The sequence below is a fragment of the Macaca fascicularis genome, chromosome 12, assembly GCF_037993035.2.
Source record: "Macaca fascicularis isolate 582-1 chromosome 12, T2T-MFA8v1.1".
Taxonomy (NCBI): Eukaryota; Metazoa; Chordata; class Mammalia; order Primates; family Cercopithecidae; genus Macaca; species Macaca fascicularis.
The window spans coordinates 133,946,729-134,061,792 of record NC_088386.1 but is presented as its reverse complement, the minus strand read 5'-3'; the positions used below and the strand labels follow the sequence as shown (position 1 = coordinate 134,061,792).

Genomic DNA, 115,064 nt, shown 5'->3' with positions numbered 1-115,064 from the left:
ACAAATGATTTTTTTTTTTTTAAACCAATGCAACGAAAACATTTGAATTCCTATAAAACATGCAAGTCTTTAAGACACATTTGAGAAATATGAGAAACACTGGCTTAGGTCATATGTGCCCAGCAAGATATGTGAACTTATTTCACCTGCAAACATTCCACAGGTTTGTCACAATTAGAGACATTTGCTCCTAAATTCACACATATGAGGGGGATGTCTTAAAGCCCTCAAAGAATGAAGGTTTTCTCTGGTGGGCTTTCATGTCTGGTTCTATTGGAATGTCTATTAAGAAGCCTGATGTGTGGAACTTTGTCATGACATGTCTGAATGTGACATGCACATTCAGTATAATGTGTTAACATTTCATTCGGTTTCTCTTATTCAGAGGGACTGTATCTGTGAACCACAGGACCCCCGCGTGCCGTATTCTCCTGTATTCTGCTGGTAGAGAGGGGTTCCTGTTGGCCGGGCGCGGTGGCTCATGCCTGTAATTCCAGCACTTTGGGAGGCCGAGGTGGGCAGATCACGAGGTCAGGAGATTGAGACCATCCTGGCTAACACGGTGAAACCCTGTCTCTACTAAAAATACAAAAAATTAGCCGGGCATGATGGCAGGTGCCTTTAGTCCCAGCTACTTGGGAGGCTGAGGCAGGAGAATGGTGTGAACCCGGGAGGCGGAGCTTGCAGTGAGCTGAGATGGCGCCACTGCACTCCAGCCTGGGCAACAGAGCGAGACTCCATCTCAAAAAAAAAAAAAAAATAATAATAATAATAATAATAAGAGAGACGGGCTCCTGTCCCCAGGAGTTGCAGCTGTGTGAATGGTACCTTCTTGCTTCTGGAGAAGCTCATCCACACCAGCACCTCATTCGATTCCCCATCAATTAGCCCAGAGAGGTGGGCGGCTTGCCCAGGACGCAGCCCATGGGCAGAACCGGAGTGGGGCTGGAGAGGGCCTCCTGCTCACTGGGCAGGTTACATCTTCACAGCCTTATGTTTTGCTTGTTAGGGTTCCTCCTCCTCTAGTTGGTGTGAAATAAGAGCTCCGTGATGAGTTGGAGCATTACTGCAGAAAACATAGCCCCATCTTTTCCCTGTGAGGAATGGGCATCCCACAGGTCTGAATTCCCTCTGGGGTCCTGGCTGCAGCTGTGGTTCAAGGTGGGCGCCGATTGGTTGCACCTAAGCCCTGGGAAGAGGAGGCTCTGCCACCGTCAGCAACACTGAGGACACACAAGGCTGAGGTGCCCTGATTTGGGGAACATTACCCTTAAGATACTGGTGTGATGTCATTCCACTTCACAGTGGGGGGCCCCAGCTTTCAGGCCAGCATTAAGGACAAGTGCCGTTGCCATGTGAAAAAGTTATTTTCCCAAACAATGAACAATCCTAGTGATGTCATAGGCCCTGCCAGAGGGCCCAAATCAAATCGGTTCTGGTGCTGGGGCAGCCTCCTGTAACACTATCCTGAGGGGATGACTCTTCCTGGGTTGGGGGCAGACAGCGGAGAGGCCAGGGGTCTTCAGGTGCGGCCCCTGCGTGTATCTATGTTCACATTTCAAAGTGGTTTTCACTCAGAGGAAGGTGGAGCTTAGCAAAGAATTGTGCAGATCAAGGAGCAGCAGAAATGGGGGCTTCCCCCTGCAGCAGCAGCCCATGGGTCAGAAGTGGGGCTGGCATCGGGGCAAGCCAGTGCATCCCAGGGTGGAAGGACTAAATGAGTGGCCACAGAACGGGGATCACTGGAGCAGGAGGTGGCCTCCCCCACGCGCCTTCATGCCTGGCTGAAATCTAATCCTCATTCTTGGGCCCTCATGTCACGGCCCAGGCCTGCCTTCCCAGCAGCCTGATGCAGTCAAGCTGTTCCCACTCTTCTCTCTTCCTCCAGAGGAAGGACCTTTGCCGATGAAGTCATGGGAATAAAAGCTCCCTCTGCTCCGAAAACAGTGGGACTGTGAAGTCAGCTTGTTGTGTGGCCTCCCGAGGCCCAGGTGGGCAGCCGTGGCTGTTTACTGGGCCTTGCAAGTCCATGACATCATCTAATTTGCAAATCATGTGATTATCCCCATTGCACAGATGAGGAAACTGAGGCTCAGATCTTGGGACTGGCCCAAGATCATGGAACCATCAAATGAAACCACATCCAGGTCTGGCCCCTACAACTTGAGGTCCGTTGCTCTGGAGAACCCACAGATTTAGTTCAATTCAGTGAGCATTTGTGCAGTTCCCGCAACGTGCCGGCACCAGGCCGAGCCCTCAGAATACACTGTGGCCTGCTGCATGGATGTGTGGGCAGTCTCGGGTCTCACGGGGGACAGTTCTTTCTCACTTCTGCCCAGAGGGTCTCTTGAGTTTTCTGCTAATTGTCTACATGGTTTTAATAGATTAATTAAAATAATCATCTTTAGCTCACCTCTCCATTGAATACAATGCCATTTTGGAAAGAATCACATTCTTAAATGTGACTGTGATCAAAATCACCTTGGCATCTGACAGAGTCATGATGGCTCCTGGGGTCTGTTCCAAAGAGGACACTTCCCCCATGGAGATTCCTCACTCTCAGTGACAGCCACACACCTGGCTGCCCTGCCACGTACCTGGTGCTGCAGAGCCTGGGAGAAGCAGCCACACTTCAGACCAAGCAGCTGGCACCACACCGGGCACTGGGGATGGATAGTACAGACATCTTTTCTGTGTATGTGGCTGTGCCCTCTCTCCTTAAGCCACTGGCACATTCTCCAGCCATACACGTGCTTTCAACTGGATCAACTGATGGCCCAACCAACTGGAGTAGTGGCCTGTATCTGTCTGTTTTCTTTCTATAAAGGAAAACTTGAGGCTGGGTAATTTATAAAGAAAAGAGGTTTATTTGGCTCACAGTTCCACAGGCTGTACAGGAAGCATGACACCAGCATCTGCTTCTGGCGAGGCCTCAGGAAGCTTCCCCTCATGGTGGCAGGGGAAGGGGAGCAGGTGTGTCACACAGAGGGAGCAAGGGAGAGCAGGGGAGGTGTCGGCTCTTTAACGATCAGCTCTGCGGGAGCACACCACCATTACTGCACCACGCCACGCCTGAGGGGTCCTCCCACCAGGCCCAGCTCCAACACCAGCGATCAGACTCTACATGACATTCGGAGGGGACAGATCTCCAAGCTATGTCACGGTCTACCTGACTACGGAAAACTGTCAGGTGACCAGTCCATTTAATTACAGTCACATGAGGGTGTCAATGGCCTGATTCCAGGAACCACTGTCCCTGCCTGAATAGAGAAGATGCTGGATGATAAAAGGGGCCTATCTGGCAGGTGTTGGGAAACTCAAGTCCAATGGAAGTGGCTGGAAGCATGCCTAGGCCCTGGCTTACCTGGGGACCCGAGGGAGCTGAGATAGAGTTGGCGGTGCTGGGCCTGGCTGAGGGCCCTGTGTGCCCACTGAAGGCTGAGGGGCCTTAGTTTACCCAGCATCTTCTGTGGCCAAGACAACACACAGCTACCTGGAGGACATGAGCACACGGGGCTGGGGAGGTGGGTTTCACTCGCACACCCCTGTGGGCTTTTGCACATGTTCCAAGGCTATGCGCTCCCCTTTCTAGAAGCCCCTATTAGCCTCAAGCCTTCTAATGAGTCCTTGCTGTCCTGGGATTTTGATGGTGGAAGGGGGTGCCTTGGCTGCCCTATGACTGTTGCTTGGTGAGTGCATTAATGTCCCTTCCTGCAAAGCTCTCAAGTGGGTGACGTGTGCCAGACATTCTGGCTGCCATCCTGGTGCCCTGGCCACCTTCTCCACCTGTTCTCTATCCCCAATTGGCCACTACAGCCTGTCAATGGCCTCTCTTCCTTCTGGGTTCTGATTGGGTTTGACCTGTAGGAGGCACTAGTGGGAGACAGGGGGCAGGCTGGACAGAGAGGGTAGATGGACTCTGCCACCTCCTCCCAGCTGGGCAACAGGGGTGCTGGCTGCATTCCCCTGCCAAGGCCCTCTCTCAGCAGCTCCCTGGAGTCTGTGTCTGCCCTTTCCCTTCCCCCAAGACAGAGGGGGTTGCGCTCCCCGCTGCTGCTGTCCTGGGACGCCTCTCCAGCCTCTGGGCTCCCTTCACTCTCCCCACAGCATGGGGAGAGGCCGTCGTGAAACTCTCCTTAGCCTCTCACCTCAATACCCAGCAGGCGCCCCTTTCCTCCTGGTGCCATGAAGGGTGCCATGGCCCCCTGAATCAGGAGCCCAGCTGATCGGCACCTCAAAGCTGGGAGCCAGGACCTGGAGAGGCCCACGCCCTCCACCCGTGGAGCGCCCATATTCCTGCAGGGTGTGCAGGGGTGGAGAGCAGGTCTTGCTCTGGCATGCCGCCCTTGTGGCTACTTTGTGATCAAAGTCAGCCTATTTTGACATTTCATGTCTTCAGTTGTATTTTTATTTATTTTAAAATATTCCTGCAGAAATGGTTTACATGGAGGCTTTGTTTTTAAACAGCCCTTTGGCTGACCTCCTTCCATCACTGTCTAGAAAACATTTCAGATTTCCACGTGGAAACAGAGCCCAGGGCCCCAGAAACCCTCACCCGTGCTTTATCCAATCCACCTGCCACCAAAGGTCTCCTCAGCTCTGGGCTCTTGTTCCTTTGGAAGCACCCAGTGGCCCCACTCTCTCTGGCCCTCCAGGGTCAGCTCACTTCTCCCACACCTTGTAATCCCAGCACTTTTGGAGGCTGAGGCGGGCGGATCACCTGAGGTCAGGAGTTCAACACCAGCCCAGTCAACATGGTGAAACCCTGTTTCTACTAAAAATACAAAAATTAGCCAGGCGTGGTGATGGGTGCCTGGAATCCCAGCTACTAGAGAGGCTGAGGCAGGAGAATCGCTTGAACCCAGGAGGTGGAGGTTGCAGTGAGATTGCACTCCAGTCTGGGTAACAAGAGGCAAAAAAAAAAAAAAAAAAAAAAAAAAAAAAAAAAAAAAATTGCTATGAGAGGCAGGTCTGGAAGCAAAGCAGATCCCTACCTATGGAAGCTCAAGAGACCCAGGGGTTCCTGTCCTTAGAACCCAAGGATGTCAGAGGCCCCTCTCGTCCCTAGGGGCAGGGGCTCTTCAAGGAGGAATCCATGGGCTGCTCCTGGAGAGGAAGCCTGGATCCAGTGGGAGACGGGAGCTGCTCAAGGCCTCTGCGGGGCAACACCAGGGCCTGTGCCTGGCCAGGCCTGACTCCTGACTTCTAGCCCCATGTCCTGGGGCAAAGCCTGTGACAGTAAGGACATGCCACTGGGCACCCAGGGAGTGTCCTTCATTGTCTCCTTAGCTCCAAAGGTGGGTGCCTCATTCAGGATGAGGGAGAAGCCACTTAGCCTGAGCCAGCCGGAGTCAGGCTGCGTGCTGCCAGGGGCCCATCAGATGCTACCCCTCACCCTCAGGAGGGTGCCACCAGTGCACCCAAGAATCATCCCCTGGTGGGAAATTCCATTCTGATGCAGAGCCTTTGTTCTGACACAAAGAGATGCAGCAGTCACTTCTGAGAGCAGGCTCTCCTGCTCACCTCCCTGGGACCCTCCGGCCCGCCCCACGCCCCGCCTCCCTCCTTCCTGGTTTCTCTGTGGGCGCTGCCCGCTGGGTGCAAGAGATGGTTGGGGCCTCCTTTGTCCACAGAAGCAGAAACAGCACCGACATGCAAAGGCTGAGTGGGGACCCAAAGCCCACACAGTCAGCCCCATGGGTGGCGGATGCTTGAAGCCCAGAGAGGGGAGGTGGCCTGCCATGGTTACACTGCTGTGAGCGACGCAGAAGCAGGCCCACGAGGCCCTGGTGCTGACCCCATCTCTGGGGCCTGCCTTCCCCAGCAGCCTCAGCTTTCTGGGACACTCCGTGTTCACCCTACATTCATGCAATTGCTCCAAAAGGCCCTGCAGGGCAGTAGTGGAGCTCACAAGCTCTGGGAATGCTGGCCCAGCCCCCGGCTCCTCTCTCTGAGGTCTCGGTAACCCCAGGGGCAGCAGAGCTTCCTGACCCTGTTATGCTGGTGTCCGACACTCAGGCCCTTATCACTGCTCAGCTCAGACTTTAGTGTGGTGGCCACAGAGACCAAAGCTGTGTACTCCGAGCCATGCTGTCTGATCACCCCTGGTGGCCCAAGCCCGGAAGGAATGGTAGCTCCAAGTGAAGAACTAAGCGAAAATGAAAGGGGGCCGTTCCACAGGGTGATGAGGGGCTGCTGGGGGGCCCTTTCCGGGGAGCCCAGCCCTGGCTTAGTGCTCCTGGGTGGAGCTGAAGGGCTGGGTCCACTTGGAGACATCCAGGAAGACGGTGGAGGCCCCGTGGTAGAGCCAGAGCCGGGGCAGGGCGCCGTGGCGGGTCCAGGTGTCCCGAACCGTATCATAGGCCTCCATCTCCACATGGTAGTCACCTTCCATGCCCTGCCAGCGGCCGCCCGTCACGTACAGTGCATCGCCCAGTGGCACCAGCGCGCCGTTCTCATGCAGGCTGTGCTGGGACTGCACCTGTACACGGTCAGCGGGTTAATGTCCCATGGTGGGAGCCGGAGAGCAGTGCTGAGGGTGCCCTCAGCAGGGTTGGGGGAGTGGCAGAGAGGACGGCCAGCCACCTGGCCCAGATCCCCTCCACGGCACGAGCACAGGGTCCCTGGGCAGCCCACCCCAGCCCCTCCAGCCTCCTCAGGCTCTTCTTTTGGTGGGGAGGCCCCTTCCCTCTCTGGCCCTCAGCGCTCGGGACGACAATTCCACCCCCTGCAGTCAGGGGGGCCCTGAGGCCTGAGCCCAAAGCTGCCTCCCAGGGAGGTCTGGGCTGACTCGAGGCCTCACTGAGGCTTCGCTGTCTCACAGGAGACACCCAGGAAGAGCCTAGCCCACCGTGGGCCCCCTCGCCTCACCCCTGCACCCCTGCTCAGTCTGTGGCCTTGGGAGTGGCCCCGGGAGGGATTGTGGGGTGAGGGCAGTGACTTTCCAGAGGCTGGAGAGAGCTGTGGCTTCAGGAAGAACCTGGGCGGGTGGGAAGCAGGAGGCCGGTCTGTGGTCTCCAGATGAAGACAGGGAAGAGATGAGGACCCAGGCCCGGAGAGGGTAAGGCAGAGTCCTGCTGTGCTGGGACCTGAGGCTGGGACAATGGCCTGGGCTGGAGGAAGGCCTGGCTGTGGCCCAGCTGAGAGGGCCCAGGCTGACACGCTGGCCTGGCAGAGCCCACCCTGCACCTGTCTCACCACTGTAATGGGGGCCCTGGGTCAGCTGAGCAGTGACGCCAGGGGACAGCTGTGGGCAGCAGGATTGCAGAGGTCCAGCTGTCACCAGGCCAGGAGCCTGCGGGGTGGCTGCAGGAGAGAGTGCCCCCTTCTCAGACTGCAGGGACTGGGAGTCTTGGGGCAGGTGGGCAGGCCCAGGGCATCTGGCTTGGTGCCAAGACCCACCCCCAACCTCCTGGGCACTGTCCCCTCCACCAGGGAGGCCTCCCAGAGGTCCACCTCCGGCCCCTTCCTCAGGGACTGATGGTCAAAGAGCAGGCCATGGTGGGATGGTGCTGAGGACAATAGGAAGGCCCCGGGGCTGGCAGCTCTCACCTCCCCTCAGCTCAGGAACCCCCTCCCTGACTTGGCCACCCTGAGGCAGAGGACGTCCTCCCTCCTGGTCCCTATAGCACCCTCCGTCTGAACCTGGTTTTTCTCCCTGAGAAGGAGGACAGGCCACTCCTCTGTAGGAAGCTGGGTGTGCAGGGACAGAGCACCAGTGGCCGGCAACCCCAAACCACGTTCTCCCACTGTCACTGTCTCCCCTATCCTCAAGGGGGCTCAGGCCAGGGCACTGTTGTCGCCTTGTAGCCTGGGGGGAATCTCAACCTGCACCACCCCCTTCGTTGTGGGCCCTCTGTGGGCACTCCAGCCTGTGCTGTCCCCTTCGCAGTGGGCCCTCTGTGGCACCCCATCCCTCACTTCCCAGGCTGGCTCTCTGATGTCAGGAGTCCCAGGCAGGGGCTCACATGTGGGGGGAGGGGGTGGCCCACCTTCTGCCACAGGTTGGCCCCGGGGTCGTACACGTAGACCTTCTTGGTGTTGTCCCCGATGAGGTAGAGCTCCCCGTGCAGTGCGGCGCAGCGCGGCGAGGACAGGTACTTGGGCAGGAAGGGTGAGGCGATCACACTCCACGCATCTGCGGGGGGCACAGGCACCGGCCACCATCACCAGGGTTGCCAGTGTGGGCACTGGCACTGGCACTGTCCCCCACTCTGAGGGACCCCAGACTCAGTGCCTCTCTGAACCTCAGTGAACTTGTCTGTGAAATGGGAGTAGGTTCCTGTGGTGCAGCTGGAAGGGACCCACACCTGCCTCTCACCCAGCCTTGATATTCCCCCTGGGGACAGTGACCCCTCACAAGGCTGCAGCATAGGTGAGGGGCCTGTGAAGGGTACAGGGATCCCTCAGGTCTCTCCCTGTTGGGGGTGCTTTGGCCTGGCTGCCACCCCACCCACCCCACCTGACTGGCTGGGGCCCCTCCCTGCCCAGCCCCCAACCCCGGGCCTGGTACCCAGGTGGGCCTTGCATGGACCCCGGGCCCAGCCAGTCTCTGGAGGGTCCTCACATCCACGCCTCAGAATGGAGCCCGCCACCATCTACACTGTCCCCACACCCACACTGCGAAACAGGGTCCGCCACCATCTACACTGTCCCCACACCCACACTGCGAAACAGGGTCCGCCACCATCTACACTGTCCCCACACCCACACTGCGAAACAGGGTCCGCCACCATCTACACTGTCCCCACACCCACACTGCGAAACAGGGTCCGCCACCATCTACACTGTCCCCACACCCACACTGCGAAACAGGGTCCGCCACCATCTACACTGTCCCCACACCCACACTGCGAAACAGGGTCCGCCACCATCTACACTGTCCCCACACCCACACTGCGAAACAGGGTCCGCCACCATCTACACTGTCCAGAGGGTGAAACAGGACTGGAGACCAGGGCCAGGGGTGGACGGCTCAGAGTTCAGGGAGGCTGAGCTGGGCCTCCAACTCTGGCACAGAGTCCAGAACCCAAGATGGTCCTCAGGGCCTTGGAGGTTGGGGGTCACCACTCCTGGTCCGTGAGGCCCTTTTGGGTAGAACCGTCAGGCAGCTGCCAGGTGCTGGGCTCAGTGCCCAGACCCAGCCCACTGCTGCCCTAAGGCCTGAGCAGGACAGATGTGCAGCTCGCCTCTGCGCTGGGACTCTGCGGAGGTGACGCAGTGGGTCCCCGACCCCTTGGGCCCTTGCCTTCCTCCGCATCCCCTCCTCTTTGTGAGAGGCTGCGGCCACCAGCTCTCTCCACCCCAGGCCCCGTCTATCCTCAGGAGCCCCCATCCTCGCCATCACTGCCAGCAGACTGTCGCCTGTCAGAGGGGCCTGTGGTCCTGTCCTCGGTCCCTGAGCCCCGCCCACCTGTGACAGGGTTGTAGCACTGCAGGGCCAGGGCGTTGTACTTGCAGGCGCTGGAGCCCACCAGGTAAAGCCGGCCCCGGCAGCCGGCGGCCGAGAAGTTGCTGACGTATTTGAGGGCTGGGCTGATGGGCGTCCAGCTGTCTGTGTAGGGGTCGTAGCTCTCCACCTCCACCACATCCAGGGTGGTGCCTGCGGGGTGAGGGCGGGGGCAGGTCAGGGCTGGGGAGGAGAGGGGAGGCCTGGAAACGCAGGGGCTGGGGCTTTGTAAAGCAGCAGGGACCACCGTGGTGGGAAGCGGGGTGGGCTCCCCATTTCGCAGATAGAGAAGCTGAGGCTCTGAGAGGCGCCGGCACCTCCCAAGGCCACCCCGCCAGGAAGTGGTGTAGGGGATGGACACTCGGGCCTAGAAATGCCCCACTCTGGGGCCGATGTTGCGGAACGGGGTGGCAGGGAGCAGTCAGGCTGCCCTCCCCCAGGCCCCTCATGTGCCAGGAGTCATTTCCTGGAGTGCTCTGAACTGGAATGGAGGATGCCAGCCCTGGGAGGGCAGGTTGCGAGACCCTGGAGCTGTAGGCAGCTCCCTCCCAGTCCCAGATACAGTCTGGGTGTGACAGTGATGAGGACGCCTCCTGGGGAGAGCAGGCCTTGGCCTGGGCCTCTGTGAGCACCTGGGGACCTCACAAGCCCTGGGCGCTTTCTGCTGTCTGGTTGGGGACACGGTAGCCACTGAGAGAAAGGGGACAGCTGGGACAGGTGGGGCATTAGAAGTGGCCTCAAGACCAGTTCATCACCTACAGAGCTTTTGGGCCACATGTGTTTTTTCTTTTCTTTTTCTTTTTTTTTGAAACAGGGTCTTGCCCTGTCACTGAGGCTGAAGTACAGTGGTGCGATAACAGCTCATTGCAGCCTCGACCTCTCAGACTCAGCCATCCTTCTACCTTGGCTGACACGTGACACCATGACTGCCTTTTTTTTTTTTTTTTTTTTTTTTTTTGAGATGGAGTCTCACCCTGTCACCCAGGCTGGAGTGTAATGGCTCGATCTCAGCTCACTGCAACCTCTGCCTCCCAGATTCAAACAATTCTCCTGCCTCAGCCTCCCGAGTAGCTGGGATTACACGTCCAGCGAATTTTTATATTTTTAGTAGAGATGGGGTTTCACCATGTTGGCCAGGCTGGTCTCGAACTCCTGACCTTGTGATCCGCCTGCCTTGGCCTCCCAAAGTGCTGAGATTACAGGCGTGAGCCACCGCGCCCGGCCTGGCTATTTTTTTTTTTTTTTTTATGGGCTGGGGGCAGTGGCTCCCTCTTGTAATCCCAGCACTTTGGGAGGCTGAGGTGGGTGGACCACTTGAGCCCAGGAGTCTGAGACCAGCCTGGTCAATATGGTGAAACCCCGTCGCTACAGAAAATACAAAACTTAGCTGGGCATGATGGCACGCACCTGTGGTCCCACCTACTCAGGAGGCTGAGGTGGGAAGATTGCTCGGACCTGGAAGATGGAGGTTGCAGAGAGCTGAGATCACTCCACTGCATTCCAGCCTGGGTGACAGAGCAAGACTGTCTCATAAATAAATAAATAAAAAATAAATAATTTTAAAAAGGGAGACAGGGTCTCTCTATGTTGCCCAGGCTTGTCTCAAACTCCTGGGTAACATAGAGAGACCCTGTCCTTCTCCAAGCAGTCCTCCTGCCTTGGCCCCGCCAAGTGCTGATATTACAGGAGTGAGCCACCACACCTGGCCACATTTTGTTTTTCGATGTTCCTTTAATCGGTGAAGGCAGGCCGGGCACGGTGGCTCACGCCTGTAATCCCAGCGCTTTGGGAGGCCGAGGCGGGCGGATCACAAGGTCAGGAGATCGAGACCACGGTGAAACCCCGTCTCTACTAAAAATACAAAAAATTAGCCGGGTGCGGTTGTGGGCGCCTGTAGTCCCAGCTACTCGGGAGGCTGAGGCAGGAGAATGGCGTGAACCCGGGAGGCGGAGCTTGCAGTGAGCCGAGATCGCGCCACTGCACTCCAGCCTGGGCGACAGAGTGAGACTCCGTCTCAAAAAAAAAAAAAAAAATCGGTGAAGGCTCCTGGGTGACTCCCTGCTGTAGCTGCAGGTGCTGGCGGGTGGGTGTGGCTGTCCCCACTGGTCCTTCCTGCAGGAAGCCCTCCTGGGGCCTGAGTCACCATCTTGCTGTCTCTGTCCCAGCACAGCAGAGGCACTGGGAGCTGGCCAGGGAGGACACCCGGGCTGTGGGTCTCGATGGCCCACCTGGTCAGGAGCCCTGGCCTATGGCTTGCCCACCCCACCAGACAGCGAGCCCTGAGGGTGGCACTGGGAGCAGCATCTCTGTGGTCTGTGAGGCCAGCATGGGGCTCTCTGTTGCTATTGCTGCAGGGAAGAGGGGCTAGAACCAGGCCCCAGGGAGGAATGGAGAGGAACGCCTCACCGCCGATCGCGTAGATCTCCCCATTGAGTGCCGCGCTGGCATGGTTGGTGCGGGCCTTCAGCATGGGCGCCACGGGCTTCCAGGCGGCCTCCTTCAGTGGGAAACACCAGGCCTGGGTGGTTGACCAGGTGTCTGTCTTGGTGCCCCGAGAGCCACCTGCCGGGAGAAGTTCTGTCTACATGGGTACCACCAGCCTGGGGTGCCAGGCCAATGGGGTCTGGGTACCAATGTCCAGGGGCCTCCTCCCATGCCAGGCCATGATCTCCAGTGTGGTGAGCCAGGGGTGGGACCAGCGTAGCACAGTCGAGCTGTGTGACTGCACAGGCCCCTCTATCCCCCATAAACAGGGATGACAAGATCAGTGGTTTCAAGCCCCCATCAGCGGAAGCTTGTCCCCTCACAAATCTTACAAGGAACCCCAATTTCTTTTTTTTTTTTTTTTTTGAGATGGAGTCTCGCTCTGTCACCCAGGCTGGAGGGAATCCCAATTTCTAAGATAGGAAAGAACAAAGTGACCCCTGCATCACATGACTCCTTCTGGGGACCAAGACGGACATCTGGTCAACCACCCAGGCCTGGGGCTTCTCACTGAAGGAGGCCACCTGGAACCTCGTGGCGTCCACAGCAGCCACGCCAGCGTGGCACTTAGCGGGGAGGTCTGGAGCTTCCCCTGAAGGAGCTGTGCGATGCAGGGGTGGGCCCGCGCCAGCCTGTGTACAGGAGCAGCTCCCGGCTCCCACGAGTGACCATGGATTTTAAATGTCCTTGTTTTCACATGCATGGAAAGGCCTCGACAAGCCTTGACTAACCATCAGAGACCCCACTCAGCGCGGGGAGTTGCACTGAGCCCGGTGCTTGGCTGGGCAGGGCATCCCTGGAAGGGTCCCTGAGCTGCCTACCTGTGACATAGATGTTGTTGTTCAGGGCCGCCAGGGAGAAACCCCACTTGTGGTAGTCGGGGAAGTCTGGAAGCGCCATCCACCTCTCTGGCAGAAGGAGAGAGGCAGAAGGGTCAGGCTGCCAGGCTCCCTGCTGGGGCGGTCCCCACTACCCCTTCCCAGGTGCCTTTCCGTGCACCAGGTGCAGAAATGCCCCTCTCACTGGTGGGGAAAGGGAAGGGCAGGGGGACACTGGTGCAGGGGCCCAGGGGGTCCTGGGTGCTCTGGCTTAATGCGTCCCCCCACCCCCTCCACAGAGCCTGGCACTCAGAGTGGACACAGGATAGCCCCCTGGAGAAGCAGGAAGGCTTTGGAGGCCGGGGTCTCACCTTGACCCTGCAGTTGACCCCACTGACCCCAAATGGACCATTCAGCCCCTGGGGCTGGCCTGTCGGTTAGATGTGGTGTGGGTTAAGTGGCCTGATCTGTGGGTGTCACTAGTGTGTGATAACACCAATAGCATGCCTTCCTCCCTCCCTCCCTTCCTTCCTTGCACCCTCCCTGCCCTCCAGGCAGCCAGGCACATACAGGGGATCAGGCACAAGCCTTGCAGCAGGCAGAGCGGGTCCAAATCCCAGCTGTCGTGCCCCAGCTGTGTGTCCTTGGGCAAAGCCCAGCCTCAGTTTCCTTGCTGTAGGGTGGGACTGACCCCTGTCTCCCAGGAGCTATGGGGACCCTCATGGGACTGCTCACTGATGGCGGCTATTAGGATGATTGCTGCTAGTGTTGTGGGGTGGGGCAGAGTGATATGCCCAAGTCAGGCCTGCCTCTCAGAGCTACAAGAGGTAAACTGAGGCAAGAGATGCGAAAATGCTTTGGAAAATCAAGACAATAACTGTGGAAATGGTAAAGTCCTATAAATGGACATATTTTGGGTGTTTGTGGAAGAGCCCCAGGCCTTCGGGACGTCCCCTGGGAAGACTCTGTTTACTGTTTATGACCATTTTTGGGAGATGCGGAATTCCAGGCCTCCCTGGGAGCACAGCCTGGCACTGTGGGCAGGGACCGTGTCCCTGTGACTCATGGCTCTGTCACCCCAGGGAGGGGGTTGCCCAGCCATCAACAGGCCCTTCCTGCCAGCACCCCGCCTCCCGGCCGGGTCTGAGACAGCTGCTCCCTCCTGACGCCAGCCCCAGACCCCTCTCATCAGCCCCTGACCCGAACAGCTGGCCTCGGGCTTCCTGGAGTCTGCCAGCCTCTGACGCCAAGGAGATGGTTGGCGACCTGCCTGGTGGCCCCATGACACCAGCCAGCCTGCATCAGCCCTTCCCAGAGCACCTCCCGGGGCCAGTGCAGGGGCCTCCAGAACTGCTGCGGGGCCCTCATGCCTCCTTTCCCGCCAAATGGCAGACCTGGCCTCAGTGCCCACTTCAGGGCTTCCTACAACTGAGGAAACAGCAGGAGCCCATTTCACAGATGAGGAAGCTGAGGCTCAGAGAGGTGAGGTCACCTGTTTGAGGGCTGGGATTACAACCCCATTTGGGCTGACCCAGAAGCTGAGCTCTCACTCCTCCAGCTGCCTGCACCCCTTTACTCCCCACCCCGCTCTCCCCTTGGGGTCTCGATTCCCCCGGCAGGTGCACTGAGCGGGGGGCATGGGGAGGAGGCAGCGGCCAGGCCGCCCACTCCACAGAGTGCAGTCTGGGCCGTGGAGCCCTGTACACCAGTCCCAGAGCCTAAAAGGGACCAGAGTCCTGGGCTCTGGTTGCAGAGAAAGGAAACAGCAGTGCCCCCCAGCTTTCCTCCTCACTGGGGTGTCACAGGCTCCTCTGCAGCCCCCAGGTGAGGCCCACCCAGGCATGCCCCTCACAGTGGCCTCACACAGCTCCTGGTCCTCTGCGAGCCTCAGTCGCTCCACCTGCAAGGTGGACACAGCGGCTCTCGCCAGACCGAGGGATGGCAGGTGGGCCCAGACGCGGGAGGGGTACTTACTGGCCTTGCTGTTGTAGAAGGCAAAGTTTCCAAGGCGGGGAGTGGGCTCCTCACCTGCCTCATCCTCCTCCAGCGCCCGCCCGCCCACCACCACCAGGACCTCCTCCAGCTTCTGCCGGAGGGCGAGTGGTGCCTGTGGGGTGGGAGGCCAGGGTCAGGGCAACGGCAAAGTCTCCCCATGCCCTGAGCCCCCGTATGCCCTGGGCAGGCCTCAGCATGTGTGTGCATGTGTGCATGTGTGTTGCTGGAGATGGTGTGTGCCCGAGTGCACAAGCTGCTCGCTCCTTGCACCACGTGCCTTTCAGGGGCATTCCTGAACCACCTTCAGAACCAGCCCCACAGCAGGTACGCAGCGCCATGCATGAGCTTCTCCCCATCCCCGCTCCCTGGGTGGCCTCCAGCAGGCGGCACAAGGGTGTCCCAGCTCAGTGGGAATCGCTGGCTGTCTTAGGAATGGCCGGTAAGCAGTCGCTGCCTAGGGCTCCCAGAACCCCAGGCTCCCCAACAGCCACCCGCCCTGGCCCCCATATGGAACCCCCAGATCTCCCACTGCCAGGAGTTAGAATACTAGGTGACTGCCTACTGGCAAGGCTCTGAAGCCAGCTCCAGAAGGAGGCCAGGTGCTCTGTGACTGGCTGGAATCCAGTGGGGACAGGGGTTAGGGGTTAGCCCACTACTCACTCCACCCTTGGCCTGAGGACCATCAGCCTGAGCCACTCTTTGTCCTCGGATTTGGCTCTAAAGGAGTGCCCTGGAGCAAGGCCCCTAAACAGGGTGTCTGGCAGCTGACCGCGCAGCCACTCCCAGACCTGTCACTCCATCATGACCTGCCGTGCCCGCCAGGCCCACTGCCAGCACAAACAGGAAGTAGCACCCCATAAAAGCTCCGGTAGACTGCCAGGCCTGTCTGTGCCTCCTTGCCTGTGCATAAGCTGCACCACCTTCCTGGATGGTTTTCCCCTCTTTTTCTCCCTGTGAGCTCCTATCCCTCCTCTAAGGCCCAGCTCACATGCTGCCTCCTCCAGAAAGCACTCCCTGACTGCCAGCCCCTCCCAGAATGCATCCTGGGCATATATTTGGCCCTTCCACACTGCCTGTTTCCAGGCTTGTCCCACTGAGCTGCAGGCTCCTTCAGGACAGGGTCAGATCTTACCACTTCTACATTCCCCTGCCCCTTGCACCCAGGGTATGACACGCACACAGGCACGATCTGCACTTGAGGGGTGAATGGTGATGTCCTTATAGGGAACTGGCCCAAAACAAGGAGCATTGCAAGGTCAGTGTACCTTGGAATGTTCACTCCTTACTCTGTCCTGATTCAGGTGGGGTTTCTGGGGCTCTCCTCCCTGCTTCCCAGGAATGGGGGCCTCCCAGCTGCTTACTCACCCCATCATGGCCCTGGGACAGGGCTGCCCGGCATGCCTCTGACTCCTGGATCAGGGGCTCTGTGGCCAGCAGTTGTTGCACGCAGGGCCTGGGCACGGCGTCCAGGTGCACTAGGCTGAGCAGCTCAGGCAGGTGGGAGGCTCGGGCCTGTGGGTCATGGCGCACCCAGCGCAGCAGGGCCTCAAGTCGGCTTTGCTCTGGCTGCACCTGCAGCAGGTCACTGGCCAGACAAGTGACCAGCCGGTCTCGAGGAAGCTGCAGGAACTCGTCCTCACGTGCCACAGCCTCAAAATTCTCTCGCAGGAAGGCCCAGGCCTTGGCAGCCACGCCCAGCAGCCCTTGCTGCTCCCCAAACTCACAGATGCCCAGGCAGTTGGCAGCATCCAGTTGCTGCTGCAGGTAGCGGCCGCAGACCTTCTGCACCGAGGGGAAGTGCAGGCGCGCAGCCGTGCGTGTCAGTGCCTCCACGTTGCCCTGGGTGATGGTCAGCCGGCCTGTGTACACGAAGTCCACCAGTTGCCCCACCACAGCTGGCTCCACGTCCCGCAGCTCCACGCGCGCAGAGAAGCTCTCGGCAAAGTCACCCGCAAACATGGCATGGAAGTAGGGGCTGCTGAGTGCCAGGAGGCCACGGTGGCATGGCAGCTCCCGGCCGCCCACCAGCAGTGTGACATCAGCCAGCTTGGGCTGAGAGCGCAGCCGCTGCAGGCCCTCCAGCATGTCCTGGGCATGCGAGGGCAGGTGGAAATCCAGGTCATCCACGTTCCGCACCATGATGCTGTGCCCACGGGACCCTCAGCAGCCCACCCACTCAAGGGAAGAAGTGCGTGGAGCCGCCCGAGCTCCTAGGAGAGAAGACAGCAGGGTCAGCCAAGTGGGGATGGTCTCATCCTCCTGAGTGACTCATCCAGTCTGCCCATCAGCCCTTTCCATCCCTTGATAAACACAGGATGAGCATCGACCATGTGTCAATCACTTCACTCTCCATCTGCCTCAAGCCACCCCCAGAACCCTGTAAGGTAGGGCAGGAGTCATTCCTGTTTTCAGTGAGGAAATTGAGGTTCGGAGGGGTGGGAGACCTACCCATGGCCAGGCATTCGGGGCAGAACAGGGCTGGCAAGAGAACCCATGCCCTGGGTCTCGTCCACAACCCTGGGCTACACTGAGCCCACCCCCAGGGGCCCCGGAGGCACCCAGACTCCCAGAGGTGTCCTCTGTCCCAGATCCCACACTGCTGGGGAGGCCATTTGGGGGCTGCAGCAGCTCCTGCTCCCGTGGTGCTCCCAGGCACCAGGCCACGTGCCAAACATGCAGAGAAGCTGTGCATTCACCACTCAGCCCCACAACAGTCCTGGAGGGTGGGTGTAATCATTGCTCCTTTTACAGCTGGGGAGACTGAGGCACAGAACCTTTCAGTCACTTGCCCAAGATCACACATCTAGGAAGTGGTGAAGCTGGAATTTGAACTCAGAGCTAGGCTTGGGGGCCCAGGCTCTGAACCCTGCATTCCACGTGGCCTGCTGGAGGTTGCTAAACAGAAACGGCCAGCCAAAGGCAGCGTTCTGGAGGGTTTCGCATCACCACTCTCCTATGGTTGAAGTCAGCAAGGCTGCTTACAGGCTCACGTAATTATACGCATGTGGTTTATGTCCTTCTGGTATTGCACCCTAAGACAAACGTCCCTAGGAGAGATCAAGTCTGTGCACAAGCCTTTGACCCGGGTCACCCCAGGGCGAAAGGCTGCACAGCGGAGGGGCCGTTCGCCCGCTAGGGGGCGCCTCGCGGAGCCATCCCGGGCAAGAGAGGCGGCCGCGCGTCCACAGGTACAAAATGCGTGGGAACGCCAGCAGCACGGAAATGACAAAGCTCAGCTGGAGAACCAGGAGGCCAAGAGTCTGGCCGCGCAGTCACGGTGCAGGTGCAGGCAGTGGGAGCTAGGGCTCCCCGACTTCCCGACCCGGATGCCACCTCTTGACCCCAGAGCGGGGAAGCACCTGGGAGCCCACAGGGCCTCACAGACCAACCCGGGCTCGCGCACAGGGCAGCTCAGGCGGCCGGAGGCCCCACGCCCCAGCATCCCGGCCAGTACTCGAAATACCCAACCAACACTGCAGGCATGGGGGTCCTGCCTGGCCCCTCCCTAGGAGGCCCTGGCCCCCATGAAGGCGGTTCTGCCCTTCCTGGGCAGCTGAGAGATGAGCTGGGGCCTGAGTAGGCGATGGGGCTGTCCCTGGGCCACCGCCTGCAGGCGTCACATTCCCGTCATTGTTGTGCTCCCTTGGGCCAGCTGCTGCTGGGGCGATGGGCCGGCAGGCGTAAGCGCCCCCACTTTCCCTGGGGGCCTCAGGGGTGCCTGCTGACACTTGTCACCCTGCAGTCCCTGCATGGATCAGGGGCTTCCTGAGGGTCTCAGAGCCTCACCCCAGTGCCTGCCCAGGCCTGGAGTGAGGAAGCTGAGTGGGCAGGACAATAAAAAGCCTGAGCCCAGCAAGGCTGGCGACTGTGGCCGAGTGGCCCTGGCTGCCATCCGAGGGGTGGCCCAGCCTCCCCCTCCCACCTCTCCAGCTGGAACAGAGGGAATCCTGTCTCCTGAGCCCCCACCCTGAGGAGCCTGGCTTGGCCGCTGGCAGGGGCCAGGGGGCGTCTCCGAAGCACTCGGCTGTGATCCCGGCCTCCAGGGCCTAACCCATCCTCCCCGCTGCCCCCTGCTGGGCCCCCCTGCCCTCTCTGCTGTCCCCTGCCCCAGAGCCCCCTGGATCCTACCTCTCACTCGGCCTGGACCTTGAAGCTGAGAACAGAGATCCGAGAGCAGGACTGCCTAGCTGGCAGCCTGGGGACACGGAGGCCTGCAGGGCGGGGCAGGGCGAGGCTGGTGGCCCCGGGGGAGGTATTTTTAGCCTCTGTCTGGAGGGTGGCGGGAGGGTCAGGTGGTGAGGGCTGGGCTGGTGGGGGAAGGAGCGAGATGCCGGCTCCTCGGTGACTGTCAGCTCAGAAAGCCCATCGAGGCCTTCCAGGGACTCGTGGCCTAGGACAGACATCAGGAAGGGCTCCAGGGCAAGCACAGGTGAAAGCTGTGGCGGTGGGGCTGGCTGGTGGGGGCAGGGGTGCAGCTTCCCCACCTGTTTCCTCATCTACAAGGTGGGGACAGTGGAGCCTGTCGTGGGGGCCTGGGGTGGCAGAGAGCCTCAGCCCAGGGCCAGGACACCGACAGGTGCTGCCCTCGCTGTTGATGTCAGTGGCACCTATGTGTCCTCTTGTTTTGCTGTCACGTGGGAAAACGTGATTATCATGAATAAGCACAGCTGGTTAGCAGAGGCTTTCCAAGCTGGGAGTCCATGGCAGCGGTGAGGGAACTTTGCCCAGAGAGGGGAGGTGCCACCCTCAGGTGCCCCACCCAGCTAGCGCAGGTAGGAGAGACGCTGGGGCTCCTTGCCCTGCTACCCCACGGCCTTGGCCTCGGGGCTGCCCAGGGCGGCTAAGAAACAGGGTCATCTAAAAATACAGCAGCGGACTCTCAGCTTCCTGTCCAGCGCTTGGTTCACAGTAGTCGCAGGGGGAAGCCCTCACGCCTGGGACTGAACTGGGCTCAGAACCACAGGCCCTGACCAAGGGCAGGTGGGTTGAGTTGGGAGCCGAGGAGGCCACTGGACATTTCCCACACCAGTGGCCAGAGCAGAGCTTTGAGGCTGAGGAGCTTCAGGTGCATGGGAGAGAAGCCCTCAGCACTCAGCCCTCAGCCCTCAACCCTCAACCCATCGGCCACGTGGGTCTGACCAGTATGACCATTTCCAGGTGTGCTGCGACCTAGAGGAGGTGGGGAGTGTTGGGTCTGGCTGTGGCCTCTTGATGCTACTAGGGATTGTCCTAATGCTCTTACAGACCAGAGAGGCCCAGGTGGCCCCCAGGGAGACAGAACCCCACTCCTGCTCCTGAGACGCACACAGCCTGTGGAGGGGAAGCTCACCCACAAATTACTGCCAAGTCTGCAAGGTGCCCTGAGGGTTACCTTCCATAGGGGTTCCCTGAGTCCATGCTTCCTCTACAGCCCAGCCTGGCCCAGCCATAGCCCAGTCCAGCCCAGCCACAGCCCAGTTCAGCTCAGCCATAACCCAGTCCAGTTCAGCCACAGCCCAGCCATAGCCCAGTCCAGCCCAGTCATAGCCCAGCCATAGCCCAGCCATAGCCCAATTATAGCCCAGCCCAGCTCAGCCATAGCCCAGCCATAGCCCAGCCTGGCCCCCGCCCCTGCTGTTTCCCCTGCTCCTGTCCCATACTGTCCCGGGATTTTCCCCCTGGCCTTGGACATCAGCCTCACGTTGGGTGGGGGACGCTTATGGAAGACCCCAACTCTCGCTGTGCCCAGGACCACTATGGGGTGGGCGCTGGAGTGCTGGGTTTCCCCACCGTCCCCGCTGTTTGCAGGCGGAACATGCAGGGTTAATGCGGTCCCAGCTCGGGCTGGAGGAAATGAGGACAGGGGATTCTGATGACAGGCTGCTGTCACGGGGAGCTGGCTCTGCTCGGGGAACAGCACTGCTTGCCAAATGTGGAGGCCTCACAGCAGCCGTCGTGGGGCTCGGAGTCCCAGCACCTCAGATGACAGGTCAGTTTGGGAAACTCAACACCGGGGGCGCAAAACAGATCCTCATCAACAGATTGCTACTGAGTGGTGCAGTTTTTAAAAATACACCACTTGTTTCTTTTTATGAGGATAAAAATAACACAAGTTCCTTTTGGAAAACAGAAAAATAAAAAGCAGAAAATGTCACCAGTAAAAGATCATTTGCCATTAACGTGCTTCCAGCTCTTTCCTATTGTCAAAATGAGCCTGCCGGTGCGTGTGGGTCAGCGCCCTTTCCTCACACCTTGTTAGATTGTGGGCGTTTCTGATGGGATCAGCACTGAAAGATTTTCTGTTTTTGCCAGGTGCGGTGGCTCACGCCTATAATCCTAGCACTTTGGGAGGCTGAGGCGGGTGGATCACCTGAGGTCAGGAATTCTAGACCAGCCTGGTCAACAGAGTGAAACCCCATCTCTACTAAAAATACAAAAAGTTAGCCAGGAGTGGCGGTGCACACCTATAGTCCCAGCTACTCGGGAGACTGAGGCAGGAGAATTGCTTGAACCTGGGAGGCAGAGGTTGCAGTGAGCCGAGATCGTGCCACTGCACTCCAGCCTGGGTGACACAGCAAGAGTCTGTCTCAAAAACAAAAAAGATTTTCAATTTCATCTCAATAGGATGACATCGCACTTTGTGAAGCTGGGAGTGGTAACCTCCTCCTGTTCATGGACGTTCAGGCTGTTTTCCATTTAGGACTATTACAACGAAGGTGGCATCACCTGTGTGACTATTCCCTCAGAATAGATTCTGAGCGTGAAATCACCAAGTTAAAATGTGTGAGGCCGGGTGCAGTGGCTCACGCCTGTAATCCCAGCACTCTGGGAGGCCAAGGCAGGCAGATCCCTTGAGGTCGGGAATTTGAGACCATCCTGGCCAACATGGTGAAACCCCGTCCCTACTAAAAATACAAAAAGATTAGCTGGGCGTGGTGGTGCATACCTGTAATCCCAGCTACTCCGGAGGCTGAGGCAGGAGAATCACTTGAACCCGGGAGGCGGAGGTTGCAGTGAGCCAAGATCGCACCACTGCACTCCAGCCTGGGTGATAGAGCAAGACTCCATCTCAAAAAATAAAATAAAATAAATAAAAAACTGTGTCAGTGAGCTCCCCTCTGCTAGGCCGGGGGCCTTTCAGCTGTGAGGATGTCCCAGGCCGGGTCCGCATGTCAGTCTGCCCGCCTCTCGGGGGCCTTACAGCCCTGCACAGCACCTCTCATCCATCTGGGGTGATTTGGGGCCTGGGTTCCATCAGGCTGTCCTTGTTTCCCTTTCACCAGCACTCTCACCTGTCAGATGGCCGCTCCTTCCCTGCGGACTGGCTGCGGCACCACTTTCTGTGTGTTCGCTGTTGGGATTTGTTGATTCTTGGGTTAAACCACCTTGTTTGACGGCATATCGCGCTGTAATGAGGACGTCTTCTATCTGCGATGGAAGCCCCTGCTGCCCTGCCGCATTAGTGATCTCACACCGCATCATCAACTGCCCCGAAATCCAATGTCCTGGAACAGCACACACGCGTCGTCTCTCCGTTTCTCCTCGGGAGCGCGTGCGTGGGGTGGCTGCACCTCAGGATGTCTCAGGAGGGTCCCACGACGTGCTCAGTCCAACTGCAGTCATCGGAAGGCTGGCCTGGGGCGGGAGGGTCTGCGGGCTGTGAGCTGGAGAACCCATTGCCCCCACGGGTCCCTCTGTAGAGCTACTCCCAACACAAGGCGGCTGCTTCCCCGAAATAAGGCGAGCAGCAGAGATGGAGCCGTGACGCCTTTCGCAGCCCACTCAGAAGTGATGTCTGCAACTTCATCCTATTCTGGGGTACCCTGGGTGGAACGGGGCTGCATGCTGTGACCACCCGGAGGCAGGGGTTGCTGGGGGCCTTCGTGCAGGCTGGCCTCCATGGCAGGCTTCATTCATTTCTTCTTTTAAATGGCCTTCAGAGGCATTAATTCACAGGCATTAATTTTCTTTTTTTTGAGATGGAGTCTTGCTCTATCACTAGGCTGGAGTGCAGTGGTGCGATCTCTGATCACTGCAACCTCTGCCTCCTGGGTTCAAACAATTCTCCTGCGTCAGCTTCCCGAATAGCTGGGATTACAGGCACCCACCACCACACCCAGCTAATTTTCGTATTTTTAGTAGAGGCGGGGCTTCACCATGTTGGCCAGGATGGTCCCGATCTCTTGACCTCGTGATCCAACTGCCTTGGCCTCCCAAAGTGCTGGGATTACAGGCTTGAGCCACTGTGCCCGGCCGATGTTAAATTTTTAAATGAGTTAGGCTTTGCATTAAATCTGTGCACGAACATGCAGGGAGCCTGCCCTCTGCACACGGACCCAGCTGTGAGGGAGAAGCTGGGGTTCCTGCCCTGCCCTTGGGGAAGGTTTCTGTTTTTCCACATCTCCATCCTGCCCTCATCTATGGGCTGGGGACACAGGGCTCCCTTTCCCCTGGATGTTTTTGACTCATCGGGAAGTCCCCAGGCTTTGCGCCTTTGCTTTGCATGTGGCCACCTCACTGATGTCGGCACCTCCAGGGTGCTGTGGCTGCCATCTCTGGTCCTTAGTTTTTTGTCAATTGAACAACAGATTTATAGGCACCAAACGGGCCCTACAGCTGTGAGTGTGGCATTGCAGGGGCCAGTGCCTGCCTGCTCCGGGGACACGTGCTCCCCACGGGTGAGCTGCTGGTGGGCACGGGTTCCAGCTGCTGGGCATCAGAATCGCCTGAAATGTCTTAAAACCCCAGCTTTCCAGACCCACCCCAGGCCAAGGGAATCAGAATCCCTGAGGCAGCTCCCCCAGAGGCAGGGTATTGGCAGAAGGTCATTTAGGGGTCACCCCAGGGCATCCCAGCAGCACTCCAGGGGCCCAGCCTGGATCTGAGCCACACCCCACCCCTTGCCTGGCATTCTACCCCAGGCTCTCCTGGGACCTCTGATGCGTGTGTCTGCTGCTGGCCTTGATCCAGCTCCTCAGTTGGGAAACTGAGGCCTGGAGGCCATGGAAGACTTGCCCAAGGCCACAGCGAGTTGGCAGGGACACCCGGAGCCAGGAGGGCTGACTCCCTGCCCAGTGCTCTCTCTTGAGCACCCTCAGCCGGGGAGCAACCTGAGGCCCGCTGCCCTCACCTCCAGCCTCCTCCTCTGTCAGGGCCCTCAGAACAACACTGCCAGCAAGCGGTGCGTGAGGGGACTCCAGGAGACACCGGAGCACCCAAACCTTCTGACACCCCCAGCCAAGGGCTCTCCCTAGACCCACCTGCTGCCCCTTGCCCTCTGCCAGCCCTGGGCAGTGGCTGTACTGGGTGGAGCAGCCTCGTCGGTCTCCACTGGGCGCATGTTGTGGCCAAGAGCCAGGGCCCCACTGACGGAGAAGCAGCGTTCAGGATGCTCCTGGCTGCTCCCAGTGCCCTGCTCATTAGAAGCAACTCTGAAACACCTGTAATCCCAGCACTTTGAGAGGCTGAGGTGGGCAGATTGCTTGAGCCCAGGAGTTTAAGACCAGCCTGGGCAACATAGCAAGACCTTGTCCCTACAAAAAATACAAAAAAAAAATTAGCTGGGCGTGGTGGCTGACACCTTAGTTTCAGTCACTCGGGAGGCTGAGGTGGGAGGATTGCTTGAGGCCAGGAGGCAGGAGTTGCAATAAGCCGAGATTGCACCACTGCACTCCAGCCTGGACAACAGAGCTAGACCCTGTGAAAGAAAGAAAAGAAAAGAGAAGAGAAGAAAGAAAGAGAGAGAAAGAAAAGAAAAGGAAGGAAAGAAAGGAAAAAAAGAAAAGAAAGAAAAGGAAGAAAGAAAGAGAAAGAAAGGAAAGAAAGAGAAAGAAAGAAAGAGAGAGAAGGAACTCTGAAGTGCTCACTGCATGTTGGTGAGTGTCTGAGACGATGCTGATTCCCCAGCAGAGGCCCCTCCCACGTGGGACCTCCGTCCTCCCTCACTGCAACCCCAGGAGCGTGAGCTCCGTATGTGTCCCATGCTGCAGATGAGAAACCAGAGGCTCTGAGGGACCAAGGACAATGGCCCCGATATTTCCGCAGAGCTGAGACGAGACTCGGGTTTGGTACCGGGGTCTGTGAGGGCACAGGCGGCTCTCAGGGATGGGTAAACAACAAGTACAAGAAGGGGTGGACGAGGAATGGGAATCTTTATTTAGCAAACACATGTTCAGCTTCAGCTCTATGGCAGGGTCTTCATCAGTGGAGGAAGCCCGAGCAGGCCGGCCGCAGAGCAGGCTCTTGGGGAAAAGCCACTGGCCTGGGGCTGGGGCGGGTGCTACTTCCCTTCCCGGCCCTGCCCGCCCTGATGGCCAATACCACCCCTCCCAATTTTATACCTTCTTTTTTATTTATTTATTTATTTTTTGAGTCGGAGTCTTGCTCTGTTGCCCGGGCTGGAGTGCAGTGGCACGATCTCAGCTCACTGCAACTCCGCCTCCCGGGTTCACACCATTCTCCTGCCTCAGCCTCCCGAGTAGCTGGGACTACAGGCGCCCGCCACCACGCCCGGCTAATTTTTTGTATTTTTAGTAGAGACGAGGTTTCACCGTGTTAGCCAGGATGGTCTCAATCTCCTGACTTCGTGATCCGCCCACCTCCGTCTCCCAAAGTGCTGGGATTACAGGCGTGAGCCACCACGCCCGGCCAATTTTACATCTTCTTCAGCGCCCCTCCCCTTGGGCCCCAGTCAGCCGAGAGGGTCTCTCTGTTCCATCTAACAGCTTGCCTGCTGCCTTCCAGGTTCTGCCTGGACAATCCCCGGGAGCGAGGCGGGGACCCCTGACAAGCCTGTCCCCTGACTGCACCCTCCTCTGTCCCAGAGGGCCTGGATGCCAGGAAGACTATTCCTGAAGCCTCCCCTCCCTGCCACTCCCCGCTGGGCCATCTCACAGCTGCAGAGCCCCGCCCCCAAAGTCGCTGTGGGCTTGGGCCCAGCCCTCCTCAGCCCCAGAGCCTGGGTGATGACCCATTCTCCTGGCTGCCATCAGGAGCTGGGGACAAACCACACCCTATGCCAGCCATGCCCAGCACCATGTCCAGGGATACTTGGCAGCACCCAGAGCCCCCGAGGATGGAATCCATCTCCCTTCCTGTATCCCTCCCTCCAGTACCCAGGCCCCCGTGAAGAGGTGCACTGTGGGTGATACCCAAGTGCCCTCATGGAGTAGCCATGCCCCACCAAGATCCGGCTGCTGCCCACCCCTGCCGGCATTCTCCTCTGTGTGCAGCAGCCTTTGAGAGTGGACGCCGGCCACCCCGTCGGGAGGACTCTCTCTCAGCCACTGCTACTCCCACGTCCCTGCTCACCGGCCTTGGTGGGGCCCATGACTAGGCTGAGGCTCTTCAGCTGGAGGACAGGGGCCCCATGGGGAGCCTTCCTTTGAGGGAGCAGGGTCTCTGGAGCACCCTGGGGGTGGGGCACTGGCCTGGCGGGCATCGGTGTGTGACCAGCAAGGATGGCCTGGCAGGAAGGTCTCCTCCCCATGGAATCTGTTCTCGGAATCACTCCATCTCCCCACCATTCAGAGGTGGAAGGTGAAGGGGTGTGGCCCAAGGTCAGCAGGAGAAACAGGGGCAGGACCAGGACCTGGGGCCACCTCAGGCTCACATGGAAGGTGGATGTGGCCGAGGCCACCAGCACCAGAGAAACTGAGGGACAGGACGCCCAGGTAACTGGTGGTGCTGGGGAAGGACAAGTGGGAAACAGGCAGCATCCCTGGTCTCGGGGGCTGGCCGGGCAGAGGTGCCCATTGCCTAACTTCAGGGCCTGCCCAGGGGCTTCCTGGGTGCAGTGGTGAGAAGGAGTCTGAGTCCCGACTCGGAGGAGAAGCATGCCACAACAGAAGAGTCCCGCAGCCTCCGATAACCCGCAGGACTGGAGGCAGCCTTGCCCGGCTCACCCGGCCACCAAGGGTGTGAGCAAGGAAAAGGGAAACCCCAAGTTACCCCCAAACCACATTCTGGAAAGCAGGCTGCCAGCTGGGTCATTCTCCAAAGTTGAACATCTCAGCTTCCTTCTCCTTCCAGAAGGCAAAGCTCCGGTTGATGTAGCCACAGATGTCCTCGCTGTTGAAGCTGCCCCGCTGGGAGCGGGACCCCAGCCGCTGCGCTGTGGGCTCAGGGCCGCTGCAGGGGACGGCGGCGTGCGGCAGGGGCCCGAGCGGGGTCAGGCCTGACTTGCGGCCAGGCTCCGTATCCCAGGCGGGACCCTGGCTGGAGCCGAAGAAGCGGGCTTTGATGTCCTCGAAGCCGTCGGTCCAGGCCCGGCGGCCGGCGGCCACCTCGTCGGTCACAGCCTTGTGGAAGGCGCGCACCGCCTCCCAGCCGTGGGTGCCCAGCTGCTCGAAGACCTCGAAGCAAAGCAGGTGACGCACCTTCCGCTCCTCGGCCGGCAGGTCGCACTCCAGGAGCTGGAAGTAACCCAGCATGAAGAGATCCAGCGAGAGGCTGCTGTAGGGCACGGGAGCCCCGTCCACGTGGGGCAGGAACTGCTCGGGGGACAGGGCCCCGCGGGGCCGCCGGCTTAGCCGCCGCAGCTGCCGGGTGGGCACGTGAGCCATGATGGCTTTCCAGTTGCCCAGCAGGTGGGTGATGGTGCTGCGCTGCTGCCACAGGTGGCCCAGCCGGGGGCCCTCGCCGGGCAAGGAGGGTGGTCCAGGGCTCCTGGTGGCCTCCTGGCCCCGCAACCCCGCGTGGCGGGCTTCTAGGGTCCTGCAGGCTGCTGTCTTGAGGGCTGGCGTGTAGGCCGACCTCCTCCAGTGGCTGAGGAAGAGCATGATGATGCGCTCCTTGCGCAGACTGGCCAGGTCCGGGCCGGCTGCGGCGCCCACCTCCGATGGCACCTCCTCGCAGCTGATGCCGGAGTCGCTGGCCTCCTCTGTGTCGCCAGGCCTGGGCTTCCCGGAAGCCAGGCCACTGCAGGGCTTAGGCAGAGCCGGCCAGCAGCCACCCAGGCACTGCCTGCGCTGGGTCCCTGGCTCGCAGGGGCCAGGGTTGAAGCCACAGGGTGGGCCGGAGGCCGACTCAAAGTTGCCGCGCAGCATCCGCACAGACACCCCCCACTCCTGGATCTGGCGCTGGGCCTCGCTCCGAGGGGGGCTGGCCAAGGCCTCCCTGCAGGTCTCCTGCAGGGGCTGGGTGGCCGGCTTCTCATCCCCCTGCACCAGCCCGTGCACACCCTTCAGCAGCAGGGACAGGCTGCGCACCAGGCGGGAGATGTGGCTGCACCAGAAGGGCAGAGGCTGCCCCCCGGGGGCCACCTGCGAGGCCTCCGCAGAGCTTGTGGGCTCAGCCGCTGGGGTTGAGGCCTCCTCAGCCTCCAGTCCAGGCGCCCTGGGCAGGAAGTGGCTGTTGACCGTGATGCTGACCAGGGGCTCGGGCAGCAGGGCCTGCAGCTCAGCCGCCAACCGGCCCAGCTCACTCTCATACTCCTGACAGCGGCGCCGAAGCTGCAGGTCTGCAATCTGCTTCTCTAGGTAGACCAGGTCGTCCTCCGTCAGTAGCTCCCCAAAGGGCCCCAGGATGGCCTGGTGGGTCTGTGAGTACCTCCAGGCCGCCTGCTCTGTGGGGCCTGAGCTCCCACCATTGTCCTGGGCACAGGAAGGGCAGGGTGAGCAGGGTGAGCAGGGTGAGCCCGCCCACCTGCCATCAGCCCACCTAGCCTCCAAATCCCTGAGTTCTCAGCATCTCTGCAGAGCCCCTGGTCCTGCCCCAAGGTAAGACTTTAAAGGGCTTCCCAGCTAGGGCAGAAGCCCCTGACCTGCTCTGCCCCAGTCTTGCTCTGCTCTCAACCCTGTGGCTTTCAGCTCCTATGGCTCCCAGCCCAATAGGCAAGGACAGGCTGGGCCCTCAGACAGGGCTGTCCCACAGTCCTGAGATGATGGATACGGGCTGTATTTCAGCAGCCAGGAGCCACCTGTGGCTACAGAAACAGCAGGCGGCTGGTGCGATGGAGGGGCAGGACTTTTACTTCCCTTAAATTGTAGTGAATTTCAATGGCTGCACGTGGCTGGCGTGATTGTGCTGGACAGCACAGCGCTAGACTGGGGATGCAGGACGCAATTGTCCTGACAAAATCGTAGGCCTCTGAGGGTACAATTCCTGAACTCCTGTCTGCACGGCAGCCGGGGGAGCCTGTTAAAATCCAAGGCACATCACAGCCCTTCTCTGCTCAGATTCTCAGTGGCTCCCCACGGCCTCACAGAGGTGCAATAATCTCAGCCAGGTTCCTCTCCAACCTCAGGCGCCCATTCCACACCAGAGCGCTGCCTCTTGCTTCTCCCCAGGCCGGCCGGGCCTCAGGACCCTTGCACTGGCTGCTCCCTCTGCCTAGGAGGTGCCTGCCCCAGATTCCCACAGGGCTCCACCTCTCTTCCCTCTGGCCCCTGCTCAAGGCCACGTCCCCAGAGGGGGCCCCGTAAGCACCCATCTATCATAGTCCCCCAACCACTTTGCTTTCTCCATAGCAGTGGGAATCGTACCCCCACACCTGCTGGCACCTGCCCATGGGCCACCGTCTTCCCTGCTAGACGCTGCGCCCAGGAGGGCAGGGCTTGCCCTTCACTGCCTAGAACAACGCTTGGCACAGGCAGGCGTGTGCCACAAATCCGCCAAGTGGAAGGATACGTGGGACCCATGCCTCCAGAGCAGGTGAACGGGCTCTGCTCAGAGTCCTCTGGTCTGGTTCACTTCATCCTCTGGCGGAAGCAGCAGCTGAGGCCACAGAGGAGAGGGGCCCCTGGGCCTTGGATTTAATTCTGGGCTTCGGGTGCTCTGACTTCCACTTCCACCTACCCGGAAAAGGCCCCGCCCCTCCCCGCCCACTGGTCCCGCCCCTCCCCGGGGCCTACCTGGACCTCCCTGGGCCTACCTGGGCCTCTGCGGAGCTCTCTGCGCCCAGGCGCGCCTGCAGCTTCCGCACCATCACCTGCCGCTTCCACTCGGGGATGGGCCGGCCGCGCTCATCCCGCGTGGGCACCAACCCGTCGATGTCGCCTGAGGGCGGCGCATCCAGCTGCAGTGCCGCCAGGCTATCTGAGGCGTCCCCCGCCAGCGCAGTCTCTGTCCCCTGTGCAGAAGGGGGTGGGTCACACAGGCCTGAAGGGGACCCAGGCCCTAAGTGGAGGGAAGATCCGAGAGGACATGGGGGGTTGGCTCCGCCCAGGACACCCTAACAGGGCGCCCTGAGAGAAGGGACAATTGGGGTCACGGACAGCACCCCACCCTCTCATCCCCAGCTTAAGAGTGAGGCCTCGGAGGGGAAGGATGGGAGTGGGGTGGGGGTAAGATGTGTGGGAGGGGATTGTTAGCAGAGAAATGAAACCAGAGGTCCCTCCCAGTCCCCTATACAAGCCCAGCTGATGCTCGCGGAGCACACCATGTCCCTGGGCAAACTTGCTCTGGGCACAGCTACATAGACAAAGCCTGGCAGCCAATCCTGTGCCACAGGGCTCGTCAGAGGCTTCAGTGTACTGTGCACACTCCAGCTCTCCAGGACGGGCAGCGCCACGTGGCATTTCCCACTCCCACCGAACATCTCAGTGGTTAAGAATCTGCAGCACCACTCAGGGAAAGGCTGGGCTGGCTTTCTATGGGCCTGGCGCCCAGGAAAGGGAGGGTAAGGGGGAGCAGGACCCTTCTGTTGGTCTGGGCTGGCGGAGGCCTTGAGGAGGAGGACAGGGGCAGCGGGCCCCTGCCCATGGGTGGCTGCTGCGATCTCCGCACTCCAAGCAGGCACGGAGCACCCCTGAGCTCAGAGGTCGGGCAGAGGGGCTTGGGCCACTGCAGCCCTCTGGGATGACAGAGAAGGGTCCCCGTGTTTCTGTGGTGGGGGGACAGCTGCCATCGCCCTGACACTCCTGTCTCCTCAGAACTCAAGGTGTTCTTGAGCAAGCAGCGGAGTGATGCAGGCAGCCTGGCATCCACCCTTCAGGAAAGGCCTGGCTGTGCTGGGGGCTTCCCTGGGCCCCTAAGAGGATGGGGATGGAGGCTGGCTGGGGGCCCCGGGAGACAGGAATGCACGGGTGGGTGACACACCGCAGGGTCAGCCATGGCACTGGTGGTGATCCTCAGAGGGGCCGGGCCGGTCATCTGCTCCCTGGGAAGAGGCTGGTCAGGATGGCCAGGCCAGGCCGGGCTGAGGGATGTGGCTGCCGAGAAGAAGGGGGTGTTGCAGAAAGGGCAAGGGCTGGGGAGCAGAGACGCAGAGCCTCGGGGGTCTAGGCCTTGGGGCAGAGCCGGCCTCCTGAACGAGCTGCGAGCTGGGAGCCAACCCCAGCCTGCCCTGCCCCAGAACACCTCAGGGCCCCACTGGACCTTCTCTGGGGAGTCGGCCTGGTCCACTGGAGACCGAGGCACACCCCTGAGCCACGCTGCAGCCTCTCCTGCAGCAGGGGAGGAGCTGGGAAGGGCTTGAGGCCTGGAGGTCACAGGCTGCTAACATAGCTCTGCAGGCCCCAAAGCTGGTCCCCTCGCTGCCCACAATGCTCCTTGCCCTGATGCAAACACACACTTCAGTGTCAACCTTGAGTGAAGAACACGTCTGCATCACAGCCAGGCAGACACACAGAGACACACACAGACACAATCACACACAATCACACACAATCACACACACACACACACAGACACAATCACACACAGACACAATCACAAAAACATACACAGAACACAGACACACAAACACAATCACACACAGACACAATCACACAGACACAATCATACACAGACACAGACACAATCACAATCACACACAGACACACAATCACACACAGACACAATCACACAGACACAATCATACACAGACACAGACACAATCACAATCACACACAGACACACAATCACACACAGACACAATCACACACACAACCACAGACACAGACACACACGGACACAATCACACAATCACATACAGATACAATCACACACAGACACACAATCACACACAATCACAGAAACACACGGACACAGAACAAACACAACCACACAGACACAATCACACACATACACAGATACACAGTCATACACACACACAGACACAAGCATACACAATCACATACAATCACACAAAGTACAATCACAGACCAATCACACAGAAAGACACAGAACAGATACCCACAAGCACACAGACACGGACACAATCACACAGAGACACACACGAACAGAATCACCCACAGAAACAGGTACAATCACACACAGATGCATAGACACAATCACACACAGAAACGGACACAGAACAGACTCACACACACACAATCACACAGATACACACAATCACACACTGACAATCACACACTGACACAATCAGAAAGACACAATCACACACATACACAGGCACAATCATACACACAGTCACACACAGACACAATCACAGACACACAAACACATACAGACACACAAACACAAACATACAGACACACAATCACACACAGATACACAGACATAATCAGGCACAGGAACACAAACACAATCACACAGATACATACAGACACAGAACACACAATCACCACATACAGACACAATCACAGAGAGACACACACATAGACACAATCACACACAGATACAGACACAATCGCATGGACACAATCATACACAGCTACAGACACAGTCACACAAAGAGAAGGGTCCCCGTATCTATGTGTATCACACACAGAACACACAGACACAACCACACACACACGCACATTCCCACGTGTGAGTACAGGGCCACAGCGGGGCCTGTGGAGGAAGCTTGCCCTCACTACCTGTGGCACCTGATGTTTTCTTGCCATGCCATGCCATTCCATGCCATTCCAATCAGTGCTGCTCACAGACCCCTAATGGTGGTGGCCCACAGTGTGAGGACTGTCCCCTGCCCTGCTAGCCCACGCATGCAAGGTGTGCTGGGGTCTCAGGGACAGCAGCCCATCCCAAGGGGCCTGGGCCCAACCGGCCCGTCTCCCCGCGTTCACCCCTGGACAAGTTGCTGTGACTGTAAGTGCTCACCATGCAAAATGCTAATCCTCTGCTTTCCAAAGCAACAAAGGCAGCCAAGGACACCCGGAAGCAACTGGGGAGGGAGGGTGATGGGGTGCCTGGCTGCCCGCAGACTTCCCCACCGGTCCAGGACCTTGGAGGGGAGGCCAGTGGCACCCACTCCCAGGCCCATGCCCCAGCTGGCCCACGTGGGGCTGTGCACTCACAGGTGGGGTTCCCGGGCCCTGGGCCTCCTCTTCTTCCATCCTCCAGGGAGGGCCTCGTGGCCAACAGTGGAGGTGGGGGGAACGGCGGTGGTGGGGGTGTCATCAGCAGGGGCACCTGTGGGTGGATGGACCTGGTCAGTGGGGGGCTCCTGTGGGCTCTTCCCTACTCACCTAGATGGGGTGGGAGCACCCAGTGGGCGAGCCTGTGCATCTGAGAAGGGCTGGGACAGGTAAGGAGGTGGTAAGAAAGAGGGGCAGGTCCTTGATCAGGGTTCTGTCGCAGGGTCATCTCCTGCCTGAGTGCCATCACTTCCCAGCACCCCACCTTGGTTCCCCACCTGCTGCCACCTCTATTGAGTGGGCCACCCCCATCTCAAAACTCAGCTTCCAGGCTCCCTCTGGAGGCAGCTGAGCTCTGGGGTTCTGGGCACTGGGTTAGAGCCTGGTTTTCAGCTGTGCTCAGCGCCCTGTGGTCTCACAAAGACACGTGCACACGTATGCACACACACGCATGTACTCTCCTGCACACACACATGTACTCTCCTGCACACATGCAAGTACTCTCCTGCACACATGCAAGTACACTCTTCCGCACACCCGCCTCCCCGACTGCCCTGACTCCTGTGCTGTAGTCCGCCTGGAACTTCAGCCCTGACTTGGGGCTGACACGGGTCAGTGTCTTGGGGGTGGAGGCCCCGTGAGAAACCTGGTGAGGAGAGGGGAGGGCAGTGGAGTAGGATGGGGGTCCCTAATGTGCCCACCAGCCAAGGGCATGGGCAGCCCTTGTCCCTAGCCAGCAGGGCCACATGCCATCGACCCTCTGGGCACCTCCCCCACCGTGCCTGTCAGACCAAAGCTCTTGTCCCTGCCCTCCAGTGGGCACTGGAAACCAGACGTGGCTATCAGGGCTCCAGGGTCAGTGCTAGCGAGAGCCCTGGGCAGAGCAGAGAATTCACATTGGCCTGTTGGGAGAGTGGGAGGGACCCTTGCTGCAGCTTGCTCGAATGCACGGCTGTCTCTGCCTTCGAATTCCTTCTCCTTTCTGAACGCAGGGGCCCCTTTTCACACTGCACTGGGGCCGGACTGCAGTGAAGCCGGTCCTACGTGAGCAAAACTTTGGCCTCCCCAAGCCTCCCTTGCTCATGGACAAGGTGGCACAAGCTGCCTCCCGGCAAGGATGCTGGGTGGCCCCTCAGCCACCTCCCCTCCAGGACCCTCACCCCACTGGGCCACGGGGGAGGGAACACAGTCTGAAAGCCCATCTTCCCAGCCCCACGCACCTCACTCCTTCCAGGAATCTGTGCCCACAGCCCAGGAACTCTGGTGCATGGTGGGCTGGGGAGTGACCGCCCAGCCCCAGCCCCGGAGGACCTCAGACGCGAACTGCAGAGCTCAGGGAGTACAGCTGTCCTGGGACGCCGGGGGCTGCTGAGGCTGCCGCCCCCAGGAGTGGGAGGTGTCACATGAATATTTGAAGGCCAAGGTGTCAGGTGGCCAGGCGGGGCTTGGGCTGGGTGCCGGATTCCTTACCACGGCCCCTTTAACTCTCCACAGAGCAGCAGCTGGGGAGGGGACGCTCTGGGAGACCAAAGGGGACCTGAGACCCCTGGCCCCATGAGAAGAGAAACCATCCAGAGGAGTCCCCGGCCCCACCCACAGTACGGCGCCCAGTGCACAGATGGGGAAACTGAGACTCAGAGAGGGCAGTGGGGCTTTCTCAAGGCCCCAGAGCCAGGCTGCCACAGAGCTGGGACGAGAGTCTCACGGGAGACCTCAGCCTTTGCTCCCTCCAGTGCCCTTGAATAGCTGCTTCCTTGGTGGGGGACACCACAGAGGTCAGCCTCTGGGGAAAGACCAAGAACACAAAGCCTGGCTGTCCTTTCTGGGCCGCTTCTCAGGGCTGTGTGTGCAGGGAGCGACGGAGGGACGGGGAGTGACTGAGGGACGGGGAGCGACTTGCCCTCTGCTGAACAACACGGTGTTCCCCAGACTCGAGGGTCCTCAGCGGAGATACAAACCTGTGCGGCACAGCTGCCATCGGGACCCGACTCGCACCACCTGGGACTCAGGGGCAAGGTAACGCCACAAAACATGATGTGTGCTCCCTGCCATGCTGAAGGAAGGCCATGGTGAGAGGCTGGCTTCGCCGCTTCAAGCAGGGCAGTCAGACTCCAGACCAGACACGGCCAGAAAAGCCGGACACAAGTGGTACCACCAACAGAGGTGGCTAAGCCCTGCCTCGAGTGGGCCCTCAACAGCAAGGCCACCCCAATGCCCTTGCACTGTCCCCTGCCCAGCCAGGACCGAGCCAGGAGTGGGATGGTGCCTCTCGCCTCCTCTCTGCCCTTGCCTGGGAGCCCTGAGCCCCCTCCCTGAGATCAAACCTGCTGTCAGTGGGGAGGGGCCACCCCTGGCAGAGTGAGGGGCTTGGCAGGATGGCAGCGGCCCTCTTGTGCTGGGGAAGACAAAAGAGGTGGAAGTTAGTTTGGGGCTCAGGCGACTACCGGGCTCTGGCCCCAGCACGGCACCTGTGGCTTGGGGGACCTTACTCGAGGTCCCTGTGGCCCAGCCCTGCTCCACTCCTCACCAGCGAGAAGCCCCAGGACGCCACCCCCTGAGCCTCCATTTCTTTGCCTATAAATCAGGGTTCTTGGAAAGTTGAGGGACTATGGAGAGCACCTGGCAGGGGCCTGCATGACGGTGGCATTCAGACCTCCACGATGCTGCCACCGTCGGTATTAGGATGGTCTCTGGGTTTTAACAGGGATGAGAAGCCTGGCTGTGGCATTTACCCGGCAACGGGAGTAACCACACCCCTGCCTCCCACAGGAAGGCCCTGGACACAGTGGAGCCTCAGGGATCTGGAGGCACTGATGTGGGAGTCCTGTCCCTTGGGGTTTTAACAGTTAGACACATGCTGCCCCGAATCCCAGCACTGGACAGTTGGTGGTCATGTGGCCCCACGGCCCAGCCCGCTATCCCTGTCCCTGGTTTTTGGTGAGATTTGAGCACCGCGGAGGCTCCATGCATTATACATGGAGAGCATCGTGGTGAGCCAGGTCACAGGCCTGTAATGCCACCCGGGCAGAGAGAATCACGGCCCATGGATGGGTACCGGACAGCAGTTGCCATGGCTGAGATTCCATTACTGACTGGGCGGGTACCACCCTTCCCAGCAGGAGGAGAGTGCCCAGGAAGCCTCTCACCTTCTCTGGGCCTCAGTTTCCTCGTATATAAAATAAAGATGTGTCAGTACCTTTCTGGACCGAAGGGGAGAGCACACCTGTCCTGAGGGCCCACCAGGGCAGGCACCTCACTGGGTGCTCGAGGAGCTTCTCCTTTACCCAAAAAACAAGGCTCTGGGCCGGCTGCGGTGGCTCACGCCTGTAGTCCCAGCACTTTGGGAGGCAGAGGTGGGAGGATCACTAGAGCCCAGGAGCTCAAGACCAGCCTGGCCAACATAGCCAGACCCCATTTCTACAAAGAATACAAAACTTAGCTGGGTGTGGTGGCATGTGCCTGTAGTTCCAGCTACTTGGGAGGCTGGGGTGGGAGGATCACTGGAGCCTGGAAGGCTGAGGGTGCAGTGAGCTGAGACTGTGCCACTGCACTCCAGCCTGGGTGACAGAGAGAGACTCTGTGGTGAGAAAATTGGGGTTTAGAGACGCTCAGAACTTGCCAGCGCCCCATGCCCAGGAAGGGCAGCACAGTGCTGGCAGGTGGGGGTGAGTGGGACAGCCCTGGACACCACGGGAGGTGCCAGAAGCTCTTCCCCAAGCATGGAGGGTTCTATGCGCTGTCCCTGCCCAGACAGGGCGCTCAGAGCCCTACAGCCAGGATCCCAGTTGCTTGGCTAGCAGAGGGGAGGGGGCCTGCCTCGAGGGCAGCCCCAGGACTTCAAGACCCCATCTCTCATTGCATGGAGAGGGGTCCCCAAGGCCCAGGGAGGGGCAGGGCTGGCCTTCCCTAGCACCCTGAGCAGACCCCAAGCTGGGCGGGCCCCACAGACCCGACACAAAGGAGGCACGAGGGGGCACCTCCCACAGGGCAGGTCTCAGCACTGCTGTCAAGCATTGCTCCCCAAGCTGCTGTTGCTCTTGGAGTGCACGAGTTCCCTGGGGGCGGAGACACGCTGTGTTGTCATGGGGAAGATGATGGATTTCACCACCTCTTCTGAGGCCAGCTCGGAGGCGGCCAGTGCGAGCAGCCCCTGCGGATTGCGTTCCCATCAATATTGCCGCAGGCACATGGCCTCCCCCGGCCCACAGCTGACAGCCTGCTCTCCCTCAGAGGCCTGGAGGGGAGACAGCTCCAGTGATGAGAGATGAGCACCCCCTGCTGTCACCAGACCCTCCCAGAGGTTGAAGACAGAGACATGCTCCAGTCCCGACCCCGAGCTCCCAAACCGGCTCCTGAAGCTGCACACCGAGGAGCCGGGAAGGTGGCAGGGTTGGGTTTTCATGCGCTGGGCAGGGGGCGCCCAGGCGCAGGCAGGAGGGGACTGTAGATGGAAAGGACATGGTGAGCCTAACGTGACCCGTCCTCCACTACCACGGGGTCTGGGGACAGAAGGCAGAGGCGCTGCTTGGACAGGAAGCCCCCGCATGGGACCCCAGAATGGCTGGGCAGGAACAGTGTCAGAGACTCCCAGAAGGTTGGGCGTGGCTGTTCCCTTGTGCCAGTGGCTTGTGGAGGCTGGGACACCAGCAGAGCGGCTGCCCTCCCCACCGCTTAATTTCGGCTGCCATCCAGGCAGGAAGTGCGGGGAGGGGCCCAAAAAAGGCCGAGGCCAACCCAGCGGCCTTGAAGGAGCTGTGGGAGACCCAGGCAGTCGGGAGACCCAGGCAGTCGGCACTCCTGGGCTGCGGGCCGTGGAGCCCCGCTTTCTGTGGAGAAGCCAGCAGAGCACCACCACCTTCTCAAGCCAAGCCAGAAAGACAGCCTTCTGCTGAACCAGGACCCGTTGGGCGTCTAGCAAGCACACCATTTAGTAAATACATGACTTCCAGCAGTGACTGAATTCTACTTCCTGAAACTGCTGCACCGGGGCAAAACCAGGACAGAGCCGTGCTCTCTGGAGGCCACCTGAGCCACCTGCGCAGCTCGGCAGGACTGGTGTGGGTTTCCACCAGTGCTAACAGAGGCCCGGGTGGTGGCAGTGTGACAAGTGTCCGGCAGGCCCCAGGGGCTGGGGGGTGGGGGGGACTGTGGCTCTGCCCCAGTTGGCCCCAGATGCTCTGAGAGGACACATCAGAGAAGAGGAGGCCAGCAACCCCTTGGGGAGACAAGGGGTTTGGGGGGTGGAGGGCAATGACACCTTCTGGCCCTCAGTCCCCTCACCCAAAAAGAAAGGTCAGGTGATTTCAGAACACCTTTCTGAAGGGGTGGTCACTAAAAGAAGTGTGATGGAAACTGAGGCAGGTTAGATGAATTTGTCACAGTAACTGCCCTGGGCCTGGAATAGAGAGGGAAGGTTGGGTGGGAGCACATGGGGGTGACCTGACTCCAATGTGGATGCCAAAGCACCCTCTCTCACTGGCTCCTTCATTCATTTGCCCCCATCCACCCTCCTCCACCCACCCAGCTCCCATCTCCATCCTTCATCCACCCTCCTCCATCCACCCAGCTCCCATCTCCATCCTTCATCCACTCTCCTCCCTCCTCCATTCCTCTTCTGTCCATTCCTCCTCCATCCACCCTCCTCCATCTCCCCTCCTCCATCCAACTCCTCCATCCAGCTCCTTCATCCATTTCTCCTCCATCCATCCTCTTCCATCCACCCTCCTCCATCCACCCTCCTCCATCCACCCTCTTCCATTAATTTCTCCTCCATTCACCCTCCTCCATCCCACCCTCTTCCATTCATTCCTCCTCCATTCACCCTCCTCCATCCATCCTCTTCCATTCATTCCTCCTCCATCCAACTCCTTCATCCATTCCTCCTCCATCCACCTCCTCCATCTATCTCCTCCATCCAGCTCCCCCATTCACCCTCCTCTATCCATTCCTCCTTCATCCACCCTCCTCCATCCACATCCTCTATCCACCCTCCTCCATCCACCTCCCCCATCCAACTCCTCCATCCACCCTCCTCCATCCAACTCCTCTATCCACCCAGCTCCCATCTCCATCCTTCATCCACCCTCCTCCATCCATTCCTCTTCTGTCCATTCCTCCTCCATCCACCCACCCTCCATCTCCCCTCCTCCATCCAACTCCTCCATCCAACTCCTTCATCCATTTCTCCTCCATCCACCCTCCTCCATCCACCCTCTTCCATCCACCTTCCTACATCCACCGTCCTCCATCCACCCTCCTCCAACCACCCTCCTCCATCCATTCTTCCTCCGTCCACCTTCCTCCATCCCTTCCTCCTCCATCCACCCTTATCCCTCTCCCCTCCTCCACCCACCCTCCTCCAACCTCTCTCCTCCATCCACCCTCTTCCATGCACCCTCCTCCATCCAGCCTCCTCTGTCCACCTTCCTCCATTTTCCCTCCTCCATCCACTCTCTTCCATCCACCCTCCTCCATCCACCCTCCTCCATCCATTCCTCCATCCATTCCTCCTCCATCCACCCTCCTCCATCCACTCTCCATCTATTCCTCCTCCATTCACCCTCCTCTATCCATTCCTCCTCCATTCACCCTCCTCCATCCATTCCTCCTCCACCCATTCCTCCTCCATCCACCCTCCTCTGTCCATCTCTCCTCCATCCACCCTCCTCCTTCCACCCTTCTTCATCCACTCCTCTTCCACCCATCTCTTCTCCGTCCTCCCTCCTGAGCTCTCCCCGCTCCATGTAGCCCTCTCCTCATTTCTCACTCCTTTGGCCTCCCTGCCCCATCCATTCCTCCTCTGTCTGTTCCCTCCCCATCCATCCCTTCCTCTGTTCACCCTCATGCATCCACCTGCTTTTCTGTCCATTTGCTCATTTGTTCATTCAGTAAACACTTGTTGAGCCCTGTCATGTGCTAAGGGCTGGGGACTAGTGGGACAGACAAGATCCCTGTCCTTACAAATGGGGAAATGAGAGGCTGTGGGGTCCCAGGCTGAGAGACAAGAGCTAGGGCTGGAATCTGCTGCCTTCCGGCTGCTGCAGGGCTGTTGGCTGCCTTGCGGTCACCTCCGGGAGGTTCTGCTCCCATTCCTGGGGCTCCTCAGTCTGACGTACATCACCCATGAGGAACCCTGGCCACGGAGGCTCTTGAGTCACAGGTGTGGTCTCTGTGACCCAGACGAATGGCATGACCTGGCCAGGTTCCAGCCACAAGCCCAGGCCGGGCCCTGGCCACAGCCATGGCCCCAGGCCCTGTCACATGCCCTCTCTCCTGATCCCCGTTACAGCCCCTGTCCTTGTCATAGCCCTGGCCCCACCCGTCACAGCCCCTGTCCTGGCCCCTGTCACAGCTCCTGTCACAGCCTGACCCTAGCACTGGCTGCCCTGTGGCACCTCAGTCCTGCCCAGGCCCTTGCTCCTGGCTCCGATGCCATGTATGAGTTGGATATGGTGAGCTTCCCAGCTGACTATGCTGCAGGTTCAGCAGTGGGGTCCTGGCTGGGATCTGGGCCCACCCTCCATGCCTCCAGGGCAGCTGGGGACCCTGAGCCTTACCGGCTGGGCTACCTCCCGCAGGTACTGGGCACAGTCCCGGTGTCCGTGGTACTCCGCCAGGTCCACCGCCGTGTAACCGTCTTCATCCCGCAGGGAGGGATCCACGTGGTGGGAGACTAGGGTCTGGCAGCACTGCAGTGAGGAGGGCACACGTGGCAGGGCACACGTGCGACCCACCGCGACACTCACCAGGTGCCCATGGGCTGGCCCTGTGCAGGCCGCTCCCCTGGCCCCATGGCACAGGCTGCCCTGGTGCCCTTCCCAGCAGGGGCAGGGCTTGAATCTGGGCCGTGGGGTTCCAGAGACCTGCCTAGGAGCACCCAAGCCTCATCCCACAGCCACCCTGTCCTGGCACAGACAGTACCAGGCACTGCATATGAAGCAGTGCTGAGCTGACAGGCATCAGGGTGCCCCGTCCAGACCCCTCACAGCTGCCATGTCCTAGGCATTAAATGCAGAACCAGTTTCCATGTTTGCCACCCTTGGAGATGTGGATCAACGCACGTGAACAAACAAGGCTCAGAGAGACAAGCAACCGGCCCCCGTGCCGGGGACTCAGGGCCACCTCCCACCACACCCCCACTCTCCATAGGACCATCCTCCTGGCCCCACGAGGTTCCCCTCTGGCACCCAGAGTACCAGCTCATGCCTGACCAAGGCTGCTCACCACCTTTGCCAGGCACACTGCATGCTCCTACCCAGCCAACCTGGGGCCAGGGCCCTCCTGTCTCCTTGTACCTGATGGGCTCTTGTGATGGGAATGGGGAGGAAGAGGGGAGGGAAGAAAGCTGGGGAGGGAGTCCACAGGACTGGAAGGCTGGAGGACATCTGGGCCTGTGAAGGATTCAGATGGGAGAGGGTCAGGGGACCTCAATAATGAATTCTGTACTTTATTCTGTATGTATTTATTCTATAAATATTTCTGTGTCTCCTTGGTGGTACTAGGGAAACACAAAAACGAACTTGAGTGAGGCGAATGCCGTGTTCACAAAACTGTGCCTTTGACGCAAACGTATCTCTGAGATAGACCAGCTGGGCCTCAGCATCTTTGGGTGACACTGAATTGAACTAAGTAAGAAGTTGTGAGACCCTTGGCCGGGCGCAGTGGCTCATGCTTGTAATCCCAGCACTTGAGGCCAAGGCGGGTGGATCACCTGAGGTCAGGAGTTCCAGACCAGCCTGACCAACATGGTGAAACTCTGTTTCTACTAAATACAAAAAATTAGCCAGGTGTGGTGGCAGGTGCCTCTAATCCCAGCTACTCAGGAGGCTGAGGCAGGAGAATTGCTTGAAGCTGGGAGGCGGAAGTTGCAGTGAACCAAGATGGCACCACTGCACGCCAGCCTGGGCAACAAGAGTGAAACTCCATCTCAAAAAAGTTGTGAGACCCCAAAGGAAATTTCAGCTCCTCTCTGGACTGCAGGTCCCTCACCTATAAAAGGTGCAATTAGTGTTCATTCTCTACAGATAAATACAGGTTCAGCATGCATGTGGAGCGGCGCGTGTGCCTACCGTGAGTAAACACAACGTGACGCTGTCGTGCGTGGCAGGGGGCCTGGCAGCGAAGTCCAGTGGCCTTGAGCTCATCTGGCTCTGTGACTTGCTGGTCAGAGAACTTGGCCAGCTAACTGGGCCTGTCTGTAAAGTAGGGACAGCTGCACTGATCTACGGCCGACACCACCAGCCTTCGTTGCCCCTGGCCTCTACCAACACCCAGCTGTGCAGCTAGCAGGTCAGCTCGAGACCTCAAGGGTGAGTGCCTCGTCCTGGGGGAATTCTTCTCTGGAGGGCTTCCCTTCCCCTCCTTCCTCTGCCCTGAGTTCCATGGCCTCCAAGGTGGCCACAGCCTGAAGAGGCCACGGCACCGCCAGAGGAAGGTGGACATGAAGATGGAAAGAGCCCTGCATCCTGGAAGCCCTGCAGATCCACAAGGCCTGCTGCAGAACCACAGAGCCACGGGCTTGTACTGCCTGAGGAGAATGACCCTGTGCCTCTAAGCTGTGGACTCGGGTGTCTGCTCACGCACTGCCTGCCTTCCTGGGTGCCGCGCTGCCCTCCAGAGAGTAAGCAGCTCAGGCCGGGGGCCACCGGCTCTGGCACAAATACGTAACCCTGGTTGTGGTGTGAAAGCTGCCACCCATAGCATGGCCGGGTGCACACGAGGCTTTATTTGTGGACACTTTTAACTTCAGATGAGTTTCATGTGTCATGAGATGTGATTCTTTTGCTTTTTCCCCATTTAAAAAGGGGAGAACTATTTTGAGCTTGTGGGGCCACACAAAATCAGGTGTGCGCACACCCCTTCCTGGGGGCCTGCTGGGAGGCTTGAACCAGATAACGCCTGAAGGCTCTTGGAGGACCAGAAGGGCTGAGCCAGTGGCTGGTGTGGCTGAGGAAGCAGGAAGCATTTGTCAGATGTGCAAGGAGGCTGGGGCTGGGGAGGCTGGGGCCGGTTGCTGAAGCCAGTCCCTGGGAGAGGCACTGCTCCCGGAGGCTCTGGGCTGGGGGAATGGCAAAAGTCTGCCAGGACGCGGTGGGTGTGTGGGTGGGTGGAGGCAGAGCGTCCCCAAGGAGCTGTTGCTGGGAAGAGGAGGCCAGGATGCGGAGGAGGGGAGTTACGGGGTCTGCAGGAGTATGAGGGGTGTCACGGTAGAGGAAGGGGGACAGGTGTCAGACCTGGCCCCAGATGGTGCTGGGGAGAGAGGGCATGGCCCTGACAGGAACAGAGCCATGGGGAGGAGGAAGGGAACATCTCCCCCAGAGTAATGGACCCCATTGCCGCTGGGATTGTCAGCAGAGGGTGGGTGGTGACAGACGGAACTCTGTCCGGAAGTCTGTGCAGAGGCCACACCAGTGGAAAGGCAGGTGAGCAGATGGATCCACTACTCCAGGGAGGAGAGAACCAGGTGGGTCAAACCAACCCACTGCCCAAGGACATGAAACATGGATTCTCTGTAAAAGTCACCTGCCAACAGCCTCCGTAAGGTAACACAGAAGTCAGGGAGGAGTGATCCGGCCACACTCAGGGGAAAAGGAAAGCCTGGGGGGTAGGGGGGTGGTGGGGGAGCCCAGCACTCAGAACTGCCCTTGCCCTGAGCCTGGGCTGATGCCAGAAGAACACTGTCCTCCAGCAGCCTCAGGGGACCAGGCAGGCCAGGAACAGTGCGGGTTCTGCCAAGGGTGGGAGCTCTGGTTGACCACCTCCCGATGTAGGCCAAGGGCTCTACCCTCAGAGAAAACGGAAGCCAGATGCCAGTCAGGCCCCTGCTTCCTATCATGGAGGTGGTCCTGGGAACTTCCTGCCTGGAATGCAGATTAAGATGATCATGGCTGGGCGCGGTGGCTCACGCCTGTAATCCCAGCACTTTGGGAGGCCGAGGCGGGCGGATCACAAGGTCAGGAGATCGAGACCATCCTGGCTAACCCGGTGAAACCCTGTCTCTACTAAAAATACAAAAAATTAGCCGGGCGCGGTGGCGGGCGCCTGTAGTCCCAGCTACTCAGGAGGCTGAGGCAGGAGAATGGCGTGAACCTGGGAGGCGGAGCTTTCAGTGAGCCGAAATTGCGCCACTGCACTCCAGCCTGGGGCACAGAGCGAGACTCCGTCTCAAAAAAAAAAAAAAAAAAAAAAAAAAAAAAGATGATCCTGAGCCCACATGTGCCCAGCAAAGGCAAATAAGATACTGCCAAGGCCTCCAGTTATGCCTACACTTCATTTTTCATATTTAATGTCAGCATACGTCAACAATACAAGGAAATAAGATACAAGATAAAAAATACAAGGAAATAAGATACCATGAATGAGAACCAGAAGACCCAGCCCACAAAGAAATACAAATAAAGCTCTGAGAACTAACAGACAAAAACAAAAGTGCTTACTACTTTTAAATAAAGAAAAACCCAGGCAGCCAGATAACATCTCCTCAAAATAAGAGAGTAAAAATAAACCCCTAAACATTAGTAATTATACGACTGTAGATGGTCTAAATGCACCAATAGATAAAGACTGTCAGGCTGATGAAAAAAACTAAATATGACTGCATGTGGCTAACCAGAGGTACTAGCAAACATAAGGATTCAGAAGGCTGAAAGTAAAGTAAGAATAAGCTTCACCATCAAATGAGTACAGAAAGAAAAGTCATGTGTATACATATATCAGATAAAACAGACTAGATATGGGCTTCAAAATATACAAAACAAATGGTGACAGGATTATAGGGAAACACAGACAAATCCAGAATAATAGCCAGGAATGTTTACACACCTCTCTCGAGCCATTTGAAATCCAATAAACTAAAATGTATACCTATGGAGATCTGAAGAACACAATGATATAATGACATGTAGAGAACAGCCTGCAAACTCTACAGTCTTTCCAAGAACACATGCAACATTGATAAAATTGACCATACACAGGGCAATAAAGTAACTTCTCAAAAAATCAAAGGATTGAAATCACCAGAGTATATTTTCTGACCACAGTGCAATTAATAACAAATAGATAGCCGGAAGGAACACCTTCATATCTGGAAATTAAGAAACATAATTCCAAGGAATCCCTAGGGCAAATAAGAATCAAAATGGGAATTAGAAAATATTTTTTAACTGAACAATTATCAAACAGTGGGATACAGCTAAAGCAGTACTTGGAGGAAAATTTATAGCCTTCAAAAAATATATTACAAAAGAAAAAAGATTGAAAAGTAAGTGAAGTAGGCACCCATCTCAGTAATTTAGGAAAGAAAGTAATAACAAAGATAAATGTAGAAATTAATGAAATAAAAAAAATACACTGGAGACAATAAATGCTTTTTGGAGGACCCTGAACAAGTTAAAACCTGACTGTTGGAAAAACTAGTGACTAATAACCAGTGAAGCTGATTGAGACAAAAAAAGAAAGAAGAAAATAACCAACATCAAGAATTAAAAGTGGGGAACTTACTACGTACAGACAATAAAGGATCATCAGGATATTAAAAATAACTTTATGCTAATACACTTAATAACTTAGATAAAATTGATTCCTAGAACATTTCTAGGAAATAAATCCTAGAAAAATATAATTTGATGAAACCAACACATAAGAAATAGAAAGCCCTAGTAGTTCTATAATTAAATAAATTGAATTAGTAATTAAAAACTTTCCCTTAAAGAAACAGCCAGATCCAGAGGATTTCACTAGTGAATTCCACAAAATCTTTATTTTATTTATTTATTTATTTATTTATTTTTTTGAGACGGAGTCTCGCTCTGTAGCCCAGGCTGGAGTGCAGTGGCCGGATCTCAGCTCACTGCAAGCTCCGCCTCCCGGGTTCACGCCATTCTCCTGCCTCAGCCTCCCGAGTAGCTGGGACTACAGGCGCCCGCCACCTCGCCCGGCTAGTTTTTTGTATTTCTTAGTAGAGACGGGGTTTCACCGTGTTATCCAGGATGGTCTCGATCTCCTGACCTCGTGATCCACCCGTCTCGGCCTCCCAAAGTGCTGGGATTACAGGCTTGAGCCACCGCGCCCGGCCCACAAAATCTTTAAATAAAAAAATAAGTCTAATGTAACCAAAACGTCTCAAAAAATAGGAAAAGAGGAAACATTCCCTAATTCGTAGCATATTTTGATACCAAAATATAACAAGGATAAAACAAAAAAAGGACATTCCATGCCAATTTTACTCAAGAATATAAGGCCAAAAAGTCCTAAACAAAATGTTAGCAAATTGAATTCAGCTATATTTAAAAGGAATAATATGTCATTGAATTTATTCCAGGAATGCAAGGTCAGTGTAACATTTGAAAGTAATCAGGGTAGATCCAGGTATTCTAATGCTGGGTATACATATCCAAAAGATTTGAATGCTGGATCTCAGAGATATTTACACACCCATGTTCATAGTAGCATGATTCGCAACAGTCAAAGGGCAGAAAAACCCAAATGTCCATTAACAGATGAATAAAGAAAGAAAATGTGGTATACACTATACAATGGAATATTATTTAGCCATAAAAAAGGAAATTCTGGCTCGTTATAACAGGGATGAACCTTGAGGACATTATGCTAAGTGAACTAAGCCAGAGACAAATGGATAAATACTGTAAAATTCCACTTATATGAGGTATCCTAAGTCATCAAGTTCATAAAAAACAGAAAGTAGAATGTTGGTTGCCAGGGGCTGGGAGAAAAGGGAGATGGAGAATTGCTGTTTGATGGCCACAGAGTCTCAGTTTTGCAAAATGACAAAGTTGTGGAGATTCTGCTGCACAACAATGTGAACAGACTTAATGCTGCTCAAGTGTATGCTTGAAAATGGTTAACATGGTAAATTTTATGTTATGCATTTTTAAATCACAATTTAACAATTTTTAAAAATAATTAGTGTAGGCCGGGCGCGGTGGCTCAAGCCTGTAATCCCAGCACTTTGGGAGGCCGAGGCGGGAGAATCACGAGGTCAGGAGATCGAGACCATCCTGGCTAACACGGTGAAACCCCGTTTCTACTAAAAAAATACAAAAAAACTAGCCGGGGGAGGTGGCAGGCGCCTGTAGTCCCAGCTACTTGGGAGGCTGAGGCAGGAGAATGGCGTAAACCCGGGAGGCGGAGCTTGCAGTGAGCTGAGATCCGGCCACTGCACTCCAGCCTGGGCGACAGAGCAAGACTCCGCCTCAAAAAAAAAAATAAAAATTAAAATAATTAGTGTAATTCACACCATTCAAAGAATAACTAGGCTGGGCGCAGTGGCTCCTGCCTGTAATCCCAGTACTTTTGGGAGGCCGAGGTGGGCGGATCATTTGAGATCAGGAGTTCGAGACCAGCCTGGCCAACAGGCTTGCAGACCCAGAATGCGATGGTCGGTTGCACTTCCACTTATAATCCCCCCAGACTAGCCTTGCAGAGGCCTGGAGTGCGCTTCTGGGGAACCAGGAGACTTCATAGAGGTGAACAGACCCGACACCGCTCAGGACTGGATGGGGCTGGGGAGAAGTAAACTGTGTGCATTCTCCTGAGATGGGGTCTCGCCTTTAGACGAGGTCAACATCGGGTGGGCACCCGTGCAGGGCCAGAGGCTTATGGCTGCGCCCACCCTCAAAGGCTAGGTGTAGTTCTGATGTTGTTGAACATTTGAACACCATCCCTGCCTACGTGGGGTTTTTGGATGTCGTGTCCTTGAGGCTGGGCCATGTGAGCCCCCAAGATTTATCTGGGTAATAGCAAAGGGGCTGACATCACACCCCTGCCACAACTCTGCTCGAAGGCTGCTCACGGCAGAGGGTCCGTCCCCAAGGGCTGTTCTGAGAAGACTGTCACCAAGACCAAGCCCTGACCAGGCACCAGGGAGTTTCTGTGCGAAGGGAGGGAGGATGGTACGCAGGACGAGAGCATACAGCTTGGATCTTGCCACTTGACCCTGGGCTCTTGACCTTGCGCAAGTGACTTTGCAACTCTGAGCCTCAGTTTACCCATCTGTATAAGGGAAGTCATCATTCTTACAGGGTGGCCATGAGTGTCAGTGACACAGTGCTGGGCACGGCTGACACTCGTGACTGCTCACCCTGTCTCCCTCACGCCCACCTTACCTCCATCTGTCCGTTCTCTGCTGCGTCGTGGAGGGGGGTCCCACCCCAGGAGTCTCTCAGGACTGGGGCACCCATCAGCAGGAGTCGGTCTAGGATGGGTGTGTGGCCGCCTCGGGCTGCAAAGTGCAGGGCCGTGGCCCCCTCATTGTCCCGTGCCGTGAGTCCGATGTCGGTGAATGTGACCTGGGAAGGAGGAGCAGTGGGAGCAGCCACCCTCCCAGGGAGGAGGCAGAACTGAGAGCAGAACTGAAAGTGGACTCTGGCTGTGCCTCTCAGGGCACAGGGCACAACCTCAGGAAACCTCGGACAGGGCTGGTTCAGCACATTCGTCCCCATCACCCTGGGGCAGCAGGGGTCCAGGTGGGGGTGAAGTGAGCGCAGTAGCTTAATTTGGAGACACCATGGCCCTAAATCTGAAAGCAAATATCATGGCAAATGAAATACCTAGGGAACAGTAAAGAAGCATTTGCTATGAAGGAAGGAGAGAAGGAAAGAAGGAAGGGAGGGAGGGGCAGGGGAGGAAAGAACTTCATTTGGCCTGAGGGTGGCGCTGCCTTGCTGGGCATTTGCACTGAGCCCCTTTGCTGGAGCAGCGGGTCCTTTGGCCTCCCTCCAGGGCCTGGATTTGAGCCAGGCAATGAGGTTTGGGGCCCTGACCTGCCGGCCACCACTGCTGGCTGAGGCCAGCCCTGCCTCTGGGGCCTCATCTGCCTTCTGAACGGCCCCTGCTCTGGTCCACAGCACCAGCCAGGTGATAGTCCCCTACACTGACTCGCTGAAACCTGTGCAGCTGGGACAGCCATGGGGCCTGGGCCGGCCAGTGGGACGCGGGGGTCTTCTAGGACAAACTGCCTTCCTGACAGAGGGGTGATAGGCGTGCTGGCTCCCTGCCTTCGCCCTCCTTCCTCCTTCCTCCTTCCTGCCTTGAGTGTGCCCGCTTTCCCTGTTGGGGAGACCAGGAGGACAGCAGAGCCGTCAGCAGCCCCCGCCACCTTCGGTGTGAGCGCCTCTTAGCACAGCCAGGGCGCTCCTGACTGATCAGAAGTGTCTGCTGGGCAAAGCACAACGAGCTGGAAACAGAGACAGGGACAGGGCTGCCGCGGGGCTCCTTCGCATCTGGAGTGGCCTCTCTGGCCCTGAGACCCCAAGGCCTGTCCGCTTTCTCCCCAGGAAGGGCCGCTCATGCCTCAGCACGGTCCCAGGGCTCAGCGGACCCCCTGCGGCGAGCTCTTGCCGCTCTGCCAGCTGTGTGCAGCCACCGCTCATCCCAGGGGCCAGGCATCGTTTGGGAGGCTGAGGTCTGGAGTGAATGGGTCAGAACCGCTGCAGGGGCGAGGGGAGGACGGCCAGGGCGGGACCAGGTCAAGAGAGCTTCCTCTGTGGGAGGCCGCTCCAGCAGGAGGAGCTGCCCCCGGGGTGGGGAGGGGCGCACACGCAGGCGAGGCACCAGGAGGGGCTGCAGTCTCCACAGAGGGAGGCTGGAGGCCAATTCAGGTGGCCTTGGGGCCAAAGTGGGCAGGCTGGCACCAGCCTGAGGACCTTGGGGCCACGGGGAGCAGGCCAGCACCATCCCAAGTGCCCGGGGGCACAGTGAGCAGGCGGGACCCATCCCAAGGGCCTCAGGGCCATGGTGAGCAGCGGGTGCCATCCTAAGGGACTAGGCCCCCGTTCCTTCACTTGCCCATTGGTTCAGTAAACATCTCTCGAGCCTGACCGCATGCCAGGTGCGGGGAACGCAGCGGGTGGCGAAGTCCTGCACCCACGGAGCTCCTGGCGCCTACACCCCGGCGGGTGGAAACCACCACCAAGACCAGGAGTCAGACATGCCGTGTGCCCGGTGCTGGTGCGTGGGGGAGGAAAGCAGGAGTGAGGATGGTCTGGGCAGGCAGCTCCCCCAAGTAAACCAGCTGGTCAGGGAAGGCCCCAGGGGCGCCTGGGGAGCTGTGTACCAGGCACAGGGTGCAGCGCATGCAAAGGCTCCGGGGGCAGAGCCAGCCTGGCCTGCTGGAGAAGGAGCTGGAGCTGAGTGGGTGGGAGCCGGGAGACAGGAGGCCTCAGGCAAGCGTGGGAGGGCTGGGGGCAGGCAGCTCGCACTTCTCCACCAGCAGCCACAGTGGCCTTCTGATACGCCAGTCAGATCCTGCTGCTCCTGGCTCTGAGCCTTCCATGGCTCCCCAGGACCCTCAGGAAAGAGCCCCAGTCCTCCCAGCACCTCTGTCTGCCTTTCCGGTCCACCCTCAGGCCCCACGGGCCAGGCTCTCCCTGCCTCTGAATGAGGTGTGCCCCCCTCAGGAAGTTGCTTTGGGCCCTGCTCCTTGTTCAGCCACTTCCTGTCCATCCTCAGCTCTGCCCCCAAGTCCCCTCCTCAAAGAGGGCCTCCCCCACTCTTTTTTTTTTTTTTTGAGACGGAGTCTCACTCTGTTGCCCAGGCTGGAGTGCAGTGGCGTGATCTCAGCTCACAGAAACCTCTGCCTCCCAGGTTCAAGGGATTCTCCTGCCGTAGCCTCCCGAGTAGCTGGGATTACAGGCGCCCACCTGCTCTGCTTTTCTGTTGTAGAGGCAGGAAGTCCCCAGCCCACCCTTGAAGATGGCACCTCCCCAACCTCAGTCACTCTGCTCTGGGGTCTCAGGTCTTCCTTCCCCAAAGAGGCCAGAAGTGGAGAAAGGTGGGGACTGGCCCGGGGATATCAAGCGGCAGGGCCTGAACAAGCGGCCGAGTGGCCCGAACTGGGCACTGCTGGTGTGGGCGCAGACAAAGCACATGGGCCACCACCAACTGTGAGAGCACCCAGGAGGCCCACCAGGACTTCCGGGGAGAGAGGGACTAGGAGAGCCCCAGGGGAGCCATGGCACGACCCCACAGAGCAGAGTGCACTGCAGGCGGTCAAAACTTCCGGGGCCCAGCCTGGCTGGGCCTGCAGGGTCTCGGGAGCCATGGACCAGCTCATTGGAGGCCCCAACAGCCCTGCGTGTCCCCAGTACCCTCTGGAGCCCCTATCCAGGCTCCAGACTCTGCTTGCTGCAGGACCCACACTCCCTGGATGTCCCCCTTTCCACCTCTGGCACCTACTTACCAGCCAGACGACGAGGGAGTAGTGGCCGCGGGCAGCGGCAGCGTGTAGGGCGCTCATGCCGTCGAGAGCACGAAGGTGCACGTCAGCGCCACAGTCCTTCACCAGGAACTGGGCCAGGTGCAGGTGGCCCTCCTGGCAGGCCAGGTAGAGTGGGGAGGCGCCACTGCGTGTCCGCCGGTTCACGCTGCTGCAGGGAATGGAGGGTTTGGAGGCCCAGTCCCTGCCTATGGCTGAGCCCATCCCTCAGCTGCTTGGACTTCACTGCTGACTCCTGGCCCTGCCCGTGATGGCTGAGTTTCCCACATGCTTTCCAGCTGCTACTGTGGGGTTCCCTCCTCCAGGTTGCTCCCCCAGGTGGCTGTGCAACCCCACTCTCCTATCCTTCTGTCCTTTTCTGGGAACTCCTGGGTCCAGGTCAGAAACATGCATCTTCTTAGATCTGAGGGGTCACGGTCTTGCCTTCCAGGTTCTCAGTTGTCCCAGTGGAGGCCTGGGATTGACCCCGACTCCCTTAGGGGTTTCCCTGTGCCCTGTGGCAGGTGATGCTGGGTGCCTGGTAGCTGTGGCAGCCTGTGATGAGGTGAGGGTTGCACTGGCTGGGCTGGGGTCGCAGTGGCAGTATGGAGGCAGGGCCAATGTCACTAGGGAGGGTCAACTCTCCGGCTCGTGCCTCCTTTCCCACCAAGCCTGCTGACCACGCCACCCTGTTCCAGACCCTCCACTTCCAGGCCCTTCCTCTCTCAAGAGGAGAAGCTGGGTACTAATGAAGGGATCTCACGAGCACCCCCACACGTGCTCCCCACTTCTGATGGATGAATCTGAGCAACTCGGGGTCCACCCCAGAGGAGAGTCTAGTCACAGGCCTCAGCTGGCAGAGGGGAGACAGAGGCTGGGAGCTGATCTGTCCAGGGGCTTGCACCTGGGTTTAAGCCCCCCTCCCCTCACAAAGTCCCTGCCAGTACCAGCCCCCTTGCCTTACCAACCTCTCCTCTGCTCCTAGCAAGGGGGACACAGGACCTTGGTGGCTGTTCCCTGGCCTTGGACCACACAGAGATCGTCCCCTGCACCTGCTGAGCCTGAGGGTATACTTGCTCATGGAACGTGCCCCAAAGGGCTGCCAGTATGCCTTGGTGTCCTTCTTGGGGAAGGATCCGTGGATCCGTGCTTTCACTGGACTCTGCCAGGCGTCCTTGACTGCATCCAGGGTTGGAACAGGCAGTGTCCAGTGCGGTGGCTGGGAGCAGGCCATGATGCAGCCAGTGGGTCGGGGGCCACTGGAGGGGCATGGTCTGGCCAGCAGCAGCCACCTCTCGGCTGCTGGTCAGTGCTAGGTGGGAACTAGGCTAGGGGTACAGGACCTTCCCATTTGTGTGTGTGAGTGTGTGTGTGTGTACATATTAACATGAAGTCTCCTGGTTTTCTTTTTGTTTTTTTTAGACAGGGTCTTGCTCTGTCACCCAGGCTGGAGTGCAGTGGCACAATCTCAGCTCACTGGAACCTCTGCCTCCCAGACTCGAGTGATCCTCCCACCTCAGCCTCCTGAGTATCTGGGACTACAGGCACTCATCACCATGCCTGGCTAATTTTTAAATACATTTTTTGTAGAGATGGGGGCTTCGCTATATTGCCCAGGCCGGTCTTGAACCCCTGGGCTCAAGCAATCCTCCTGCCCCAGCCTCCAGAAATGCTGGGATTACAGGCATGAGCCACTGCACTCAGCCCAAGTCTCCCAGTTTTCAATGGCGGAAACTTCTTTAAAAGCCAGGTGGGTCTGAGAGAGACTGTGGCCCGCCAAGGCTGGGGGTGGTGTGGATGCTTGGGGAAAAAGCCACAGAAGCGAATCCCAAGGCCTTTGCCAAGCGGTCCAGGATGGGAACACCCAGGAGTGAGAACCCGATTCCACAAGCATGGGGCTTGTCCTGGAGCTAAGAGGATGTGGGGACTGAGGCCTCTGGGGCAGCGACAGGCAAATGAGATGCTCCCTCGAAGAGAGAAGAGCCGTGGTCAGGGGTAGGTGGGTCCCTGGGGGATGGAAAGGTTTACCCTCAGCCAAGACAGCAGGAGGCAGAGGGCCTGTTTCTATGACAACGGTGACCTTGGTAAGCAGGGCGAGGACTGGAGGAGCGTGCAGGTGGGGAGGGAAGCCCTCTGCCTCACTGGCTGTCCTGACCCTGTCCTTCCTCCTTAACCATCCACCAATTCTGGCAGGGGCACAGGGCCCCGGAGACGATGAGGCCAGTGCCTGGCTCTAGGGATGGGGCAGTGCAGAGGCAGCTCCAGTCTCTGTGTCCCCAAGTCCACCAGACAGTCCCCACCCCTGTCAGGTGAGGGGAGGGTGCCCTCACAGGTCGCCGGTTGCCCACGTCCCGAGCAGTTTTAGGTCCTGAGACGCCCCCAGGCGGGGCCAGAGCTGCCCTGGGCATCACAGCAGCATCTTGCTGTCCTCACTGCCCCCAGCCACTCTCCAGGCTGAAGCGCTGGCCTGTGTCCCCTTGGGCCCTGGCATGGCACCGCCACTGCCTGGCCTGTGGGTAGAGGCCTCATTGCCCTTGACTCCTGCCAGCTCACCCCACAGTGACAGCATGCCCGTCTGCAGGATTCACCTCAAAGGCTACCAGCCTGTCCTCTTGGCCCTCCTCGGTGCAGCCTCCCCTTGGCCAGCTGGCCCCAGGCTGCCCCTCAGGTGGGACCCTGGGCTCCTTACCTGCCATGCGCAGTTGTCAGGAGCTTCAGGCAGGTCAGGTCCCCACTGACGGCGGCGTGGTGCAGCGGCAGGGCCCCCTCCCGGGTCTCCAGTGTGGTCGAGTGGCCCTCGTGGAGCAGCCACTCCACCAGCACCGGGTGTCCAAAACGGGCGGCCAGGTGCAGCGGGGAGACGCCCGAGGCATCTTGGTCCTACCGAGGCCCAGGCAGGTCAGTGAGTGGGGGGTAGGCCGTGTGGCCAGAGCCAGCTGCTGGAGGAGCCCCAGGCGAGGGCTTACACTGCCTGCAACCCAGCGAAGGGGCTTCCAGCTCCTTCCTCCTTCCCTCCGTTTCTGCCTGCAACATGGAGGGAGGTGCTCCCTGCTGGGACTGAGGTGAGAGGAGGGCCAGGACTCAGGTCCAGGTCTTGGGAGGCCACCTCTGGCAACCCTGCCCCTCCTGGGCCCCCGTCCCCAGTGCGGAGAAGGCCCTTTCCCACTCAGCCGGGTGCCCCCAGACACCCGCCCACTCTGCTCATGGTCAGAAAGGCTTCCCAGGACACTTGCCTCTGGCTGGTTCCCTGCCCCAGTGCCCTCCCTCTGGCCACAGGGCCCCGGGGCCAGGGAGCATTCCCACCACAGGTGCCAGGGGTCCAGCAGACCGAGGCCTTCTCCAAGGGCCCTGTGGTCAGAATGGATCCCCAGGCAGGCACAGCTCCCACCTGCTGCCCTTGAGCTTGGCGGAACGGGATGCTAGGCTGGCACTCTCAGGCCCTCTGGTGAGCCAGGTGCCGGGGAACCTTCCCGCTCCCTAATCTCAGCAGGTCCCACCGGCCCTCACCCCAACTCTGACCTCTGGGCAGTGTTCTAAGGCCTGTCAGTCCTGCTCACCCTCAGTCCTGAACGCTCCACAGGGCTGAGCAACAGCTCGAAGGCCCTCACCTGCACAAGGGGACGGGGCAGGCAGGAGAGGGGAGGGGCCCAGTAGAAATGCTCCAGACAAGACAGTCACCATCAGCAGCCCTCACTCCCGTCTCCCAACCAGGTTCCCAGCTCTCACGCCCGACTTCCCACAGCCCTTCTGTAAAGATCCCTTTCTAGACCCTTTGGGAAGCGGGCCCTGTGGACCAGGCCTGATCAGAGACAAGGGGTCTTGACCTCTGGCAAGACCCCCACTGGTAACACCCAGCTTCCTGGCAGGCGAGGTGATAAGAACATTTAGGAGGTGTTCTTGGCTCTCAAGACTTTGTGCTCTGAGAAGCGTGGGGCAGAGACGGCGACCACTGAGTCCCCAAGAGAAACGAAGAGCCCAGGGCCGTGGAGCCCGGGGTGGCCAGTGCTGAGCCTGCATGGCTCACACCTCCCTGGTTCCACCCCAGCCAGGTTTGTGGAGGCCAGGCTGACCCGTCCCCGCTCACCTGCAGACCGCAGCCCCCCTCGCGGACCAGCCAGCACAGCTCGGCCAGGCTGCCTGTGGCGGCGGCGTCATGCGCTGGGGTGGCCCCATTGTGGGCCCGCTGGTTGCCAGGCAGCTGGGCCCGCTGCACCAAGAACTTGACACAGTCCAGGTGACCGGCCCGGGTGGCGTGGTGAACCAGGCCGGCCCCCAGAGCATCGGTGATGCCCGGGCCCAGGGCGCCAACCTCCAGCAGCCGCTCCAGTGTTGCCACATCCCCATCCTTGGCGGCCACGAGTGCCCGCTGCTCCTCCATCCTCTGGCCCGGGCTCTCAGTGGTGACTCATGCACAGGCCAGGGCTTCTTGTTTCAGACGTGGATGAAGCTGCCGGCTCTGGTTACCTGATAAGCCGCCACAGGGCAGATGGGAGGCGTTGGGGCGGGGTGGGGGGGATACACCTTGGGGACCTGCCCAAGCCACTCCCACAGCGTGAGCGCGCCAGGTGCCTGGAGCTGGGAGGATGGAGTGCAGCACACAGGGAAAGGCCCACACCAGGCTAGGTCAGGGTTGGGCATGGCCCGCAGAGAAAGGAGGCTGGCCCTGAGGCTGCTCACATCTGTCCAGACGGAACGAACCCACCTCTTCAACTGCGGAGCGAGGGCTGAGGACACGCATCACTGAGCTTCTCACAGGAGCCCCGAGCAGCCTGGGAGATGGTTCCCCCAATTCTCACAGAAGGGCAGACCCCCAGCCGCCACCACAGTGCGCCTGAAGTAAAGGCTGCCCAGTAGGTCTGCGTGTTTGGCTGTGTTGGCACAGAGCTGAGCGCTCCGCCTCTGGATCTGGCCCTGGGCCCTGGAGGCTATGAATCTCTGGGGACGCAGTGGCTCCATAGGGCCTGCAACAGGCCCAGGACCCTGACTTGGGTGTGTCCAGCCCCTGCCTCAGCCCCCTCTCCGACTACACTGACCGAGTCTCTGGGCTGCAGTCCAAAGAGCCCAAGTACATTTAACCCCTTTCCAGATTGTTCTGGACACTCCACAGTTCTTCTTTAGGGAAGTCAGGACCACCAAGCCTCTTCCTGGCAGCAATGGGAAGCTGCAGATCGGGGACCCATTCCATTTGTAGGGGCTCCCGGAGACGCAGCCTCAAGCTGGATTTCTGGGCTAATGCATCCTCACACAATGGTGACCTGGGGGCTGCTGCACCCCTGGTTTCCCCCATCCACAGGCTCCGTCAGATGCCTTCGTGCCCAAGCGCAGGGCCCACTAGAGAAACCACAGGAGACCCAAGCCGGGCACTGAAATCTTTTGTTCATTTAGTTTCTGGCAAGTGTTTCCTCAACATCATTATGTAGTTCCTTGAACCGTAAAACTACACATTAAAAGTGTTATTCCACTGAAAATGACTCCTATGCAAACATCGACATGGGATGTGTGTCCAAATGCCACAGAGTATTTTGAGAAAAAATCCTCTGCAAATAAAATTAAGGTAAAAGCTGAGTCAGGGATGATCCAATTCCCACCCCAGGAATGACCTGGAGCTGCACCAGCTCAGTGAGGTTGGAGCTGAAACCCTGAGTTAATGATCAAAAGGGACCAGACGAGAAGGCCTGGGGACTGTGGATGGGGAAGCGCGCAGCCCTGAGTGCCAGTGGGCAGAACAGGGTCAGGCTCGGGGAAGCAGGAGGGGTGGTGTGCGGTAGGCGCTGAGCAGAGCAGGCCTGGCTGAGGCTGGGGGCCACTGTGCACTGAGGCCAGAGGAGCAGGGTGGTGGGGGCAGCTTTGGAAAGGGACTAAAAAGGGCCTGAGAAGAGACCACTCAGGAAAAGTACAGGTGCGAGGCCACGATCAAAGCAAGAAAATCAAGTTTCCTATGTTCATGATAGCATTTGGCTGACAATGAGTTATAAATACTTGGATTCTATCTTCCTGATAAAAACACCTTCCAGGAAAGGGCACTTCCAACAGGCTTGCCCAGTTCCCAGTGGGGAGGGTGGATGAAGCTGGTGTTTCCACTTCACCACTGGAGGACGGTTCTATGTGGGCGTTCCTATGTGGCATTGGTGTCCTGGGCCCTGTGAGCTCTGCAGGGGTCCAGGGAAGGAAACTGGGGGTGCACACTTGCAGGCACTCCAGGACAGAATGCAGAGGGGGCATGAGACAGTCATCCTGGCCCAGCCCTCAGGAGGGAACTGGAGGGACAATCCTGAGCCCTGCCACGGGTTTCCTAGAAGCGGGGCGGGGAGGGCGGCCCCGGCGCTAGGCCTGGTTCTCCAGCTGCGCCACGGCCTGCTTCAGGTCCTGCACGACGAGGTCCACTTCGGCCCTGGTGGTGCTGCGGCCCACGCTGAGGCGGAGCGCGTTCCTGGCCACGTCGAAGGGGATGCCGCAGTTCAGCAGCACTGGGGACGGCCTGGGGAGGGCGAGACCGGGTGGCAGCTGCTGCCAAAGGCACATGGAAGAGACACAGCGTTCCCCGCTCTGGACTACTCCCCCAGTGGGGCTCTGCCCACCCGGGTGCGCGCCTGCCCTGCCTGGTATCCGCCTCCTGCTGAACTCCTGGACCAAGCACACCCCTAAGACCACCCATATCAAGGTGCGGCTCAAAGTCGCCACCATTCTCCCTGTAGAGTTCTCTTGCACTTGGCACTCCCAGGTGACACTGCCCCCCTCTCGCACTGAGCTCTGGGGCCAGGGGCTCTCCTGTCCTTGAGGGGTCTGAGGTCCTGGAGAACACTGATGCTGACACAGACAGTACCTCACCCATGCGGCCCATCTAAGCCACTTGGTAACTTCACAGCACCTGGCATGGGGCTTTGCAGACACTAGGGATCCAGCCAGTATCTAGCCATGGAACAGATGACTGCGTGTGGGCGTCCGGAAGCAGGGCTGCTGGAGGCTCGAGGTGTGGGCTCTGCCAAGGTGCTTGCCCTCATCACACCCAGACCCCTTTCTTCCCCTGCCCTCTCCTGCCCCTCCTATAGCAGGGCACTGCCCCCCACCCCTACAGGGCCCTGTCCTGCCCCTCCTTTTCCCTGGAGCCGGGCCCACCACTGTCTCGCTCCAAGTGCTCCTACACAATCCCTCCGCCCTGACCCTGATGACCACGTGCTGCTGGCCACAGTTCTCTCTCCCCAGAGCCCTGGGTGTTTCTCCTACATTCACTCCGACCTCCCACAGGGGTCACACATTTTCAGCAGGCCAGACCCGGAACCGCTTCTCCCCCGCTGCCAGCAGGCTGCTGCTCGGGTGCCCCACGCCCTCTACCCCCCAGTCTCCGCCAGGCAGGCCACCCGCTCACCTGGACCCGCTATCCCAGAATCTCTGCTGCATCTTGCAGATGGCTGATCTGACACCTGAGTCTGCTCACGGCCCTCAGGGCTCCCCCTTCCATGAGATTTAAGTGAGCACTGACAGGCCACCCCTCCCCAGCCCACCCCAGTCCTCCCCAGCCCCAGCCACGCTGCCCCTCCAGGCCCTGCTCCCCCTGCCTTCAGAACTGAGCACGAGAAGCCCTCTTCCCCCGCGCAAGTCCTAGTCCTTCGGACAGCAGCTTAGAAGTCACTTCTTCCAGGAAGCCCTCCCTCTGCCCTCCTAGGACCCAGACAGGGCCGCCCTTCACGAGCCAGAGCGCGGCCCAGTGGCCGCCTGCCCAACACACCCAGTGCCTGGAGGACCCCTATGCCCTGGACTGGGTTTGTGAAGAGCACTTACTGGTCCCCATGGTCCGAGTGGCACGCGGCCCCCACACTGGCCAGCAGCACTCGGCACTGCGCAAGCACCTCGTGGCCTGTGGAGACAGAGTACGTGCCACTGAGATGGGGCTCCAGCCAGGCCGCCCTTCTCTCCCCTCCCAGGGTCCTGCTGGCGCAGGCTGCTTCCCTCCCTCCGTGCCACCTGGTGGAATTCCAGCACCGGCCATTCTGGCAGCTGGGGAGAGATCGCACAGCAGGAGCCGAAGATGCTTTTTTCTCCTTTGGCTGCAGAAACGTGGACACTATTCTCCCTCACAAAGCTGGCCTTGAAAACGGCACTCGATTTTAATCAACTGCCTGCGAGGACACCTGGAGTCCTGACCAGCTCCGTCCTTACGAGCTGGCAGTCCCGACAATATCACGTCTCCACCTGTGTTCTGGATTGCAGAGACACGTGGGAGTTCTATGAAGCCAGAAGGCACTTCCCTCTTCTTTCACAAGCATGGCTGATGGAATTAACATGAGAATTTCAGCCAGGCGTAGTGGTTTCCACCTGTAATCCCTGCACTTCGGGAGGCAGAGGCAGAAGGATTGCTTGAGCCAGGAGTTTGAGACCAGCCTGGGCAACACGGGGAAACCCTATCTCTACAAAATATTTTTTAAAAATTAGTCATGGCTGGGCATAGTGGCTTACCCCTGTGATCCCAGCACTTTGCAGGGCCAAGGCAGGTGGATCACTTGAGGTCAGGAGTTCGAGACCAGCCCGGCCAACATGGCAAAACCCCATCTCTACTAAAAATACAAAAATTAGCCAGGCGTGGTGGCAGGCACCTGTAATCCCAGCTACTCTGGAGGCTGAGGCAGCAGAATTGCTTGAACCCAGGAGGCGGAGGTTGCAGTGAGCCGAGATCGTGCCACTGCACTCCAGCCTGGTCAACAAGAGTGAAACTCCATCTCAAAAAAAAAAAAAATGTTAGCCAGGTGTGGTGGTGCATGCCTGTAGTCCCAGTTACTAGGGAGGCTGATCACTTGAACCCAGGAGGTCAAGGCTACAGTGGGCTGTGATTACACAGCACTCCAGCCTGGGTGACGACAGAGTGAGACCCTGAATCCAAAAATAAATATACAATATGAGAATCTCTGTCTCATTTAAAGTGATATAGGTTGTCACTGAATACAAAGTCTGACCCCAGAACAAGGGGAATGTTGACAGAGAACTCTCCTTTCCATGGGAGGAATCTGAGATGGTCAAGGAAACCCAGGCTTCCTTGCCCACAAGAACGCATTTCAGCCCAGGTTCTCACGAACGCAGCCATCATGACAGTTACCCACGGGCTCTTCTTCATGGGCCAAACACGACTGCTGGGTTTCTCCGCATGATCCAGGAAGAAGAAAGAAGCAACACCTTCATCCTCTAAGAAGTCAAAACCTCGTCTACAGAGGCAGCTCATCATGATCTCAGGGCCACCATAACCTGCTCCCAAATGACACATGGCTGGTCAATGACCTGGACTTCCACTCTCATGGAGTCAGGGCAGACCAGGTTTCAGGTGCATCTGGGACAGGGGTGACCCTAACTGCTCCTAGCTGAGGCGGATGCCGCAGGAAATCCAGATTTGTACTTGCTCCTTAGTCTGCCAGTTATTTTTATTGTTTTTTTGTTTGTTTGAGACAGACAGAGTCTCACAAACTCTGTCACCCAAGCTGGAGTGCAGTGGCTCAATCTTGGCTCACTGTAACCTCCAGGTTCAAGCAATTCTGCCTCAGCCTCCCGAATAGCTGGGACTACAGGTGCACACCACTATGGCTGGCTAATTTTTTGTAGTTTTTGGTAGAGATGGGGTTTCTCCTAGTTGGCCAGGCTGGTCTCAATCTCTTGACCTTGTGATCAGCCTGCCTCGGCCTCCGAAAGTGCTAGGATTACAGGCCTGAGCCACTGTGCCCAGCCTCTGCCAGTTTTTAAAACTGATCGCCTCCCCTTTCCCTTACTCTAATAAAATATTTAATAAAAACTGCCAACAAAATAGATAAATGTCTAGAATTTAATGTTACTTCCTTCCCTGACAGCTTTTGGGGCGGTGCTAATGCCAGACACGAGAGTTCGCCACGGTCCACATCCCAGCAGCAGCAAAATGAGCCAAGTCAGGGAGAGGAGGGGCTGGCAGCAAGAGCCCGATGGACCACAGCACAGCCACCTGAGCCTGCTCTCAGCAATCCCAGCAAGGCCCTCTGACAGCCCGAGCTGTGTCATGCTCAGGGCAGGGAGAGTGGGAGTTGCTGGCTCGGACCAGAACCCATGCACCGCGGGAGCTATGCTCACACTCGGAGAGACCAGGGTGAGGGGCCGTCACCTTGAAGCCGGGGTCCCCGGATGGAGAAGTTGCAGGTATTGGGAAGCCGCTGGGTCCCTGGAAACTGGCTATTCAGATGGATTCTCTTCTGACCGAATTCAGCCTGAAAAAAATAAGTGAAATATTTGGTGGCCTTCAAAGACACCACCATCAGCAACTGTTTGAAATTTAGACTTTTCCAGAAACACAATCTCAGCAGGTGCATACTTTTCAATCAGCATCTACCCAGAATAGTTATGGGGACAGACTATGGAAAGCAAAGTTAATTAGGAGACAAACCAAATATTCGGAAACATATGAACCTTCCACATAAACCATGAAGTATACCACCTCTGCATATTTGATCATGTGTCTCTGAAAAAGATCATGCCCCTGGCCTAGGGCCCCACTTTCGGGGTTTCTGATCCCAGTGTGCTTCCCGCCACTGTTATTTCTTCCCTCACTGCATCCTGACGAGTTCCAGGCTACGCTGCAATCCCCATAGGTCCTGAGGTCTAGGAGCACCACGTCCCCTCTCCCTCCGGGCACCTGCCCCACACACCCTCCCTCTCCTGGTACCCACCCCACACTGCACTCACTTCCAGCCTCTCCTCCAGGTAGTCGCGGATATCCCTCATGTGGGCCTCGTAAGCCTCGCAGTTCTGGGTCACCAGCTCCGCGGCCTGGGGGCAGACACACTAGTGGAAGCACAATTCTTGCAAAACAAAGGAGGGCAAAAAAGCTTTTAACAGCACAGGCAGCATTTCCTGAAACCGCTCATTCTCCTGACAGTCACAGACAGACCATATTTTTTGAGTGCTGCCATTTGGAGGGTGTGGAAGTGCCACAGAAATTGACTCCACCAGGCACTTCCTGACAGCGCCAGGCACTGGAGATGCCCCAGCAAAGCAGCCCTAAAGGGGATCCCAACCCTTGAGGAGCCAGCATCCAAGAGGCAGACAGACAAAAGCAGGGGCGGGGGGAACAGACTCCTACCCACCAGTTGGCGCTGTGAAGGGACCTCGCAGGCCCGAGGTGGGGTGGTGGCAGATGGCTGCACAAGGGCAGGGAGTGGAGTCTCAGCAAGGGCTTTGCAGGGGACAGTCATTCTGTCTCTAGAACAGAGGGGCCTGGTGTGGTGGGTGGAGAGTGCAGAGGGGGTGAAGGCCCAGGGACAGATCCACAGGCCCTGCAGGCCTGGTCACGGGGCAGACGCAGTGAGGCTCTGAGGGAGGGATGCGATGGTCTGACTGGCCTGTGTGTTGGTCACTCTGTGGCTGTGTAGACAATGGCAGCAGCAGGCCCCCAGGAGGCCATGGCAGGCATCCAGACCCTTGGTCTAGGGTTAGTGGCCAAGAAAATGGACATGAGGCCGGTAGTGGGTGTATTCTGGAGTCCAGACAGACAGGACGGGTGCTGTATGAGAGGCAGGGGACGATGACAAGGACGGACTGAGGGCATCTCCCGGACTTCAGAGGCGAGAACCTGGATAGCGGGAGGTACCCAGGGTGGGAAGAGGGTGGAGGAGAGCGGTCGGGACAGGCTTTGAACTGAGAGGAATGGGTCTCTCAGGAGATGGGCCAGGGCCTAGCTGAGATGTCAAGTTCAAAGGCAGGAGCACAGGCATCACAGTGACAGGACGGACAGAGGGATCCACGAGGGTGCAGGTGCAGGTGCAGGGAAGGGCTACCAGCATGCAACCAAGGCAGAAAGGAATGGGTGGGGGAAAGAATGTTGGGGAGGGCGTGTGCAGGATGGAGTCCCAGGCTGGGCAGCAGGGGGGGCTGTCTAACACGCTGGTGGCATCGGGGTCTGGGTGAAGCTGAAGAACCAGCGGGGGTGTGGTGCTGGGGCTGAGACCAAGCTGTGGCACTTGTGCTGTTACAGGTGCAGATGCAGCTGCAGGAGCACGGAGAAGGTCAGAGGCTGGGGGGCTTCGAGCACTTTGAGCTGAGGCTCTATCGAGGAAGCTGTTACCATGATTCCCATCTGGCATGGGGGATAGCCAGGACTCAGGGAGTTCCAGCGACCTGACCCAAGGCACAGGGTGAGTGAAACTTCAAGCCAGGATTTGAACCCTGGTATTTCAAAGCCTGTGGACCGCACCACTACTTCATCATTCAGTTCAATATGAGCAGGTACTGGACTCCACTTAAAACACACTCTTCCGGCCGGGCACGGTGGCTCACACCTGTAATCCCAGCACTTTGGGAGGCCAAGGCAGGTGGATCACCTGAGGTTAGGAGTTCGAGACCAGCTGGCCAACATGATGAAACCCTGTCTCTACTAAAAATACAAAAATTAGCCAGGCACGGTGGTGCATGCCTGTAGTTCCAGCTACTTGGAGGCTGAAGTGGGAGAATTTCTTGAACCTGGGAGGTGGAGGTTGCAGTGAGTCAAGATCACGCCACTGCACTCCAGCCTGGGTGACAGAGTGAGACTCCGTCTCAAACAAAAACACTCTTCCTTCTAGTAAATGTAGCCTTAGTTATCACTGTTAATAATTTTGGGTATTCTAAGTAACAGGGGATCCATTCATATTCTTCCCAAGGCCCGGCCTCCTGGGCGCCAAGCCGTTTCTCTGTACTGGGGATACTGAGGCCAAGCCCCTGCTCTCGTGGAGCTGACAAGCCCCTTCGAAGGGGAAGCAGGAAGTGGGGCATGTATCTGAACACACTACAGAGAAACATCAGATAGGGGAAATAAAGCAGTGTCAGGGATAGAGCGTGACAGCAGGGGACATGGGGGGACCAATGTAGCTGTGGTTCATGGAGGGGTGCTTGAAGGTGGTGGCCTTTAAGCAGAGGCCTGCACAGTGAGGGAACAGCCTGCAGATGCCAAGGCGTGACCAGGACCCCTGCCCTCGCACAGCAAAACCTGAGCCTGGTTACTGTGGCAGAAGCAGGACAGGCCCCCGTGGAGGGCTGGCGGCAGGTGCTGGATTGGCCACCCACAGACCAATCGGGGACAGAAGGTCGATGGTCTGGGCGCTGCCAACGCCTGTGGGAATGGTGAACCTGCGGCCTGACGTTTCGCCTCTGCTGTAAGAGTATCACTGGTTCTCATGTCACGAGAGACAGAGACAAGGAGTTTTTCCCTTTTAAATGCTAAGCAAGTGCCACTAATCCAGACATCTGAAAAAGTACAGATCTCTGGGTTGATAAATCAGATTCCAGGCTTTTTCTTGTCAGTCTGTTTATGAGATCACGAATATGATCTCTAAAGCCCCGAATTCCTGCTAGAGCCACTGGGGTCACTGATGACAAAGCAATCAACCCATCTCCTCCAGCTCACCAGGGCTCACCTTCCCAAGGCCAGCAATCATTGGGGTGTTCTCTGTCCTGTAAGAAACAAGGGATTCAGCAAGAATAAACAAATGTCTCAGGAAGGAATCCTGTCTCCATGAAAGTCATTGTGTTAAAACAAAAATAAACTCACGCTCCATCTTTCCTAAGCATGCGCCATGTGGCTATCTCAATGGCAGCTGCAGGCCCCAGAAACCTCCCCTGCCAAGTCTGCACTTGTCCTGGCCCAGTGAAGGTCAACAAGGCCCACTGTGGGTGACGCGTTGGGTGTTCACTGTGACAATTCTATCTGGATCCTTTGCCAACCCAAAGCAAGCACTCTTCCTCCCGCAGGCCCCAAGGCACAGCTCTCTTTAGTCCTCACTGCCAAACCAGGACAGTATGGAACAGGGGAGAACCTTTGTTCTCAACATTTCAGGCATCAGCAAACAAGAGGGGTGTGTGTGTGTGCGTGTGTGGGGGGGTGGGCTTAATTTTTTTTTTTGAGACAGGGTCTCACACTGTTGCCCAGGTTAGAGTGCAGCAGATTTCGACTCACTGCAACCTCTACCTCCCAGGTTCAAGTGATTCTCCTGCCTCAGCCTCCTGAGTATCTGGGATTACAGGCACACGCCACCATGCCTGGCTAAGTAGAGACAGGGTTTCTTTTTTGTTGTTGTTATTATACTTTAAGTTCTAGGGTACATGTGCACAATGTGCAGGTTTGTTACATATGTATACATGTGCCACGCTGGTGTGCTGCACCCATTAACTCGTCATTTAAATTAGGTATATCTCCTAATGCTATCCCTCCCCCCTCCCCCTACCCCACAACAGGCCCCGGTGTGTGATGTTCCCCACCTGTGTCCAAGTGTTCTCATTGTTCAATCCCCACCTATGAGTGAGAAAATGCGGTGTTTGGTTTTCTGTTCTTGCGAGAGTCTGCTGAGAATTTCCAGCTACATCCATGTCCCTACAAAGGACACGAACTCATCCTTTTTTATGGCTGCATAGTATTCCATGGTGTATATGTGCCACATTTTCTTAATCCAGACTATCACTGATGGACATTTGGGTTGATCCCAAGTCTTTGCTATTGTGAATAGTGCCACAATAAACATACGTGTGCATGGGTCTTTATAGCAGCATGATTTATAATCCTTTGGGTATATACCCAGTAATGGGATGGCTAGGTCAGATGGTATTTCTAGTTCTAGATCCTTGAGGAATCACCACACTGTCTTCCACAATTGTTGAACTAGTTTATAGTCCCACCAACAGTGTAAAAGCATTCCTATTTCTCCACATCCTCTCCAGCACCTGTTGGTGCTTTTTAATGATCGCCATTCTAACTGGTGTGACATGGTATCTCATTGTGGTTTTGATTTGCATTTCTCTGATGGCCTGTGATGATGAGCATTTTTTCATGTGTCTGCTGGCTACATAAATGTCTTCTTTTGAGAAGTGAGAGACAGGGTTTCACCATGTTGGTCAGGCTGGTCTCGAACTCCTCACCTCATGATTCGCTGGCCTCGGCCTCCCAAAGTGCTGGGATTAAAGGCATGAGCCACTGCACCCAGCCCAGTAATTTCTTAAGTTTGGCTGAACAAAGTTTTCTTAAACCTCTGGACCCGGCTATTGCTTGTTTACCAGTAGATATTTTCTCTGCACCCTCACCAGCATTTGGTGGTGTCTCTATTCTTATTTTAGCCATCTTTATAGGTGTTAGTGATATCTGGTGGTTTTAATTTGCATTTCCCCAATAACTAATGCTGTTGAACATCTTTTCCTGTGCTTGTTACATGGGTCTCGTCTTTGGTGAAATGTCTGTTTATATTTTTTGCCTATTTTCTGATTGAATTTATTGTATTATTTTTGCTGTTGAGTTTTGCAAGTTCTTGATATATTCTAGATACCATTCCTTTGTCAAAGTCATTTGAAAATATTTTTTCCTAGATTTAGCTTATCTTCCCATACTCTTAATATGGTCTTTCCCGAGCAAAAGCTTTAAATTCTGATGAAGTCTAATTTATCCGTTTTTCCTTTTATGGATGCTTTTGGTGTCAAGTCTAAGAACTCTTTGCCTAGTTCTAGAACTTGAAGATTTTCTCCTATTTTTAAGCGGTTTTATTGCTTTATGTTTTTCATTTAATTTCATGATCTATTTTGAGATACTATTTTATGAGGTATAAGACAGGGGTGTCCAAATCCTTTGGCTTCCCGAGGCCACACTGGAATAATTCTCTTGGGCCACATATAAAATACACTAACGACAGCTGATGAGCTTAAAAATTAAAAAAAAAAAATGCAAAAAAAAAAAAAAAAAAAAAAACCCACCAATGTTTTAAGAAAGTTTATGCATTTATGTTGGGCTACATTCAAAGCTGTCCTGGGCCACATGCAGCTGCAGGCCGCAGGTTGGAAAAGCTTGGTGCAAGACTTGGGTCAAGGTTAATTTTTTGCCTATTGATAACTAACTGCCTTGGCACCATCTGTTGAAAGGCTAACTTGCCATCTGCTGAATAGCTGACTTTCATTTGCTGAATTGATTTGCATCTCCTGTGGTTGTATCTGCACCCATAACTCATATGGGCCTATTTCTGTATGGGTCTATTCTCCTCCACTGATCTACCTGCTGGCATTTTGACAGAAATTGTTAGGCCTGTGTATCCATTTGGAGAGAACTGACATCTTTGGTATGTAGAATCTTCCAAACTATGAACATGGTATGTGTCTCTGCTTAGATCTTAATTTCTCTCATCCACGGTATACTATTTTTAGCATATAAGTCCTTTATATTTTGCTAGTTTATATCTGAGTAATTTTGTTTCATTGTAAATGGTATTTTTTTTTTTTTTTGAGACGGAGTCTTGCTCTGTCGCCCAGGCTGGAGTGCAGTGGCACGATCTCAGCTCACCGCAAGCTCTGCCTCCCAGGTTAATGCCATCCTCCTGCCCCAGCCTCCCGAGTAGCTGGGACTACAGGCGCCCGCCACCTCGCCCAGCTAGGTTTTGTATTTTTTAGTAGAGACAGGGTTTCACCATGTTAGCTAGGATGGTCTCCATCTCCTGACCTCGTGATCCGCCCGTCTCGGCCTCCCAAAGTGGTAGGATTACAGGCTTGAGCCACTGCACCCAGTCGTAAATGGTATTTTATTTTTAATGTTACTGTCCACTTGTTCATTACCATTATATAAAAATAAGACAGATTTTTGCATGTTTATCTTGTGTCCTGCAACCTTGCTATACTCACTTATTAGTTCTAGCAGTTTTCTTGTACATTCCTTGGGATTTTCTTTATAGACAATCGTGTGATATGATTAGAAACAACTTTACCTCTTCCATTCTGATCTATATGCCTTTTGCTTCCTTTTCATGCCTTACTGCGCTGACCAGAACTTCCACCACTATGTTGGATAAGTGTGGTGACAGTGAACATCCTTGCTTTGTTCCCCCAGCCACAGGAGTAAAACACTGAGGCTTTCACCGCTAAGAACGATGTTAGCTGTAGGTTTTATGTAGATGTTCTTTATCAAGTTAAGAAAGTTCCCCACTAATCCTATTATTCTGAGTTTTTAACATGAATGGTTGAATTTTGTCAAATGCTTCTGCTGCATCAAACATGAACATGTTATCTTCTTTATTCGTTAGCTTCTTAATATGGTAGATTACATTGATTAAATTTTTTTATTTTTGTAGAGATGGGTCTTGCAGTTCACCTAGGCTGGCCTTGAACTCCTAGCCTCAAGTGATCCACTTCCCTTGGTATCCCAAAGTACTGGGGGATTACAGGCATGAGCCACCGTGCCCTGCCTTGATTGCATTTTTCCTTTCTTTTTTTTTTTTTTTTTGAGACAGAGTCTTGCTCTGTTGCCTAGGCTGAAGTGTGGTGGTGCCATCTCAGCTCACTGTAACCTCTGTTACCCAGGTTCAAGTGATTCTTGTGCCTCAGCCTTCCAAGTAGCTGGGATTACTAGTGTCCGTCACCACACCTGGCTAATTTTTGTATTTGTAATAGAGACGAGGTTTTACCATATTGGCCAGGCTGGGCCCGAACTCCTGACTTCAAGTGATCTACTCGCCTTGGCCTCCCAAAGTTCTGGGATTGCAGGCTTGAGCTACCACTCCCGGCTCTAGATTGCATTTTGAATACTGAACCAGCTTTGCATCTGTGGAATAAATGCCACTTGGTCACAGTGTATCATTATTTTTTTGAGACAGAGTCTCACTTTGTCACCCAGCCTGGAGTGTACAGTTGTGATCATAGCTCAACGCAGACTCGACCTCCCAGGCTCACTCAAGCAATGCTCCTATCTCAGCTTCTCCAGTAGCTGGGACTATAGGCATGTACCACCATGTCCAGCTAATTTATTTTTTGAAGAGGGGTCTCACTATGTTGCCCAGTCTGGTCTTGAACTCCTGGGCTCAAGTGATCCCAATTCCCCTGCCTCAGCCTCCCAAAGTGCTGGGATTATATGCGTGAACCAGCACACCCAGCTGTATATAATTCTTTTTATGCATTGCTGAATTCTATTTGTAGACATTTTGTTAAATATTTTTTGCATCAAAATTCATGATGATGTTGGGCTGTAAAGGATTTTTTTGTACTGTCTTTACCTGGTTTTAGTATCAGGATCTAGGTTCATAAAATGAACCAGGAAGTTGTCCTTCCTCTTTATTTTCTGGAAGAGACTGTATAGAAACGTTAATTCTTCTTTAAACAAAGAATTCTTCGATAGAATTCTCTAGTGAAGCCACTGGGCCTGAAGACTTCTCTTTGTGGAGTTTTAAAGCTGTAAGTTCAATTTCCTAATGGTTATAGAGCTATTCAAATGACCTATTTTATATCAAGTGAGTTGTGGTAGTTTGTGCTTTTTGAGGAAGTGGTCAGTTTCATCTAAGTTGTCAACTTCCTATGTGTAGAGCTGTTTGTGTCATTCCCTTCTTATCCTTTTGATGGCTGCAGGGCCTGGAGTGATACTCCTTGTTTCATTCCTGATGTTATAACTTCTCTGTTTTTCTGGTTAGTCTTCATAGAGGTCTGTCCTGGGCTCAAGGAATCCTACCATCTATCTCAGCCTCCCAAGTAGCTGAGACTACAGGCCTGTGCCACCACATACAGCATTTTTCTTTTTGTAGAAACAAGATTTCAGCATGTTGCTCAGGCTGGTCTTGAACTCCTGGCCTCAAGCAATCTATGTGCCTTGGCCTCCCAAAGTGCTGGGATTAGAAATGTGAGCCACCACGCCCAGCTAATGGTTTTGTTTTGTTTTGTTTTTTTCCGGACGGAGTTTCACTCTTGTTGCCCAGGCTGGAGTGCAATGGTGCAATCTCGGCTCACCACAACCTCTGCCTCCCAGGTTCAAGTGATTCTCCTGCCTCAGCCTCCCTAGTAGCTGGGATTACAGGCATGTGCCACCACACCTGGCTCATTTTGTATTTTTTTTTTTTTTGAGACTGAGTCTGGCTCTGTCGCCCAGGCTGGAGTGCAGTGGCCGGATCTCAGTTCACTGCAAGCTCCACCTCCCGGGTTTACGCCATTCTCCTGCCTCAGCCTCCCAAGTAGCTGGGACCACAGGCGCCCACCACCTCGCCCGGCTAGTTTTTTGTATTTTTTAGTAGAGACGGGGTTTCACCGTGTTAGCCAGGATGGTCTCGATCTCCTGACCTAGTGATCTGCCCGTCTCAGCCTCCCAAAGTGCTGGGATTACAGGCTTGAGCCACCGCGCCCAGCTCATTTTGTATTTTTAATAGAGACGGGGTTTCTCCATGTTGGTCAGACTGGTCTTGAACTCCTGACCTCAGGTGATCCACCCGCCTTGACCTCCCAAAGTGCTGGGATAACAGGTGTTAGCCACCATGCCTGGCCAATACTGTCTTTTTATTTATTTATTTATTTATTTATTTATTTGAGACGGAGTCTTGCTCTGTCACTCGGGCTGGAGTGTAGTGGCCGGATCTCAGCTCACTGCAAGCTCCGCCTCCTGGGTTTACGCCATTCTCCTGCCTCAGCCTCCGGAGTTGCTGGGACTACAGGCGCCCGCCACCTCGCCCAGCTAGTTTTTTGTATTTTTTAGTAGAGACGGGGTTTCACCGTGTTAGCCAGGATGGTCTCAATCTCCTGACCTCGTGATCTGCCCGTCTCGGCCTCCCAAAGTGCTGGGATTACAGGCTTGAGCCACTGTGCCCGGCCTTTTTTTTAAAGAGACAGGCTCTTGCTCTGTTGCCCAGGCTGGAGTGCAATGGTGTGGTCATAGCTCACTGCAGCCTCGAACTTCTGGGCTTGAGTGATCCTCCCTGCTCAGCCTCCTGAGTAGCTGGGACTACAGGCACGCACTGCCATGTCGGCTAATTAAAAAAAAATTTTTTAGAGATGAGATCTTGCTATGTTGCCCAGGCTGGAGTGCAATGGCGTGATCATAGCTCACTGCAGCCTCGAATTTCTGGGCTCAAGTGATCCTCCCCCCTCAGCCTCCTGAGTAGCTGAGACCACAGGCATGCACTGCCATGTCGGCTGAATTTTTTTAAAAGATGAGATCTTGCTATGTTGCCCAGGCTGGTCCTGAACTCCTGTCCTCAAGCAATCCTCTTGCTTTGGCCTCCCAAAGCAGTGGGATTATAGGTGTGAGCCACCGTGCCAGCCTGTGTTGTCTTTTTCAAAGTTCTAGTGAAGCACAGACCTCATCTGCTTTTATGTTCCTTTACTTTGCCTTTCTATAATTATCTTAAATATGTCCTTTATGTACATTTTGAACCACAGGAGATACTGCTATGAGTTTTGCTTATGCTATCAAACATAATTCAGAAAACTCTAAAGGAGAAGGAAAGCCTATTCTATTTGGTGACAAATTCTTAGTTTTCCTTCATCTGAGAATATTCTGATTACTTCTTCATTCCTGAAAGATACATTCACTGGGTACAGGATTCCGGCTTGATGGTTTTCTTTGAGCACTTGAAGAAAAATAATTGTCCCCCTTTCTTCTGGTCTTTCTGGTTTCTGATGAGACCACTGTCATTCAAATTCTTTTTCCCTTATTGGTGAAATGTCATCTTTCTCTGACTGCTTTCAAGAATTCTCTCTTTCATTTTTAGAAGTCTAATCATATGTCTCTGGCATGGATTTCTCTGGGTTTATGCTATTTGGGGTTTGCTCAGTTTCTTGATTCTGTATGTTTATGTCTCTTGCCAAATTCAGGAAATTTTTTAGCCATTATTTCTTCAAGTACCTTTGCAGGCTGTTATCTTTCTCTGTTTCAGGGGATTTCAATGAAATGAATGTTGTATCATTTGTTATTGTCTCACAGGTCCCTGCAGCTCTATTTTAAATCCCATTATTTTTTTGAGACAGAGTCTCGCTCTGTTGCCCAGGCTGGAGTGCAGTGGTACGATCTCGGCTCACTGCAACCTCTGCCTCCCAGGTTCAAGGGATTCTCCTGCCTCAGCCTCCCATGTAGCTGGGACTACAGGCACGTGCCACCAAGACAGGCTATTTTTTTTTTTTTCAGTAGAGATGGGGTTTCACTGTGTTAGCCAGGATGGTCTCGATCTCCTGACCTCGTGATCTGCTCCCCTCGGCCTCCCAAAGTGCTGGGATTACAGGTGTGAGCCACCGTGCCCGGCCGAAGCCCCACTCTCTTTCTTCTCTGTGGTCTGGATTTCTATTGTTCTGTCTTTCAGCTCACAGATTTCCTTCCCTGTCCTCTTATTTTTCTATTAAGCCCATCCACTGAGCTTTATATTTTGGCTACTGCAGTTCTTAGTTCTACAATTTCCAATTTTCATTTAGTTCTTTTATGTTGTCCTTCTCTTTGCTGACAGTTTGTTTCACTTGTTTCAAGTGTGTTCACAATTTCTCATTGAAGCATGTTTACTGTGTCTGCTGTAAAATATTTGTTAGATAATTTTAACGTCATCATCTTAGTGCAGGCATGTATTATTATTGTTCATTCAGTTTGAGACCTTTCTAATTCTTGGTATGATGAATGATTTTCACTTGAAACCTGGACATTTTTGCCTTACATTATGAGAATCTGGATCTTATTCAACCTTTCTGTTTTGGCTGGCATTTTCTGATGTTGCGCTGGCAGGAGAAGGGGTATGCCATTCATTACTGCCAACTGGAAGTAGGAGTCTAGGTTTCTTTTTTCTTTTCTTTTTTTTTTTTTTTTTGAGATGGAGTCTCTCTGTCACCCAGGCTGGAGTGCAGTGGCGCGATCTTGACTCACTGCAACCGCCGCCTCCTGGGTTCAAGTGATTCTCCTGCCTCAGCTTCCAAGTAGCTGGGACTACAGGCATGCACCACCACGCCTGGCTAATTTTTTGTACTTTTAGTAGAGATGGGGTTTCACCGTGTTAGCCAGGATGGTCTCGATCTCCTGACCTTGTGATCTGCCTGCCTTGACCTCCCAAAGTGCTGGGATCACAGGCGTGAGCCACCGTGCCTAGCCTTTTTTTTTGAGACAGAGTCTTGCTCTGTCACCCAGGCTGGAGTACAGTGGTGCCATCTCGGCTCACTGCAACCTCAGCCTCCCAGGTTCAAGCAATTCTCCTGCCTCAGCTTCCCAAGTAGCTGGGATTACAGGCATGCGCCACCACACCTGGCTAATTTCCATATTTTTAGTAAAGACAAGGTTTCACCATCTTGGCCAGGCTGGTCTCAAACTCCTGACCCCAAGTGATCTGCCCACCTCGGCCTCCCAAAGTGCTGGGATTACAGGCATGAGCCTATGTCTGGTCAACGTCAAGATTTTTTACTTGGCTGATGTTGACACCCTATGGGAGGACACTCCCTGTGACTGACAGGTGTGGGTCCAAGATCCCTATATGGTCTCTGCTGACACTATGGTGGGGATGCCTAAGTCCTGGTTCTCTACTTGGCCTTCTTGACACCCCCGGGGGCGGTGTGGGATGCCTTGTTACAGCCTGTATTGGCGGAAGTCTGGGCTTCCCGCTCCATCTTTGCAGGCGTGGATAGGCGTGGCCGCACAATATCCTCTGTAGCATCTGGCTGGAGTAAAGCAGGTGTTGTCTACAAGTCTTCTGTCTTACTAGGCCATTCCTTTCCTGGTCCACTGACTAGAGAGGACAGGCTTTGGTTGGGGCAATTTGTGTCTGCCCTTACTGGCATTTCAGGTTTGCCAGCTTCTCCAGCACTAAGTGTGGGATATATAAGGTGAGAAGAAAACCTGGGAACTCACCTCACCTCCTCCACCTCCACCTCCACCTCCACCTCCATGCTGTTACTGTTTCTGCCTCTTGTTAACAAGTTTCTAACACAAGGTGTAGTGGGGACAACAACTAATTTCCCAGTTCACGTCACTGTACCTAGAGGGGACACAGGAGCTATCAGAAAGGAGACCAGGGTGCTTCTGTGTGGCCCCGAAGTTAAAACAGCAGCAGGCCTCAGCCATGAAGGGTCCAACAGTTATCTCTTCAGTGGGCTGGGCCAAAATTACAAGGGGAATTGGATGCGTTGGAGCAGTTAAAAGAAACAGAGATTTCCTTCATTGCTTTCAATCATTCCCAAAGAGACCGCAGGTCCTGTAAGTCCTAGGTGTGAAATCAGTCAGTGGAGCCAGTTCTGACAGCAGCAGTGTGGACACTGCTACAGAGCCTCCACGAGACAGAGAAATGGTGCCATGTTTCTTTACAATGTCACTGCTCTACAAATGACACGGTCAGTAGGTCAGAGACCTTGTTAACTTTCTGCCTTACCCTGGCCTGAAATTCCGTTCTTGTCCACCTCCAAACAGCATAGGGTAGAGAGGGGTAAATTCACCAAGTCCTCGTACATAAAGTGCGCCAATCCTGGGACCATAAAACTGGAAGGAAAAGTTGGTCATTTATTCAACAAGAACTTTCCAAGGACCTACTCTGTAGACACGCTAAGTGCCTAGAGGCACACAGGAGAAATGCTCTGCGATGCACAGTGCTTCCTTGGGGCGCCTCTGAGGGTCACCCCTTTTGACATGCAGAGTCACAAAAGCCTTCTGGGCAGGGTGGAACCCCAACCTAGGAGGCAGCGCAGGTGCTAGACTCTCGTGCCCAGCTCTGTGGCAGGCAGCTCTCCCTCGCACATCATGTGATAGAATTTGTACAAGGATCTCAAATCATATGGATCACGGTTTAAAAAAAAAAAGAGAAAGAGAATGCATAAATAGAGAGGAGTTGGAACCAGCAGTTGGCCGCGGCCTTTCCTGCAAATGATTCCACGTTTCCAACTGACACAATGCAGAACTCTGGAGTGCCAAAGTGTCAGGCCACCACAGATACTCCTTTGGAAACCAGCTGAGTACTGTGCTTCAAAATTGAGTACTAAAAATATCTCAGGCCCTGGTAAGCTGTCAGAAAGATGTGCAAAATTTTCAGAAGGGTCTTCACTGTTAACTCTTTCCCCCATACTCCCACCTTAAAGATAGCTGGTAAGTTTTTGTTGAGGAGCCGCATCTGAAATCACATTAGAGAAAGCAACAATTTCCTGTCCCCACATCTTCTACCCCACGCCCTCTGCATATGCTCTGTCCGCTGCAGACACTTGCCGCCTGGCTGAACCCCCTGCCTTACTTCCCTGAGATCTCGACGTCTCCTCCCCTAGCTTGGTCCACCGCCCCACCCTGCCCTATGTGGGTTGGGCACCCCCATCATCCCTGCCATGGCATTCAACTTGGCCTGCTGGCCATGTGGGGCTCCTCTCTTAAAGTTCCTGAGGACAGGGATCCCATGTTGCTCCTCGCAGTGCCCCCAAGGCCTGGCTCACAGTGGGCAGTGAGGCTTACGGACCGAGCAGTGAACAGCCACCTGCACAGCAGACTCTGCCCACAGAGGGAGGAGGCCTCTGCAGACATACCTTGTGGCCCACGATGGTAAGGAAGTCCACGCCCAGGTCCTCCACATCCACGCGCTGCTTCCCCAAGGCCTGTGCAGCATCTGTGTGCATGAGGATGGGAGGCAGCCCAGCTGCCACCCGTTCCTGGTTCAGGGCTTTAATGCGCTGACTGATTTCAGGAACAGGCTGACGGGGAAAGGAAACAGTTGAGTATGTTGCTCCGATTTGATGAAAACTGAATGACAGAAATCAGGAGTAGTGAGCACAGGCCAAATGTTATCAAAGTGAACAGAGAAATGGGAGAAGCCAGAGCTGGGAAACCTGAAACGCCATGAGTCTAAGCCGCTGTTCTTCCCCATGAGCTCTCCTTAAAGAGAAACAAAGGCTGACTCACCATGACAACGCCGGTCTCATTGTTGGCCAGCATGATGGTCACAAGGCGTGTGGTCGGGCGGACAGCTGCGAGGATGTCATCCACCTCTGCCTGCCCGCTCACCTTGGACACAGGGACAAAGGTGACCGCTGAGAAACAAACATGGGTACCGAACTAAGTTGCACAAATTGATTCCTCTCAAAATTGTATTCCAACAGAGCTTAACAAAACAGTTTTCTACAATTATAAAAGTAAATTGTTGTCCAAGTTCAGAAGACTATAAAGAAGAATATAAGCCGCCCATCATCATTCGCCCAGCGTCACTGTCGGGTGCTTCAATGTGAATGCGTCTTTAACGTGGCTGCAGTGGGTGGATCTGTGTCGTGGAACCTATGTGCCTTTCTGCTTCTACAGGGACCGAAGGGGAAGTGGCAACAGGGACACAGGCTCTTGCTTTAGGGGAGGGTCCTAGCACACAGCACTTCACTGCCATGTGCTCGGCACCCAGCCAGTGCTGATGAAGCCACACCTACGCGCCAGGCGTTGCCCCAGGCACTGACAGTCTCACTACTGCGGATGGAAAATGAGCAGAGGAGACGACCTTATTTAGCTTTAGTCCTTTGAGTTTAAAATGGTGAAAAACAAATGTATCCACTGCCCGCTCAGGGTCCTACTGAAATGAAAGAGAAAACAGCCACTTCTCCAAATAAGAATCAAATCAAAACACCAACAAAGGGTATCTGGCCGGGCACAGTGGCTCACTTTGGGAGGCCGAGGTGAGCGGACTGCTTGAGCCCAGGGGTTCAAGACCAGCCTGGGCAACATAGGGTAATCATGCCACTGCACTCCAGCCTGGGTGACACAGTAACGCACTGTCTCAAATAAAAGGGGGAGCGGTGAGTTATGTGGACTAGGAATTTTGAGGAGTCCCTAAAATGTAGCAAGATGATGGCATTAAATTAACAGTGAAGAGAATACTTAAAGGCAAATCTGAAAGGATCCAGTGGCCATGCAAGTTCAGGTTGGACAGCGGGAAGCACAGGGCAGGGGCCAGCTACCAAGGCCGGCAGAGGACAGTGTCCCAATGTCCGAGCACTCCCTGCTCCTGTACACCAAGTCAGCAGCAGAGGCACTGACCTCAGACTGAGACAGCGCCACACGCCCAGAGGGGAACAACAGGCACAAGGCAGGCTCCTTGTCTGGGGGAACGATCTAGAAAATGGGGAAGAGCTTGAGGCATCTGTTAGGGGACTCAGAGGAGCAAAGCAAAAGCAGCTCTGTCCAGGGAAGTCACAGAGAAAAGTGGGCGGGGTCGCTGCCACTACCTTATGCAGCGCCCACTGTGGGCCCTCCCTTCCTGGGAGACACCTCCTGGGGAAACGCATTGAGAGTTGCAGATGAGCCCTCCCTAGCCCCTACGTCAAACAACGAAATGCTTCCTCCATCCACAGGAACAATCCAGGATCCCCAAGTCCAAGGAAAAACCAGGATGAACAGGTAAATGACTGATTCTAGATCACACAGAAGCAATCCCAGGAACAAGAAAACTGAAATAATTTTAACTGGTATCTTCAGTGTGTGGAAAAGCAGGAAAAAAGGCAAGCGATAAAAACTGCCTGCAACTGTACTTAAAGAGATAAAGTATGATGACAGTGGCTCATTACACAGAGAGTCCTCAAGATAACCAAGAGAGAAATTATGAAAAAGAACCAAAAGGAAATCGTGGAGTTGGAAAGTACAACCGATATGAAAAGTTCACTGGAGGGGCTCAAGAGTTTGTTGGAACTGGCAGAAAATACATTTACTCAACATGAAGGTAGATTTACAGATTATGAAATCCAAATATAAGAGAGGAAAAACATGAGAAAGATAAACAGAGCCTCAGAGAAATGTGGGACACCATAAGGCACCAAATATGGAAAACAGGAGTAGCAGAAGGGCAGGAGCAAGAGAAAGGGGCAGAAAATGTCTCTGAAAAATAACGGCTGAAAATGTCTCAAATATGATGGAAAACATTAATCTACATACCCAAGAGGCTAAATGAATTCCAGGTAGGATAAAACACAAAGACATTCACTCCCAGACACATGATAATAAAAATGCTGAAAGCCAAAGACAGAGAAAGTATCTTGAAATCCGCACAAGAGATTCTGTCTCAAAAAAATAAAGGGAAAAAAGGGCAGTGTAACTGTATATTGCTTCTCTCAACTGATTTAAAAGCAACTGTATAAAGTGACATGTATAGAATTATTTTGTTAGGGCTATAACACAGTATTTCATGAGAACAGCACAAAGGAGGTAGGAGACAGCAGAATTGTCTATTAAGGAAAAGACACCAGATGATAATTCAGATCCATGGAACAAATGAAGATAATGTGAAAAGGCAACTAAGAAGGTTACTCGAACAAAATCTATAAACATACACTTGTTCTTTCTTCCCTTAGCTTCCTCAAAAGACATTAAATTGGCCACGTGCAGTGGCTCATGCCTGTAAGCACTTTGGGAGGCCAAGGCAGGAGGATCACTTGAACCCAGGAGTTCAAGACCAGTCTGGGCAACGTCAGGACACTTTATCTGCACAAAAAATAAAAAATCAGCTGGGTGTGATGGGATATGCCTGTAGTCCCAGCTACCAGGGCAGCTGAGGTGGAAGGATCACTTGAGCCTGGGAAGTTGAGGCTGTAGTGAGTTGTGATCGTGACACCAAACTCCAGCCTGGGTGACAGGGTGGAATCTTGTCGAAAAGAAAAGAGAGGAAAGAGGGGAGGGGAGGGGAGGGGAGGGGAGGGGAGGGGAGGGGAGGGGAGGGGAGGGGAGGGGAAGGGAGGGGAAGGGAGGGGAAGGGAGGGGAAGGGAGGGGAGGGGAGGGGAGGGGAGGGGAGGGGAGGGAAAAGGCAGGAAATTAACTAAAATGATATTTGTGGCTGGGTGCAGTGGCTCATGCCTGTAATCCCAGCATCTTGGGAGGCCAAGGTGGGCAGATCACTTTAGGCCAGGAGTTCAAGATCAGCCTGTCCAACCTGGAAAAACCCTGTTTCTACTAAAAATACAAAAATTAGATGGACCTGATTGTACATGCCTGTAATCTCAGCTGCTTGGGAGGCTGAGGCATGAGAATCACTTGAACCTGGGAGGTGGAGGTTGCAGTGAGCCAAGATTGCACCACTGCACTCCAGCTTGGGTGACAGAGCAAGACTGTCTCAAAAAAAAAAAAAAGATATTTGTAACAATGCACTGTTGAGTTTGTAACATATATAGATGTAACACCGGTAACAATAAAAGCACAAAAAAGAAGAAGGAACAGAACTGTATAGGAGTAACATTTCTACGTCTTTCTGGAATTAAGTTAGTATAAATCTGAAGTAAATACTGATAAGTTTATACATATATAGTAAGCCCTTGATAACTACTAAGGAAATAATTTTTTTTTTTTTTTTTTGAGACGGAGTCTCGCTGTGTCGCCCAGGCTGGAGTGCAGTGGCCGGATCTCAGCTCACTGCAAGCTCTGCCTCCCGGGTTTTTACGCCATTCTCCTGCCTCAGCCTCCCGAGTAGCCGGGACTACAGGCGCCCGCCACCTCGCCCGGCTAGTTTTTGTATTTTTTAGTAGAGACGGGGTTTCACCGTGTTAGCCAGGATGGTCTCGAACTCCTGACCTCGTGATCCGCCCGTCTCGGCCTCCCAAAGTGCTGGGATTACAGGCTTGAGCCACCGCGCCCGGCCAGGAAATAATTTAAAAAGTGAAAAAAGCACTAATGAATTTTGATGTTAAACTAGAAAATATTGGTTAATGCAAAAGAAAACAGTAAAGGGGGAAAAGAAAACAAAAAATATATGAGACATCTAGAAAACAAAAAGTAAAAATATAGGTGGTAATCCAACTATGTCAATAGTAACATTACGTGTGAATGATTAAACAATCTAATATAAAGGCAGAGGTTGTCAGACTAGATTTAAAAAGAACTGGCCAGGTGCGGTGGCTCGTGCCTATAATCCCAGCACTTAGGGAGGCCAAGGCTGATGGATCACCTGAGATCAGTTCAAGGTCTGCCTGGCCAACATGGTGAAACCCCATCTCTACCAAAAATACAAAAATTAGCCAGCCATGATGGTGGGTGCCTGTAGTCCCAGCTACTCGGGAGGCTGAGGCAGGAGAATGGCTTGAACCCAGGAGGCGGAGCTTGTAGTGAGCTGAGATCATGCCACTGCACTCTATAGCCTGGGCGACAGAGTGAGACTCTGTAAAAAACAAAACAAAACAAAACAAGAAAAGAATCTACAGGAGACCCATGTGTCCTGCTCAGGGCTCTTGGGGTGGGCCTAGTTAACCTTCCCCAAAGGTGACTTTTCCCTTTTCGTATTATTCACATCAAAGATAAGTCTTAGATACTGTGTGATGTTCAAGCAGTTTATTCTGGCAGCGCTCTTACAAGATAGCTAGCAGGAGCAGGCAGGTGGCAACGGTCAGATACATTCAGGTATCATGACTGCCTGACCCGGAGGGTCTCTGTCCGGAGAGCATTCTCAGAGTTTCAGGGATTCTTCCCCGTTCTTATCTTGTATTTAGTCCAGGTCAGTTACCAGGTTTCTCTTCCGTAAGGGAGTTAGCTATTTTGGTAAGGGTAAGCTTTGTATTTATGGTTTATGAGAGTTCCATCTATGCTGAGGTGGTCTTACCTCCTGGAAATTCCCCAGCCAGGGCTGGAAATCCCTAGGCCATGTTGCGTCATACTGCTAATTGACACACAGTGTCAGCCCTGCAAGACGTTTGCATGGGCCTATGGCTATCATTAATCTTAAAGCCACAATATGTCTCTTACACTGTATTACAACATGTCAGATTTAAAGACATATACGGATTAAAAGTAAAAGGATGGAAAAAGATATTTCTGCTAGCAGCAACCATAAGACAGTTGGAATGACTATACTTACATAAAATAAAAGGGACTTAAAAAAAGTTACTAGAGATAAAGATGGACATTTTATAATGATAAAAGAACCAGTTCATCCATAATACATAACAAATATAAATGTATATGCACCTAACAATAGAGCACCAAAATACATGAAGCAAAAGCTGACAGGTTTGCAGGGAGAAACTGATTAATAGTGTGATCAACTATTAATCAGACCACCAATTAATAATAGCAGGATCATTCAAAATCACATTTTCAGTAATGGATACAACAACTAGCCAGAATTTTAACAAGGGAACAGGGAACAGAAGACTTGAATAACACTATAAATTAAGTAGACCTAATAGACATCTACAAGACACTCCACCCAACAACAGCAGAACATACATTATCCTTCAGTGCACTTGACATATACTCTCGGATAGACTATATGGCTAGGCTACAAAATAAAAAAAAATAAAGAATTTAAATCAAAGTATTTTCTAGCTCTTAAGGAAGAAAATTAGAAATCACTAGCAGAAAAAAAATCTTAGAAATTAAAAAAACATATGGAAATTAAACAATACACTCTTAAATATCTAATGGGTCATAGAAAAAAATCACAAGGGACACTAGAAAATACTTTCTGAGATGAATGAAGATGAAGACACAACACACTAAAACATGTGGAATGTAGTTAAAGCAGTGCTTAGAGGGAAATTTATATCTGTAAATGCCTACATTAAAAAAGAAGGTCCAGGCGTGGTGGCTCACACCTGTAATCCCAGCACTTTGGGAGGCCAAGGTGGGTGGGTCACTTAAGGTCAGGAGTTTGAGACAAGCCCAGCCAACATGGCAAAACCCTGTCTCTACTAAAAATACAAAAATTAGCTGGATGCAGTAGTACACACACCTGTAATCCCAGTTACTTGGGAGGCTGAGGCACGAGAATTGATTGCTCAAGTCTGGGAGGTGGAGGTTGCAGTAAGCTGAGATTGCGTCACTGCACTTCAGCCTGAGCAGTAAGACTCTGTCTCAAAAAAAAAATTTTTTTTTCAAATCATAACTAAGACACCTTAAGACACTGGAAAAAAGGAACAAATCAAACCTAAAACAAGTAGAAAGAACCTATTTATGCCTAGTGTTCCATTATTGGAACGCTAAGCTTGTGGGAGTTATTTATATCCTACTGCTCAAGGTTATTGCCAAGGTCTGATTTTTCACACACAAAAAAACTTGCAACCTCCGGCATAAATGGGTTAATAAAGATTGGTGTAGAAATTAATAAAATAGAGACTACAAAAATAACACAGGAAAATCAAAAGTTAGTTCTTTAAAGAGTTTAAAAAAGATAAATCTTTAACTAAATTGATCAAGAGAAAAAAAAGAATAAAATTACTAAATTGATCAAGAGAAAAAAAAAGAATAAAATGAAAGGGATATATAAATCTTACAGAAATAAAAAAGCATTACCAGAGACTACTATAAACAATGGTATGCCAATAAAATTAGGTAACGAATGAAATGCACAAATTCCTAGAAGGACACAAACAACTGAAAATGACTCAAAAGAGATACAGCCTGTACAGACCTATAAAAAGTAAAGAGACTGAATCAGCAACTTGAAAATTCTCCACAGAGAGAAGCCCAGGCCCAGATGTTGTCATTGGCAAACTCTCAAATATTTAAAGATGAATGAAAACCAAGTCTTCACAAACCCTTCCAAAAAACAGAAGAGGAGGGAACACTCCCCATGATTTATACGGGGCAAGTTTCACCCTGACACTAAACTAGACAAAGACACCACAAGGAAACTACAGACTAATACCTCTTATGAATACTGACAGAAAAATCTTCAGCAAAATAATAGTGAACTAAATCTAAAAACATATGAAAAGGATTAAATGGTTTAACACCCAAAAATTAGTTAGGGTAATACAATATTACAAACCGAATAAAGAACAAAAACCCACATGATCATCTCAATAAATGCAGAAAAAGCATTTAACAAAATCCAATACCCTTTTCATGATAAAAACACCCAACAAACCAAGCACAGAAGGGAACTTCCTCACCCTGATAAAGGCCATCTAAAAACCCACAGCTAACAGTATATGAAATTATGAAAGAATGAATGCTTTCCCTTACAATCAGCAGTAAGATAAGGATATCCACTTTGGCCACTTCTACTCAACATTGTATGGAGATCCTAGCCAAGGCAATCAGACAAGAAAATAAAATTAAAGAAATACAAGTTGGACAACAAGAAGTAAAACTATCTCTAGTTGTAGATGATAGGACCCTCTATATAGAAAATCCTAAGGAATCCATTAAAAAACTTATTGAAACTAACAATTAGGCTGGGCATGGTGGCTCACGCCTGTAACCCCAACACTTTGAGAAGCCAAGGTTTGGGTGATCACCTGAGGTCAGGAGTTCGAGACCAGCCTGACCAACATGGTGAAACCCCGTCTCTACTAAAAATAACAAAATAAATAAGCTGGGCATGGTGGTACATGCCGTAATCCCAGCTACTTAGGAGGCTGAGGCAGGAGAATTGCTTGAATCCAGAAGGCGGAGGTTGCAGGAGCCAAGATTATTCCATTGCACTCCAGCATGGGCAACAAGAGTGAAACTCTGCCTCAAAAAAAAAAAAAAAAAAAAAAAGACTAACAATTAGAACTAATAAATACAGCAAAGTTGCAGAATACAAGAGTAACATACAAAATCAACTGTACAGCTGACCCTTGAACAATGTGAGGGTTAGGGGCGTGGCGCAACTCATGCAGTTGAAAATACGTGTCTAACTTTTGACTCCCCTAAAACTTTTTATTTTTATTTTTATTTTTTGAGATGGAGTCTTGCTCTGTCGCTCAGGCTGGTGCATGGTGGCACCATCTCAGCTCACTACAGCCTCTGCCTCCTGGGTTCAAGTGATTCTCCTGCTTCAGCCTCCCAAGTAGCTGGGATTAAAGGTATGTGCCACCATGCCCAGTTAACTTTGTATTTTTAGTAGATGGGGTTTTGCCATGTTGGCCAAGCTGTTCTTGAACTCCTGACCTCAAGTGATCCGTATCCCCTTGGCCTTCCAAATTGCTGGGATTACAGGTGTGAGCCACCACACCCGGCCAGCTCCTCGCAAACTTAACCAACAAATAGCCTACTATTGACTAGAAGCCTAAATGATAACATAAGCACTTGATTAACACATATTTTGTATATTATATATTATATGCTGTATTCTCACAATAAAGCTAGAAAAAATACTAAGAAAATCATAAGGAATAAAAAAATATTTACTATTAATTAAGTGGAAGCAGATCATCATAAAGGTCTTCATCTTCATCGTCTTCACAATGAGTAGGCTGAGGAGGAGGAGGAGGGGTTGATCCTGAAGTCACAGAGACAGTAGAGATAGGAGAAAACCCACATGTAAATAGACCCACAGAGTTCAAACCCACGCTGTTCAAGGATCAACTACATTTACATATATTAGCAATGAACAATCCAAAAGTGAAATAAGAAAACAATTCCATCTACAATAGTATCAAGAGAATAAAACACTTAAGGATAAATTTAACAAAAGTGCAAAAAATCCTGAAAATTGCAAAAATTGCTGGAAGAAATTAAATATAAAGACATCACATGTTAATGGATTGGAAAACAATATTGTTACGGTAGCAATACTGACCAAATTCATCTACACATTCAATTCAACCCCTATCAAACTCCTAGCTAGACTTTTTGCAGAAATTAACAAGCTTATCCTAAAATTCTTTTGAGATTTCAACAGATGCAGAATAGCCAAAACAATATTAAAAAATAACAAATTTGGAGAACTCCTACTTTCCTATTTCAGAACTTACTATAAAGCTACAGTAATCATAACAGTTTGGTACCAATCTAAGAATAGAAATATAGGTAAATGGAATAGAGTTGACAGTCAAGAAATAAACCCTCACATATTATGGTCAACTGATTTTCAATAATGGTGCCAAGACCATCCATGGAAGAAGAGTCTTTTCAACAAATGTGCTGGAACAACTGGATGTCCACATGCAAAAAAAGTAAATTTGGATTCCTCCCTCACACCACACACAAAATTAACTCAAAATGTACCACAGATTTAAATGTAAGACCTAAAACTATAAAACTCTTAGAAGAAAATATAAGAGTACATTTTCATGACCTAGGGTAGGACAAAATCTTCTTACATATGACACAAGGAACAACAACAACAAAAATGGACTTCACCAAAATGAAAAGTTTTTGTCCTCTAAAGGATACCATGAGAGCGAGAGCAAACCCACAGAATGAGAGAAAATATTTACAAATCATCTGTCTGATAAGGGACTTGTATCAAGCATATATAAAGAACGCTTACAACTCAATAAAAAGACAAGTCATCCAATTAAAATACGAGCAAGGACTTTAATAGACATTTTTCCAAAGAAGATATATACAAATGGCCAATGAACACATGAAAGATGCTCAACACTACTGGCCATCAGGGAATTGTAAATCAAAACCACACCTACTAGGATGGCAATAATCAAAAAGACAGATAACAAATGTCAGCAAGGACATGGAGGAATTGGAACCCTGTGACACTGCAAATAGGAGTACTAAGCGGTGCGGCTACTTTGGAAAACAAAGCTTAAGGTTAAACAGTTACCTTAAAAGTTGTCAGATAGTTACCACATGACCCAGCAATCCCACTCAATAGAATGCTAATTTCCCCCGCCCCCCCCCCCCCCCCCCCCCGAGATGGAGTCTTGCTGTGTCTCCCAGGCTGGAGTGCAGTGGTGTGATCTTGGCTCACTGCAACCTCTGTCTCCAGCGTCTAAGTGATTCTTCTGCCTCAGCCTTCCCAGTAGCTGGGAATACAGACATGCACCACCACGCCTGGCTAATTTTTGTATTTTTAGTAGAGATGGGGTTTCACCATGTTGGCCAGGCTGGTCTCGAACTCCTGACCTCAAGTGGTCCACCCACCTCAGCCACCCAAAGTGCTAGGATTACAAGGCTTGAGCCACTGCACCCGGCCAAAAAAATTTTTTTTTCCAAAAAGTCTTCATAGTCAAACCAAGCAGTTCAGCCACAGTCCCTTAATCTTGAAGAGAAATGTATTTTCTTTTTATTCACCTTCAGGTTTTCATATAGATTACACAAGAAAGCTCAGGCTGAGAAGAAAATCTGTTTCAAGGACAGTGTTGATTAATGGGCTGCCTCAGTTTTACAAGTTAATGGTCTACACCTGGTGAACATGTCACTCCCTTTTGGGACGTCCTATGGCAGGAAAACTGAGAGGTGGCTCTGTGCTGTGTGACAGCCACAGAGCCACTGCTGGGCAGCGAGCCTCCTCCTCCCCGCGGGCCCCTGCGCCGCCTGCTGCACCTGGGCACCACCTCGCTCCGCTTTTCCACACACAGTGGGAGGCCTTGCCTCATGGGTGCTGAGATCAGGTGCGGCAGCTCGCTTATTCCAGGCTTCACACCTGAAGTTTAGGGCTATCTGATCCTTTCCCTTCATGGGAGAGGAGAGTGGGAGCTGAGATTTTATGATGAAAACCAAATAATGACAAGCTTCATTTGCCCATTTGCAGGCGTACTATTTAAAGGTTAAATATTTCTTATATGCAAGTTTCAAATATCACTCAGTTTACACAAATGGCTAGTTCTACATATTCATTCTGGATGTTTTTCCTAAGGGAAGGTTTGGACACACTGGCTGACGCCCTCGTGGCAGCTGGTCTCTGCACTGAGAGGGGCAGCCAGGGAGCCCAGCGCAGTGAGGGGCATCTATTCACCAAGGCGCCAGGGCCTGGCTCCCCATCAGAACCGGGGAGTTACAGTGAGTGGCACATTGAATCCACATCTCCGCAGTGGATCCCGGGCTCTGCCTGCAGGCCGCTCCCCGCCTCACAGCTGGAGCCCAGCAGGCTGGCCCCAGGGCCACCCTGCACCCACTCACCTGCCACTTGTTCTTCCGCCAGGTGCTCCAGGGGCAGCCGGATGGAGTCGTGTTCCACCAAGGAAGTAATGAAATGGGGCTTGGCCCCCTCCACTGGACTGTGGTGCCCACCCGCGTGTCCCTTTGAGGTCTGGTTTGCGTGGAAATGTTTCACCACAGAATGGATTACTAAATTATTTGACTGCAGAGATACAGCAAAAAAAGCATTTACAAAAACTGTGCTGAGGTAAGGGTTAGAGCAACAATTTCTGTTACTTAATTTCTTTTGTGGCTAATATCAAAAAAGCTTCAAAGAAATTCAGCTTCCTGAGTTGGACCTTTTGAAAGATTTGGGGTTTTCCAACATTCAAAAACTTGAGATTCATTTCCAGTCAATCATGTCTATTTTATTGTTAAGCAATATTATTAATTTTTAAGAATTCATATAAATGGGCCGGGCGCGGTGGCTCAAGCCTGTAATCCCAGCACTTTGGGAGGCCGAGACGGGCGGATCATGAGGTCAGGAGATCGAGACCATCCTGGCTAACACGGTGAAACCCCGTCTCTACTAAAAAATACAAAAAACTAGCCGGGCGAAGTGGCGGGTGCCTGTAGTCCCAGCTACTCGGGAGGCTGAGGCAGGAGAATGGCGTGAACCCGAGAGGAGGAGCTTGCAGTGAGCTGGGATCCGGCCACTGCACTCCAGCCTGGGTGACAGAGCAAGACTCCGTCTCAAAAAAAAAAAAAAAAAAAAAAAAAAGAATTCATATAAATGTATTGGTATAAGTGCAGTTTTGTTATATGCATAGAATATTATGAATTTTTAAATTTTATAAATCTGCCATAAAGAGTATTTTGTCCAGCCACCCACTACTGGTGGGAGTATAAATTGGTACAACCTCTACTGTGGGCCATCTGTCACATCTACCAAATGAGCCCCGTGACCCAGCAAGTCCAGTTCTTGGACTTTTTCCTACAGCTACACTCACAGTGAAACCAAATAGTGTGTATAAAGGTTATTTATTAACATTAAGTGCAGCACTGTTTCTTACAGCAAAACCTTGGAAAGCCCTTAAATATCTATCAATTAGGGATTAAAAGGAATGATTCCAGGGCAAAAATGATGGGGAAACCTTTATGGAAATAACAATGCAAAGCAGGTTACTTCACATATTACATTACGAAAATCCTATTAGCTACCTGAAATTTACTTAAAGGATATATACTAATTATCTCGAGTTAGTATGCAATATAGCAAGACCACACATTACTCTTTCTTTCTTTCTTTCTTTCTGAGACAGGGTCTCACTCTCTTGCCCAGGATGGGGTACAGCAGCGTGATCATAGCTCACTGCAGCCTTGAATTCCTGGGTTCAAATGATTCTCCCACCTCAGCTTCCCTACTAGCTGGGACTACAGGTGTCACCACCACACCCAGCTAATTTTTTTTTCTTTGTAGATATGGACTCTCCCTATGTTGCCCAGGCAGGTCTCAAACTCCTAGGTTCAACCAACTCTCCTGCCTTGGCCTCCCAAAGTACTGGGATTACAGGCATGAGCCACCACACCTGGCCTACTCTTTCTTTAAATGAAAATGTAGCAAAAGGGAATCACTTTCTGTGTATTTTATTATAACTTGCAGCTAAAAGAACGTGAGCGTGTTCAGAAGCTTTACCTCAGTGCCCCCGGAAGTGAAGATTATATCTTGAGGTTTCCCCCCTATCATCTTCGCGAGGCTTTCCCGGGCTGCATTTATAGTATCCTTGGCCTTTCTTCCTTGAGGGACCAAAAAGGAAATTCGTTAACATTGCTTCACCAAGCCCTATCAACGCTTCTAAAAGGACAACCAAATACAAAGGAGTAAGACATCTGCGTGGGCCGTTCTAAGAAAAACCTGCCCCCTTAATGTGAGCACAGCAAAACACTACAACCTAGACACAACCTGGCAAAGGGGCGGCCGTGAGACAGCAGCGAACCAGTGACCAAACTGAGAGTTATTAACTCCATGAGACCCAGAAACAAGTACGGGAGGTTGGCTAAGAACCTGGATGTCCCACAAGATGTGGCTTTCTTCTTACCAGTTGCTGCGGGGGGAAGCTGTGGCCATCTGCCTTGCTTCCCATTCAAGAAGAGTGGAGAATGAAAGGATGGAATGAGTTGCAAACAACAAAAATAAGCAAAAACAGAACTCATGACTCCTCAACACAAAGTCCAGTGCCATATCTCATTCTGCATGTCGCCCACGGTGTACCTGGGCTGTGAAGGTTACTGTCTCAGGGACACACCTGCTTTCAAACAGGGCTATGCATCCGGCCATCACCCAGTTTCACTGGCTAGAAGGAAAACACAGGAACCATGCTTGCTGGGGCAAAGAAAGAAAGGCTCTGGCTCTGGGAATTCTGAAAGTTTCAGTGACCATCCTTACTGTACACACCAGGAGTCCCCAAACTTTTTTGACCATTCAGTCTTGTTTAAAAAAAAAAAATTGAACAGGCACCACTAAAACATATACTATTACAAAACATCATAAAAAAGAGAAACATAAAAAGCTGAGGTAAAATAAATACACAAAGTAATTCTGCCGCTCCTTAACGCTACTGTATAGATGTCAGTTTTAGTAGCAGTTTCCTAAACACCTAAGGCCTATGGTGTTTAGGAAAACTCCAGCATTTTACTTGGTGACACTAAAAGTTACCGTAATAAACTGTCACCCTCACTCTCAGCCTTCCCTCTCTCAGTGATAATGGTTTGGCTGTGTCCCCACCCAAATCTCATCTTGATTTGTAGCTCCCATAATTCCCACGTGTCATCAGAGGGGCCCGGGGGGAGGTAACTGAATCACGGCAGCAGGTCTTTCCCATGCTGTTCTCATGACAGTCATTAAGTCTCAGGAAATCTGATGGTTTTATGAATGGGAGCTCCCCTGCACACGCCCTCTTGTCTGCTGCCATGTAAGGTGTGACTTTGCTCCTCTTTCGCCTTCCTCCATGATTGTGAGGCCTCCCCAGCCATGGGAAACTGTGAGTCCATTAACCCTCTTTCCTTTATAAATTACCGAGTCTCAGGTAGGTCTTTATTAGCAGCATGAGAACAGACTAATACACTGAGGAAATGGCAACTCCATCCCTCAGCAGCCCAGGGCAAAAGCACAGGCTCTTTCTCTTTTCTTTCCCCACCAATTAATCCACCAGCAAATGCTGTAGGCTCTGTGTTCAAAAGACATTCCGGCCGGGCGCGGTGGCTCACGCCTGTAATCCCAGCACTTTGGGAGGCCGAGGCGGGCGGATCACAAGGTCAGGAGATCGAGACCACAGTGAAACCCCGTCTCTACTAAAAATACAAAAAATTAGCCAGGCGAGGTGGCGGGCGCCTGTAGTCCCAGCTACTCGGGAGGCTGAGGCAGGAGAATGGCGTGGACCCGGGAGGCGGAGATTGCAGTGCGCTGAGATCGCGCCACTGCACTCCAGCCTGGGCAACAGAGCGAGACTCCGTCTCAAAAAAAAAAAAAAAAAAAAAAAAAAAGACATTCCGAACCTGACTCCACCTCTCCACCGCCCAGCCACCAACCAAGCCAAGGCCACTGCTGTGATGTTCTCCTAGCAGGCCCCCACCAGGGTCCATTCTCCACATAGTGGACAAGGTAATGCCTCAAAAACCCAAACACATTCTGGGCACCGTGCTCCATCCCTCCCCAGCAGGGTGCTGAGTACACAGTTGATGCTCAGTCAGTCAGTGCCACTTACGTCAGCGGTTTCCAAAACCCCAAGGCCCTCTCACGAGCTCCACAAAGTCAAAACTGTTTTCATGATGATACTAAAAGATCAGCTGCCTTGTTGACGCTCCTTTTCTCACAGGTATACAGTGAAGCTTCCAGAGGCTTCCGTCGCTATGACGACGTAGTGACTTCAGTGGGCTGGACAGGGAGGTCTGAGCACTGGCTATCTTCCAGCAACAGGCTGTAAAGAGACCTCCACACGCACAACAGGGCCACGCTCACGAGGTTTCTTCTGTTTTGCCGAAGATAGTTTATTTTTCACAAACATTCATGAACGCTGAGCTTATTTTCAGGTTTTTTTTTTTTTTTTTTTTTTTTTTGCTATTATAAGCAAGACTGTGATAAATATCTTAGGTATGTAAAATCTTTCCCCACATCCTCAACATTTTCCTTAAAATAAATTTCCCTCTTCTTCGTCGGCAAAGCCTGAGTCCTGTCGTCTCACCTTCCTCCCATACAGCATGAGCTTCACCACTCGCTCCACCTTCTCTACCAACTACCGGTCCCTGGGCTCTGTCCAGGCGCCCAGCTACGGCGCCCGGCTGGTCACCAGCGCGGCCAGTGTCTATGCAGGCGCTGGGGGTTCTGGTTCCCGGATCTCCGTGTCCCGCTCCACCAGCTTCCGGGGCGGCATGGGGTCCGGGGGCCTGGCCTCAGGGATGGCCGGGGGTCTGGCAGGAATGGGAGGCATCCAGAACGAGAAGGAGACCATGCAAAGCCTGAACGACCGCCTGGCCTCTTACCTGGACAGAGTGAGGAGCCTAGAAGACCGAGAACTGGAGGCTGGAGAGCAAAATCCGGGAGCACTTGGAGAAGAAGGGACCCCAGGTCAGAGACTGGAGCCATTACTTCAAGATCATCGAGGACCTGAGGGTTCAGATCTTCGCAAATACTGTGGACAATGCCCGCATCGTTCTGCAGATTGACAAGGCCCGTCTTGCTGCTGATGACTTTAGAGTCAAGTATGAGACAGAGCTGGCCATGCGCCAGTCTGTGGAGAATGACATCCATGGGCTCCGCAAGGTCATTGATGACACCAATGTCACTCGACTGCAGCTGGAGACAGAGATCGAGGCTCTCGAGGAGGAGCTGCTCTTCATGAAGAAGAACCATGAAGAGGAAGTAAAAGGCCTATAAGCCCAGATTGCCAGCTCTGGGTTGACCGTGGAGGTAGATGCCCCCAAATCTCAGGACCTCGCCAAGATCATGGTAGACATCCGGGCCCAATATGACGAGCTGGCTCGGAAGAACCGAGAGGAGCTAGACAAGTACTGGTCTCAGCAGATTGAGGAGAGCACCACAGTGGTCACCACACAGTCCGCCGAGGTTGGAGCTGCTGAGACGACGCTCACAGAGCTGAGACGTACATTCCAGTCCTTGCAGATCGACCTGGACTCCATGAGAAATCTGAAGGCCAGCTTGGAGAACAGCCTGAGGGAGGTGGAGGCCCGCTACGCCCTACAGATGGAGCAGCTCAATGGGATCCTGCTGCACCTGGAGTCAGAGCTGGCACAGACCCGGACAGAGGGACAGCGACAGGCCCAGGAGTATGAGGCCCTGCTGAACATCAAGGTCAAGCTGGAAGCTGAGATCGCCACCAACCGCTGCCTGCTGGAAGATGGCGAGGAATTCAATCTTGGTGATGCCTTGGACAGCAGCAACTCCACGCAAACCATCCAAAAGACCACCACCTGCCGGATAGTGGATGGCAAAGTGGTGTCTGAGACCAACGACACCAAAGTTCTGAGGCATTAAGCCAGCAGAAGCAGGGTACCCTTTGGGGAGCAGGAGGCCAATAAAAAGTTCAGAGTTCAAAAAAAAATAAACAAATAAAAATAAATTTCCCTCAAAGACTTTAGATAATAATATTTAGGCCGGGCGTGGTGGCTCACACCTGTAATCCCAGCACTGTGGGAGGCCGAGGTGGGTGGATCACGAGGTCAGGAGTTCAAGACTAGCCTGGCCAATATGGTGAAACCCCGTCTCTACTAAAAATACAAAAATTAGCCGGGCATGGTGGCGCGTGCCTCTAGTCCCAGCTACTTGGGAGGCTGAGGCAGAAGAATCGCTTGAACCCAGGAGGCGGATGTTGCAGTGACCCGAGACCTGAGATAGTGCCACTGCACTCCAGCCTGGGTGAGAGCAAGACTCAGTCTCAAAATAATAATAATATTTAAATATTATTAAATAATGTTTAAATAATAATACTGTGAAAATAATTAAACCACTCTATAAATTGATTTTTTTTCTTTTGCATTTCTATCTGAGTAGCAACAGAAAGTAAACTGCAACACTTCTGAGTTTATGGTTCTTAATTCGTGGAAACAAAGGCTGTCAAGGAAACCTAAAAGCCACTGCCAGGCTTCATTCAGGTCCAGAACATGATTTCTCTGTGAGAGCGATTCCTAGACTTTTTCATGAGACAATGCCTGTCATCGGCATTTAGTTATTCTCCGTATTTTCAAGTTTAATATGTCAGAAAGTTCAATTTTACTAAAGGAGAGACTGGATACAAGGCAATGTGCAGAAGATTAGCCAGAATAGACCAACAAATAAGCCAACAAATAAGTTAATGAATGACTAGTATCTAAGCTGAGGGCTTTGTTATTAAGTTGCTGTGAAACTTAACAGCAACTGAATATGAGAACATATTAAACCTGTAAAGTTGTACACAAGTGTTACTAAACCATATGGCCTGGCAATATTCTGTTTGAAGTTATTTTAGTTCATCATAATCCACAGTTAACATAGTTTATCTTAATTATCCCTAATAAACATTAAATAAGAAAGGTAAGACTTGAGTTTGCTCATCTATCTGAAAAACAGAATGTAACTCTGCCATATAACTGACTTGAAGCAAATTATTCTCCAAAACCTCCAATTTAATGCTCTACATTACAATAAGAATAAACTGGAAACATATAAGAATATTTATAACTGATTAATGAAAAAGTAATTTTCGGCCGGGCGCGGTGGCTCAAGCCTGTAATCCCAGCACTTTGGGAGGCCGAGACGGGCGGATCACGAGGTCAGGAGATCGAGACCATCCTGGCTAACACGGTGAAACCCCGTCTCTACTAAAAAATACAAAAAACTAGCCGGGCGAGGTGGCGGGCGCCTGTAGTCCCAGCTACTCGGGAGGCTGAGGCAGGAGAATGGCGTAAACCCGGGAGGCGGAGCTTGCAGTGAGCCGAGATCGCGCCACTGCACTCCAGCCTGGGTGACAGAGCCAGACTCCGTCTCAAAAAAAAAAAAAAAAAACAAAAAAGAAAAAGTAATTTTCATTTTTTAAAAGGGCCAGGATTGTACGTTATCCTGATGACCTAAAAGACATATTTTGCGAATTCTGTAAGGATTGACTTAGCTAGATCTGTGCAGTGCTCAACAGGCACTGACAGCCACTGCAAGGAACTCTCAGTGGACACCTTTTTCATCGGGGAAAGGGTGACAGGACAGCATGTTAAAGATTAAACATTAAAGGTTAAAGACTACAGTAGCAGCAAGGCTCAGCTTACAAATTGGGACTTCTCAGAAAAGAAACAATCAAAAATTACAGCTAAAGATTTGCAGCTAACAGAAATCTATTCAAAACAAAGCCATCACATGTGGGTGTGCAATTTCTCTAAGAGCGTCCCATCCCCATTATCTCCCATCTGTGAACATGTGCATCTTCTAGAATTACCTGCTGGATACAGGCTGCTGGGATTGCCCCAGGCTTCCCACATGGCCTCGGTCATGGCCTGGATAACTTCTGGCTCCAGGGGAGTGGTTGCATTATAGTCCATATAAACTTTCCTGAAGGAAAGAAAGCAAAGACACCCCTTAAGGAAAAGGAGACAGCACATGGGAAATACGGCTGCTCTGTGTCTATCCCATCAGCAGGAGCAAATAATGTCAAGGGCACGGCGGTCTCCTGCATAAGCACTGCAGACACCCACAAGCTGCACTTGGGAATATCCAGGATCTGCACTACTTGTGGAAAACGTATGCACAATTTCTAATAATCTAGTTTTTGCCAATTTCTTTTATAATTGATAGGACTTGGATTTTCATTTAGGTTTTCAAAATTTCTTTCTAGCAAGGCACAGTGGATCGTGCCTGTAGTCCCAGTCACGGGGGAGGCTGAGGCGGAATGAACTCTTCAGGCCAGAAGTTTGAGGCAGTGAGCTATGATGGCACCTATGAATAGCCACTGCACTCCAGCCTGGGCAACACAGCCAGATCCTGCCTCTAATAACAAACACTCTTTCTACCCCTTGGTAGGGCCCAGATTACCCATCTGACAGCTATAAAGGGCAGATCGTTGGCCTCTTTCTTATGGAAGGAGGGGAACAGCTGCATATTCCCAAGGGAACTTTCCTGTTTGCTGTTTTAACTTCATCAGAGTTTCGCCTTATTTCCCCATACCCGTTTTTGCGATGGCCTGTTGGGTTCGTGGTGACCTGGGCTTCTCCCTGGGGCAGGTGAACTTTGGCCCCAGACCTTGCACTTTCCGTTTCTTTGCCCAGAAAAACTACATGCCCTGCCTCCACCTTACTTTTTTAGATCTTTGTTCCAACTTAGTCCTCTTGTGACCCCCTGCCCCGCAGCTCTGTTTAAAACTACAGCCGGCTGGGCACAGTGGCTCACGCCTATAATCCTAGCACTTTGGGAAGTCAAGGCAGGTGGATCACTTGAGGTTAGGAGTTTGAGACCAGCCTGGCCCACATGGTGAAACTCCATCTCTACTAAAAATGCAAAAATTAGCCCTACTAGGGAGGCTGGGGCAGGAAAATCGCTTGAACCTGGGAGGTGGAGGTTGCTGTGAGCCGAGATCACGCCACTGCCTGGGCAACGGAGTGAGACTCTGTCTCAAACAAACAAACCCACAAAACTGCAGCCACCTATGTCCCTCCCTCCCCAGCCTCCAGGTCCCATTCTCTCCTTCCTTTCCAGGCAGCAGCAGCATCTGACACACTAGACTTGTTCCCTTACTGTCCACCTTCATAGACTGACAGAAGTATGGCTCCACGGGCACAGGGGCTCTGTTTTCCTCACCGCCCTGTCACCAATGCGGAAGCCCATGGGTGCCACACAGCAGGGGCCTGATTTTTATAAGATGACAAAATAAATGCCACAGAAAGTAGATTCCCTGAAAGATCCCTCACTAAGTAAAATTTATCTGTATAAGTTTTTACTAATATCCAAAATCTTTGAAAGCCTTTAGAAACATGTGTAGTAGTCCTGCCTGATATTAATTTACCTAGTTTTAAAATAAACAGCGCTTATACCAATCCACATGAAACCCCAGATACAACGACTAACTACGGCTGTTAAGACACAGAGTGTGGACAGAATGTGCATTAGTTGTAATGAAGCATCTTTTCTGTTCAAAATCACTCAATAGGCTGGGCGCTGTGGCTTGTGCCTGTAATCCCAGCACTTTGGGAGGCCAAGGCGGGCCGATCACCTGAGGTCAGGAGTTCAAGGTCAGCCTGGCCAACATGGCAAAACCCCATGTCTACTAAAAATACAATAAAATTAGCCAGATGTGGTGGCACATGCCTGTAATCCCAGCTACTTGGGAGGCTGAGACAGGAGAATCGCTTGAACCCGGGCAGTGGATGTTGCAGTAAGCCGAGACTGCGCCTCTGCACTCCATCCTGGGTGACAGAGTGAGACTCCATCTCAATTAAAAAAAAAAAAAAATCACTCAATAGGTACAAGGCTTTGACAAGTTTGACTTGCCGTCCTTTACCACTCTGGTACTAGTATTAATGTCAGGCCTCTGAGCCCAAGCTAAACCATCATATCCCCAGTGACCTGCATGGATACATCCAGACTGCCTGAAGCAACTGAAGATCCATAGAAGTGAAAAGTCTTAACTGATGACATTCCACCATTGTGATTTGTTTCTACCCCACCCTAACTGATCAATGTTCTTTATAATCTCCCCCACCCTTAAGAAGTTTCTTTGTAATTCTCCCCACCCTTGAGAACTTTGTGGATCCAACCCTCGCCCCCAAAACATTGCTCTTAACTCCACCGCCTATCCCAAAACCTATAAGAACTCATGATAATCCCACCACCCTTGCTGACTCCTTTTTCAGACTCAGCCCACCTGCACCCAGGTGAAATAAACAGCCTTGTTGCTCACAAAAAGCCTTTTTGGTGGTCTCTTCACACAGACCCGTGAGACATTAATAGTCTCAGGAAACCCCCAGCCCGGCTTGACTTTGCATGTGTCCTTAAGTCTGTTTCTCTTTCCTATAAATAAGCATCCAAAGGACCTTAGTCTAGCTAGTGTTTGTTGGGCGACTATAGCTCTTCAATCTGCTGCTGGGCTAAACAAATCTATGGCTCGAATTTCAGATTAATACTTTACACATTCCTTTGCTTCATTATTTGCTGCTTCCTTAAAATGCTATCAGTATTGGATGAGCAGGCTCAACTTTATTAGTTTCTTAACCAAAAACTAAAAAGTCTTGGGAATCTCGCTCCACTGATTCCATAGGGGATATTTTCCTAGATCCCTTCACTTTGTTCCAACCGAAGTAGAATGCCAAATGTGTGTGCTTTAGGCCTGGACCCCTCATATTCTAAGCATGGGTAGCTAATGAGCTCACAAAAAGGAAAAAGAGGGGTCTGGAAAAGAAGACACACAGGCCGGGCACACAGGCCGGGTGCGGTGGCTCACGCCTGTAATCTCAGCACTTTGGGAGGCCGAGACGGGCGGATCACGAGGTCAGGAGATCAAGACCATCCTGGCTAACACGGTGAAACTCTGTCTCTACTAAAAAATGCCAAAAATTAGCCGGGCGTGGTGGCGGGCGCCTGTAGTCGCAGCTACTCGGGAGGCTGAGGCAGGAGAATGGCTGAACCCGGGAGGCGGAGCTTGCAGTGAGCCGAGATCGCGCCACTGCACTCCAGCATGGGCAACAGGGCGAGACTCCGTCTCAAAAAAAAAAAAAAAAGAGAGAGAGAGAGAGAAGACACACAGACCGGAAAATGCATACCCCTGCCTCCCGCCCTTCTCGGACTTAACAAGTGTGGACACCACGTGCGCCGGGTCTCCGCGCTTCTCAGCGGTGGCCATCCCCAGTTTCCTGCAGCTGGGCCAGTAGCCTGGGAGAATACTTAATTCCCTTTCACCTGTCCCGGTGCAACAGCTTCCTACCAATGCATCCGTTTCTGGGGGCACACCACATCTCCCTCCTAGACGGTTACAAGATCCCCAACTGGCTTCCCGGCTCCCTCCCGTCCCAGGCCTACCCGCGCTCCTACTTTCTAGGAAACAGCCAGAAGGACTCCTTCAAAACACTTAAATTGCATCGCTCCGTGATCAACCTCCGAGGCCCCATAAGGCTCCGAAAGAACCCCTAAGTTCTTCCCGGGTCAGGGGCTCCGCCGGGTCACCTCCGACAAGTCCCCAGCCCTTCGCATCTGCTGTGCCCTCTTCCTGGCAGGCTCTGCTACCCCAGAACCTGTAAACCTCACCCCTGGAAGTCACTCGAGTTTCGGCCCCAAAGTCACCTCTCCGTGGCCCCTTCCCGGGCCACAGCTCGCACCTGCTCCTCCTCGAAGCTCGCATCCCTGACTTAGACCGACCTCGAGGACAACCCCGCGCGGGACGCCCCACGCGAGAGCGGCCACAGGCCGGCAGCGCCCTCCGTCCTCCCGCGCGGGACACGCCGGCCGCCTCCCCGGCCCTCCCCTGACGGCGCGCACCTCTCCGGCGAGTTGTGTTTTCCGCAGCCGCTGGGCTGACTCGCCGCGGGTGCGGGCGCATCCCTCCCCGGCGCCACTGCCGCCTCCATCCCAGCCCCACGGTTACCGGGGCTCCAGCCTTCTTCCCGCGGAGCGCTACAAGTCCCGAGCGCTGGGCAGGAGGCGGGGCCGCGACGCCTGGACGCGCCCGGATTGGCTGAGCGAAGCGCCCCCAGCCAATCCGCCCGCTTCACAAGGCCGCAGAGCGCCCAGTGGGAGGCGGGGCTGCGCGGGGGTCAGGTAAATGATTGGGGCGGGGCCTAGCGCGTCACAGAGCTTCCCGGGAACTTGGCGCAAATCCCAGCAACTTCACTTCCGGGGGAGCCTCGTGACCTTCGCTCTCTGGGGCAGGGCCGCTATCGGGCTGCGGCCGGCTAGTCGGCGTAAGAGCAGGCTAGGCCCGAGCTGGACCTGAGAAGCCGAGGCGGCTGTGCTGTCTTGCGCGTGCCCCCCTCTGGCTGCAAGCGCGTGGAACAGTGCGCTCCGGGAGAGCCGGGGCCGCGTGGCCTTGTTCGCCGCGAACACTCGAGGGGAAGTGCCGGAACCACGGCGGTAGGGGCAGGGCCCCGGGAGTCTCCCGCAGGCCGCCCTGGTCAGCGATGAGCAGGTCCGCTGGACCTGCGCGTCCGTAGTCGGAGCGGCTCCATAGGGGACGTGGATGTCGTGAAGTTGGAGTCACGCGTCGAGGAAGGGGATCTGGAGTAGAGGATGGGAGGGCATTGAAAAAATAGGGCGAGAGGCCGGGCGCGGTGGCTCAAGCCTGTAATCCCAGCACTTTGGGAGGCCGAGACGGGCGGATCACGAGTTCAGGAGATCGAGACCATCCTGGCTAACACGGTGAAACCCCGTCTCTACTAAAATACAAAAAAAAATTAGCCGGGCGAGGTGGCGGGCGCCTGTAGTCCCAGCTACTCGGGAGGCTGAGGCAGGAGAATGGCGTGAACCCGGGAGGCGGGGCTTGCAGTGAGCTGAGATCCGGCCACTGCACTCCAGCCTGGGCAACAGAGCTAGACTCCGTCTCAAAAAAAAAAAAAAGAAAAAAGAAAAAATAGGGCGAGAAATGAGGGACTCTAAGTGGGCGTGGAAACGCAGAAAAGATTAATTCAAGATCTGTTTAGGCCGTTAAATAGGAATTGGGGCATGAGGGACAGGAAGGAAGCAAGGATTAGCCAAGTGACTGGAAAGATGTTAGTGCCTTTATCTGGGGTAAGAGGGAACACGGGAGGGGGAAAGATGATGGGTTGAGCTTTGGACATGTTGAGTTGTCTGTGAGACAGTCACAAGTGTAAACATCCACCATTTAGGTGTCCCACCAACCGTTAAGAAAAGTCAGTTGTGAAAGTGGTAAAAAGGAGCAAAAATCCCTGAACTCTCACGAAGCCATCCTACTATCCCTTGGTTTTTTGTTGTTGTTGTTGTTGTTTTGGCATAATAGTGTGTCTGACTTTAATTGAGCCTTGAACTATGCCAGGCAGTGTTCTAAGTATTTTTCATGTGTTCACTAATTTAATATTGATGATTAACCCAGTCCGGTAGGTATCTTGTATATGAGGAATCCAAGATACAGAAAGGCATCTTGCCCAAGTTCACACGAGTAGCGGTGGAGCCAAAATTCGATTTCAAGCATGCTTTGCCAAGAGGTTAAATTTTAATTGGCTTTTCAGGGGCGTTCTCTATTTTATATCCTGTTGGGGTCCAGAATAACTTGACTTTTCCAGCACAGCAGATCTGCACATTTCTGGACTCATTCTCTCTCATTTTTCCCTATAAACGCAGCTCATTTCTTGCAAATGCAGCCAATAGCAAAGGGCCCACCAACATTTAAGAAGCAAATGGATGCACAGGAGCATGAGAACAGTCAAAAGAGGAGGAAAGGAAAGTGAATTGGGAAGGAATGTCAAAGAAGCCAAGAAGACAGATAATAGTGTCAAGTGTGACTGAGAGGCCATCCGAAGTCTACTGTGCATAACAATTAGGAGGCACCGATAAACTAGCGAAGAAGCCTCAGTTGTGGGAGAGGCGTGGAAGTTAGAATGCAAAGATGGGATATGAAAAAATGAAGAATGCACTCAACTCTTAAAATGGTTGAGAAAGGAGGAATTAAAACGGCGTATGAGATTACGGGCAAGCTGGGCGCAGTGGTTCACGCCTGTAATCCTAGCACTTTGAGAGGCCGAGGTGGGTGGATCACCTAAGGTCAGGGGTTCAAGACCAGCCTGGCCAACATGGCAAAACTCTATCTCTACTAAAAATACAAAAATTAGCCCGGTGTGGTGGTGCATGCTTGTAATCCCAGCTACTCGGGAGGCTGAGGCAGGAGAATCACTTGAACCCAGGAGGTGGAGGTTACACACTGGAACTGAAACCATGCCACTGCACTCCAGCCTGGGAGACAGAGTGAGACTCCGTCTCAAAAAAAAAAAAAAGATTAAGAGCAAATAGAGACTGACCATGTTCATAGGGTAAAGGGAGGTAGCTAACAGGCCATGCCAGAAAGAGGAGCCAAAGTCCTGGAGGAGACGATAGGGGATGAAGTTAAGAGCAAAGATGGCTAGGGAAGTTGATAGGTATGGGGAGAGTTCATTCTCTAAATCTGTTTGGAAGGCCGTAAGGATAGAAGCCTAAGGACAACGGACAAGGTGATGATTCATCCCAAGCACTCCTTGGGCCACCTAGGCAGAAATAAGGTTTGTGTTTCCAGGTGGACATAGTGAGTGTAGTGGTGGAGTCAGACAAGATCGTGTCCAACATGGAATGGTGATACCCAGAAAGAATTGAGTACAAACAAACAGAAGCCTAGGTGTTGAGATAGCCCAGCTGAAAACAGTGAAGGGTGCAACATGCAGCAGCGGCTACCGCCATTCCAAGTGTACTGGTTACACACGCAACATGACCTACCAACATGTCTCTAATAGAAACGCAATTGCCCCATAGTGGCCAGACATTTGAGGAATGCCATCTCCATGAAGATAGCACATGCACCAAATAGAATTCTCACCTAAGGGAAAAAGTTAATAGAGCTATCAGAGTAAGTCTCCAATACAGCAAGATCTTGAGACAAATGGGTATTTTATTTAAAAAAAAAAAAAAAAAAAAGGCAGTCATGAAACAAGAACAGTGAAAAGAGATACTGGACATTAATAATCGAAGTTTAAAAAACAGAGTTGTCAGGGGTTGGGGGAGGAAAGGATGCATAGGCAGAGAACAGAATTTTTAGGGCAATGAACTATTTTGTATACTATAATGGTGGATACATGTAATATATTTGTCAAAATTCACAGAAGCTACAACACCAATAATGAATCCTAATATAAACTATGGACTATGGGTGATGATCTGTTAATGAAGGTTAATCACTTGTTAACAAAAAATACCACAGTGGATGTTGATAGTGGAGGAGGTTGTGTGTGTGCACAGGCAGGGGATATATGGTAACTCCTCAATTTTCAAGTGAACCTAAAATTCCTCTAAAAAAAAAAAATTTTTTTTTTTTTTCAGAACCCCCCAACAGATGGGTTGAAGAGCAGAATAGGCATAGCTGAGGAGTGAATTCGTGAACTGGTCCTAGGAATTCTCTGATTATTGCTCAAAAGGATAGAGATGGAAAATATGAAATAAAATCGTCCATTGAATACGGTGATTCTCAGGCAGGGGTGATTTTTCCTTCCAGGGGTCCTTTGGTCGTATCTGGAGACAATTTTGGTTGCCATAACGGGAGCTGTGGTGCTTCTGGGCTGTAGTGAGTAGGGGCTATTTATACTACTGAGCATCCCCACAATAAATTATTAGCCCCAAAGTGTCATCAGTGCCAAAGGGGAGAAACCCTGATGTGGTTCCACGTTTCCATTTGGTATCATTTCTTCTGCCAAAGGACTTTGTATTGCTAGTCTGCTGGTATGCTTCCTTCAGCTTTTGTACACACGAAAACTCGGTATTTTGCCTTCATATTTAATATGTTCCTTAGATCTAGAATTCTGGCTTGAGTTTTTTTCTTTCAGCACTTTACAGTTACTTCTTTAATATTTTCTTGCTTGTGTTGTCTGCACGAGACATCTGTTGTCACCCCTATCTTTGTTCCTCTCTATGTTGTCTCTTTATTTCCTTCCTGCTTGCTTTGAATATTTTGCTCTGGCCAGGCACAGTGGCTCATGCCTGTACTCCCAGCACTTAGGGAGGCAGAGGTGGGAGGACAGATTGAGCCCATGAGTTCCAGACCTGCCTGGGCAATATAGCGAGATCCCGTTCTTCACAAACAATTTTAAAAAGTATTTAAAATATTTTGCTCTGTCACTGGTTTTGAGCAGTTTCACTATGAGACTTCATTATGGTGTGGCGTTCTTCATGCTCTCGTGCTCTGGGTTTGTTTACCTTTCTAGATCCATTGGATTAGAGTGCTTATCAATTTGGAAAATTTTTCTTTTGAAATATTTTTCTCCCCTGCTTCTTTGGGGATTCACAATTAGGAGTTATCTCACAGCTCATGAAGTTCTCATGGCGGGAGAGGTTCCCACTTTTTTCCTTTATTTTGGATTGTCTTTGTTGCTCTGCCTTGAAGTCCATGTTTCTTTTGCAACATATAACCTGCTGTTAAAGTCATCCAGTGTCTTTCTCTATTTGATTTTTTTTTTTTTTTTTTAAGATGGAGTCTCTCTCTGTCGCTCAGGCTGGAGTGCAGTGGTGCGATGTTGGCTCACTGTAACTTCCGCCTCCCGGGTTCAAGTGATTCTCCTGCCTCAGCCTCCCAAGTAGTTGAGATTACAGGCATGCACAACCACGCCCAGCTAATTTTTGTATTTTTAGTAGAGACGGGGTTTCTGCATGTTGGCCAGGCTGGTCTCAAACTCCTGACCTCAGATGATCCCCCTGCCTTGGCCTCCCAAAGTGCTGGGATTACAGGTGTGAGCCACCGAGCCCGGCCTGTAATTTTTAATTGAATGCTAGGCATAGTATATTTTCTCTGATGGTTGCTGGATATTTATCTTTTTTCTTTTTCTTTCTTTCTTTTTTTTTTTTTTTTGTAGACAAGAGTCTTGCTCTGTCACCCGGGCTGGAGTGCAGTGGTGTGATCTCAGCTCACTGCAACCTCCTCCCAGGCTCAAGCAATCCTCCCACCTCAGCCTCCCAACTAGCTGGGACTACAGGTGCATGCCACCACACCTGGCTAATTTTTGTATTTTTTGTAGAGATGGGGTCTCACCATGTTGCCCAGGCTGGTCTCCTGCGCTCAAGCCATCCTGGCCTCTGCCTTAGCCTCCCAAAGTACTGGGATTACAGGCATGAGCCACCACTCCTGGCCTGGATATATATTTTTAATTAAAAATTTTATTGAGATCATTGTAGATTTACATGCAGATGTAAATAAATGAAAGAGATCCTGGCCAGACGCGGTGGCTTATGCCTGTAATCCCAGCACTTTGGGAGGCTGAGGTGGAAGAATCACATGAGATCGGGAGTTCGAGACCAGCCTGACCAACACGGAGAAACCCCATCTCTACTAAAAATACAAAACCTTAGCCAGGTGTGGTGGTGCATGCCTGTAATCTCAGCTACTTGGGAGGCTGAGGCAGAAGAATCACTTGAACCTGGGAGGCGGAGGTTGCAGTGAGCCGAGATCGCGCCATTGCACTCCAGCCTGGGCAACAAGAGTGAAACTCTGTCTCAAAAAAAAAAAAAAAAAAAAAAATCCTTTACCCAGCTGTCCACAATGATTAGCATCTTGAAAACTCTAGTATAACATCACAAGGACCAGGTGAGGCAGCTCATGCCTGTAATTCCAGTACTTTCAGAGGCCGAGGTGGGCGGGTCACGAGGTCAGGAGTTCAAGACCATCCTGGTCAATATGGTGAAACCCCGCCTCTGCTAAAAATATAAAAATTGGCCAGGCATGGTGGAGCGTGTCTGTAGTCTCAGCTACTCAGGAGGCTGAGGCAGAAGAATCACTTGAACCCAGGAGGCAGAGGTTGCAGTGAGCCGAGATCACCACTGCACTCCACCCTGGGTGACAGAGCAATATTTTGTATCAAAAAAAGATATATATATCACAACCAGGATATTGACATTGATACAATTCATTGTTTTTATTCAGATTTCCCCAGCTTTACTCATTTGTGGGGTGTTTAGCCCTATGCAGTTTTTTGATGTGTACATTTGTGTATCCACTACCACAATCAAGATACAACATTTCCATCATTACAGGGGTCCTTGTATTAGTCTTAAAACAAATCCACCCCCTCCTCCTGCCCATTCCTGCCTCTAACTCCTGTCAGCCACTAAACTCTTCTGTTTCTAAAATTTTGTTTTTCCAAATGTGTTATATAAACAAAAACATACAGCATGTTATTTCTTGTTTTTTTTTTTTTTTTTTTTTAACTCAGTGTAATTCCTGGAGACTCATCCAAGTTGCTGTGAATAGCTTATTCCTTTTCATTGCTGAGTAGTATTCCAGGGTCTATGTGTACCATAGTTTGTTTAACCATTCACAGGTTGAAGGACACCTGGGCTGATTCCAGATTATAGCTGTTATAAATAAGGCTACTATAAACATTGGTGTAAAGGTTTTTGTGTGAACATAAGTTTTCATTTCTGTGGGATAAATGGTCAGGAATGTAGTAGCTGGGGCATACAGTAATTGCATGTTCACTGTAATGACTCAGCAACTGACATTTCCAACTATGACTGCAGATTTGTCTCAGCTCTATCAGTTTTTACTTCATGTGTTTTGAGTCTGATGTTGGTAAAGGCACACGTAGGACTGTCTGGTGGTGAATCTTCTGTTATGTAATATCGCTCTTTGTCTCCGCCAATTTTCTTTGCTCTGAAGTCTAAGTGATCAGATATCAATATAGTCACTGTTGCTTTTTTTTTAAATTAAATTCCGCATATCTGTTTTCATCCATTCAATCTACAAATGTTTTTTAATTTGATGGGAGTTTCTACTAAACAGAATATAATTGAGTTGTGTCTTTTAATCCACTCTGCCAATCTTTGACTTTTTAAGATAATTACTGATATGTTAGCTCTTAAATCTACCGTTTTCTGTTTGTTTCATCTGGTTTTCAGCCTGTATTTCTTTACTTGCCTTCCTTTGGGTTACCTGAACAGTTTTCAGTATTCTGTCTTGATTTCTTTATACTGTTTTCAAAAACTGAGATATAATCCACATACCATAACCTTCACCCTTTTAGAGTACACAATTCAGTGGATTTTCATCTATTCCCAAGGTTGTGTGACCAGCACCACTGATTCCAGAATATTTTCATCACCACAAAAAGAAATAACTGTGCTCATTAGTATTCATTTCCCATACCCTAGCAACCAGTAAACCTTTTTTGTGTGTGAGACAGAGTCTCGCTCTGTTGCCCAGCCTGGAGTGCAGTGGCTCAATCTCGGCTCACTGCAACCTCTGTCTTCCGGGTTCAAGCAATTCTTATGCCTCAGCCTCCCAAGTAGCTGGGATTACAGGCGTGCACCACCACGCCCAGCTAATTTTTGTACTTCTAGTAGACGTGGTTTCCATGTTGGCCAGGCTCTTGTATTTAGGTCTTTAATTCATTTGACTTAATCTTTGTATTATATGACATGAGGTAAGAAAAGACAATTCTTTCTACCATTTAATTGTCTTGATACTCATCAAATATCTATTGACTGTAGGCCAGGTGCAGTGGCTCATGCCTGTAATCTCAGCACTTTGGCAGGCCGAGGTGGGTGGACTGCTTTGAGTTCATAAGTTCGAGAACAGCCTGGACAACACGGTGAAACCCTGTCTTTACAAAAAATACAAAAAAACTAGCCAGGCATGGTGGTGCATGCCTATAGTCACAGCTACTCGGGAAGCTGAGGCGGGAGGATGGCTTGAACCTGGGAGGCCAGAGGTTGCAGTGAACTGAGATCGTACCACTGCACTGCATCCTGGGCAATACAGCCAGACCTTGCCTCAAAGAAAAAAAAAATTGATCAAGTCAGGCATAGTCCCAGATCCTCAGAAGGCTGAGGTGGAAAAATCCTTTGAGCCCAGGAGTGCAAGTTCAGCCTGGGCAACATAGTGAGACCCCTGTCACTTGGAAAAAAAAAACTCAATTGACCATAGATGTATAGGTTTATTTCTGGACTCTTCATTCTCTATTAATCTATACATGTCTCCTTATGTCACTGTCTTGATTACTATGACTTTATAGTTAAGTTTTGAAATCACAAAGTGTGAGTCCTTTAAATTTGTCCCTTTTCAAGATTGTGTTGGCTATTCAGGACCCCTTAAATTTTCTCAAGACTGTTAGGATTAGCTTGAGAGGGCTTGCACTAAATCTGTGTGTTTATTTAGTGTATTAGTCCGTTTTCACGCTGCTGATAGACACACCTGAGACTGGGCAATTTACAAAAGAAAGAGGTTTAATGGACTCACAGTTCCACATGGCTGGGGAGGCCTCACAATCATGGTGGAAGGCAAGGAGGAGCAAGTCACATCTTATGTGGATGGCAGCAGGCAAAGAGAGAGCTTGTGTAGGGAAACTCCCCCTTATAAAACCATCAGATCTCGTGAGACTCACCCATCACCATGAGGACAGCACGGGAAAGACCTGCCACCATGATTCAATTACCTCCCACTGGGTCCCTCCCACAACATGTGGGAATTTAAGATGAGATTTGGGTGGGGACACAGCCAAACCATATCATTTAGGGAGTACTGTTATCTTAACAATATTAAGTCTTGCAAAGCATAAACACAGAATGGCTTTCTATTTATTTGTCTTCAGTTTCTTCCACTGGCATTTTGTAGTTTTTGTCTCTAAGTCTTGTTTCTTTTATTAAATTTATCACTAAGTATTTTGTATGCCATTGCAAATGGAATTGCTTTTCTTCATTTCATTTTTAGATTGTTCATTGCTAATGATTACAGTATATTGAACTTATATATTGCAACCTGGGAAAAGCAGTTTTGTCCTCAGTAAGCTCTAACTCAAGTCAAATACAGCCTTGCAAGTGGGGTCTTTCATGGAACTACAAGATTTGTTAAATGACACATTTCTCAGCTGGGTGAGATGGCTCATGCCTGTAATCCCAGCCTTTTGGGAGGCTGAGGTGGGCGGATCACCTGAAGTCAGGAGTTTGAGACCAACCTGGCCAACATGGTCAAATCCCGTCTCTACCAAAACTACAAAAATTAGCAGGGTGTGGTGGCGTGCACCTGTAGTCCAGCTACTCGGGAGGCTGAGGCAAAAGAATCAGTTGAACCTGGGAGGCGGAGGTTGCAGTGAGGTGAGATCATGCCACTGCACTCCAGCCTGGGCAGCATAGCAAGAAAAAGACAAATTTCTCCAGGAATGAGGCTTCGAAGGATCTCCAGCCACGTTCTGCTCCCTCCAGTAGTGTCCAGGCTGTGCATTTTCATTGTGAATGTGTTTAAGGCTAATGTGGAGTTTGAGGATGTGAAAGAGGGATAGTGTGCCAGGCATGGTGGCTCACGCCTGTAATTCCAGCACTTTGGGAGGCCGAGGTGGGTGGATCACCTGAGGTCAGGTGTTCAAGACCAGCCTGACCAACATGGAGAAACCCTGTCTCTACTAAAAATACAAAATTAGCTGGGTGTGGTGGTGCATGCCTGTAATCCCAGCTACTCAGGAGGCTGAGGCAGGAGAATCGCTTGATTAAGAAGTTCTTGGCTGGACGCAGTGGCTCACGCCTGTAATCCAAGCACTTTGGGAGGCTGAGGCAGGTGGATCACTTTAGGTTAAGAGTTCCAAACCAGCCTAGCCAACATGGTGAGACCCTGTCCCTACTAAAAATAGAAAAATTAGCCAGGTGTGGAGGTGCATGCCTGAAATCCCAGTTACTCGGGAGACTGAGGCAGGAGAATTGCTTGAATCCGGAAAGCGGAAGTTGCAGTGAGCTGAGATCAAGCCACTGAACTCCAACCTAGGTGACAGAGCGAGACCCTGTCTTAAAAAAAAACAAAATAAATTATTTGCCAATTTCACGGATATCATTTCTATTCATACTGTCTTTTAGTGTGTCTCTGTAGTTTCCTTAGTGGCTCTGGTATTACAATATACATATGTGACTTATTAAGTCTGCTAGTGTCTTTTACCACTTCTAATGAAATAAGGAAATCTTACTTGCATTTAATTTTATTCTTTTTTTTTTCTTTTTAAAGAGAGAGGGTCTTGCTGTTGGCCAGGCTGGAGTGCAGTAGCAAGTCATAGCTCACTGTAACGTCTAACTCCTGAGTTCAAGTCATCTTCCTGCCTCACCCTCCTGAGTAGGTGTCACTACAGGCATACACCACCATGACGGGCTAATTTTTTTTTTTTTTTTTCTGAGACAGAGTCTCGCACTGTCACCCAGGCTGGAGTGCAGTGGCGCAATCTCGGCTCACTGCAATCTCCGCCTCCTGGTTTCACGCCATTCTCCTGCCTCAGCCTCCTGAGTAGCTGGGACTACAGGTGCCCAACACCACACCCGGCTAGTTTTTTTGTATTTTTAGTATAGATGGGATTTCACTGTGTTGGCCAGGATGGTCTCGATCTCCTGACCTAGTGATCCACCCGCCTCAGCCTCCCAAAGTGCTGCGATTACAGGTGTGAGCCACCACACAAGGCCCCATGATGGGCTAATTTTTTAGAGATGGGGTCTTGCTATGTTGCCCATGCTGGTCTCAAACTCCTGCTCTCAAGCAATCCTCCTGCCTTGGCCTCCCAAAGTGTTGGGATTACAGGCATGAGCCACTGCACCCTGCCCTATTTCCTCTACCTTTAAATATCATTATGTTGCGCATCAGACAGCATGATTTTAAATTTAATCAACACATACGATTTATGAAGATTCATTATTTTATCACTTCTTTTGTTTGAAGAACTTCCTTTAGCTAAACTTTATGGGTAGATCTGCTAGTAACTAATTCTTCTTGTTTTATTTCATCCAAGAATGTTTTGATTTCACTCATTCCTAAAAGTAAGTTTTGCTGTATATAGAATTCATGGTTAACAGTTATTTTTCTTTCAACACTTTTATAATACCATGCTACTTCCTTCTGGCCTCCATGATTTCTGAGGAGAAATTCACTGCTTTCAAACTGGTGTCCCCCTATAGGTGATGCACTATTTTCCTCTGGCTGCTTTTAGAACTTTTTGTTTTCAGTTTTTAGACGGTTAATTTATTATTTTCCTTGGCATGGATTTTTTTTTTTTTTTTTTTGAGACAGAGTTTCACTCCTGTTGCCCAGGCTGGAGCGCAATGGCACAATCTCAGCTTACCACAACCTTCGCCTCCCAAGTAGCTGGGATTATAGGCATGCACCACCATGCCCAGTAATTTTTATTTTTAGTAGAGATGGGGTTTCTCCATGTTGGTCAGGCTGGTCTCAAACTCTTGACCTCAGGTATCCGCCCGCCTCGGTCTCCCAGAATGCTGGGATTACAGGCGTGAGCCACCATGCCTGGCCTCTTGGCATGAATTTCTTTGAGTGTATCCTGTGTGGGGATCACTCAGCTTCATGAATCTGTGTTTCAGTCTTTCCATAAAATTTGCAAAGTTTTCACCTTTACTGTTTCAAATATTCTTTTAGTGTTAATTCCCTTTCTCCTCTCCTTTTGGAACTCAATAGGAAATAGAATGTTTCGTCATTGTTCCATCGAGGCTTTGTCCTCCTGGACTCCCCCTTTTTGGTTTTTCTCTCTTCAGACTTAGTAAATTCTATTGATCTGTCCTCAGATTTGCTGATTGTATCTTCTGCTATTTCTACTGTACTATTGAGCCCATCCAGTAAAATTTTAAAGTTTCTGTCACCGCACATTTTAGTTCAATAATTTCCATTTGGTTTTCTAAGTTCTATATCCTTGTAGAGATATTCTATTTTTTTCTTTTGTCTCAGAACAATTCATAATCAGCTTTTGAAACATTTTTATGATGGGTACTTTAAAATACTTGTAAGAAAATTCCATCTGATTCAGCTCATGATTAGTGTCAGTTTATTGTATTTTCTAATTTAAGTTGCAATTTTCCTGGTTCTTGGTATGATGAGTGATTTTCATTTGTATCTTGGACATTTCTGTTAGGAGACTGTTAACTAAAATCGCTGTCATGAACTGCCTGATGTCATGTCTGAAAGCCTGAAAACCCATAGATACTGTTGGGTTTTTGCTTATTTCATATAGGAGGGTAGATTCAATCCTTGTTACTCAAGCTGTAAGCACAAGTCCCCTCTGTCCTTTCTGTTATCTTCCTTCTGATGGCTTTTGTCTGTTTTCTTCTGCATTCTGGGAGAATCCCTCAAGTTTGCCTCCACATCATTGATCTACTTTCTCAGCATCAATCCTGCCCTTTGCTGTGCACTTTATGATGATGATTTTAGTTTCCTCATCTAGGTTCTTTTATAGTTTCATTCTGTTTCCTTTCCCTTTGGCCTATTGCCTACTTAGGGCTTTTTAATTTTTAGTCAAAGGTGCAGTTTACTGCATTTTCCTAAACATGTGAATTTTTCTTCCCTAAAATATTTTTTTGATCCTACACTTCATTTCTAAAATCATGTTTACCCTTAGAGTCTCCAGGATATTACTTCTTCTTTTCTGCAGCATTTCCCCACAAGCTTTACTCAAGCAAAGCACACTCTGCTCAGCCTTGGCATCTGTCAGCTGATGGAAGGCAGTTACCTCGCTTGGGTGGTGCCAGACGCCAAACTCAGCTATTGCCTGGGTTGGTCAGTGCACCCAGCTCCTGGTTAACTGCCACAAGCAGGCTTGCAGCTGGTGTACTGTGCTCTTAAGCTACTACATATTTACTCAACAGCCAAAAATCACATTGTAGTAACCTGCTCAGTTACTGCAGCTGGCTAAAGCCTGTACTCCAGATGCTGACTCCTGGGAGAGGCGGGAATACATATGTGAGTAAGTGCAGTCCACACCCTTGGTGCTTCTGGAAACTTGGGAAAGACGAGGATACTCAGGAAGTGTTCATCTACCTGTAAGAGCAGGAACAGTTTCATAGCAGTGGCACTGCATGAACTAAATCTTGAAGGAGTCCCAAGAGGGAGGCTGAGTGTCTTTGGAAGAGTGGACCTCATCTCATAGCATGGAAGCACTACTTTGAGGCCAGGGTCTTCAGGGCAGTGGCTGGCAGGTGGACAGGGGCCCAGTGACAATGGGCTCTGTATGCCAGGCACAGGAATGCTTATTCTGAAGGCAAGAAGAAGAGGTGGAATGGTCAAAGGTGTTTCAGAAACCTCTATGGCAGTAAAGTGGAGAGGATGTGGGTGAGGAGGCCATCCCCACGGGTTTTAGTCTCGCCTGGATATCTCGCCAGCTCTTCCACATCCCACTGCCCTTCCTACAATGACCATGGTTTCTGTCACATGCCACTGTGACTGGTGTGGCAGAGCACACGGTCATGTGAGTGGGATCCACGAAGTCACTGGGCTCCACCTGTGTCTTCTGGTCTATCTGGGGCTCCTTGCCACAGCACTCCCCAGGGATACAGGTTTTCTCTTTTCAGACTAACTTGAGGCGGAAACCTCTCAGGAATAGGAAAGGAGACTACTGACCCACAGGGCCGCACCAGCTGCAGCTCCTCCACCTCACCATGGTTAGGAGAGGGCAGAAGGACACAGGTGAACGGGGTCACTGAGGTTGGAAGACATATTTTTAGAAAGGGATATCTGGTAATATCAATGACTGGTTTGACACAAAGTAATCTTTCAACATTAGGCATCAGGGATGACATAGGAGTGATGAGCTGCTAGGAACATCATGAAGTTGGACACTGAGGTGATGAAAAACCAACACTGAAAAATACAACAAATACAGACAGAGGAGGCCTTGTAGGCCACAAGAGCATCACCTGGGCATCACCTAGATTATCAGAGAAGGGGAAACACCCATACATGAACTGTGGACCAGAGGCCCAAGGAAGAGACTAAATGGAAGTGCTAAGTCACTACGGCTACTATGTAAGTCTCTCCTGGTTACTGGTGCCCCCCCTGACAAGTATTTACCCCAGTCGGCTGTGCATGGAGGCCCTGTTCACAGGTGTTCTCTTCCCCAGCATAGGGAACTCTTGGGGCAGGCACTGTCATTTCCAGTTGGCCCTGGCATAAGCTTTTTTTTTTTTTTTAAAAAAAAGCAGTGAATTTACTGGAAGAACTCTGGCTCAGTGAATTTGCCAATGAGAATCAACAAGGCCTAAGCTGAATTTTTTGAAGAGATCATTCAGTTCTTTATCTACCTGTGTGAACAAATAGATATTTTAACAATGCAGGATCCCCAAATGCTCCCATCAGTGGGTTTCTTGAAGAAGTTAATTTTTTCAAACCACAATTCTTTCAATAAATAAATTTCTGTAACCCATGGAAACCTGGGGTAAGAGAGGTGGCGTAGACAGGTGACATAGACGCCTCTGAACCAGCCCCTCTCAGCTGTTCAGTATTTTTTATTTTAGGCAGGGCTATAGGAGGGAGGAAAGAGGGGAGTGACAGTTTTCTCATTTTTCAAATTATTCTTTGGCAAAGAACGAGTTAAACATTTTACTAAGACTATGTATCAACACTTTACTAGACTTATTTTATGAATAGTGAATGTGTAGCAAACTTGAATTTCCAAAGTGAAACATGGATGAAAGTGAAAGCTGGGTGGGGTGGCTCACATCTGTAATCCCAGCACTTTGGGAGGCCAAGGCGGGCGGACTGCTTGAGCTCTGGAGTTTGGGACCAGCCTGGCTAACATGGTAAAACCCCATCTCTACCAAAAATACAAAAAATTAGCTGGGAATGGTGGCAAAAGCCTGTGGTCCCAGCTACTTGGGAGGTTCAGGTGGGAGGATTGCTTGAGCCCAGGAGGTGGAGGTTGCAGTAAGCTGAGATTACACCACTATACTCTAGCTCCAGCCCGGGTGACAGAGTGAGGTCCCATCTCAAAAAAAGAAAAAAAGAAAGTGAAAACAATCCTGAATTGATGGTTTACATCTTCTTGTTGGAATTCTTACATGAAAAAAACACAATCTGCTTGATTTGATTATTGGCAAAAAGGGTGATGTTAACAGGAATATGAGACTTATTTTGAAAATCTCTTAGGGAATAAGAAGGTTCTACTTAACAAAGGTAAATCAGAATGCACCAGTAGTGCTGTGGGTTTTACGGAAGAAAGTGGAACTGATTTTCCACAGCAGTTCTTTAAGTAAGTGGGGGTGGGGAGTGGCAGCAGAGCAACCCCAGGAACAGCAAGTGGGGTTTGTTCACTGCAGACTGTGACAGATTTTTGTGATCACCACCGCCTGGGAGTATGCCCTCTGGGATTTTATTTTTCTTTTTTGAGGGGTCTAGAATCCAGCAGAAGGGCTATTCAATCTTTCTGCTGCCATAAGAAAAAAAACATGCTGGGCCTATCACCAGATGGCCTCTGAATGGGCTAGGGCTCTGCTGAGACTGGCCTAGCTATGAACACTCTTGTGTTCTACACCCCACAAGGTCTTTCCAGACAAGTGTGCAAGTAACTAGAGACAGGAAAATATGCACAGGTGCTTTGAATCATGTGAACAGCCAAATACTAAGGTACATGATCCTTTAAAAGAACAAACATTCACAATGTTTTAGCTCCTGAGCAGCCTCTCAGGCCTCCCGTGCTTGGAGATGAGGGCAGATGAAGACAACCCTAACCCAACACCCGCTCCCTGTGGTCTGTGCTCTGCGAATAAAGCTGATGGAAACACCACAGACGACGAGTCGTGGGAGAAAAGGTGAGGGGCACAGCTGAGATCCATTTTCAATATCTGAGTAATACTCTTGCCTTGGCTCCTTAGTAGAAAGACTGCAAAGGGCTGGTCACCTGCTGGTGGTTATTTAGGGGAAGATCAGAGGTAAGATGTGAGCCTTCTTCTGAGAGGCTTACCCTGGAAGTGTTTCCTTCTAGCAGTGCTTGAAAAATATATAGCTTACGCATCAAATTCTAAGCAATAGTCATAAGGACCCTCTGGAGTCCAGCCAAGAACCAGGATTCAGGAAGCAAAGGTTCTGGATGTCCAACTGGATGTCAGAGCTTCCCAAGAGCTTCAGTTCCCCAAGGGCCTGCCCACTCCCACCTATTTCCAGGACTGGTCTTTTGGCCAAGTCTAGGGATTCCCATTCCCTGACAGATCAGAAATCACCAACTAGTACCCGGTTGGTTGGGGGCATATGCATTGGAGCCAGAAATGTGACTTTGGCCTGTGAAAGAGGGAGGGGAATGCCAAGAAGTCAAAAAGTCTGGAAGGAAACCAGGTCCCACAGTCACCCAACAGATCCCAAGGGCCCCACCGGCCAAGCACCCAGGACAACACCAGCTACTTACTGTGATGGGCCGCATCTGAGTGTGCTCCTAAGATGGGGTGTGTGTGCAAAATATTTCTAGGGGATTTCCACTAGACAGAATGGGATGATTCAGTTATCTGGACATTTTAAAAGAATTGCTTAATCCCTGATAACGAGCAAAGTGATTTTCTACTGTGCAGATACTTTGATGTTAGAATAACTGATATTACCACTTTCAGTGTGGTCCAGAGGGCACATTGTCTTTCACATACACTGCATAAATGTTTCCACTGGACAGCAGGCACTGGCATTTCTCCCACAGAAGTGCTCTTCTGAAAAGTCCTGCATCAACACTTGCACCACCAGCCGGGGAACTCCAGGGAGCCTGAGCAACTACTATGGGATGTGCCCTGCCTTGGGCCTGGGAATGGCACCAGGCAGAGAACCTTATTTCCTGGGTCACAGGAGGCAGGAATTAGCTGCTGGCCTCCTGCCCTGACTAGAGAGGATGCCTAGTGCTCAGCCGGCAAGTTCCTCTGACACTAGGCAGAGGACAAGTGTGAAGCTGCAGTACCTCCCTCTCCTAGGCCCTGAGAGGCGAGGATTAATGTGTCTCCTGGAAAAGCCCCGAGTTCCTGAGATGCCATCATTCTCTTTATCTAATCTCACCCTTCCTGCTCTGTGT

General features: G+C 52.6%; 3 protein-coding genes, 1 long non-coding RNA gene and 1 pseudogene across 27 annotated transcripts; 2 read left to right on the top strand and 3 right to left on the bottom strand.

Annotated features, from left to right (window-relative positions):
* Positions 1–2,844: 2,844 nt before the first annotated feature.
* KLHL30 (kelch like family member 30) lies at positions 2,845–22,133 on the bottom strand. 5 transcript variants are annotated; one of them, XM_065526348.2, is made up of 8 exons: positions 22,017–22,133; positions 16,111–16,955; positions 14,725–14,857; positions 12,754–12,840; positions 11,855–12,010; positions 9,413–9,601; positions 7,992–8,137; positions 2,845–6,481 (listed from the first exon to the last, which is right to left on the bottom strand). In XM_065526348.2, the coding sequence occupies exons 2-8, from the start codon at positions 16,882–16,884 to the stop codon at positions 6,230–6,232; spliced, it is 1,737 nt and encodes a 578-aa protein (XP_065382420.1). In that variant the 5' UTR covers positions 16,885–16,955; positions 22,017–22,133; the 3' UTR covers positions 2,845–6,229. The 5 variants fall into 5 exon arrangements, with proteins under 5 accessions (XP_065382420.1, XP_005574836.1, XP_005574838.1 ...); XM_005574779.4 differs by lacking the exon at positions 22,017–22,133 and adding an exon at positions 18,874–18,954; XM_045368032.2 differs by lacking the exons at positions 2,845–6,481; positions 22,017–22,133 and adding exons at positions 7,150–7,305; positions 18,874–18,954.
* On the top strand, positions 19,043–22,824 carry LOC102138003 (uncharacterized). Its single transcript, XR_012421635.1, has 3 exons — positions 19,043–19,174; positions 20,533–20,713; positions 22,008–22,824. It is a non-coding gene; the product is annotated as an uncharacterized lncRNA (long non-coding RNA).
* Positions 22,825–25,062: 2,238 nt separating this feature from the next.
* On the bottom strand, positions 25,063–55,576 carry ESPNL (espin like). Of its 3 annotated transcripts, none has more exons than XM_005574773.5 (9): positions 55,262–55,576; positions 53,867–54,057; positions 51,163–51,349; positions 48,089–48,271; positions 40,523–40,654; positions 32,907–33,021; positions 30,763–30,875; positions 29,597–29,794; positions 25,063–28,316 (listed from the first exon to the last, which is right to left on the bottom strand). In XM_005574773.5, the coding sequence occupies exons 1-9, from the start codon at positions 55,553–55,555 to the stop codon at positions 26,712–26,714; spliced, it is 3,018 nt and encodes a 1,005-aa protein (XP_005574830.3). In that variant the 5' UTR covers positions 55,556–55,576; the 3' UTR covers positions 25,063–26,711. The 3 variants fall into 3 exon arrangements, with proteins under 3 accessions (XP_005574830.3, XP_065382417.1, XP_065382418.1); XM_065526345.2 differs by having other exon boundaries at positions 51,163–51,346; XM_065526346.2 differs by lacking the exons at positions 40,523–40,654; positions 48,089–48,271; positions 51,163–51,349; positions 53,867–54,057; positions 55,262–55,576 and adding an exon at positions 34,187–34,421.
* A 957-nt stretch (positions 55,577–56,533) lies between these two features.
* Positions 56,534–98,220, bottom strand: SCLY (selenocysteine lyase). Of its 18 annotated transcripts, none has more exons than XM_074010622.1 (13): positions 98,183–98,220; positions 94,052–94,164; positions 88,270–88,370; positions 86,616–86,796; positions 83,943–84,033; positions 75,770–75,897; positions 75,397–75,561; positions 74,265–74,371; positions 64,572–64,608; positions 61,867–61,950; positions 61,289–61,391; positions 58,957–59,032; positions 56,534–57,655 (listed from the first exon to the last, which is right to left on the bottom strand). In XM_074010622.1, the coding sequence occupies exons 5-13, from the start codon at positions 83,986–83,988 to the stop codon at positions 57,502–57,504; spliced, it is 900 nt and encodes a 299-aa protein (XP_073866723.1). In that variant the 5' UTR covers positions 83,989–84,033; positions 86,616–86,796; positions 88,270–88,370; positions 94,052–94,164; positions 98,183–98,220; the 3' UTR covers positions 56,534–57,501. The 18 variants fall into 18 exon arrangements, 10 of the variants coding, with proteins under 10 accessions (XP_073866723.1, XP_073866722.1, XP_005574832.3 ...); XM_074010621.1 differs by having other exon boundaries at positions 98,077–98,219; XR_012421626.1 differs by lacking the exon at positions 83,943–84,033 and having other exon boundaries at positions 64,562–64,608; positions 98,077–98,219.
* Positions 90,999–92,530, top strand: LOC107126985 (keratin, type I cytoskeletal 18 pseudogene; annotated as a pseudogene).
* Positions 98,221–115,064: the final 16,844 nt, after the last annotated feature.

Bases quoted from the DNA above. Each gene is read 5' to 3' on its own strand.
- KLHL30 (XM_065526348.2), bottom strand. From the start codon at position 16,884: ATGGTGCGGAACGTGGATGACCTGGATTTCCACCTGCCCTCGCATGCC. The intron at 12,011-12,753 runs GTAGGCAGCTCA...TTCTCCCGGCAG, and splicing joins CAACAACATCTATGTCACAG to GTGGCTCTCGGGGCACCAAG. The intron at 9,602-11,854 runs GTGAGGCGTTCC...CTCACCCCGCAG, and splicing joins GGAGATCTACGCGATCGGCG to GCACCACCCTGGATGTGGTG.
- ESPNL (XM_005574773.5), bottom strand. From the start codon at position 55,555: ATGGAGGAGCAGCGGGCACTCGTGGCCGCCAAGGATGGGGATGTGGCA. The intron at 48,272-51,162 runs GTAAGTAGGTGC...CCTCCTTCCCAG, and splicing joins ACTCCCTCGTCGTCTGGCTG to GTCACATTCACCGACATCGG. The intron at 40,655-48,088 runs GTAAGGTGGGCG...TCCTCACTGCAG, and splicing joins CAGAGAACGGACAGATGGAG to TGCTGCCAGACCCTAGTCTC.
- SCLY (XM_045368029.3), bottom strand. From the start codon at position 91,482: ATGGTTCTTCTTCATGAAGAGCAGCTCCTCCTCGAGAGCCTCGATCTC. The intron at 86,797-88,269 runs GTAAAGCTTCTG...GTATCTCTGCAG, and splicing joins TCACTTCCGGGGGCACTGAG to TCAAATAATTTAGTAATCCA. The intron at 61,951-64,571 runs GTGAGCCCTGGT...GTCTGCCCCCAG, and splicing joins TGATTGCTGGCCTTGGGAAG to GCCGCGGAGCTGGTGACCCA.